Here is a 144,179-nt window from a genome sequence, read left to right on the forward strand (position 1 = left end):
ACATAAAGTAGCAATATCAAGACAAATAATAGTCTCACAAAGTATGTAATCCGAAAAAAGCACCGATAGATTTACATAAAACACGAGCACTGAAAGGAACAAAATGGTCGGTGCGCAACGAAGCGTGTTTGGCAACTATTACGTCATAGTTGTAAAACGTCACGGAAACAGCCGAACGACCGAGAAGAACTTGAGTTTGAGGACCCGCATATTTTGTTTCATTTTTTACTCAAAAACAAAAGTGTTTAAAATATGGCAACCACACAGAAATTATACCTAACCAAAGTACAGTTTCTAAGGCAATTATTAAATTTCTTGAAAATTCACCTTTAAGGATTGATTTATGCGCTAATTTGTTTTTGAAAATTGTGTGTGTAAATGGTCTAACTAAAGAGCTATTTATTATCCACTTAATTTCATAATAAAGTGTACTAATTTTCTGTTTCGTTGAAAATTCTATGATCAAATTGATGATGTAACAATGGGGTTTAATTATCCCCATGTCTAACTACTGTTTTTCTCATGAAATTAATAAAAATTATATGAATAACAGTATCTTGATAACGATCTTGTTTAATACATGTTTTTTTTGTGTTTAAACGTGGCTGATGTCTTATTACTTAGTGTTATTAGTAAACAACACATAGATTCATCGCATCTAAACACGGTTGAAGTTTTATTTCTTACACTAGCTGGAATATTCATCCCTTGGTTTGTTTGTTTTTAAATTTCGCGCAAAACTACATGAGAGTTATCTGCGCTGCCGTCCCTAATGTAGCAGTGTAAGACTAGAGGGAAGGCAGCTAGTCATCACTACCCGCCGCGTGGGCTAAGGCGTTCGACTCGTAATCTGAAGGTCGGGGGTTCGCGTCCCCGTTCACGCCTTTTCAGCCGTGGGGGCGTTATAATGTTACAGTCAATCCCACTATTCGTTGGTAAAAGAGTAGCCCAAGAGTTGGCGATGGGTGGTGATGACTAGCTGCCTTCCCTCTAATCTTACACTGCTAAATTAGGGACGGCTAGCGCAGATAGCCCTCGAATAGCTTTGCGCGAAATTCAAAAAACACAAACAAACACAAACACATCTTCCTTCCTCTGTCATAAATAAAATTAAACAGAAATGCAATTAACTTACCATAAATACAAATTATAATGAAACAGGTTCCACTTCTCACGCCTTTTGACCTTGTTTGTCGATTTCCAATAAAAAAAACTTACCAATGAGGCTAATTATTGAGCTGAAAATTTAGTTTAGTTTAGGGGTAAATTGTTATTCCTGATATTAGAGGCATTACTGCATATTTTGGACAAAGGTTAGCAATAAATGTTAATTCTTAGTTTAATTAATCATATTGTTGTTATTTATAAAATAATAAGCCTGGAAGTAAACTCATTTTATCAGCGTATTATTACGAACATTCGTCTGACACTGATGGTGTTTGAATATTCCATAATCAATGAAGGAAGCGAAATTGTATCGTTTCAATATGTAAAAGTTAAGCAATACCGAATTATTTGATGAAAGTATTGAATAACCATCTAATATTAATTGATTGTAATTAAGCACAAAGCTACACAATGGACTATCTGTGTTCGGCCCACCAAGGGTATCGAAACACAGTTTTTAGTGGTGTGAGTCTGCAGACATACCGCTATGCCACTGGGGAAATCTAACATTGACCGTGAACGTTCCGTAACGAATTTTCAAAACAGAATAACCGTTTCACATAGAGAGATTCTAAGCCTAACTAACATGTTAAAAATCTAGAAGACCGTATCTTACGTCATATTCTGGCACTTTAACAAACAAATTCTGTTAACTAGTAAAAACAAAGTAATTATAATGGTTTTGCTAGGGGCAGTGCATAGGCATTCACGTGAACAAAACTGTGCAGTTACGAACTCAATATTTTCAAACAGAACGACATCTTATGATATACATGGATCAAAGGTCAGGTCAGATATTCCACAAGGTTCAATTATGACCATCTTTAAATAAGATTAAGTAGCACTTGTGTAAAGGTTAATTCAATAATAATAAACAACAACACCATAACATTTAAAATATTCCAGAATAAAACTTTGATGAAAAAAATTAAGGATGGTCAAGCCCTGTTGGACATTGTCCAATAATTTAATGTTGCGGGGTGTTTTTGTTTAAATAACCATCCTTAAGTATATACTACTGACCAAGACAACCAGTTAGCGGAACTCGCCATCTACACAGCTTGTGGGTTTAAATTTTAAAATTTTCTAGGGTGGGTATGCAAGAACAGTCTTGAAGGACAAAATAGCTTCTTTTTTGTCAGCAGGCAAAGTACTCCTAACCAAACAGTTATAGCTTTATACAGTTACGATTAATATATCTTATAGTTTGTTAAAGATACTTATCTTACCTATGTCTTAGCTATAGAAACACAAATAAAATAAAATTCCAAGTATTTAACATTTCGTTTCAGTTTACACTTACCGGATCTTTCCTGTTTCACGCAGTCTTATATTTTAGTGACAAATATTCCATTACATGGCTGGCTTGATGCAGTTCGAAATTGGTTTAAAGTCCTAATATGCTTTTTATTTCGTAATATAGCTAAATCTTTTATTATGTACTGATATTATTGAAAACTGGTCTAGATGATAAAAAATACTAAAAAAAGAAAAGGACAAACCTCTTTCTCTGCATTATCGGGAATGACAAGTGTGTATGGTGGGGTTTGAGAGTCTTCGCCTGGTGGTCTTTTGAAGATGTAACACAGACAGTACGAGGTTGAATGAGTCAGGCTTTTGGCACAAGTTCTCGTATGTGAAAAGAATGTCGCTTTAACAATTTCAAAAATAAACACTGTGCTGCTGCTCAGAAGCAGTATAAATTATAAAAAATATATTATTTGTGGAATCAGCTTCTATACTCCAGCGCCACTACTCTACACGAGCTACAAACACGCCCTACTCGTGTTTCTCATAACACAGGTGCAGTTTACAGTTTTGTATCATACCATACACACTTTTACAGAAGTAACTCCCATTGGCTGTACTTATAAAGAGGACGCAACCTGACCTGAAATGTTTAATGTTTAGCTAAAGGTCATATTTTTGATGAATCTACTTTGTTAGAACAAGTTCACCACTCAAATGTTGTAACGCCTACCCCCTAGCCTTTTATATATAGGTTATTTCACGTTCTGGGAAACCGAGAAAAAGCACGTGCTGTCGAAATACACTCAACCAAGACGTAAGATAGTTTACCAACAGTATATACAGTTAACTCATAGACGTCAATGCTTCTTTTCACGCAACGCCAAAACGGCAATTTTTCAATTGCTAGAGGGCGGAGCGCTACAGATGAATCAATTCATTTTTATGTGTTTCAGTGCTAATCGCTTACAGAGGGTGCAAAGTGCTGTACAGTGTAGTCAAAATAATGGTTGAATCTCAATTATCTCGAGTAAGAAATGAAGAAAACGCCGAGAAAAAAAATGAAGCATTGTAATTTTCTTCCCGGTACTTTATTTTAATAACTGTGCGCTTTTGTTTACATAATTTATGATTATTGAGAAACCATGAATTTTGTTCAAGCAGTCTTTGTTCTTGTTAAGAATGTAATGTTTGAGAGTTGAAATTTCACACTTGTTAAAAATAACTGATTATAGGTCAGTGTTTGATCCAAGAAAGTAAGGATGAGATTTTTTTTGGTCGAGTGATGTATATGTAAGCGAGTACATAACTCACAAATGATTTTTTTAATTAACCGTCCCACGCTTCCATTCCTATTTTTAAAAAAGCAGTTCTGCCAAACTAATGAACCTATATCCAACGCACTGTCTCATCAAATTTTAATATCAGATATAATGGATATGTTACGTCTGCAAGACGAATCGGGTCAATATCGCCTGGTGGTCGACTCGCAGTCCGTGGATTCGAAACTCTTCGCCTAATATTCTCGTCCTCTCAGCCGTGGGAGATTTATAGTACGATGAACAATCCTACTATTTTTTTGGTAAAGATTAGTCCCAGAGTGCTGGAAGTAAATTTACTTTATTTTGCATTGGCTGTGATTTCAGAAACAGTTTCGGAAGTTTTGTTCACCAGCAAAGTGCAAGCTTTTAAGTCTTCAACATATGTACAGTTTTCACCACCATGGGGGTGATTCCGAATCGTGCGAACTATTCTTCTTGACAGTTAAAACAACAACAACAAATTTTTTTTTCCGACTTAGGTTATTCCAATAACAAAGGAACTAACATACGGGATAGCGTACGAAAGCCGTGTTCTTAGATTACACACATAAAATCAAGTACACGGTAAAAAGCTATGATCACACGTCCCCAGAAGGATCAGAGATAGGTTTAAGGACTTACTACGCTAAAGCTGTGTAACCAGCCGCGCGTAACTAAAACTAAACAAACTAATGTCACCTTTATTCATTTCTCTTCAACGTCGGATTTTTTATGATCTAAATCACCAATGCATTTTGTGTATGTTATCATCATCTGAAAGAAGACCTTTCTGTGAAATATAATTATCTCGCGCATGAAAATAGGACTAAATGTTTTACTGTTGTGGGCACTAACTTTTCCGAAGTTTTTTGTTGTTTGTATTCGACAAGGAGAGGACTCATCATAGCCAGGTGGTTAAGGCGCTTGACTCGTGATCTGAGGGTCGCGTGTTGGAATCCCCATTGGACCAAACATGCTCGCCCTTTCAACCGTGGGGGAGTTATAATCTTATGTTCAATCCCACTAATCGTTGGTAAAAGAGTAGACCAAAAGTTGGTGGTTGGTGGTGATGACTAGCTGCCTTCCCTCTCGTCTTACACCACTAAATTAGGGACGACTAGCGCAGATAGCCCTCGTATAGCTTTGCGCAAAAATCAAAACAAACCCGAATTTTTTTTATTGTGCACTTAGTTTTATTTGTTCCACGACATTTGGTTATGAAATTTGTTTTTGATTTGTATTTGATAGTTTTTAAAGATGTACAAACAATTTATTCACTATTATGTCTATATTCCTTCTATACGTTTTGGTTTATTTTCAGAAATAAACTTTGGGATGATGGGGTTGAATGGCAACCGGCACACCGGAAAAATTACTGGTGGACCAGCGGTCTATCGAAAATAATTGTAATTGTTTATTTTAATACTTTGTCTCGAGTTTTCTTTTAACAGATGATAAACAAAAACGGGTATCATTTCATATAACTTTTTTCGTCATATAGGTATATTACTTCACAAAGGCAATGAATGCAAAAAAGGAAGAATTTTGCACAATACATTTTTGTTTAATTTGTGATATGTATGAACAGTACCAGTGGATATTACAGACAAAGCTCTCCCTCAGTTTGTCAAGTACTCGTTTTCACCGACCTCACTGGAGTGTCTTCATAAAAATAGCTTAGCTTCCAGGACCGTTTTTATTTCTTAATTCGCTTCTTTCTAGGGCGCTAACAACATGTAAAAAATTGACCTTAAGATTCCACACCTTCAAGGTCCGGCATGGTGAGGTGGGTTAAGGCGTTCGACTCGTAATGGGAGGGACGCGGGTTCGATTCCCCGTCGCATCAAACATGCTCGCCCTTTCAGCCGTGGGAACGTTAAAATGTGATGGTAAAAGAGTAGCTCAAGAGTTGGCGGTGGGTGGTGATGACTAGCTGCTTTCCCTCTAGTCTTACACAACTAAATTAGGGACAGCTAGTGCAGCTAGCCCTTGTGTAGTTTTGCGCAAAATTAAAAAAAAACAACAACAACACGCCTTTAAGAAAATGTTCTTTTAATTACTAGTATGGATTTAGTATCGTTTAAATAATGAATGCTACAAGTTATGTGTTAATTCAGTTATTCAATTTAGGAAGTAAAAATTAAAAGTTTTTAAATCTACATTTTTAGACAATGATTCTCATCTAACAGACGACCACCTGGTTGACGACTGGAAACAGGCTGAATCACGATTACGTTTTCAGAAAGGAAAATATGAAACCGGTTTGATTTTTTTCTTATAGCAAAGCCACTATTTCGTGCTATCTGCTGTAGCCACCGAGAGGAATCGAACCCCTGATTCGAATGTTGTATATCCATAGACTTACCACTGTCTCAGCAGGTGGCGTGAAATCATTATGAATAATTAAACACTTATTTTTATAATAACGATTTGAACAGATCGTAGCTAAAACGCTGCTGTTTAGTCACCTAAGACATGTCTGATTGCGCCACGGTTCTGGTTTTGAATCCGTAATATGATTACACTGTTAGAGCAAGTAAGAAATACCAAATAGTTGTTCTACCTTGGCATCATTAAGACAGCCACTGTTCATGTTGAATTTTCCATATCTAGTCAAGTGTGTAATCGTTGTAAACAAAAACACCTTGGAAAGGGATAACTGAATTAATAACGAAGAACTGATAGCAAAGTATATAATCCACATAGTTGTTAACTAAAATCAAAATAAAATAACACTAATACAACTAAAAATAAGTCGCTTATTTTCATATGATTCTGAGTGTATGTTTGTGTAATAACTATTACTCAGCGTCTTCTCCCGAATTCGTCATATTATCTTGTCAGTAGCATAAGCTGTACAAATGAATATTATTCATATGCTATTCATAATGAAAACATTTGAACATAAACTATATTCACTGTAACTTATACTTTCATTGAATTGTAAAATATGATATTCTATACTCACATACACGTACGTTTCTTTTAATAATACATATCTGAATTTTTATTATATTTCTATATTTCAAAAGTTAGAACAAAATTTAAGGGTCAAATCTAGTACCTAAATGTTTTATTTACAAATTTAATATCTCAAATCTCGAGCGACCACATGCGTTGAATAAAACATTTAGATAAAAGGATTATACTAACTTGTGACCACAACTTTTGACTGTATCTATAATAATAACATTTTAGTGCCTTTTCTCTAACACATATCTCCAGTATTTCATACAAAATACTGTTCGGTCCATCTTTGTTTCAACCCACCATTCTGTGTTGTCAAACCGGTTTTGGTGACTACAAGTCTTTCGTCGGTAACACTGGATCAAATAGCCTTGGAACACTTCCGAAAACTAATTTTCACAACAAATTAACAGAGAAAAAAATTTTAGGGACTGAAATACTGATAAAATTAGTATTGAAGGAAATTAAAATCTGTATTGCTGCCTTTCTTTTAAAATCCTGTAATACGATAGAGTATCTGGAAGTCCCAAAAAAAGAAACATGACTCATATGAATTGAATTCACGGTTTCAAACTGGGTTGATGTTTTTTAGGCCTGGTCGAGGTGATGATTTTTGTAGTGGCACGCTATTTTCTCAAAATAACTGATATAGGGTAATAGGTCGAATCACAATAAATATCTCGTGCTTTTTAATAAAAAATTCTTCATAGACACTTAGTGTAAAAATTATTAAATATTTACTCTCATTCGAACATTTTGTTGACTGACTTTAGTCGATTACGTGGATTCAGTGTATATATAAATACACAAAAATTAATACTCTTACTGAGTTTAATCTTTAATTTCGGTTAGACATTTATTATGATGCATAATAATTGTTATATTTTTATCATTTTAAATTTTCAGTTTGGACAAACCTTTCATTATTTGTGAGGCCCGGCATGGCCAGGTGGGTTAAAGCGTTCGACTCGTAATCTGAGGGTTGTGGGTTCGAATCACTGTCGCACCAAACATGCTCGCCCTTTCAGCCGTGGAAACGTTAAAATGTGACGGTCAATTCAACTATTCGTTGGTAAAAGAGTAGTCCAAGAGTTGGCGGTGGGTGGTGATGACAAGTTGACTTCCCTCTAGTCTTATACTGTTAAATACGGAACGGCTAGCGCAGAAAGCCCTCGTGTAGCTTTGCGCGAAACTCGAAACAAACCAAACCATTATTCGTGTTTGATTATATATAGATATAAATAATAACCAGACTAAAATTAAGTGATATGTGAATTTTTAGAACATAATTGTTTTTTTTTTTTAATTATCGTACATTTATCGTTTTGGTTTTAATACGGTTAGACCCTATAGTGATATTTCCTGAGCTTTGCACTTATTATCTGTGTGTGTGTTTTCTTATCGCAAAGCCACAGCAGGCTCTTTGCTGAGTCCACCGAGGAGAATCGAACCCAGTATTTGGGTGTTACAAATCTGTAGGCTTACCGCTGTACCAACGGGGTACATTTGTTCTCTCTCCTGTAGTATTTTTCAGTTGCAAGCAAACACCACTTGCAAGTTTTTATACCTTGATTCTGAAATTTTATCAAAGGTCGTTTTAACACCCAAATTACCTACCAGTTTGCGAGGTCCACGTGCGGCATTATATTCAATAATGTTTTTTTACTGTTACAGTACTCAGTGTAAAAACCCGACTAGAGGTTGGGTGAAATCACTCATTTTCAATATGAATTACATAACAAAGTCCAGCATTAATTAATATAATTAATTGCAATATTGACGGTATTTATGTTTACATTTATGCGTTATTAGGGGTACTATAACCCACAAAATCATAGATCCCGATAAGTAATGTGTTTAATACTAGGACTAATGTAGTTTTCGGTTACACAATGTTTGTTTGTTTGTTTTCGAATTTCGCACAAAGCTACTCGAGGGCTATCTGTGCTTGCCGTCCCTAATTTAGCAGTGTAAGACTAGAGGGAAGGCAGCTAGTCATCACCACCCACCGCCAACTCTTGGGCTACTCTTTTACCAACGAAAAGTGGGATTGACTGTAACATTATAACGCTCCCACGGCTGGGAGGGCGAGCATGTTTTGGCGCGACTCGGGCGCGAACCCGCGACCCTCAGATTACGAAGTGCACGCCTTAACGCGCTAGGCCATGCCAGGCCATTTGGTTACACAAACACACGTGACTATCCCAGATAGGTCATAAAGTACATTAAACATTATTAAAACGCAGTTACGTATTTTTTGATATTATGTTAAATAGAGCTTATCAAATTTTAGTTGTTGTATAATAAAACATAAGTGCTACAAGTAAATCTCAACTAAAATCTATTATTTTAACTCGACAAGAACTTCAACTTCGAGAAGTACAAGAAGCAAAACTGAAAATAATGCAGGTTATTAAATGGTTAAAAACTGAGAAGCTATTTTTTTTTTTTAAGTTAAGCACAAAACTACACAAAGGGCTATCGGATATCGATATCAGAATTCAAGCGTTGTAAATCTGCAGACACATCACTGGGAAAAACAAGGAATAAATCAAACAAATTTTTGCTCATCTATTAGGCCGTAAACCTTCTTTTATTTTCCCAACCAAAACACAGCTCAAATTTTACTATTGTCTACGCTGTATATATATATTCAATAACAAGTTAATCGTTTAATTAATTCTAAACTACTTTCTTGTAGATGTGCACTAATTCCAAGCGTGTATAACTGCAGTTTTCATAATTATATGTATATGTTATGGCTAGCGTTAACACTTTTTAAATAGTTTTAGGCTAGAGGATGGGAGAGCTTACATGGATCAACTGGTATATTGTTGTCCCTAAACATCAAGTGTAACTTGGTTTTGAATTTCTCGCAAAACTACACGAGAGCTACCTGCGCTAGCCGTCACCACCCATCGTCAAATCTTTCACTAACGAATAGTGAGATTTATCGTCACATTATAAAGAAAGGCTAGCATGTTTAGGATGACAAGTGCTTTAACCACTTGGCCATAGCGGACCTAAGAATAAGTTGGTAATATTTACAATACATTTATTAAATCTAATTCATGCAATAGCAGTTGACATTTATATCATGAATTTTATTAACGTCATTTGTACCGCTGTCATGTGTGTTGTATCCCATCTAACCACATGAACTCTGGTACTGGACGAAATGATTACTGTTAAATAATCGGGAGAAAAGGGTAGTCAGCACTGGTTATTGAAAATTTTGTGATAAATGTATTATTACACATCATTTCTTGCTTTTACTCTCACGTTTCTCAGAATTACATAATTATCACAACACTTTAGTTTTCGATTTCATCTTTTTTACTCTCCTATTCAAAAATACAACTATATTTCTTAAAAATCAGAAAACTCTAAAGTCTGATCAGTATGAATTAAAACGAGAACAGAAAAAAACACCTCGAACATCTCTAGATGCTTCTTAGTAAAAACGTGGAAATGTTATTACTTCCAGTTGAAAACCAGCTGAGTATGTCATGTGAGGTGATGTAGTCGAACTAGAAATATGTTTGTACATTAATTGAACGTTTTAATAAAATGCTGTCATTTTGTTCACTATGTTTATATTTGTGATGTTACATCTATGTACACAAGATTCGATTAAACTACTTGTATAAATCAGAACGAAAATTTCATTAACCCAGTATTGAATACTATTTATATAAGACCCAGCAGGCCAGGTGGGTTAAGGAGTTCGACTCCCGGTCGCACCTAACATATTCGCCTTTTCAGCCGTGGGGGCGTTATAATGTGATGGTCAATCCCACTATTCTTTGGTAAAGGAGTAGCCCAAGAGTTGGCGGTGGGTGGTGATGTCTAGCAGCATTCCCTCTAGTCTTACACTACTAAATTAGGGACGGCTAGGACTGATAGCCCTCGAGGAGCTTTGTGCGTAATTCAATAACAAACTATTTATATAACACGCTCTTTCTATATTACTCCTTACGATTATAATGTATTGTTACATCAGTTGTTTTATGGTGCCATTACTTTTAACGATATTTTCGGCCATGATTCCAAGACAGTAAGTGAGCTTCTTCGAAACATTATAATATTTTGTTAAGATATATAAAATATTTCTATTGATGTTTATGCCATTTCTGAAAATAGTGATGTACGTTATACATTTTCATTTGTAACGGATTTACTGTTACACATTTAGTTCAATACCTACATTTGTTTCAGTTTTACGCATGTGACGTATATTGTTAGATGTGTATAGCGCAAATCCTGCTGTTCTTTAAATTTGTAGAACATTTTCGAGAACTAAAATCAACAATATGTGGTTAACGAAAACATTAGTGAATCTTCGAACAATGTTAGGCATTCGAGAATCTAGCCTCAAAGTACATAAACCGACGCGCCGAGAGACAGAATATTTTTTGGTTTCTACAGACAGTATGTTATAAACTCCTGAAGCTATAATTGTGATAAACGCTTACTAATAGGCAAACTACAGTTATTTGACGAGGAACGTTTATAAATTTTAAATACTACAAACTTCAGAGAATTAACATCGGACATTAGTATTTCTAGCGGGATACTGTCGTTGGTGTAAAGCCGTCAAGTGAATGATATCTGTGTACAGATTTTCTCCCCGTGAACGTCGATAAAAGATTCAGTTCCAGACCAGATAGAAGACTCAGTATTGTTTGTAAGTTTGTAAAACTCTTGTATTTGTGCGTGTGTGTGTGTGTGTATATATACCACTATTTGTAATAACTATTGTTAATAATCGTTACTATAAACTGTAATGTTGTTTGTATATTAAAATATAGTTAAGAGAAAAAATTTGTGTACATCATTCCTGTTAGCAAATACCATAAACTTGATACATGTCGACATTTAATTAGCTTCTTAAATTTACGGCTATTTGAAATAGTACTACTTTGTGTAGGTAACATAATAAATTGGTGACTCGTCCGAGATAAATTATAATAAATAACAAAAGTCACGCGACAACTGACATTGAGGGAAGCTAGAGGGAAGGCAGCTAGCTAGTCATCATCACTAACCGTCAACTCTTGGGCTACTCTTTTACCAACGAATATCTGGATTGACCGTCCCATTATAAGGCCTCCACGGCTGAAAGGGAGAGCATGTTTGTTGTGCGCCCATCAGATTGCGAATCGAGTGTCATAACCACTTGGCCATGCCGGGCCAACACCTGACATCTAAAAACACTGTGCACTCCGTTTCTCACTCAACTGTAACATTTATCAAACTGCTTTATTTCACTTAATAGCATTAGAGAATCTGTTATTGTATTTGATCAAAACTTTAATAAATATGCAAAAACGTGTGTATGTGTCTGTGTTTATTTCCATGGGAGCACACAACGACAATTATATATGCTTGACTAGAATTAAAAACAAAGATAAACCGACTGTTTTTAAGCATGCACTCTTCTTCTGACTGAATGAACAACATCTCTTTTATTATTATTTTTTAATCAAAACCACTTGTAATCAAATGTAACACCTAGAATCTCCTTTACACTGTTTCGAAGTTTAGGGTAAGGAATCAATTTTGCCTTTTATGTTATTACTCTGCAAGAAAAACAGTGAAGTTATCAAAACTTTAATTGTATCTCTCTTAAAATTATTTACTACAGATTAATACCATATTTAAAGAGAAAAAGCACAGAAACAACTCAGTTTATAACAATACACAAGAAACTTGATAAAACATAATATGGATTAAAAACAAAACAGATTCTTACATTTCCACATGAACTTCTATAGGATAAAAAATAAGCCCCTAATTTTCAGTAATGTAAATAAGAGATCACATATGTTAGATTTTTACATCACACCTTTTAGTTATAATTGGTGTGAATAAATAAAAATAATTTCACACTTTTTTTTAACTCCATTTTAACAAATAAATATTAACATCTTAAATAAGCCTGGAAAGTAGTAAATTAAACACAAACATCCCTAGACTCGACTATTTTTTATCTCTCAAGAAATGGTACAAATTCATTATTTTTTAACATATCCTTTAAAAAACCACAACAAAAAATAATTCTGAAGCTTAAAAGAAACATTACAAAAATATAATATAGACTCAGTAAAATCATACAAAAATGTCTCAGTGACTAGATGGTACAGGAAAGTAGATATAAATGTCAAAATAATACTAACATCTTGTGTACCCAGTGAACTAAAATATTATAAAACATCCAACACTTGCAAAAAATGCAAAATAAATACATATAATTTGTTTATACTTAAGCATAAAGCTACACAATGGTAACCCCCCCACCTAAAATTTAGCATTATACACCTTCAGATCTATAATTGTGCCACTGGGGTTAAAAATAAATATAATACTTACTTCACACATGCCAGATATTATAAAGAAATCCTTAAAACCATATCAATGGTTTTAGGAATAAAGTGTTGACACAACAACTTGTATACTAATTCTAAATAAATATAATCACTATTCCAATAACCAAGTTTATCACAATTGACATGTGATTATCTTTTTCAACACTAGATGGGTTTGTTAAGGAAAAAAAGGCAGAAAACTTTAAAGTAATATAAATAGTATATTTTTATTTTTTTTTAAATTAGCTATCCTGCTTATGCTTATGTGTCAAAGATGTATTTAAATCCTTGGTCCACACTCAAATTTTCATTAAAATGCTGTATGATACATTTTAGTTCAAAGTACAAGTTTTTTTTACTGTGTGTAAAAGAGTTATAGATGAATTATGTGATAGTTTACATTTCAAGAAATTTGTATTTGCTAGGCCTTGTTTTTGTACAATTATAGATTAAACTTCTCTTGCAATATTGCTCGAGTTAATTCATAAGCAAAGAAACTTGAAAACTTAAGTCGATCTTTAAACACACAAGTCTATGATTTTAGAACTATATCATGAGCTCTTAATGGTTTATTCAATAACTATACTGAATTATTCACTCTGTTGATTAAAGTTCAAGTTTATATACATCATAAGAATAGTGTACCTACTACACCTGATAAGTGCACAACTTCTGATAATTACAGTCATAAAATACATATAAGGTGTTGAAAGAAGATTACAATTAATTACCACATCACATAATATATTATCCAAAGGTACATTAAACATTTTACACAATAAGCCTTATATTAAACAAAACTTTTACATGTCATATATGTTTAATGTAATGAGAAATCCATAATGCTACATTAATGTTTAGGGCAAGTTTTATTTCAAGGTCAGTATATGAACAAAACTTGAAAGATGTACTGAAACAAACAAATATATGAATTACAGGAAATACACACTTCATTACAGTACCTTCCCTTAAAACCATATCGTAGGAGTATATTATACTTTCATCCAAACTGTAGAGTACATTAGATTTTAAACAATAGGCTATATAGCACGTTACTCCTTAAACCTATATTGTGAACTTCGTTAAGGTAGAGATTCTGAATGTAAGGTACACTGCAGCTTAATTCTACATTGTACAGTTTAAAGCTTAAATATGGCTTTTATGTTAATTCTCTATTGTAAAATGTGTAACAGGTTAACCCTATACTATAATTAAAACTAGACTTAGATTTAAGAGTACATTGTGGTTCATATTTCTATAATGTAAGTACCTATAGCTTAACCAAAAAGTGAAAATAAACAATAGTTTAATCCTACACATTGTAATACACTACAGTGTAACCCTAGACTGTAAATGTACAAAACATGTAAAATGTTTACTACCGTAAAATTTACAATTTCATGTATTTTTAGTGATGTAATGAATACAAAAATTATAATTACCACAAAGAAATTTATTGTAATATATTGTTACTAGATGCAAGATCATTTTTTTATTTATTTTAAAATCATGATAATCTCTTTCTGTCAGAGCTAAACCAGCTTATGACTTAGGTTGTTATTTATCATACTTATTTATATTTGTATACTTTATTAGATAATATATAAAGGGCAAGTAGTAGTCCTGGTTGTTATACTTCATTCACACACACACTCAAAAACTTGTAGCTTCTTTTATCTATCTATGATTACCCTATATTTAATTCTAATTCATACTATAGCCTTTTATATCATATGGTTATAATAACCTTATATTTTATTTTCTATAGTCACAAAAGTGTGTTAAGCAAGGATGCAGAATTTCTCCAATATGTCTCAGAATTTTCTGGGCACAAAGATATTATGCAGTTTGGTTGAGAAAAATCTCATGAGTATTAATAACATCTATTTTAACACTTTCCATCTCAGATGAGATCACCTATATAAGATTAAGGTATTTCCCTATAAAGGAAAATTACACCCTATCCAATTGTATATGTAAATATGTAAAACAAACTTTAATCCAACTTAAAAGTGAAAAGTTTTACACAATCTCCATGAGATAACACCTTCAGCTACATTAAAATGAACAATTTAGTAGAATATAACCAATTTCTTGATTTTAACTTAGCATTCACATAATTGTAATTTCTAATACAATTCAGTGAAGATTCTTATAACCGTTGAAGAACTCAGGTAAAGTAGGTAAGCCCACTTCTTGTTACTTCAAACAAAAGTATTACTAAAGGGAATTTCTTTTATGTAAATAGAATATAAACAAAACAGTGATTGCACTCAGTGTATTAATCATCACTCTTTCTTTGATAATTCATTCCACCATGTATTAAAAAAAGGAACTGATAATGTGAATAGACTAAGTGAAGAAGATGTGTATAATATAAATCTTTGTTTTAAACAGAAGTTCACAGATGTAGCTTTTGAGTGAATTGAACATTTTTATTCTTTAACTTACTTACAAAGTTTCTATCATTTGAGCAGTTAAAATGTTGTAATTAAATCAAGAATAAACACTCTGCTAAAAAAGCTATATCTCTGGACTTTTATTAAAAGTGTAGAGTCGATTTCCTCTCCTAAAAGTAAATCTTTATCCAATGGGTTATTTGTGCTGTGCCCAACACAAGTTTTAAACCTCAGTTTTAAGAGTGTGAGCATTTAGGCTTAACCAGGAAGGGTATAATATAAATGAGATCATTCCTTGTTGTTTTTTTCAGAAGAAACAGAACAGATGATTGTAAGCCTACAGTAACAAAAAACGTTTAAAGATTGAGTATTTTGGAGTATACATTATTTCCGTATTTCTACTTCATCTGACGGGGAGTTCATATAATATTTTCATGAAGATGCAAGGCTATAAAATCACGTCTGGCACATTAATAAACAAACCACGCTCTTATGTTCTACACTTCCCATAATATTGTTTTCTTTTTCCAGAATACCATGAAAAGCTTCTTACTTTATTTCCTACAGTGTTGAAGCCAGCATTGTTTGAAGATGAGTGACTATCAGTAATCTTTATAAGGAAGTACCTTGAAGACAAAACTTGTACAATGTACAATTATCACTTGCACAACAACAATTCAGAATAATACAGTTAGTGTTTTGGTTCCAATGTTGTTCCTTTAAATACTGCAGTGAAATTAGTTACTATAAAACAAGTGGTTATTACAACAACAAACTGTATGGAGTTTGTAAAGAGAACAATCCAAACAAAATGCTGGTATTTCTAAGTTTGACCATAAAAAATAGAGATTCATTCACTGACAAACACATCTTTTACCTTCATACAGTGGTGAATTTTTGTTTTGTTTGGAAGCAGAGGAGCCTAAAGGGTCTCAGCTCCTACCTCTCGCCATAACCTTTGTTTTTCTATTAAAAGCTGAACTTACAAGCACTTTCACACATACAAGAATTGTGTAATTCACTTGAGCTGAAGATAAAATGCATGTAAGTGAAGAATGGAAGTATTGTTGTTCATATTATATTACACTTAACAATTACCACCTAGTTTCAATAAAGCAATGCTTACTTTTAAAACACGCATGGTAGCAACTTAATGTGAAATATGCAAAGGTTTTTGAGACACTTAAAAACTAATCAAATTGCTTCACTTTGAAGATGGAAAGAAATTATGTCACATGTTTTTATCTATTATTATGTCTAAAAATCTCAAATAATGTTATTCTACATAAAAACACAATAGTTCAACCATATCTAGGAATATACTAGATTGCAATTTTTAATTACACACAGATCAAACAATGTGAGATGGACACTGATCAGCACTAAGCAACAAATCAGACTAAGCTGTTTTATAATGTCACCCAATGTGTTTTAAAAGAAATAACTACATTACACTTCTATTTTTTTTTCACTTTGTACTAATTTAAAATAACACACAGTGCTATGCCTACTGAGTTGTTTGAGTAAACATTTCATTTTTTTGTTATCAGGAGTTTCCTACAAGGACTTAATCCAGTAGTTGTAAAGCATTTCTGATTATCCAAAGAAAACAACTAGTAAATAGAAAAGCTGAAAATATTTTCTGTAGAGTAAAGGCCAAAATTAAATACACATCAAGATAAAATATTCTAAATATATACAACTATTACGAATCAACATCTTCTACACTAAAAGACCTGTTTAAATCTATTATTTTTAGGATTCTAACAAAAACTTTATTTTACAAAGGAGATTATTACTTAATATTTTTCATACTCATTAAGAATGTCCTTGAACTACTTTTGTTTCATTTAACACGAGAAAACTTTATATTTTATTCTTTCTCAGAAAGATTTTATTTCTACACTATTTTAAAGTTAAAATGCTTTCTTTAGTCATAAAAACCAGTGAACCTTTTAAGAGTAAATTTTCTGTTAAATTATTATTAGAATGACTGGTTTCAAAATCAGTGAATGCCATTCACCTTGAAGTGGATGCGAGGACACATTTTCAGAAGCTCAGTAATTAACACTGTAAGAACTAGAATAAAAATGTGTTTAAACCTTCTTATTGGGAAATATATGTAACATAGAATGTTGAAGAATCCGTTTTAATTAATCATTCTTCAGTTGTTCTGGTTTAACTGTTGGTACCAACCTCATTTTTTTCACAATCATGTAAACGACATGCCATATTAGATATATAATGTGGCAGACAAAGTAAAGTGAAGAATACACCTGAAAATTAAAAAAAGTAAGCTGAAAAATGTATTTTACAGTTTTAATGAATCAAAGAGTTTTTACTTAATATATGGCTTACTGTTTACCAGATATTACCCATAAAAATCCCTGTATCACCAGTCATTATATATTACAAAAACAAACTTTTACTTTAAGAGAGTTTTAAACTGTCCTGAATTTTATTATATTCTGCATTCACACAGAGTGTAGAAAACAATGATATTTTTGTCTTCATTCCCAAATTTCAAACCCATCAGTTATTCGTAGCCTACAAATTTCAAACCCATCACAAACCTTTTCACTGAAACTAATTATAACAAAGAATCTCATATTGGGATAAACATATATACAACAATAGACTAATGACTTGTATAAATATTGTTTTTAAGATAATTAAACTGGTTGTTTTCAAATTATCTAAGTGTGTTGAAATTAAACCTATTTAAAATTATTTCTAAGATTATTCAATTCACATATCAAATAGTTATTTCATTACATTGTACTTATTTTGAACACAAACAGTACGACAAGCTGATAACTAAAGTTTATTACATTAAACATTTTACTACTCCAAATATATAAAACATGAAAGTTAAACCAAAATATATGAAGGTCAGAGAAGAAATGATTAACAGGTTTATTTAAATCTGTAACTACACATTATAAAGAAAGTTCTTCCTATTCAAACTTCATTTTGAACTTCTACTCATGTGAAGCTGCAATTACAATCTTCTATTTACCTACCTTTAACCATCTTGATGTTGATAAAAGTACAAAAGGCAATAAGCAGTAACTCATGGCAAAGAGCAAATAAATCTTCTTTAGAAGATAAACTGGCACCTGTAAGACACTTGAGCTCAAAGATGATTTTACAGTGGGGATCATGTCCACTAAAGTTGTCACCTGCAACATCACCCAGATGACTATATTTAGTGAATACCACAATAAGAATGCTTCTCAAGAAATAAATAAATTTAATTTTAAAACATAAGCTAATTAATTTTATTTCAATGTAAAACTACATAGTTACAATCACAATTGAAGCATGAAATTAATACATGTATACACATACAACACATACATATACACTTATATATGTGTGTATGTGTATGCAACAAAAATATCCATATAATTCTCTGTTATTTCTAAATAGTTAAGAATGTTTTTAAACATATAACAAAAGTAAGGTATACAGAAGATCTTTTTTTGTTTGCTAAAAAAGGATAAAGTTACACAATAGACTAAGTACACTTTGTTCACTGTAGAGAATCATACTCCAGATTTTAGTATTGTAATTTTGTAAATTTGTTGCCAATGCACTGGGAAATTATAGATAATCAGCTATTTCCATTTTGTATGTAAACAGTCATTTATAAACATATTTATTACAGACAACAATCTGAAAGGAGCACTAAATTTTAAACTTTCTGATAAAAGAAACAGATTTCACAAAACAATGAAAGTAGTAAATCACAAATTATAATTGAGGGTGCAGAAGTGTCTAAAAGCAAACTTGAAACTTTCTGTGTAAGAAATGTTGTTATTAGATTAGGGAGAAAGGTAAAGCTTGCCTGATGTTCAGAAATTCAAAACCAAACTATTCAAAAATATGAAGTGTGGCTTAATAATTTAAGTTATATTGGCTTAACAGTGGCTTCATTAACTAAAGACAGATTTTATTAATCTGAGTACCATATTTTATTTAATCCATTTTACTACTGTAATTATGAACAGTTTGTGCTACAACAAACATTTGACTTGCTGTTAAGAACTACCAGTAATTTTCTGATTACATGCTGCTCAGACTACAATTGTGTTGATATACTTATCACGTTTACCTTGAAAGATCAACAGTAACTTAACTGTATTAAAATGATTTTGAATATGTGAGTAAGGATCACAATTAATAGAAAGTCGTGATATAATAGCAACCATCAGAGCAACATTTGATGTTTTTTATCATTTAGTAAATAGTGTGATGCCTGTCATCTTCCTACGTGTGCTGGATTATAGAAAGCATGAAAGAAGGATTAATGTGTTTTAAACATGACAGTCTTGTGACAGAGCATCTTATAATAAAACCCAAACTGTAGATCAATTATAAAATGCATGGTCATAAAAACACAAACATAAGTGGTAACATGGTCTGTAATGACTTGACGAGGTTTGAACTTTGTCTTAATATAATCTAACACAACCTATATGTAAATAATATCTATACTGTAACTGTGGTTGTCTACTGTTAAAGATCACTTGTAACATTATTGTTACATAGAACTCCTAGTACCACGTAAGAATTTTATGTCATATAAAAGATGACTTTAGTTATATGAGGCTTATATTATAATATAATGTCCACATAAAGACTCACTAGAAAGTTCATGAGTACAATAAACTTACATAATAACTGTTTTTGTTTATCATAAGATATAACATTTATATTAAACAAAGCACTTTTGCAATTACTGAGACCTGACAAATATCACCCCTTCATAACTAGTATTGAATACTTCTCTGTTTAGGTGTATTCAGTCATGTATCTGTGTTGACCAGATGTCTCAAGATGTAAACGTGTTATTCCTTTTACAGAGGCAAAGTCTATATACTGCAACCTTTATTTTTTATGGACTTCTTGGAAGAAAGTCTATTTAAACAGACAGCACAGAAGCCTGTGCACTTGGTTTGGCTTAAGACTGCACGTAAACAATTAGTTGAAATACATAACTTGTGGGATGCTCGACTTTCTTTGTTTGGTATGAGGTATGTAAGTTGGTGATTCCTGATATACATATCTTGATTTCTCTTGTTTTTTTGATCTTGCATTGACCTCAGGAAGTCAGACAACAAAGATTATGTCCAGTTTAAGCAACATAATGCTGTATTTGTTAATAAATTATTTTGTGTTTTTATTTTACTCTTCTCATTCAATTTATTCTTTGATTAACAGCCCTGGACCTGTGTTTTGTGGAAACTAGCTTTTCTGTTTTACATCAGTGCATGTGAATATTACATTTCTTAAATATATTACAATTTGTTATAAAGTCCAAGCTACATCATTTCTTGAGAAAGCAAACACTGAAAAGGAAACATTGACATGTTTTTCCTTACATATAACACATGCACAGTGTAAGATGAAATTATTTAAAAACATAAAAGTGTGGTTGAACTTACATCTCTTTCAACCTTCATGACTATAAATTCATTAAGGAAGCATATGTAATAGCCAGAGTGAAGTCCATGCCACAGTGCTAGAAACAGCAAGGTAATTGCTTGAGAGAATAACTTGTTCCCCATGAATTTCAAACGTTTGAACACATACCTGGACAAAGAAACAAATAATTATGTATATATACATTACCTATCACAATACATATTTAAAACAGCCACAGAAAAGTAGTTAAGTCTTTGATATGATAAAAAGAAATCTAAACAAAAAGGCTGAATTTGCATTTAACAGCAAATTTTTGTCCTGAATAAGATAATTCCAGAATTTAATATGAAATAATAATAATAATATTATCATAAATATTACATAACTGAAGTTCTTGGAAAAGTTAAAACTTCATATTTACTATATTAATACTCAGTTCTTGTCTGTTCTGAAAATGTGCAAACATTTTACTACTCTAATGTGCATGTATATGTACCTCATTTTAACAGATGCACACAAAAGGCAGGTGTAAATATAATTTAGTAGACGTTTTGTTCAAGAACATATCATATGTTTATCAAAGTTTTTAAAAATGTTTTAGGTTGCAGAATAACATAACACGTTCACTTATTGATACTATTAAGTGCAGTAAAGTTTATCCCTGTCCAAGTTAAGGCAAAAAACATACACAAGTTACAGTGTTAATTTATATCTTTATTGAATATAAGCCTTACTCAATAAAGGGTTAACTCATGTTAAGCCTAAAACAAATGGATTCACAGATTTGTGTTTCTGCAATTAGACTATTATTTTACAAATCCTATATATTGCAATAAAGATACTAATATAAATGCAATATTTTTTATGCAACAAAAGTTTATGAAATGTAATTAACATTAGTTACAGATTTGAAATTTTGCCTATTTTTGCATACAAAATGTAAATAAACCTATTTTGCTGTTAATAATCTGTCATAAATTATAAAAAAAATTATTGCAATAGAAATTTTGAAATGTATAAATCAAGGTATAATGGCATGAAATTTTCTGTTGAACAAGAAAACTGAAAAACAGCTCAATTACCAAAATGTGGTCTATATTTTAATTGAAATGAAATGTGATAAAATCACACTTCTATTTTTGTTACTGCACTTTCACAAATCTCAGTTTTACTACATAAAATTATCCACCAAGTAACCTAACATGAGGATTCCAATAAGATTATTTTATTGCTGATAGCAGGATTCTGTATAAAACATGCCAAGAAAGAACTAACAATTTAAAACATAAAAAAATAGCCATGATACCAATATGTTGTATCATATAACTCAAATCTTCTAAATACTTTTACACATTTACTCAAATGTAATCTGTATTTAGGCTTAACTTTTTTTTTATTCTACCAACTAAAGCTGGTATTAGCATTATGTTCAGCACAAGATAAAAAATTAAGACTTTTTTATAGATTTTTTATATTCCCATTTTAACTACAAACATGTATATAAATACTAGTTCGATTAACCCATGGTTTCCTGGTTATTGTTGCATGTAATATGAAAAGAATTTGAAACATGGTAAAGAACCAATTGAATTGATTCATAATTCCTTTAAATAGTGGTTGCACTAGCCTTTAAAAAAGTATTTTTTAAGCACATACTTTTGAAAAATGTGTCTTTTCAACCTTAACACATATTTGTTTTACATACTGTATGAAAACAGTTGATTTGTAATGTAAAACTCTTTCAGATTAACCAGGTTAACAAGCAAACAGTAACACATCACTTAAAGTCACTAATGTATAGCCCCTAACATGATACATGCATGCACAGCAGTATCTCTTTAAAGCTACATGTTAAACTTGGGTGTTGTTAAACATATAGATTTGTTTGTTGTTAGCCTCAAAGATATATAATGGAATATCTGTATTGTGCCCAATGTGGGTATTGAAAACAAATTCTTAGCTTTATAAACCTGCAAGCTTACTACTGAATCACTGAAAGATTTTATTAGTCACCTGTCATAACAATACTGTTTAAACTTTTCCATACCTGACATTACAGTCAATTCAGTAATTATTTTACATGACTTTAAGTGTTTTATAGCAATGTTGGAATCCCAAGTATTGCATCTATAACTATGCTTTGTACTCAACCAAGAAAAATGAGCAATCATAAATCATTTTATTTATTGTGCAAATCCATACTTAACCAAGTTAAAACCCTAGTATTATAAATATATTATTCAAGTAGTTTAACTTAAAACAACATAAAAATTAAAATAATGTCAATTTATATTCTAAGATACAACCTATGATAATTATGACTATTATATAAAGATTGAATTCATTATGAAATTAATAAGAATAAAATTAGAAGGTATTTTAAGATAACACAGTATTATTGTGTTTACAAAACTGTTTACTTCTGCATGCTAGCTGCTGTAGTGTTTTAACACTGATAGTATGATAGGCATTAACTTTCTAAAAAGTTAGGTGTATAAACTTTAACCAAATTTTCAGTATTTTTCCATTATAATGATATAGTATTTTTGATTAATCAGGCATCCTAACATAGCCAAAACAAGTCAAACAAAGTATGAAACCAAAAATGGAAAAAAAATAATAAGAAAAATCAGAATCTAATCTGATAAAATTAGTTTTATTATGGTGAAAACACTTCAGGTTCTCAAGTTTGAGGGGCATACTTTAACAAAGGGCTATACCACCCAACATTATCAACTCTGTTTTTTATTCTGTCTTTTTTAAATGATATGTATGCTTGAAGCAGTGAAACATTTTTCACACATTATATATGTATTTTCCTTTTAGCTTGTACACATGACAATTTCGTGATATAAGCCCAATCTATGAGTTCTTGTTTTTTTCAGACACTGAACACTGGGTTTACAACTAGCAAACTGCAATAATGATAGATATTTACACAAGTTAACAACTCTTCTGTTTGTGTTCTTCATCCTGAATGAATTTACTTTAGTCTTTGTGGTCAGTTGGATAACTTAGTTCCTGTGACCTTTACGGTTTTCTTAACAAGCTACTGCATACTTTGTTATAACACTATAGTTTTCAAAATCAGTTGCATATACAAAGAGGTATCCCTTTAACTGTGTGTTCAGTTTCTTTTTCCTCACCCTCAAATACCTTGGAATACTGAAGAGGTTCAGAAGGTCGACATTCAACACACATAACTAAAAAATCTATTTGCAAGTTTTATTTATGTTTTCTTTATCAAATTCTAGTGAGAAAAAAAGATCTTAATGGCTTATCATATCTTATAAAAGCAGATCAAAACAAAAGATATACCATTATCATCTGCCATTCTCTCACCAGAAATTATATAAGAAAACCTTTATAAAATTGCATTCTATGGAGAAAGCTGGCCACAAAAAAGGCTAAGTTTATATATTATAGGGATTACTAATGGAATCCTTGGAGTGTCAGAACTTGCCATTCTCAAATTACCAACTGGCCTTTATATTGTTCATATTAAGTATATGTATCATTTTGCATGTTTCAACATTCAGTGTAAAGAGATGACCAAAATAATTACATAAAATCACTTATATTCTGTGTAAAATACACACAGGGCTACAGTTGATTATAGGCAAGTTAACTACCATACACTAAAATTCAGAAATAGTAATGCCCAAAACAAGTACTAAGTTTGACAAAAATATTAATGTTGTAACAAGGTTATTTGATCAACAAATTATCTACAAAAAAAAGGAGTGCAAAACTTTTAACATACAACATTCTGATCAATACCAAATACTACATAATTTAACTCTCTCAACACTGGATCAGTCAATTTGACCAACCACATAACCACCAAAAAAATAAAAATAAATTAAAATAAATCTAAATTACCCTTTTATTTATTTATAGAATGACTTTGCACTCATTTAAAGCCTTTATAGATTTAATACTTCTAACTTTCAACATAGTTTGTATATCTTGGCAAAATTTGGCAGTTTTCAGTTAAAATTATGTCTTTCACACACACAAAAAACATATTTTTAGTGAAGTATTTTTAATAAAGTAAAATAAGGATTCATCCATTAATGTATTGAGTATTTGATAAGAATACTCCATGTGTATAGAAATTTTTGTTAAGATTAAAACAATTATCCTCATCTCAAAAATTTTAAATTTCCTTTATGTAATCCCTAAAACCTCCTAAATACATTTTGAACATTTTTCTCAGCAAAACTTTATATTTTATCTATTATTTTTTCTAACCTAATTTGAAATGGGTTCAATCAACTTAAGTGACCTTGTAACCACCAAAATAAAATCTAAATAACTCTTTTTTTCTTCCTAGAATGACTACAAATTGTGACATGAAACTACATTTGTTTACCCTAAGTAGCTTTAAGCTCACAACATTATACATTTATTTATAATTAAACTTTACTGTTTCATTGTACTTTGAACCATGCCTAACTACTATCCATGTTATTGTAAGAAATAACTTAATCAAGGCAAAAGTCATTACCCAAGTCCTGTTCACATGCATGCCTCATGAAATATTTTCATTATATTATTATTTACTTTACCTTATCTAATCTTAATTAACCTAAAAAGATTCCTATTTTTACAGTTTAGTTACTTTTACAATAATAAATGAAGAATAAATATAAAAAACAAGCAAAAACTACTTACCCAATCCTCTTTTCTCTTGCTGTCGATTATAGAGAACATTTAAGCCTACTTTTTGTAATAATGGTAATAACAAATAATTTTCATTTAAGTATATAATGCACCAAAGAACGTAGACTAATAATATGCAAAAAGTAGACAACTTCTCCTACCTCTCACAATTTGTCTGGCTTTCTAACTATGTGACAAAAGCCATTACAACTTCAAGATAGTCATTAAGTTTCTTGCTGGAACATTGCTTGTACTCTGAGTGAAACTGACTATTATCTATTAGAACACAATGTTATGCAATACATCATTTGATAGGTGAAAACGTTGACTTTCTATTGGTTATACGTAACATATAATTAAATGTAAGAGAGAGTTATTAACATATTCTGAAAGAGAGAATGTGACAAGAAGAACCTGATTTTCTACTGATAACGTGGTCACCCAAACCAAATAAAATTGAAGGCTATAAAAATTATGGTTAGTCTGAGCAATGACGATTTTATAGTGAGTAATTTACATTTAATTTCTTACTCTTTCAAGGGGCTGTGGACAAAATAGAGAAGACATGATGTCTAGAAAAAACATGTCAAATGTGTCATATTAGAGAAAATTCAAAATTTTTTGTAAAATTTTTATACAATTAAAATATGGATTATTAACTAAGACTTTATGCTATACTAATTGATATAATATAAATTAAAAGCAGTTTAGTAAAATTTAAAATGTAAGGTACTAATATTTTCTGTCATGCACAGTAAAGAATACCTGTGGAGAAAGGGTTAATGCTTTTAAACTTTAGCTATTCATGAAGTTACTAAATAACTTTCAGTCATTCTGTAGCTTATTTTCTCATGAATAATTTGTCTGATATTGATTTAAGTTCTCCACACTTTAAAATTAGGTATTTTCCAACACAGCAGCCCATATTTTTTGTGTGTTGTATATAAGCATTTTCCATACTAGTTATTTTATACTAAAGTTAGCTTAACAGTTTTCATAATAATAACTAATGAAACAATTAAATGTATTATACTCACTGAGCCATCCAAAGGTTGGTGTTAATATTAAATGTTTTAATCAAACCACTGAAGGTAGAGGCTTTTTCATATTCCCAAATTCTAACATTACAGCATCCATCCCAAAGGTCATTGCCATTCTTATCTTGTCCATTGTATGTCAGCCCAATCATAGTACAGCTGCCTTCCTAGAAGAAAGAAGAAATAAAAGTCCAGAATGAAATAAATTTAATATGGTTACAAAAGAAGTACAAACAAAAAAAGTAAGTAACACAAATAATATCAGTATTTTCTATTTATACAAATCATACAGTGCAATGATATTATACAATTTATCATGCAATAATAAAGTGTAACATAAAAATATTATCAAGAAATAGATCCAAGTTAAATTGGTTGACCTGTTCACAAAAACATACCTTTTCTTTCACTACTGTATATTACCTGATACAAAATTGTACATATTTTTTTCACAACATGTTCTACATCAAATGCTATGGTATGGAACAGACATCTCGATATTTATAATACGTAACATTATGGAAAACATATGCATCTTACATAACTCATATAATATCTGATAGTAAGGTGTTTATACATTTATCTTTCTATACACACACACACACACACACATCTTACAAAAAATTTACAATCACGAATACCATGACACACATCTTGTACAATATTTACAATACCTAAATCTAGACTATATTATATATATATCTCTTATACCAGTGTTTTACAAAGTGTGGGATGTTCCCCCCTAAGGGCACAGCCTTTTGACAGAAGAGCCCAAAACCACTGAATAGTTGGAGACAGAAACAACCTAACAAATTATCCCTTTGCTCTCAAAGTTCTTTTTTTTTCTCTTGCATTTACTCATTTCCTAACAAGCCTTTTTTCTTTTTAAATATTTATTAAATACAGGTATAAAAAATGTTGATTTTGCTGTTATCACTTGTAAAAATTACTTTAATGTGAGAAGGGGATGCAATGGAAATACTGCAGAGTTAAAAAGGGCACTGCTATTTAAAGTTTGGAAAAAAATTGTCTAACATAACATGTTCAAGTATTAATATATTGGTACACTTCTCCTGAAGAACTCATATAACACCCAATATCATCGCATTCTTCTCTCACAAAATATAGAGTTCACAATATTTTGGTATATACATGTCACTGTAACAAGAAGACCGAGACTTTGAAAACTAAGACTTTTTGTTTTTCTCCTCTTTTATTTTTTTTATTAATTTCTTTAAATTTTGTTCACTTTCTAAGGTTTTTGTATATCATATCTACTCCAGTATTGTGTGCACTTTTTTATTTCAAGTACCTTCCAAAAAATTGACTGCTATTATATTCACACGTTCATTTTTATTACATATTTTAATAGAAGCTACCATTGAAAGGTGTTAAAAATTTCAAAACAAATTGCACATCTAATGAAATAGATGATGACAAGCTGTTGAAACAAGAAGAAGACAAAGCAAAGGTCCAAGGAAGCAAATCTGATGAATGCTGTAGATTTGAAGGTAGCAATGATTCTAGCAATGACAAAGATTTATGCAAGTCACCTTAGTAAATTACCACATATAAATTTTGCAATAAATTTGGTAAAACTGACCTATAAAAATATTTTAATGAATGATTTATATACTTTCTTAATAAATCAATACTTTTTTACTGTACTTAGCAACAACTCAATACATTTTGTATAACTGATAAGTGAAAAAAAATTTTCTTCAACTTAATCTTTCAAAATTGGGTGCATATTATATTCTGGTAAATATGATATATTCATAATGACTCAAAATTTTAGTTTGCAAGAAAATATTATTATAAAATAAAATTTTAAGCCCTATCAAAAACCTTGTTTTGTGAAAAATAGTAGTTCACAAGTATACTTAAACATGGGCAAACAATCAAATACTTGTGCTTTGACAAATTTAATTAATGCAAATATACCTTTCAGAGAAATAAAAATGTGTAAAGGTTTAATATATTCACACCATTAATTAAGAACAAGACTTTTTTCCAACTCTTTCGAGGTCTTAATTTATCAGCTGGCTCATAATTATACACATGAATTAATTAACATAGCTCTACAAGCTAAGTAACTTTAATAACAAAATGACTTAGAATAATGATAACAATACTTACTGAAAGAAGCCAACAAGCTATATACTTATAAAGTACTATTTTTCCCCATAACGCCATTAATAACATCTTCTTCCAAAAGACTTCTTGCTATATGAACAAGGAAATTAAACTGTTGATAACAGTGGACTGTAAAGAACTTATTCTTATGAATTTGAAGATGAATAAAGCAATATACTCATCTTTAATATTTTATTTTGTATTTTTTTCAAACTATTTTTAAGAGCAAATAAATACATCTTAATTATTTTTTAAAGTTATACACATCAATAACAAATATAGCAAACAGTAGAACCAACAGTATAAAAAGTAAAGTTAAGCCTAATCAACAGCTGAGGAACATAAAAAAAAAAGAGACACAGGTAAGTAATTTAGTTCTTTTTTTCATGTGCATTCTTTATTACTATGATACAAGTGACTAAAATTCTAAAAATGGAAACTTTTTAGGTTAGATAATGTAAAATGGATAATAATTTAACATGGTTCAATTGGCAATAAACCAAAATATAAGTATGAATATATGAATACTGTTATGAGTTTAAAAATATTTAGTATCAACAAATGTAGTTTCATGTTAAAATCTGAAGACATTATAAAAGGAGAAGAAAACGGTAATTTAGATTTCGTTTTAGTGTGTGTGCTTTTAAGAAACCACTCAAACTGACCAAAATTGTATAGAGTTAGGGTATAAAAATTAGATAAATTATAGTTTTACTAAACAAAAACATTTTAAATTATTTGGGACATTTTGGAGATGAAAAAGAAAATTTTAATCTTAACATGATAATCTCTTTGCATTATTACCATAAAAAAAAAAGACATATTCAATGGACAAAACATTTGTAAAAATACTTCATTAACTCATTTACAATGAGCTCAGTCCCAGGATACGACCTCTTACCCATTTTCTGCTTATTATAGTTTTCATGCTATGGATTTTAATACAGTATTTTCATGCTATAACTTTTAATTAAGTAAGAGTATGTTCATAAAATTTTGTAGGTTATCAGTAACATTACAGAATTTAGTCTGATTAATGTTGAGTAGGGTAATATTCACAAAACATTTCTTTTCAAAGGTCTTTTAAATGGAAATTACCTTTATTCTATGTTTAGTGCTAATGTCAGCATTATAGCAAGTTAACAAGGACTATAGAGCAAATGAAGATTTTGTAAGTTTTAGGGTATGCAAAGGAGTAATCACTGATAATGCAATAATGCTCCCAATGTCAAATACTACATTAATAAGGAAAAAAAAGAAAGAAAGAAATAGTAGTAGTACATGAGTGTTAATATTTTATTTTGTACTGATAGACGTGCTACGGTTTATAATATTTCACTTAATTCATACAAATAGGTATGAAGGAAATGTAAAAGAAAAACTATCAAAGTAATAAGTGCACCTACCTCAAACGAAATACTAAGTATATACTGTTCAGGAATGAAAAGTGTCCCTATCTGAAAGATTCCAAGTATAAATAGTCCGAGAGCCAGGCGAGATAAAGCAGGTAAAATACTGTAAGAATTACATAGACAAAAATATTTACAGCAAGATGATTGTAAATTTCATAAAATATGGAGAAATAGAATTTGTTGTCTAACTTTATTAAAAAATGTAAATCTTGAAAGTAGTCTGTTTTATACAGCTATCAAAACAAATTTTATATATCATATAAGTGTCAGTAATTTACAATATTCTTAACAACTGATATTGGTCAGGGAAAATGAAAGGTACTAAGGTAAAAAAATAGGTTAATCCTTTTTTTGTATATACAGAAAACAAAACTGGGAATTAACTTCAAAACGTAAGAATGTCTGCTGAAATAGACCATAGTAAATCAAGTATATGGTATATATCCATTAACAGTCTTTAAGTGGTTAGTTAGCAAAGTGATGCTACACAGCTTAAGTGTTGGTAAACATTAGTGTTGTTCAGTACTGTTTAATTTTTCAAAAACACCGTAAGTTGGTTTGTCTATTATATCAGTATACTCTGTTTACAGCATATATATATTTATATATACTAATATTCCATTTTAATGATACTTCAATAATATACTTTTAATACTACAAATCTTATTTAATGTATTAAACTACTGCTTTATGACATGAATAGAACCTTCTAGTAATTTATAATTGTCAAAACAATCGAAACTTCCTTCATAGAAGTTTAGAGTTTAGTATTCCTCAAACTGGAATAATGAGACAAGGCTTAATTCTTCATAAAATACTATGTAATTATTGTATGTGCTAAAGTTTAAGACTATTGCCCACAGTAGGAATTATTACCAGGGCTGTGACAGGAGGGTGGGTGGCACAACATTAGGGTCCCAGACCTGGGATGAGGGACTCAAATAAAAGGTTTCCACAAACACTATACAATTATATAAAGCCTCTTTTTCAGTATTAATAAAAAAATGTTTCTTTTTCATTTGCTTTACAAATCTAGGTTATTAGTAAAAATCAAAACCATAGTTTTCAAGCTTATATAATAATTAATGTATTGTTATAGTTTTTGATAACATTATCCAACAAACACTGTAGCAATAAATCAAGCCTATAATGTTTCATTTTATGTTTTGCTAGCTATTTATACCACACATTTTCTATTCATTTTTAAGAAATAACTATGTCAAAATTTTACCATCAGAAATCAAGTGTACAGAAAAGATAGAAAGGTAAGAAAAGAAGACCCAAGGGTACCAGAACATTGTTTCAAGTTGATAAAAAGAAAATCACAGAATATGTCAATAAATCTATAAATGAAAGTTTACCATCTACTTCTAGTGCTTTCCTTATCAAACATGAAACAAAAGTGGAAGAGATATTCTTAGTTGCAGAACTCTCAGAACTATATTGCCATCATATATATTTGGACTACTCTTCCCCACTATCTTTTAATAATGTACAAGAGAATGAGACAGTTTGTGTATCGTGTGTAAACTATCATTACAGGGAGTTTTGTTGTGCATTGACTCAAGTTGGGAGTAATAACTAGTAACAGAGCATAACTCAAAGTAACATGTACAAGAATCCACCAGCTTTACAACCAGAGGCATGGAAAAATAAAGTTGATGTATGGAGGATGATAACGGATCTCAACATGAGGAAATGAGCTTTGGTGGTTACTTTATCACTAACCAGCCTGATGAAAGTGAAGGCATTGAAATTAATGTAAGTGATTTGAATTTGGAATATGGAATGGATGCTTTAATGGGTGTTCTTGCCTTGCTGTTTCTAAAAGAAGCTGTAAATTTAGCTTAAGAAATGTACCAAAAATTTGATTTGTACACTAAACCATAATATATACTGATGCCAAAATTTATTGTTCAATACATACGTTTTAAAATGGAACTTCCATGCAAATTTGTGACAAAGAGACAGGAAATTTGTGCTGGTAGCAACATCAGGCTTAAAACACTTTTAAATAAAGTTGGCATTGAAGATAACTTTTTATGATGTTCATGTGACAAGTGACACTGTTTTGAGTGGTAAAACAAAAAATACAACAATAAATCAAGCAGCAGCTTATGTAATGAAGAAGCTCACTCCAGATTCTAACAGAAAATATAAGTTTCAGGAAAGACGTCAACCTCCAAGAAACAGAAGAATTATCAGTGTACTTATGGAACCAACCAATTAGATAAGTATGGCAGAAGAACAAACTGCATGATCTGTCAACAGTTGTTTCACTGGGCCAAGGATTAACCATATAAAACTGAAAAGGCTATCTGTGTAGCTGAAAATGACAATGAAGGTGAGGTGTTTTGCTAATAAAGAGACATCACATAATGAAATACTTAAGATAGGAGCATTTAACAATGCTGTAATCGATACTGCACATACAAGAATAATATGTGAACAAAAGTGGCTGAAAATTACATTGATGACTTAGAAAGCAAAGAGAAGGTTACTGTTGTTAATACAGTCAAGAACAAAACCTATTAGTTTGGAGATGGTGCAAAAGCAGAATCATATAAATATGTCACTTTACTTGCCAAATAGGAGTAAAATTTTAAAAATTAACACAGAAATAGTGAATTCAGACAAAACTTTACTACTTAGTAAAACATCTCTCAAGAGAACACAGGCAAAACATGATAAAGTTGAAATGTTAACCAACCCTGTGAAATTGGAATGTATGTTAAGTGGACATTATTGTATAAATGTCCAGTCATTTGATACAGAGAACAAATACGAAAATGAAGAGCATATGGCTGAAATACTGGTTGTTACTGATAATAAGTTTGATAGTAATGAAATGGAAGCACCAGAATCAGAAATTTTGATTATCAATGACAACAAAAGTGAAGTCAATAAGAAGAAAATATTGGTCAAACTTTATCATCAGTTTGGACATGCGTCAGTTGAACATCTACAGAAACTACTAAAGAATAGAAGCACAGAGAATATGGAGGTTTTCAAGAGCCTGACAAACATTGTGAACAACTATGAGATGTGTTACAAATATAATAAGCAGCTTCCTGAAACATCAATAGGGTTTCCCTAGCTAAAGACTTTAATGAAACTGTAACAGTGGACTTGCATGAATTGGAAAGAAGTTTATGGTATCTACATATAATTCATGAGTTTACAAGATTAAGTGCTGGTGCAGTAATTATATGTAAACTATCATCCTCTCTTATTCAGAAACTAATACAACACTGAATTGGTAATCATAGTGCTCCTAAAAGGATATATAATGATAATGGAGGCAAATTTAATATAAAGAAGTCATGAATATATATGAAAATTTCAACACTGGATTCAAAAACATAACTGCATACAGTCCTTGGAGCAATACTTTGCTTGTATATTTTATCAGACAATCACAAAACCATAAGAAAAAATTAAATCAGAAAAAACTTTGACTGGGAAACAACATTATGTTGGGCCATAACAACTAAGAGTAATACATGCAACATTCATGGATAAAGTGTCTACCAATTACTCTATGGTAAAAACCTAATCTTCCTTCCATACTTGACAATAAACCTCCAGCATTAGAAGGCACAACAACAAGCCATATTGGGACCAAAAATAGTAATTCTCTGTATACAGCTACACATGCATTCATAGAGGTGGAATGTTCTGAAAGAGTAAGAAGGACCATAAGAAAACAAACAAAAGAAACATGTGTTGTAGATGACAAAGTTTATTATAAATATCCAGGTCATCCAGAGTGGAAAAGGCAGCTACAGTTATCAGATAGGATGATCCAGTGACATGTGTTTGACATGGGATTGTAGTTAGAGTCTATCAGTCTCAACTAAAAGAAGCAATCTAAAAAGATAACAGTTCAAATAGTAACAAGTCAACCTCAGTTAAAAGTTATCAAAATAAAATGGAAGGAATTAGATAATACTGAAGAAAAGTCAATAGATGACGAAACTTACATATAGTCAAAATTAAATAACTCCATACATGCAATTCAAACAGTACTCATCAGAAATACAACTGAACTAAAGATCATTCCTAAAAATATTGTGTAATATAAGCACCAACAAAATGGTGGCTGACAAATCTGGTCCTTAGTTGTGCAGGTTAGATCACAGTAAAAAAAAAAAAAAAAAAAACTGGTCGATTTAGAATACACTGGACCTAAATAATTATGGGTGAAATTGTGACCTTCAAGTCTCAAAAGTTCCTGTTGACACTGGCATATGAAATGAGAAAGAGAATGCACTGATATTTGAAGATGCATCTTTTAAGGATGCCAAACTAAGAGAATTAAATAAATGGAACCAGAACAAGGATGACAATGAAATACCAGGTGATGAACAGAAACAAACCTCTGTGAGAGGAGTCTGCACTTTGTAAAACTCAGGTGTTAATGTAACTATTAAAGACAAACTAGTTGCAAGAGGTTCTGAAAAAGTAGATAAAGCCCAAATACCCAATGATTCTCCAACACATTCAAAAGAATCAATGAAGCTTATACTTACACTGTTTGCTCAGATGATTAGCAATCATATTTAATGGATATCAATACTGTCTTTTTGTAAGGAAAAAGGTATAGAAAAAGATATCTACATACATCCACCAAAAGAAGTCAATGTACCAGTCAAATTGTGCACCTTTAGAAATGTGTGTGTGGTTTTGGCAATGCTTCATTACAATGATATAATAGAGTAAAAACGGTTATCACTGATTTAGGAGCAACAATTTCAAAAGTTAATCCTACAATATTCTACTGGATGGACAAAAAAAAACATTAATAGGTGTTTTAGCTACTCCTCACGTTTATAACTTTATGTGGGGTGGAACATCTGAAAATATAATTATCAAAGCTAAATATTGTGATTTAAATAAAATAAGTTTAATTTTTGAAATGCCATTCCTACTAGTCCCTTACATACCATTTGAAAGAAACATTCATATAATGTGTTCACTTGACATGACAAACAAGAGCATGACGTTGGCACATTGGCATGACAGCAGAAATAAGTAGTAGATGAGTAGAAATTGCAAACATTTTGAAATACTTGGAGAATATAACAGAATATGGAGAACTTATCACTTTGATTGTCTGATGAATGAATTCATCTGATTTGTTTCCAGCTTTAGGTTTCCATTGAATTATCAAAGTAATTATCTTTTACTCATTTTCTTGGTGATTTAACAATTATAAAATCCATAGGAAATAATAACATTAAAAACAAACAGTCTTTTAAAGTTTTCCACAAGTTGGTATATTTCATTAACTAGAATTATTTACTGATAATTTTTTGTAACTTCCTTGAACATATTTTTGCCATATTAACTATTTCTCACTTGCAACCATCTTAATCTGAAGAAAAGACATCTTGATCTTATGTGTTTTACTCTATTGTTATAGGCCTCAGTAGTAAAGAAGAAATTAAATAAAATTCAAACAACTTCCATTGTGTTAAAACTAAGACAAGTGACTGGACTATTTTGACAGAAAGAAAATACCAGGGAAAGAGGGAAAGGTAAAGGTATGGTATAATTAAGTGGCCTTAGGGAAAAGTAGTACCATGGCCCTAAATGTCTCTCCTGACCCCTGATTGAGTCAATTTCAGGAGAAACAAAATATTCTTTTCTGAAGGTTTTAATTTAATTGGATTATTAACTTCAGTCTTTGCAAAAGGTTAAGTCATTGTGTGCACTAAGAAATAGTAGATCTTTTTTATATAAAAACTAAATTTCTAAATATAAAAGGCTTACCAAGCTGGCTTCTTTCGCCCTTCTTTGTCAGCAAACACGCCACCAACAAAATCCATATACCTCCTCATTGAAAACTGAAACAAAATGTAGTTTTTATTTATATAAATTATAAAATCCTATTCACTAAATGTAAAAGATAAACTTTCTTAATACATGCACTGAGTACAACTTAAATAATCTTTAGAAGAAACTTCATAAATATTTTATGCAAAGACATTTAAAACTAAGAATAACATAACTAGTAAAGGTTCTTGTATGCTAGTTACATGTAATAAACCAGTTACAATATTTTTATACAAGAATAAATACAACTATTAATAAGGATTTTCTTCAACCAGATTTGTCAGAAATAGAACTCTTCCCTTTACATCTTATACACATGTATTCTTTCATCTCACTCTTATCAAAGTTATCTGGCTCTTCCCCTTTCTATTCCCAAAAGAACAAGCTAAGCCTTTTCAAACATCAGAAGAATTTCTTATACATTTTATTTCTTCTTGTTTCCAATCTCTTGCAATCTCAGGGTTTCAAAAACAAAATTCAATATTTCATTGTACAGTTTACTCAATTATCTGTTGATTCTTTTATTTAAGTTGCTTATGTTCACAGTAAGTTTCTTTTTTTTTATCACTCCCAGCTTTCTTATGTAGTTTCTATTTATTTTCAGACTAATATAAAGTTTTGTAAATTTTAGTTTTTACTTTACTGTTAAGTAGCAAAATCATCTGAACTAAACCAAATTAGTGAAAAAACTGCAAATGCTAATATAAATTGGAGATAATTTAACACAAGGATTTTTACTGTAAAATGTAACCTAAACAGCCATTTACCCTTACCACTACCTTTTAATTAATCCCCTGGTCAATTGTTAATTTATACATTTCTTAGTTGTTTTCTTTGATTTTTCAGTTCCACCCCTAATGTATTAGTAATACTGTATGAGCTCAAATGTTTTCAACCATTTGCATTACATGTATCTAAGTCCACAGTTCTAGAAGTCATTTTAGTGTGGGTAGGAGGACTGAAATGGTATGGTTCAGTATCCATTTGAATTTAATAAATAAAAAAATTCAAACATGAGAATATTCTAAAGAAAGTATAAACGTGTCTGTTGCCTTGAAAAACTATCATGTGAACAGTGTAAAATAGTGAAACTGTACACTCCAAGTAAAGCAATAAATGCAAGTCAGATAGGGTTATTAACTCAACCTAATAAATGCACAAGGTTGAAAGTTACTGTACTAAGGTCATCCTGATAGAGGTCACAAGGTGTGTGATTAATCATATCATTTAATTACAAGAAGAGCATTCTACAGATTAGGAAACATCAGCAACCAACAAAAGACTAAAAGATTTAAATATTGGTAATTAACCAAATTACACCTGTGTTTAAATATGAATTTTGTAAGTACTCACTTGTGGTCCAACTAAAAAGCCTCCAAAAAAGTACGTGTGGCCTCCTATCTCAAGAAGAGAAGGTGCTTTTACGAGTGCCGTTTTCTTTTGATCGTTTGAGAGTTTGTTCTATGTGAAAGAATAATAAAAGTTAAATGGTTGGAATACTTATTACATATTACTTAACATATGCAGCACAAATGAGTTTGATTCTGGAAGTTAATCTGTCAGGTTATGGATTCATTGGTCATATCTACTAAAGTTGTTCAAAAATGTATTTTGTAATTTATTTTTTATACCAAGATACCAAGCTGTCCAAATCAATAAATGGCTAAAATGTTACAATCATTCAAGAAATAGAAAAAGAGGTGCATTATGTTACATAATGCTGGTGGTCAAATGATAAAAAACTGTTAATAACACAATCTACAAAACTGGGAAGTGTTCCTATTAATTCTATGATGTTTTTGCTGCTCTGATATATTTCTATTATACAATTAACTCAGAATTTATATGACTGAACAAAAGAAATAAATTAAACTACCTCTTTTCTCAAACACCTTACTCACAATTCAACAGATTCTTATTAATACATTATTTTCAGCTTTCTCAAAAAATAAAGAAAATGGTCAATATATATGAAGTTTTAAAACAATCTTCTTTTGGGCATCAAATAAATACTTCTCACTCTTTCCATAATCTATGTAGTGTACAGGGATGACAGTTTTGCAGTTCCCCCATTTTCACAATTCAATCGCACAAAAATCCAAAATGCTGCATCTGGCTACTTGACAAGTATGTCTTTATATGTAATAGCATAAACAGTCATTTCATTCTTGCAATAACTAAGGTATTAAACAGTAGAATGGAAAGTATGACAGGAAGCTTTGTTAAAGATGCAACACTTTACTTACCATGTTTGGGGTATGACTTATCTCAAGTTCAGGCTTCCCAGTACCTTTTGGTGTTAAAATTATAAGAAAATCTGTATGAAATATAGATGTTTTTCTAGAAAAATGGCTTAAAATATAGGAGGTTTTAGAATGTCAAATACAGCAATTCAAAAAGTTAGAAAAATAGTTTATGATCATGTGTGCATGCTTTGGACATATCTATGTACAAATAAGAAAAGCAACAGATGCTCAATGCCAGCAAAACAAAATGGCCTCCACCACACCTTGTAGCCATCACATCCCAGCCTTTTATTACAAAATCAGATGGATCTGAATAATTTTAATAGTACAAAGATTTACACATTTACACTTTGATGTAACATAAATTCCCAACTTTTTACCTCCAAGTTTGACAGTAGATACACTTGGTTTAACAGTAAACATAAGTCTAAAGTCTAGTTTGCTTACTATTAATTTTACTTTTATGGCTTTAAGTATTTGTATGCTGAAGAAAGGAGGCCTTTTAAGCATTATTCACACCCAACTGACATCAGCAGAAGCTACAGTATGCTGTATATTGGTTCTTTCTAGATTTGCACCAATCTCAGATTTTACTTTTGTTAACATCCAATGCTTCCAACCACTGGATGTTGAAAGTGTTCTTCCTACCTGGCATTTTAGTCTACCAATCTACTACAATGTATTAAACAAAGTTCACTATACCATCTGAAACTGAAAAGAAAGATTAATATGCACATATTCCATACAATATGTTCCTTTTTGAACAGTGCTCATATTATCTACACCTGTCTTTGCATGCACTGAGATGAAAAATCTGTACAAATGTAGTACATGGTTTTGTGGGTAAAATATCCATCTAATTTTGTGTCTGAGCCAGTATAAATCTTGATAGAATGCTTAATTTTAAAAAAATGTCTCCCAAAAGTATGAACGGAAAGACAGCCAAATCCATAAACACAGTATATTCGTGTCAGAACCGGAACTGTATGTAGACGTATTTCATCACTGCTATGTAATATTTACTATATAATGAATACATTCTTGAACCACTTATATGCTATCTTTTGTTATATATGAGACGGTTACACTTGTACCTTTTGTAGAAATGTTCTTTGAAATGCAAATCTTGCACTTTTATGGGAAAAAATCTTCCAAATATAGAAATATATAGAAAAAAAAAAGACAAAATATAAGAATTTAAGCCAATTTTCAAATTTGCTTGAATCTGGACAAAAATATAGGAGGTTACATGAAATATAGGTATCACTGGGAGGCCTGCAAGTCTCTGTTACATATTCTTTCCAAAAGTGATCAGATTTTGGTCCAACTAAAAAAAATGTTTCATTCACAAGCAGAAAGTGCCAACATTATATTGAAATAAAATAATCAAATGTACTTTTTTTTATTTAAAATATAAAACACAATAGTGAAATGCACAAAAACTGTATTTTGAAAAAATTTTCTATGCTTTGAAAAATATGAAATAACAAAATAAGCTGAGTTTAATAACCAACTAAGCTGTGGAACCAGTAATGCTTACCATTGTTTTTCTTCCATCATATACGTCATAAGAAACTCCTAAGATCAAAGCAGAATCAAAGAAGTTTATTCACTTAATTGCAAATTATGACCATTAAAGATAAGTAACTTAAAACTTAAATTAGAGCTTCAACTTTTTAAAGAATGGGAGATAACTCTATGTTATTTATTTAGTTGCAAATTATAGCCACTAAAGAAAATAACTGCCACAGAATTATAGCTTCATCTTTAAAAGCAAGAGATAGAACTTTCACTGGCATAAGCTTAAGGTTAAATAAACAAATTCCATGTAAATGTAAAGGACTTTCCTACCAAATACATTACAATAACATCCATGGTTATGCTTTCAGTAATAACTCAGAAAGTACTTAAAAGTCACAAGAGAAACCTATTTGCTTTGAGTGAAAGTGTAAATGTGAAGCATGCAAGAAAAAATTCAACATATATTGAAAATTAGTCTGAACTCTACAGTATCAGAAGCATCTCTAAAGCATTATTAGAAAGTTTGTGATATTAACACTGAATCTAAGGCACAATATATTTATTATCAGAAGTCATACTTACCAATCAAACGTAATGTTAGCACACAGTGAGGCATGGTCCACTTGATATCGTAGTCTTGAGTCCCAGTATAATAATAGCCAATCAGCAGGTATCCCTTAATGTGAAAGATAAATGTTACTGTTTAATTCATGAACAAGTTTTAAATGTTAATTTTCAAGTCCTTATTAACCATAAATTAATCCTTTTGTGACAGACTAGGTGTAATATACAAGTATTTATAACCTAGCTTTTGAAGTATGTACCTTCACAAAATTTGATAAGACTTTTAGTAAAGATTGCAAGTCTTTAGTACACAAAAATCATATTTTTATTAAAGAATTTTTACTTAAGTTTTGTTTGTGAAATTATTGAGTATTTTTCATAACTAGTTTGAGTGTGAAATGACTTTTATATTGTGATTAAAAACTATTATTTCAAAAATCTCAAATATTATTTGTGCAATCTCGAAAATCTCGTAAATACATTTCAAATGTTTGTTTTCACTAAAACTTTATATTTTGTCTATTATTTTCTCTACCCTAACAATATGGGTTCTGTCAATGTAACCAACCTTGTAATCACCATAAAAAATTCAGAAATAAAAGTAAATTATGCTTATTTTTATCCTGGCATAACTGTAAATTATAACACAAGAAATACAAATATTTAGACTAAATTGCTTATATCTCATAACATTATAAATTTATATATGCATATATTTATAATTTTTTTATTATATCGACTTTCCAATTTTGCTTGGCTAACATTGCAGAAATTGTAATGATATGGCACTCATGCACTCATGTTGTCATATCCAGTAATATAAAACTGACCTTTAGTATTTACTTAGATGTCCTGTCTTGAATGTGCCCTAATGGACTAGTATTTTCTAAAATACATTCACATTTCAGTTATTATACATATGTATATATATTATTACAATTTACAAACAAGTTCTTAAACTTATTTTTCTTAAAACAGTAAATAAGTAGTTATAGCAAACAATTTTATCTTCTAATTACAACTACTTTTGTACTTGTTTGCTGCTTGCTAAACATTTTCAAATTTAGTATATGGAGGATTTTAAATGAAATATTTTTATTCTTTACATATATATTTGAAATAAGTAGAAAATCATAAATTTCTATATTGATACCATAAAATTCCACTACAATTTATCAAGCTTTGTAATCAAGCTGTATTTTGTCTAACAAATATATGTAATTTCAAGTATACTAAAGACACAACCTACCTGTTTGAAATCTTGATTCAAAAGAATGATATGGCTTCTTACAACTTCAAAATGACTGAGAAAGTCATGTGAGAAAAATTATGAGCTTTAGATTGCATAAATGATATGTCATATATGGAGGTAAGTGTAGATAAGGGGCTGTTTCCAAATATACAAACAGATTACTGGGGTTATTGTTTTGATTCAGTACATAAGCCATATCTTAACAAATAGAAAAGACATAATGTACTTATTTTACATTCTAGTTTGTAAATATTGGTAATTTGAGTTTCTCATTTGTATGAAACTACATATTTTGTAACTGGACATTAGAAGCATATAATTTGAACCAATGCTGCATTGAACATACCAAATGACATAAAAATTTATATTTAGGCATGTTCTTTTAATATATATTTTTAAATTAAGAAATTAACTAATATATAATACCAAAATTTGAATTATAATATACAGGTTGATACCAAACTTACTGACATAGTAGTTCAATAAAATTTTGAATGCAAATCAACAAATGAGATGCTATAGCCTTTGACCAATGACTTGTCACAATAGTGTATATACGGGATAAAACTTTAAATTTATTTTTGTCTGCAAACATTTTAAAAGAAGGCAATTGTTTTTAAATATGCATTGTTACATCAAGAAAATAATGTCTTTATTGTTAGTATATTACATTTCATTCAGGTGTTCTGCACCAAGTCACTTGATTCCAATACTTTGGGCAGAAAGAAATTCCCTGAATTATACCAAATCATTCCTCAATCAAAATATTTTATTTCCTTACCACCTGATGTATATTTGCAAAGAATTATTAAACTGGTACTTACAATAATATGTGAAATTGCAAAACATTATTCATGTATTGTTAAATAAAAACAAGACAGACTGTATGTTAAAAAGTGACAATTTACTTAAATATTGCCTTGTAAAGTTTCAATAAGATTGGTCACACCATTTTAGAATTAGTTATATTTTACCAGAATATCCAAAATAAATGCAGTTTATCCATCTAGTTGTGACCCAGCATACTACTTACACTTTTTAATTTTAAATTAAATCATAAAAACGTTATCAATACATAAACAACACTACAGATTTTAACATTTGTGATTATTATGTTTTGACTGTTAATACTTGAGAGAATTATATTTACTGTGTAAAATGAAATATTTTCATCAAGTTTACTTCTCAGGTGTCTAATATTTATTAAAATGGCATGCACAAAAAATGTTGAAAGTTCTCAACTGATAATCATACACCACAGTAAATTCATACTTCCAATATCTATAAAACAACTGCATACATTGACAAAATCATTCAGATCACATTGTATTACTTTTGCACATGTTTTAAAACTAGTTTATTTATATCAAATGTACTAATATCTTTGAATTAATGTGACTACATATATACTAACTGATCACACTGTATAGAATATTTTCAGATTTATACCCGTCTTTTTGACAACTTCATACATATCATTGAAAAACTAAAGCCTTCTTCCATTTGTCAATGTTTTATTCTTTTCCAAAACTTTACTTCCAATACTTCAGATCCTTACAATTAATGATGGAAAAAAAAGAAAAAGGTGTATACAATATTTTTGTGCAAATCCAAACATGGTCATAACACATCACAAATAGTTCATAATATCAACCAAGCATTGGGCAAAGGAACCACAACAGAAAGTACAGTACTGTGTTGGTTCCAAAAAGTTTTCTAATGAAGATTTGAATCTTGAAGATAAGAATGGCAGAGGACATCCTTCTGCTGTTGAAAATAACCGATTGACACAATTAGTGGAGAAAACCCTGCACTAAACTATTTGAGAAAGGGTACAAGAAATGAGTGTTGGCATCTTCACAATTTCTGACCATCTCAAGCAAATTGAAAAAGTGAGAAAGCTCTACAAATGGGTTCCACACTAACTCAGTGAGAATCAGAAAATTTGCCACTTTGAACTGTGCTCTATGTTGATTTTGTACAACAGAAATAACCCATTTCTTAGTTGAATTATCACCTGTGATGAAAAGTCAATCCCTCAAGACAACAGAAAGCGATGTGCAATGGCTCAATCATGACTAGGCTCCAAAACACTTCCCAAAGGCAAAGTTTCACCAACAAAAGATTATGGTCACTTTATGGTGGTCTGCAGCCAGTATTATCCATTACAGCTTGCTCAGCCAGGGCCAAAGTGTCACTGTGGAGGTTTACTGTCAAGAATTGGAAGTAATCCATGGAATATTGTGTGAAAAAATACCAGCATTAGTGAATCAAAGAAGACCAATATTGCTTCATGATAATGCTTGGCCACAAGTTACTCAAATGATGCTCCAGAAGCTCAACAAATTTGGCTTCGAAACACTGCCTCATTATCCTTACAACCCACACCTGTTGTCCACTAACTACCACTTTTTCAAGCATTTGGGCATTTGTTTTACAGGAAAAAAGATTCAACAACAGAGCAATACCAGAGAATGGCTTTAAAGAATTTCTGAGTTCTATAACTTCAGAATTTTATTGTCGTGGCTTAAATAATCTTATTTCTCATTGGCAAAAGTGTGAAGATTCACTTAGTTTCTATTTTAATTGATAAAGTTACTTTTAATTTTGTTTATTTCTTATTAAAATTAAAATTGAAAATCTGCCATTATTTTTTAAACAATCTAATAGGAGCTCTAATTATACACACAGGACACTTCACATGAAATAAGACTTGCTTGTAAAATATCCACAATGTTGATAGTTGAATTATACTCCCTACACCATCATGTATAACCATACCTCTAGAGGCTATGGTAAATGGCACAGACATGAATGTTACTACACATAAATATTGAATTGCAGTACTACACTTCTCTGAGTATCAGGTTTATCATTTTCTTCTTATACATTAAAGAGAAACTCCTAATAAGTAAAATTTACAACTACTTATATTATTTTTATTTTACTAAGACCCTTGTAATTAGACACTATGACAATCATTTAACCCATCACCCATTCTTGATCTTGCTAGCACTACACAATCTGCATTATAATTAACATTTTGATCTCAAGAGCATACTGTGGAATGAAAGCCCTTAGTTTTGAAATGGTTAATCCAGTTCCATCAAACTGTGCATGCTCATCTTTACTTTCAATCTTCACTCTTTCATGTCTTCAGCATCTTGTTTGTTGCTTGAAAATCCTTAAAATATTAATCATGTATCAGATGCATTACATTATAGATGATAACACTATGTAACACAAATTTTGTTCCCGGATAGTATGTATTATTTCTTAATTGTTTATGTTGTAAAAGTACAGAAAATGGCCATTATTCCCTTCAAACTTTGCTTTTGTGACCTGGATAATGAAAGTTAGAAATTAACCTATTTTCTATGTAAAAACAGGCAAATTTGCACATTTTCATTACATAAGGTCTAAATAAAACAAAATATATGAATCAAGATTTACATGTATTTATGCTAAAGTTATACAAAAATGAACAAAAATGTTTAGAAGTGAGTAGTGTTTTGAGACTTGCAACTGTAATGTAAATCATTTTCACGTATCAGCCCCCAAATATAGTCACCCATCATGTTTTCGTTATATGCTCCCATGTCACAAAAGCAAAGTTTGAAGAGAAAAACAGGTCTTTTCCATTTACTCTAGGCATAAGTAATTGGGAAATAACACTTTCTGCTCAGGAACAAAAAAAAGTAAAAATTTTGTTACATAGTGTTATTATTACATATTCAATTATTCTCTGGTATAAATTCAGCTGTTTATATATAGATTCATGAGTAACAAGTAATGGCCATATTTGTAAAAAGCATCGTGCCCTAATATTAGTTATTGGCAATGAAACATTCTGTATTTCAATATTTTTTAATTTTGTCTTTTTTTCTAAAACTTATCATCTCCAAATTACTGATATTATATATTTCCATTCATACTTTGTTTTATACAGGTTTTCCCTAATTATTGCTCATAATATTATTCCACCCTACTTTTTTTGGATGTGTTTTGTAAAAGCAACCCTTGCCCATGACACACATGGATCATGATGTTCGTGTGTTATAAGTAATATTTACCGATGTATATTTTGTTTCATAACAATTTTTTTAAAAAAACATTGATAAATCACTATTTTATAGATTTATTATAGTTATTTTTGATAAGTACTTGAATAAATATAAGTACAGGTATGAAACCAAAACTATGGAAATTTGTTCTATCTTTGGGCTACCAGGCTTTACTGAAATAACCATTCTGTTCATTTCCATTTCAAGATCTCTCAAATTTTTCCTACAGGAGCATATGTCAATGATGTAATATACTTGGAGCATTACACATTCCTTCCATAATTATTGATGCAGGGTCTGTTCTATTAATGATGTAAGTTTGTAAGATAAACAAATAATAGAAATCAACCTATCTCTAAATAGAAATTTGTTGAGAGCTTTTAGGATGTAGTATAACTATTCTCAATGACATATAAGATGATGCAACAAAGCCTAATCCAGAGTCCTTAAATCATATACATACAGTATGTATCTTGATTGTTAAGTGCATCAGAATTGGCCTGTATGCAGTTTCTCACACAAATGATAATTTATTTTCCACAATCTGCATCTGAGAAGCATCATTTAAACATACAAAATCCTCCAACTTTTCCTGTTCTTGTCTATGAAATGGTTGGTTGGTTGATTTGGTGTTTTATGACACAAAGCAGCTAGGCTATCTATGCCAAACATCAGGAAAAAAGTTAATTTGAAAATCTGAAACAAACAATTTTTTGTCAACTTAAAACCAATGTACCATTGCATGCACTTACCATGAAGAATGACAGAGACAAAATAACTGACAAGACTGTTCCACCAATAAGAAGTAGGTTTAGATACAAGAGAACTACACATGCCACAGAATGTAAAACTTCTAAACCTGAAGAAAAAAGAAGAAAAAGTCAGCAATGGTTCTACAAAAAAAACAACATTTATATTTCTCTTTTTGTTCAATAATTAAATATGGATTGATGGGTAATTTTATATTCTTTATTTTCACGTTGCTTATTTTGGAAAGTTTGTAGAATGTGTTTTTTTTGTCAAATCATTAACTATTTTACTTTCTCATGGTGTCCCTCAGTTATAAGAATTTATTGGCATTTTTCTTCTTTTATTAACATCTTTATAAACATTATATCTTACCATTTTGAAAATTTTATTGAAAGCTTTTACCTTACATACAAAGAAGCCAAAGTTTTTAATACCGTTTTCCAGTAGTTAAAAGTTAACACTTTCCTACACCAAAAATGCATTTCATATTGATACTTATCTTGATTTGTGCTGCCTACTATATGCACAATTTTTGCTCACCATTAGACATGAGGATTTCACATAACATCATCATGCATTTACATGTAGTATAGCTGCACTGTAGTATGCAAATGAGCATGATACAACCCTTCCACCAAAAGGAGCACAACATACTCTCCTAATGTAGCTAGTTCTTTTTATACCATGGATCACAATCATTGCTTCGAAACCACACAAAAAAAGATGTGCTGAAAGTGAAGAGGATGAGTGAGAAGTGTGAGAGAAGGTATCTACTGGAAATACATTTTCAGGATTAAAAAATGATAACTTCCAACATGATACATCCATTCATGTAACAGCTAGAATGCCACATTAAAACACTGGAGAAAACATTGCAAAATTTTCCTAGAGAAGAGCCCCCTTTTGGGAGGTGCTGCAAAGGAATCCACAAAGTGTAATATCCTAAAATATAGGGAAGAATGCACCTATACAAGGGTATACTCTTTGCCTGTAGTAAAGGTACATGTCATCAAGCCAAGCAGGATGGCTGCAAGTCTAATTGAGTGGCTAGGGTGCATCAGACCATACTTGGTTGGTCACTTCCAATCCATGACCAGATGGGCATCAACCATTTTTTTCTAGTTCACAGTAAGAAGAGGGTCCCAAATGTCTTCACCTCAAGGTCAGGAAACAAAAGAGAAAAGAAACTTCCATTCCAGCAACTATGAAAAGCACATTTCTGCTTCAGACCCAGTATACAACCAGCACCAGGCCACCCGGAACCTGTCCTCCAGGCAACGGTAGGAACAGGGAGCACAAAGTGGATAAACTTCAGTCCAAAAGCTATGAGAAAGCCTCCATGGTCCCACACCCCAGTGGCTAAGAACTGGTAAGAAGCAAGAACTCCTGTACACCTAAGAAGAGGAGAGGGGAAAACAGTAAGGAGAATAGGAGAATTAAACATTTAGAAACTGTGCAGTTGATGAGCACAAAAACTCTATTCAGAAAGCAGCTCATCCCAAGTTTATTCAATAGGACCATAGGGATGGGTAGTAATCCTGACACTGTTTACTTGTAATAGTTCTTGAGTTGGATGGGTAGCAATCCTGATACTGTTTACTTGTAATAGTTCTTGAGTTGGATGGGTAGCAATCCTGATACTGTTTACTTGTAATAGTTCTTGAGTTGGATGGGTAGCAATCCTGATACTGTTTACTTGTAATAGTTCTTGAGTTTGTATGGTTTGAAAAAGATCTTATTTATGAAACAATACACCAATTGAAGCCTATTAGTAAAGAAGGAAGGAGTATGGTGAGAAACAAGAAAATGGAAGCAAAAACCAGCAATCATGCAACTTGAATGATGCCCACATCCTAAGAAGAGAGGGAAACCTTTCCCATAGTGAGAAAAGCAGAGAACAGAAGAGGAGAAGGATAAGCCCTGTGGAGATATGAACTGAAAAATACCCAAAAGAATGAGAAACTAAAAGGGGTGAGATGCAACTTCTACTGGTTGACCAACAAACTCAAACTTGCTACCTCCCAAGATGAATCCTGTAAAAAAAAATGAGAAGTCCATATGATAGAGTCTTTAACCATTATGTCCAACACCACTGTGGTAGTTGGCAGAAAACATGATCCTTTAGAGAAGTGAAAGTAATGGGTACAAGACACAATAGAGGAGGAGAGAGAAAATGAAAGGGTGAGGTTCACCAACAGAACTTCCAGTACCTCACAATTGCCTGCAAATGGAGGAAAAAAGTCCATAAACCAAAAAAACAGGACCAACTGACTCAAAGCTTATAAGATAGTCACCTTTAATCTGATTGCACTAAAGTTAATGATCAGTGCTAGGACAAATGAAAACAAAAAATCAGGAAGTGGCAAAAGGGAGAGAAGAGGAAGTAGAAGGAAAGGAGATAGAGACAGAGTACAGAAGAGACAGTACATTAGTGAAGATAAGGAAGAACAATGGCATGCAGCCCAAACATATGATCCCAGAAAAACAGGTACTCCAGTAAAATCACACATGTAAATTAAAGGAGCCAAATAAAGGTACAAGAGAGAAAAAAAATGCAAACATACTAGAGTAATAAATGAATCATTCCCCAACATGCTGTAGCAACAAATCAACCAAATATAATGGAATAAGACAAAGGAAGATAAACATGTCTCTATATGGAAGATAAGTGAAAAATAATTTGCCAAAAACCTTCCAAGGGAATAGTAAATTAACCCAGAAAGGTGGAGAAAAAATAATGGAAAAGTATAGAAAAGAGAAGAGAAAGTTGTGAAAAACTTAAGCTTAAAAAAATGAATAAGAGCCCAAGGATTAGACCTCAAAACCTGAAGGCTCCAGAGTTTAGAAGCCTAAAAAAGATAATACAGCACAAGGTTAGGCCTAATCATGCGAGTTAAAAAAACAAAATAGGACATACATGCACCAAAGTAGTGTTAAAAGTAAATTAATATGGTCTACCATATTTGGAGAGAAAGAAAAACAGAAGAAGCAAGGAACAAATTAAAATGAGAAGTAGTGAAACATACTTGAAAACTTGGAAATAGACTTAGTTATATTCAAGAAAGCATGAGTATAACATCAGGGCAACTTAGGTAGTGATAAAAAAAACTGGTAAAATCATTTCCATCATAAATAAGAAACACAGATGAAAGTATATCAGGTACAAAAGAAGACACAGGCTACAGGAACTACTTCACTACCCACTGTGCAAAAGTTGTCACTTCTTCCAACAGACAAAGACAAACCTGATGCCAATGAAACTGTAACACTAGTGTGAACAATATTTTGTTGTCTCACACAAGACATAGTGTAAGTAACTGATATCTAAACTTTAAAAAATACCCAGTTCTAAAAAGTATAAACAAAAAAAAAAAGATATGTGATCCACACAAATGAACAAATCAAGAATTAATAATTGTGTTTTACAGTATAGAGTCAACTGTGCTAAAAAAGTATGTTGGTGCACTCTTATTGGTGGAGAGTTGTCACATGCTCATTTGCATGCTACAAAGCAGCTATATCATATGTAAATATTTGGTATTAAATGGGAAGTGCAAATGGCATTTATAGAAGGCAGCATGAATTAGGGAAAGCTATTACGTGGAAGAGGTAACGTTAAATATTATGAAAAAATGAGAGAAAACATCTGCAAGAAAAGTTATTTTTCAAGCAGTTATATAAAGAGGAAATAATACACACAGCTATGCCTAACCATAATTAAAATATCCTATTCCAAGTCCACAGAGCATAAAGAAAATATGCTGAAGTGGTGGTGACTTGCAATAAAGTAACTGTCGATGAACAACAGCCAATGGATAGCCTGAAAAATACACCATATTTATGATTATTATTAGTACTAATTAATTAATTTAATCAATGCAAATGATCACATACAAATAACAATGAAACTGATTAGTATCACATAAGATAATTGGTTAACTGAAAAAACTGTAATAAAATTGTTTAACGTAAAGAAAATAATCAAGTAATCAAAAGTGTTTGATTATTACTATTTTAGATTATTCCAAATATTGAAAATCTTGTAATAATTCCTCAGTATTATTATTTTTGAGCAATTTTAGGTTTTTAAAACATAAATAAAAATGCACACATCATGACAGTTCGATTCATAATTTAAAATATTTTGCTATTAATACATGTCAATAAACTTGGCATCAAAACATAGTTCATAAATCATACTTTGATATTGTGTAGGTTTTGATTTCTTAATTTCAAAAGAAAATATTTAATTAAGTTCTCAGTATTCAGTTTTCTGTATCAAGACACATTTCCTTTGCTCCAAAGTGCTTTTCTTAATATTCTTTTACTCATGTTTGAGCTTCTGAGTATTAATGCAAATCATAAACCTACATTATTCATATTACTATGACAAAATATAATTCTGTAGGCCATAATTATCTTGTTTTACTTAAATATAAACAAGAATGACAAACCCACACAATACCTTTCTGTCATATACTATCTATCACAAAATGTCAATTTTCTCTGATGTTTCCTACTGTATTATTTATAGCCAACAGAAAGAGTTGATTTTAATTTACTGGTTCATGTATTATGCTACCTCATTCTCACAATGGCTTTTGAACTGTATGGCCTTCAACATTGCTATTGCCAAATTAAAGTTGATCAACTAAGGGAATTAAATTACCAGTAGTTATAAAGAAATTTTACACTTTGTTTGTGTTCTTATTTTATTTTCTAAATTGGGAGAGTAAAATAAAAATTCAGTAAAATACTAAAACAATCCCAGTAAAAATTGGTTATGTATGTTTTATTGACTGTTATAAAAATAACTAAAATGTAAAAATTAGAAACTTACTAAGTTAAATTAGATAATGTAAATGAAAAAACAAACAACCTTCTCAGCAAGATGTGCATGTGAGAAGTTAGAGCACTACATAATTAATATAACTTGAGATATGTATTCACTGGTAATTTATGGCTTTGTTACAAATGTTTAACAGTTAGACATGCTTCAAAGAGCAACGGAACAATAAAAGTAAAGGAAGACAGATATAAACTGTTATACGCCTGATGCTGTTTAGGATAAACAACTGCAATTTTCTGTTGCTATCTGCAATCATTCAAGAAAGAGAAAGGGTATATTCATTTCATATGTTTTAGTGGATGTTACAGGGTTGAACAAATGAGCTGATCCCATATAGTGTTAGTGAAGATAACAGATAAAATATAAAGTTTTATATAACTGATACTTGAAACCATTGGCACTTGGTGAAATTCTGTAATTACAGAAATGAGGAAAAAAAAAGACAATTGTATGTTTCACAAATATTTCACTTATTAATGATCATGGTTTTGTCAGTAAAGGTATCATTTGTCTTTATTTTTAATTTAGTTCTGTAATTATGGAGTTTCACCAAGTACCAACATTTTACTAAAAAAAAAAGTTTTCATATAGATTTAGAAGGCTTTAGAAATTATGCAAAATAGATCTGATAACTTAAAAATGAAAGCAAAAATATTGATATTAAGTTAATATTAACTTGAAAATTACCATGCCATGAAAAGTTATAGTGATTCCCAAGGTTCACAGACAAATTTTTAGTACAAATATTTGACATATTTTTTTGAAAATACATATACCATATTAAATATTAAGAGTGTGCACGATTAGGTGGTATTTCCAAAGTTGGTCAAAGTGACAAGTCTGCACAGATATGGTTATGTGATTACTGTCATGTCTCACTAAAGTAATTAACTAAATGATATTAGTGTTTCTGATTATTACTATTTTTGATTATTCCAGCTATCCAAGTCATGTGATAACCAATAATCAATTAGTTGATTAATCAACTCCTTATTATTATGATATTTCACTTATTGCACAACTCTAGCAGTGGTCACTTATGAAAAAGTTTGCCTTCAGGTGTGGTAAAAGCTGCAACATTGACAGAGTTTAAGAGAAGATTGAATAAGTGTGTTAGAGATGAAGACTGGATGCAGGGGAGGTTATTTCTATAAATATATATGTTGTAGAAGTTTGATACTAGAAAATGAAAGGGAAAATAATATTATATGATACAATAAATGAACTGTCCCATATCTTCAACTTTCTCTCTTGAAACTTTATATACATTAACTAACTTGATATAAAAACACCTAGATTACTTGTTATTGAAATTTTAATTATATTTAATTATAACAAATAAAATAAATTCAAGCTTCAAATTCTAAAAGTCTAAATTTTAATTTTAGACTAAAAGTCACTTACATACATGCATAACAACATGTTTAGCTACAAGCCTATATATATTTACACACAATTATCAGTCATTTATACTTTTAAGTAAAATGTACATATGGTTCAGTTTGGAGCTTTGCACTAATCACATACATATATTTACTTAACATAAGGATATAACTCCTTATGATTTGCATTCATTTCATATTAAAAAGTGTGGTACTTATAAATTCATAAAAAGTATTTCAATTGTTTACATGTACCATCATTACATATCAATACAATAGCAAAGTTCCTTATAATCAAAATTTATAATTTTTCTGTTATTAGGTATTTCATTGTTTTTCATAAACTTAAAATTGGATTTTCTATTAAAATATATGTTTTGAAGAGGAATAAAATTATTTTTTGTAAGTTTAACCATGTAAAATATTTTACAGGATTCACCAATACTCTTTTCGATATCATTCTGTAACAAGTACTGTAATTTCTTAGTTTCACAATTTCATAAAAGTAATTTTGACATTTGTACAAATAAATGAAGAGATTCTTAAAATTATTTTTAGCATTGTAGTTACTAATTAGTAATTACTTTACATCTCAGAAGCTGTTGTTGACCAAAAGTTTCAAGTATGAGATTGTCTTTTAAATAAAGTAATTTTTTCAATAAATAATCATGACTTTTAAAATGTGACAGAAATGCTCATTATATAAAAACCTGACCCCTGTACTGCATGAAAAAAATAGTTTTTGAAATACACTAAATATTTGTGAGACCAATAAGTATGTGACCAATCACTAAAGTTTTCTAAAGTGACTTTAAAAGCATAAACTGATACTTACCAATAAGAACAGACAGCAACAAACGCAGGGCAGGTTCTGTCGCTCCAACAGCTAAAGCTAAACGACCAACCCAACTAACATTTGCTTCTAAAGACATGGTAGCAAACTGTCAAATACCAAATTTTATGTCTAAGAGTTGTTGAAATAAATTATAAACCTTGAAAATATAAATGTACAGTTACTTCAAGGATAATGTATGCATAATAATGTGAAGATATTACAATGATATGTAGTTTAAAATAATCAAATAACAAAAGAAAGCCTTAAGTTTTTATACTTGTTTTATATGGAGTAGTTCTTAAGTATGACCTAAGAGTGACTTGAGTCAGGTGTTTAAAATTATTAGAAACTTGGACAACCTGTTAGTGAATGAGAAGCGTGAGTAGTAAAGATAAATATTGTAAATGTGAACTTTGATATTACGAATACAAGATTTTCAAAACCTAGATATAGACTTACTTTTCAGTAAAATTATTACTCTGATTTAAACTTTTGGTATGGTTGGTCAGATGTAGTGCTTGTTACTTTAGTACATTTTAAACATTTATTGGATAGGTGTATGGATGTGAACATACAAAGTGTTTCGGTTATTTGTTTAAGACTGTTAACTGAACTGAAGGTGTTCATTATGTTTTTTATCATATCTAACAGTGCAAATGGTAGAACTAAGGGACACAAATATAAATTCTGTGAGACTAAGAGTCATCTTTAGCCAAAAAGGATTTATTTTTAAAATAGGGTAGTTTGCTTTGAAATAGTTTGCCTTCATAATGAAAAATAATTAGATATTCAAATCATTAGAATTTCAATAGACAGAAACCAGACATTAGAAGAAACTTGGAAAGTGCTTCTCTGTACGTTTTTTGTGTGTGGGAAAAAAAAGTTACTGTAGATTATGGCAAGTCTTAGGATGATATTATTTGTTCAGTCATAAAGAAAGAGCTTTTAAAGATCTGAGGTCCATTAAAATGAATTTTTAATAAAAGAGGGTTGTTTTAACTTTGTATTAAAACTCTGCTGTGGTCTCATTTTGAGTTGTATGGATTTATATTCCTTACTAGAAAAATATTTAACATGGTTGTGTTGGGACATGCAACCAAAATGATATCTTGTTTAAAAAACAAACTACAAAAAGACTACTGAAAATTGGATCAATGACATTAAAATGTAAACTTCAGTATTACAGTAGTAAATAGCAAGTTATGTCACCTTACAAATTAAACACTCAATTCTTACATGCACAACTTACTCCTACCTTCTTAAAAGTACTAATTTAATGACAAATTTATTTACTAATATAAAAGCAATGGGAGTTACAAAATAGGCTTGAAAAACGTTGAAATTAATTAAACTGTGTAGACAACACAATTAAACCAAACCTGCAGATAACTTTAAACTTCTAAGTTCTACTAACATTGCAACCAAAGCAATAATAAGACTTGTCTCTTTGAGAAAATTTCATTTCATAATATTAGTTAGGAATTAATGAATATTTCACCAATTCCTTATATTAATTGTTAATTTGTGTATGATTTTCACAATATTATTGTTCGGTAATTGCGTACTAATAGTAATACGTAACATTACTATGGAAACTAAATCAATAAAGATCGATATACACAGTGGTCGGAAAAACTATGATTACAAATGAGTAGGACTACGAGTGTATACTATCATCACTCCAGTATCACTACACTTTCGTAGGTTTACTGTACAATAAACAATAAAAGTAAAACAGTCTGAATAATATATTTAAATAATTGTAATTACCTCTTACTAGGTTTCTTATTATAATAATTCTTTTCGGATTTAAAGCAATAACTTGCACATCAACTGACTAGCATACCAAAAGTATATGGGAACATTTTTCTCATTTTAACTACTACCGCGAGATGGCATAGAACTCTAAGATAATTATATACAGTGCTACGTGTTCACGAGTTGCGCAATGTAAATTTGGAAAGTAGGAAAACTGCACATGCGGTGGTGTGGCAACCATTTTATTTCAAACACAATTACCGGTATTTGTTGCTGAAAGTAGGCCTAACTCTAAAAAACATCGAATTAGGTAAGACAATGAGTTTTATACAAGTTTGCGAAGAAGAAAACGACGAAATAATCGAGTTACCATGCGAAGATGATGGAACCCTTCTTTTATCTACGTTATCTGCTCAATTTCCTGGAACTTCTGGATTAAAATATCGTAATCCAGATTGTGGTGGCTCTCTACGTGGTGTGCGACTTGTAAAAGGAAGATTTTATCCTCCTGATGCTGGGTGGGGAGATCAAGTGTATATTTGTGTGTTTCCTAAAGGTAGTTATTGTTATATCAAAATGTATGTTTTAATTTTTTTTATCGATTAAAATGATATTTATGTAGTGGGATAGAATATGAAATGTTGAATATCGGTATGCAGATGGATTTTTTTTTACATTATAAGAAACTGAGTTAATGAGCTACTTTATAAATTATAATTGAAGTGTAACGTAGTGTTAGCATTAGCATCTCGATGTAAATAATTATCGTAATAATTGGTTTATCTGTTTACTATCACGTGATGTTACGCCCTTGATAAACTTGTAAGTAGGTTAACACTATCTGTCAATGTCAGTAAAGGTGTATGAAGAACTATTAACAATACTTTCACTCACTCGCTGTTAATAAGTACCAATTTATTACTTATTTTTGGTAAAATTTGTTAAAATTGGTCAATCAGGTTAATAGAAAAACGAAAATCATTGAATGTGGTATTATTTCTATCATTTCTTATTCCTCTTCCAAAATACTCATAGTGTAATTGCATTCACAGTTTGCACATACATGGACGATACTGCTGTGATATGCAGGAAAAAGTTGTACTATTAAAAAATAAAAATCCACTGTTACATCAAAAACAACATCCGTGAATGGATATAATAAGAAATTAACAAAAAATTTTCTAGTGGTGTCATAATTCATTTCAAAAATGTTTTAAAATATATTTACCAAACTTATTATTTGTATACTAAAAATGTTTATAAGTTATGGACCATTTTGTGCCCCATACTATGAATTTTATCTCAATGACGAACTCTCGAATCATTTTGAACCTTGAATTTAAGAATGACACTATCAAATGTGAAGATTTAGAAGGAAAAACATTTATTTTTTTATGTTTAATAATAGTTAACACATGAAACAGTTTAGACCATTTAACTTAAAAGTAAGTAGTGCATTTCATTCTCCTTTTTACTATGCTGAAGATACTTTAACCATTTTAATTAATGTTACTGTAGTAAAATGATGAGCATAAATTACCTTTTCCGATATATGGGCCGTGTAAGTCTAGGTACCTATCTTATCATTTGACCCAATTGTACCTTTAACTGTACAAATTAAGTCGGCACTTGTGAAGCATGTGTTAAAAAAATAACCATAAAAACTTTATCCTGTGACAAAAAACATTAAAAGATAGTACCTATGATTTTTTGTCATTTTAATTCATTATCAACAGTTAAAACGGTGCTAGTTCCAATGGAAACAGTTAATTTTACTTCTGTTATTAATGAGTATGAAGTGTTTTTATAACCAATTATCACTTTTAATTGCTTAAATTAATAAAAAATTAGCACAAAAATCATAAATTAAAAAATACCACACTGAGCCTACGCTAAGTGGATGGATCATATTTGGTGTATTGATGAATTTTTCCAGAAAATTTTGTTCATAGAAGCAGATGACTTTCATATGAAAATTTTCTTTCAAAAATTGGTATATCACAATAAACAGGGGATCTGTCCTTGCCAGGTGGTTAGGGTGCTTTATTGAAAATCTGAGTCTCAAAATTTATGATTTTGATGCATCAACATTTTTCACACACAATAGCAAGAATTATAAAACTAGAGGAAAAAATATTGATTTAGGGAAGGTAGAAGCCATCTTCAGCTAAGGCAATTTTTTCAAATTGGGTGGTTGGCCTATGAAATGTGTTGTCATCAGATGTTGTGAAGGCAGTAAATTTAACCACATGATTATGACTTACTTATGTATGCAACTCTTGTGATAGCTCTTCCTGAAAATGAAACCAGTTAATGAAATAGTTTTAAATTTGTCTTGAAAGATCATAAGATCATGTGCTTTCAGAAAAATAAGACATTTAATTTTGAATCTTTATACTATTTATAATCATATATTTAAAGTAGTTATATATGTACTCAGAATCAGTATAGTTCACAGGCAATGTAATTTTCATTTTGAATATAAAAATATTTATTTTATAGTTTTCAATTTTCATTTGCATAATCTCTCTAACCACATGAATGAATATCAAATGGTTTTTAAAGAGAATGTTTATATTTTCCATTTTCTATATTGTATTATTAACTCTATATATTATTAATGTACAGTGAAATGAAATGATTAAATTTAAGAAATGGAAATATGTATGTACCTTTTAATATTTGAGTTGTTTTGTAATCTTCTTTTTCTCAATGTATAATTTCGTGTTTTTCTTTTCAGTTAGTTTATTTTTAATTTTTGTTTCCAATTCTTTGTGTTTTATTTTTAGTGCAGGTATGCCAACCTGTTCCTGCAGACATGACCCCCTGGTTGTAATAATTATTACAGGGTAAAGGTCATTCACAAACTTTCACTAATGCTTACTTAGACGTTTCCATTGAGTTAAACTATATTAAGTTAAATTTATGCAATTATAAAATTTTCTAATATATATTTATTAACACAAATAATATATAACTAACTAAAGTATAAACAAAATCTAAAAGCAATCTCTTTTGCAAACTAATACATGTAAAGTTACAAACACCAGCCATTGTTCAACAGAACAATGGACTAAGCTTTTCTATCTCATGCTATCAATCCATTCATTGGTAAAACATTCTTTAGGCTATAACTGAATAGTGGAAAATATCCTCTTTTTATTGGTAGTAAGCATGTCATTCAACTTCAACCTGTTATCTAGAAATGTTAGAATTTAAAACCCATTGAGAAATTCTTGGAAATTTTCTAGGCATTAATGAAAGACAGGTGAAACATCAATTTGACCTTGTATCACAAATGTGATGGGTAGGCTAGCAATTGGAGTTTCAACTATTACTACCTGTCACAAATTATATCACATTGAGGAATGCAGAGGTGAGTGGAACACAAAAGCATTAACTCGAGGAATTTATAGTTAAAGTAAAAAATCAAACTCTGAGGATAAATTTCACACAAAAAACACTTTTAATATGCTTGTTAGAATATTTTCCATCACAATCAGTTTACTAGAATAATTTTAAATTAGCTAACTAAACTCTTTGATTATAACTAGCAAATGGTCATTTCAAATGCTTAAATTATGGAGCAGGTTACTGCATATACTTGAATTTGAAATGCTCAGAAATTCCACAGATGCTTCATACAGTCTTTATTGTGTTCTAACAGTATCATGTGTTATAGCTAATAAAGTTTAGACTTGTAACTGCAAGAGGGTCAAGTGACAGCAAAACCTGCAGTTTTAGTTGCTGTTTTAAATTTTTCCTTTTAAAATAAAGAAATAAATCTAGATACTATAAAACTAAGATATAATATACTTGATGATAGTAATTTCAGTAAAATACATTTATACTAAAGTGGTTTAATTAAATTTTGAAAATAACTCAGACTTTCATGTTTATGGGGCACCCAGGAACATAATTTTCAGAAACATATAAATCCATTGAGAAAATACCTGGGTGAGGCTTTTGATTATGATATACAATCAGACCATTCCAAAATTTTAGGAATATTTTTGACTGCTATATCCAATTGTGTCAACACATGTGATTGGTCTTAGAAATCAAGAAATCTGTTAAAGAGCTGAAGTGTAGGTGAAATGTTTACAATTAAGAAAGTGAATGTTGCTAGGAATTTATTTTATACAGACTACAATAAAAGGATGAATTATGCTGTACACATCTTGCTAAGACAATATAAATGTACTGCAAGAAACTAAATACTATTATTTCTGGTGCTTCTATGTCTACAGTGTCAGTCTAGACCTAGTACTGAACATGATGTCAATAGAGAAGAAGTTATTAAATCCATTGTACCCCTGTATTTCTAAGTGGATGGATGGGTATAGTTTGTTTCTAGGGCAAAACTTGGACTGCTGAATTAAAAAGTAGAAAATAATCATGCACATTTTTCTCAATGAAACAAATTTATTCGGTAAAAAAAGCTTTATTTCCTAAATTATATTCAAAGAGAAAAAAATTTTGTGTTGATCTTGTTCTTCTCCCAATGAAATTATTAATTTCATAATGTTTTTGAGAATAGTATGGCACTTATAGCACATTAGCTTTTATTAGTGTTATTTTGATTGTGTGAGCAAGGAAAACATTTATTCCTTGTTTTAAGTGTCAGTTTTAAGTCTTAGTTGACTGTGTCATTGTCATGATGATTTCCATGAAAAAGACATTGAGCATAACTTGATTTAGTAGTAAGCTAACCAAGGGGGAAAATAACCTTATGCTGTAATTTTTTCTATAGCTGAGAAATGTTTTATAAATATTCTTTGATTAAAGTTTAATTCCAAATGAAGACAAAGTAAAAAGTAATTCAACTTTCTTTGAAGTAAAGAGTAAGGGTAAAAAAAGTAGTACTTATCATTCTAGGTTATTATCATGATGAGAAAGAGGTTTTATATTAATCAGTACCAAGTTTTGGTTGATTGTGTAGACTTGTAATTGGCATGATTTTCTAACTGTGGATAACACAGACTCTTAATTAACCAAACCTTTTTAATTTTGGCTCGACTAATATATGTTTTAACTGAAATTGGTTGGAAAGTTTTTTTATAATACCCTCAAAGATGTTTTTAGAGAATTAGACAGTAGGTTTGTTTTTTTTCTGAGGTAAAAGTTCAACTCCAAGTTTATAAGCTCCAGAGTAGCACAAGAGGTCAATGGGCTGCTTCTGAGGTTTTGATAGTCTAGAGCAACGTATCCCAAACTTTCTCAGTTCATGGCACCCTCAGTGTCTCAGCAATTTTTCACAGCACCCAAAGACAAAAAGGAAAACCTAACAATTCCATTTATTAAGTAGTTAGGTCCAAACAACTTGAGAATCCATTTGAAAGAATAATACACAAATTGAAAGTAAAAGCAATATTTTTATTTCAATTTCAAATAACCACGATTGCTAATTGGGATGTGTGTGTCTGTTAGGCACTGCCACTCTCATTTCTTGTTCCATATTGGTTTTTGGATGGTGTTTGCTTTTTATCATAGCAACTGCCTAATCTTCACAGAGATATGATGTCGCAAATGGAATTAGGCTTTGCTGAGTTTTAGCACTTAACATCAGATATTCATCTTTTACTGATATCCAAAAGTTAGTTCCATGCTGCCAAATTTTATTTTTAAAGATTTGTCACAAGACAGCTCAATAAGATTTTCTTCATTCAGATGGGGCCTTAGCCTTGAATGGGTCTTGGATCCATTCAAATTTCTCCATATCTTCTGGAAAGTAATTTTCAAACAAGTCACCATGCAGTGTTAGGTGCTCCTCAAAAACAGATTTTAGTTTGTGGGTCAAATCAACTTCATTGGATGTAACAAACTGTTGCAACAGGGGAAAACAGTCTTTGTCACCATCTTCATTCATTTTTCTTCTCCATAGTAGTAACATTTTTTCTGAAAACTGAAACCTTCTCTGCAAGTTTCAGAATGCTTCCCTGCAGAGAGAGATTCAACACATTCAGTTTTTCAAACAGACCTCACAGGTATGCTAATTTTGATTAAAAAAAATCAATATCCAAGAAGTTTTTAGCACATTCATCTCTTTCTTCTTTGAGATGAGAGTAGAGTTCCTGTCTTAATTCAAACACGAGTGTGCATGTCCACTGGACAGCCATTGCAAGCTACAGTAGTATAATAAAGATGTGTGCTCAGATCCTATATTCTCGCACAGTTTTTTTAAAAATCGTATCTTGTGTGGCCGAGATTTTATAAAGTTCACCGCTTTCAACATACTTTCCAGGACCAAGTTTAGCGGAAGACTCAGTGCTTCGATGCTAAGGCTTCCCTGTGGATTATGCAGTGGGTCCACAGTGCATCAAGAGCTTTGCTTCATATGAGTGCCTGCAGTTCTCCATAATGGTCCGACATAGAGCAACTACCATTGGTATAGACGCTAATGCAGTTAGTCCAGTCTAAGTTGTTTTCACACAAAAAAGTGATAAGGATATCAAACAAGTCTTGAGCCTTTGCACCTGCAGTGATACTTTTACAAAAGAGGTCTTCCACAATTTTGTCACCATCCATGAACGGTGCATAGCAACTCAAATGAGCATCCTTGTTTCTATCCATTGCCTCATCTAGCTGTAACCAGAATTCCTTCTCTTTCATTTTTTCTATTAGCTGATCATTGAGGTCTTCAGCCATGTGTTGGATTCTATGACTGATTAGCATTGTTGGATAAAAGCACCTTTGAAAGTGGTATTCCTGCAGATTCATCAACCATAATGTTCACCATATTCACTGCAGCTGGTAAAATATGTTCTTTCTTCTGCGATGGTGTGAGGCTTTTTACATTTTGCGAATCTATATGCCACCTTGTAGGATGCTAGCAAAATATTGCTTGGTATTGATGCTTGTTTCAAAAATGTACCTTTTTGTCCTTTCAATTCTTTTAACTTTCTGGTAAAATAATCACAGGATTTACTAGCCATGTTAGGATCATTGGTCTCTAAGGGGTGTTTTGGTTTACCTGGAAGCATGCACTCTGGAGCCAAAACTTTTAGACATAATACACACTATGGACACTCTTCAGGATTCACATCTACCAAAGTAAAATCAAAATCTAGATAATTATCATCATATTTCCTTTTCTTCACAACTTTGCCACTGGTCTGTGGTTCTCCATCCTTTTCTTCACTCCCACACTTCTTATTAACATAATGAGATCTAATGTTAAAACTGTGAACTATCTTGAGCTAGTAGTTTGCATGGTGACTGACAAATGTTGATACTGCTGTATTTCCCTTGAAATTTTGAAATATCCTGTGGCACACAATTTGGGAACCACTGCTTGAGAGAATAAGACTTGCATATAATAAAGAGAACATAAGTTTAGAATTATAGAAACCGACAAAATACTCAGTAGATTCCTTGTATTTTTATTAATTAATATTTATTTTTCATTTGTCAGTAATGGATTTACAACTAGCATAATGACCCATGCATTTTTTTCTCTGTCAAAGATTTTTTAAAATCAAAAGAAAATAAGCTTTTTTGTTCTCTAGTGTTCTTTTGCGTTTTCATTTAGCATTGTAAATATAAGCTATTTCTAATAATATCATCAGTTCCTGCACACTATGGTTTAACTATATTGAAAACTGCTGCAAAAAAGGCAGTCAAATATTTTTTTATCTTATGATGCATGAGTATTTATGCAAGTCTCATCTTAACAGGTGGAAAAATTGATAAATGACTCCAGCTGTAAAATGGCAATCTCTTTTCTTTGTTGTTGTTGTTTTCAGTTTTTATTTTGTCATTGTTCAGTTGGAAATTGCAACTACAATGGTTACAATGATTTTTATAATGTTAAGATAAAACAACTGTTTTTGATTTATATATATATAGTGGCAGTACTAAATAGTGGACATTGTGGAAGTTATTAGAACAGAAACATTTTCTGATGTTCTACTTTATTGTCCATGTAGTTATTTATAAATGAGCATACATAGAGTGGAGATACATTAAAAAGTTGTGGAAAACCCAGTCAGCATTTAAATGTATGGAAAAAGAGAATGTTATTGGTAGATGTCTCCCTATCAATGTCTGGGAGGAAGGTGTGCTAATGTGGCAGAAGATAATATTGTAGGAAAGGAAAGGTTACTTGGAAGATTCTGGCTAATAGTTTTGCTACTGCTGGAATGTGGAAGGAGCAATAAAATGAATGCAAACTAAACTATTCTGTTAATAAGAGAGATATCTGGGAGATTAGGCATCAGCTTTAGTGTATAAATGGTAAATCTAATGTGTTATTGGGTGTAAGAGAAAATGTGGTTCTCTGTAGTACTCGGGTAGTCTAAGTTAATTTTTCATTATGCATTTCATCTTGTAATTTTTCCTGTGTCATATTAGGAGGTGCTTAGTAAAGAATTAACAGCAAGTTTGTAATGTTGTACTTAATTGAATTCTAAGTGGGACATCCAAGTCAACTGCTTTCAGGTGTAGAACTGTTACATTCAAAATAAGGCTTTGTCCAGCAGAATGATCTTGTAACTATATTATTATGCTTGTTATGGTTTTCATGCTATAACTTTAGTAAATATACCTATATGAAATTTTGCATATAATCAGTAAAGTTGCAAGGCTTTCATATCCAAACCATCACATTTGTTTAAGTTTTGAAATTTTTGAAGTAATGTTTCTCTGTGCATTTTTTTTCTTTTTGAATGTTGAATATCCAACATGCAAATTAATTTTGATTTTAAGATAAAAATGCTTTTATGCTTGAAAAAATTTTCAAATATTGTGGAAAATCTTTATAACCTCTAGATGGTTATAAAAATTATTTAAATAAAGAACTTAATATTTTATTTTTATTGTCAAATCTCTGTATGGGTTTGGTCGATTTGACCAAGTTGGTAACCACCATAAACATTAAAAGAAGTAATTATAAATTATACTTTTTCATTCAGAATGACAACAAATTATATGGTAATGGCAGTCTAAATAGATTAAATCTCATAAAATTATACATTATATATATATATATATATATATATATATATTGATTTTTCAACTGTTTTTGGCTAACATTACAGAAGTTGCAATGATACAGTGCACATGCACTCATATTACCATATCCAAGAATATATAGAACTGGCCTAAAAGAGCAACCTGTCTTGTCTGTGTTGTAGTGGACTAGTATTTTGTAAAATAGTCACATTCAGTTATAATGCATATATGTTATAATTTACAAATAAATTCATAAACTAGTGGTCCTTAAAACGTAGAACAATAAATAAAGAAATATAGTAAACAATTATCTCTTTTTAGGTAAGAATCTTGTACTTGTTTGTTGCTTGTTGTAGGTTGTTTAAGCCTTATCAAATTTTGCATGTGGAGGATTTGAAACAAAATTATTTTTTTTAGGATTTATATATACATTTAAAATAATCAAAAATTATAAATTGCTATATCAATACTGTAGAATTTCACTATAATTCATCAAGCTTAATAAATATGCAGTATTTGGGTCTGAAAAGTATTAAATTTTTTGAGCAAATTATTGTCTTCCCTGACCACTTCAAACCTAGAATTAAAAAAGTATCCCATGTAAATACTTTACAAAAGCAAAGAAAATCTTTAAAGGGGGTTGGAGCCACATCAGTTGGTTCATTAATATCTAAGAAGATAGAAAAGATATCTTTTATTCTAACTTGTCAAATCAGTAACTTGAGTATCTAATTTGTAAGAAACTATAACTTTGTATTTGAACATCACAAACATAATTTAAACTAATGCTGCATTCAATATACCACACTGCACAAAAACTGATGTTTAAGTGTTTATTTTATTGAAATTATTTTCAAGTTAAGAAACTAAGTAATGTATGCTTCTAAAACTTGAATTATAATCTACAGTTTGATACCAAATGTATTGACATTGCTTCATAAAATTCTAGTTCAATTAAATTTGAAATAAGCCTACAAATGTGATGTCATGACCTGTGTCCAGTGTCAATAAGATTAACTGTAGATTAATAAAACTGAATATATATATAAAATAAGTATAATTGTAAAAATCATTTCACAGAAAAGCAAATCCTGTAATAAAGTGCACTTAATCATCAACTAGGTTCCTTCACTGTTAATAGTATTTCTAGCCATAATCCCAGTAATAGACTATAGTACAAGTATCAGGTCAACCCCATATTCATATTAACTGTAATTTTTAAAATGATGTTTATAATAGGTAATTTTCTTTTCTTCATTTACTTGTATTTTTGATGCCTTAGAAATAATCTTTTCAGTGTAAGTAACCTATGAAAAATATGTTCAGAAATTTTTGAACTATGCTAAAAACATTAGAAATTACATTCTCAAAGGTTTTTGTTAATATGTACATTAATTGTTACTTTCTTTTACAATTTTAATATTGAAATGGACATTCTAGCAGGAAGAAATATCATTTATTTGTATACACTAAATTTGTTTTATTCTTCTCTGTATAGTGGAAAACAAGCGTAAATCAGATGAACAGTTGGAAAATAGCACTGCCAAAACAAAAAGGATGGAGAGTATACGTAAGTGTTCAGACCTTATTGTGCTTGGATTACCTTGGAAAACTACAGAACAGGACCTGAAGCAGTATTTTGAAGCTTATGGAGAAGTTTTAATGGCACAAGTATGAACAAAAGTAAAAACGTATTAATGGTAGAGTTCTGTATGGGGTGTGGAAATATGTATTGATGGTTTAAACTAGAATAGAATTAGTGTTAAAAAGTCTTGCAGGAAAAGAAAGAAAATTTTGGACTTTGTCAATCTGGCCCTATTCTGTTTCTCTAGTTACTTATAATACATTCATAATCCTGCTTTGTAAGTTGTTTCACAACCCTACTGCTTCTGGTGATTGTGTGTGTGTTGATGAAAGTTAGGGAGATTTGTTTGGGGATTTTCAAAACCAGCAAAATATTTTATTTTTCTCTCATTTTAGTATTTGTATTTTGTTTTAAATTTTTTGTAATCATGAAAATATAATAATTTCTTTAATACTGTGTTATAACTTATTTTTCTCTTTGGATTGAGAGTTTCCTCATGTCATTAATTCTAGTTCATAGTTTTACTATGCTGATGGTTGCATACAATTAAGACAATCAACCATGGCAATGATCTCTGACCTATAACTTGGTAGCATTTTTTTCTTGGAAATAATAGAAACCACAAACAAACATTCTGCATATAGAACAGTGCATGTTGACTTAATCAGTTGACTTAAAAGTGCATGTTGACTTATTGACAAGGAAATGCAACCTATGATGTGTGTGTTAAAAACATTATACTGGCTGCTATGAAAATGTATTTGAACAATGATTTTTATATAATAGTTGTTTCAACATTACTATTTAGGGAATATACTTGATGGAAATATAAAATTGTGTGTGTATATTATTCACATTTTATTTCTGTTACAAATACAGTTTTGATGAGCAATTGGATGATCTTCAAGCCTCACTATTATTACTGTTAGAAAAGATATACCAGATATTTTTCTTTATGTGCAATTACTGAAGCTAATTTCTGGGGTTATCAATTTTTTTTAATACCTCAATAATAGTGGCAGTAACTGTTCTTATATGATATTATAATCATATAATTATTGTGATCATATATTTATTGTATCAATTTATATCTCATCCAAAGGAAATTAAAAATGAAGAAGGATTCACCAAACTCATTACTGTATTCTTGCATATTTGTAATTGCTGAATCTAAACATTTATTTGGAAAAGAAAACATAAGAAACCAGGGCTTTCAAAAGTATGAATAATTTATTTTGCAGTTGTAATGTAACAGAATGTAGACTAGATGATAAACAGCATGAGATTCAAAGGGCTGGCTTGAACAGTGTCTGGTACTGTCATCCAGTGATACCAAAGGTTTTGTGTGTACTGTTTATATTACTTCTTAAGGAGGGGTTTGCTTAATTGGTAGCAAGAAAATAGATGGTCCAGGGTTAGCAAATTAAAGGAAAATGGTGCTTTTTGTGCTTGTGAATAGAATGTTTCAAATACCTGCTTTGTGATTTATATCTTGTTTCGTTTAGCAGTCTAATAGCCTAACAAATACCTCACTGAAGATATTCTTTTGAACTTATGATGTCTTTCTGTCTGAAATAGAACAAGGTACAAACAACACAAACATTTTATTGCATGGTGTGAACTTAAATAGGTTTTACTCATTCTATTCTAACTCACTCACTTAAATATAACCTTAAAATTTTAACTTTATTTATTCTAAATTACACTTGAAAAATATTTTTTGAACCAAATTTAAAAGTATAACAGAAAAACATGTTTATGTCACAAAGACAGGAAATTAATTTTAATAGATCTACAGCTGTGCAAGAAAACTTTTTGCTGATCAATGAGGAATGTTATAGTGACAACTTTTTTTACATCTATGTGCTCTAAAATATCAATGCGTAATGTTCTTTATTTATGAATGAGTAAATCAGTTAACACAAAAACATGTATAGATAGTTTTATTTACTTTTTCATTTTAATTAAATGGTTTTTCTTTGGACTTAGCTTAGAATTTTGATAAATTATTTTGACTGTAGAAAAGATGTTAATGAATATATATCATTGTTATAGTTCACATGAAGAAATGATTGGTTGAATTCTTTAATGCTGTTTTGAGTGTTACCTACTTCTGGCAATATTACACTGTTGGACTAAACATATAGAAAATAAACTTGTAGCTCTTTCCCCACAAATTCATCAACAATGCTTGAGTGGACATTCAATAAAAAATAATATATATCAAAATGTAAGAAAAACTGGTCCTGAGATGATACCTCACCTCTGCACACAGAATAGTTTTATCTTCACACACTTATGAGATTTGCATGTTGCTAGCCTTGAGTTAACTCCCCACCTAAAAACAAATAATTAAAGTGAACTGCATCAGGGCTTAATGACATCATGCAATGATAGCCCTCCACCAATAGAAAGATAAAATAGCTTCCTTGTACAGTACTTCCTCCAAAGCACATGAGCTTGAAACAGTTTTCTTTTCCTTATCATCATCTGGAATGAATGTTTCAAAATTAATAATAATTTACTTGAAATTTGTGATACCTTTCTTTTGAGTTAGCTTCATTTTGGTTTCTCTGATTTGTTGTTTGTGATTCCCTCAGCAAGCAATTTTTTTGAACTTTTAGTTAGTTAAAATATTCATAATGGTATCCTTGGCCATCATGAATTTGTTAGGCTACATTTGCTTCATCCTGTGATAATATCGATTTCCATAACATGGGGCATGTGATTACTGTGGGTTTGTTGTCTGTGGAAGATACGACTGCAATTGTTCCACATCTTGCAGGTTCCTTCATGTACACTGGATCTCCTCCCACTCGTTTGGCTGATACTAATTTTCTTTCAATTTGAACATGACCATGTTGTTGATTTTGACCAGCTATATCCTCCACCATGATTTGCTATAGGCACAGCTTTATCTGTGGAGGAATATTCTCACCTTTGTAATCTCTTTTGTGAAATGACTGTACAGGTGTATTCTTTTAATTCCTTTCAAACTTTACTATATGAAACCCATATGTAAGACTGTCTTCTCTACTTGATATTAGGACCTGTAGAGACTCGTTTGAACAACTGCACACCTGTCTCACATTTCACCTCCTCATTTATTTTATTTTTTTTTTTTGGCCCTGGCTTAGTCATTCTTCATTTCATTCCTCAATTCACAGCCATTGGAATTATACTGAAACATTTTAACCAAAATGTAAGACTTAATCACTTACCTCACCATCATCAGAGGAATTACTGTATTAGTTTCTGAAAGTTCAACCACTGACATTTCCACTTCAGGCTTATACATGACCCCTTGTAAAAGAGTGGGGTTTAACATGAGATAACCCTCTCAATGCATCACATTGTGCATCAAGTGAATCTGGGTCACATTCATTCATTTTTATACAAATCAGGTTTTAGCTTAGCCTGCCAAACTATTTTTATATTTTCCTTAACTGAGAAAGCATGTTTGGTTTGGGCATGTGAAAACAGATAACTTCATTACAGTTTTCAACAAGGCACAAGTGTTTGGAAAGATCCTCAGACTCTGCTTGTAATAATCTTGAAACTAATTGAATGATTTCTTTTTCTCCTTAAATTTTATTTCCTTTGCACATGTGAATAACTGGAACCATTCAAGCTGAATAAGATTAGTCTTATAACCATAACTTTCATGTGTTTCAGAAAATGGCTTGTTAATTGTTCAGTTTCATCTAGTTCAAAAATATCTTTCTTTTTAGACCAACCTTTTGGTTTAAACACAAATTTCCAGTTTTGAGACAGCACAATTTTCCTCACTAATTGTTTTCTATTGCATTTGTAGCAGATGTAATAAAGTAAGCTTGTTTTAGACACCTTTTGAAGGTGTTTTCAAGTTGTAAAGTTGTGGCTGCTTGCTCTTGTTCAAGTCTTCAAGATGAAAGATCAGGATGATTCTCATTTGCTTTCATCATCCTTTCAATGTTAAATTATCTGGAAACTTGAAGTTTTATTTTAAAAAAATCAGTTTATAATTGAGTTGTCTTGCAAAGCAAGCTGATATTCATTAATATGTCAAAAAAAGGTATATCACAGAAGTTAAATGTTTCATTATTGTGGTACTTTTTGCAAACATTTCAAGCCTGTAATTTCTTTGGCCTATCTTAACCTAATTACAGTGCTTTTCCAGATGACTGCATACAATACATTACTTCTGTGAGAAATCCACTGTTTCACAGATGTCACATATCTTACAATCCTTAACAATTCCTACCTCTGAATAGATAAAACAATATAAAACAGATATATGCTTTGTAGTAGTTTAGATGCTTCATCTACAAGTTTAACATATAGCTGCATATTTCTAGCAGAGCTCAAAATGACCCATCATAGAGTGAATCCAAATAAGTTCTTCATTTATATTGTCTTTAAATGTTTGAAACACCTGATCTTATACCATAGTTGACTGACACTGTGTCAACATGGAAACCTACTAAACCATTCAAGTACTAATCAAAATTTATTCTATAAACTTTTTGCTTGTATGTTCATATATATGTTTGGAATTGGGCTTTTTTACATTTGAAATTCATAAACATTTTATGATTGCTTTCCCTTCTGGATGCTATTTCCTCTGATAAGCATGCTGTTTTTGTACTTCCATTACACAACACAGAAAACACTTCCTTTCATATGATTAGCTTTTGTTTTTATCATGTCAACAGCCAAAAAGGATGAACTTTCTCAAGCAACGTTGAATTCCTTAGGAATGCAAGATTGTAATGTTTCAATTCATGATTGTGTTCACATCTTGTGGTGGTTATTAGGTTAAGACTTGTAGTCATGCTGATGACAGCAAATCTATAAAATTTTGTTCTTAAGTTCAAGACTGACTATAGTATGCTAGTCTGTTACATTTTTGTTTTCCCCATGATATTTTGTTTTTAGTTCTTCTGCCAGTAGTTTTCATTAACAGCAACAAAAAACAGGAGAGCCTTGGAAATTCATGTTAAATCATTTTCAAGTTAAGGAATTGTGCAATAACTTTGTGGTTTTTGCATGTTGTTATTGAAAACTGAATAGTTGCTAAGACTATCTGCTACCTACCCTAATTTTGAACTGCCAACAATAGAAAGGCAACATGTCATCAACACTTGGACTATTTACCAATGAATTGTGGGACATGCCACCACATTAAATACCTCTGTGGTTGCAGAAAGAGCAGCATGTTCTGCCATGGGTTTCAATTCTGAATATTTCACTCATAAAGCCAAAACTAGTATTATTCTTTTAACAACACTGTTTAATTTCTACATGCTAGCTGTTGTAATGTTTTATTTTTATGGTAATGTTATAATACACATTAACTTTTTGAAAGTTAGCCAATTAACAATGTAATCAACTCTGCAGTATTTTTCACAGAGGACATAACATAGGTCAGCAAAAGGTTGTTTATTTTTTCTTCTAATTCATTCTTTGCCTTATCAAACTTCTGTGGCATTTGGATATGTGCAACAGTGACTTTTTGTGTGGATGTGAAAAGAATGCTTAGAGCAGTGCAGTTTCTTCACATTGTATTACATGATAGACATTTGGCAATTTGACCTATAAATATTTGTTAGATCTTAGAAATAGTGTTATGTTCTTATTCTTTACTAAAATATCTTGCATATATTGTGCAGAATTTTCAAAATAAGTACAACCTCTGAGAGAGTGTTTCTTTGTGATTTTGATATTAGACTAAAATATATAGTATGGTGATAGTGTTCTGTTAATTTGTTGTCTTAACAAAGTAATTTCTGCTTTTCTTTAAACATTCATATTTGTTTTTTGCAAGCATCATTGATTTGACTAATAAATATTGTTTTATAATACCAATACATATGATTCATTTTACAGGGAGCATTAACTGTAACCAAAAGGCATCATACCATATGTTTTTATAACTCGTCAGGAAATTTTATTACATTTCTTGGTTGGCATTAATAAAATTCTTATAAATCAAGGCATGTGTATGAACATGATATTCCTTCAAAATTTCAAAGAAAGCTTCATGAAACCTTGAAGCTTATTAATTATTGGTCATAATCAAACTGATAAAGCAAACAGTTATGTGACATTAAATTAGTTTAGTTCTTAACTGTAAGCCATCTTTAATTCTCTATGTTTAAGTGATAGCTCAAATTATACAACTAAAACATTTGTACAGATATAATGAATTTAAAAACAAGAGCTTTTAATTTTCCTACATACTTGAGAATGTGAGAAATTATCAGGGAAGGATTTTTCAAACATGTAGTTTCAAACAATACAAGATAACTTATGGTAGTGTTTGTATATATTTTTGAGAAAGTATATGTAGCAGTTTGACATTTTGTGCATTCTCCGGTGTAATATACAAAACTTATTTTGCATGCTATAGTACTTTCAGATCTAAAGTTATACTTTTTGCTTATTTAACCTATTTTTAGTATTAAATACACTTAATACATAGATGCATGAAATAGAAATAATTCCTTGAAAATAAAAACATTTTCTGACAATGAACTAAAAAATGTTAATATTTTGAAGTTTCATGTACAGTATATACACATGTATATACATATGTATACATAAATAAATACATGAACCAATAGTACAGCTTACTTTTAGTGTGATCTTCATTATCATAGTTTATAATACATTTCATTACAATTTTTCTTTTGTCATAACAGGTTAAAAAGGATCTTAAAACTGGTAAATCAAAAGGGTTTGGCTTCATGAGGTTCGGAAATTATGAATCTCAGGTTCGTGTGCTATCGAAACGTCACATGATTGATGGAAGATGGTGTGATGTGAAGATACCAAATTCAAAGGTATGTTAGAGTTTTAATTGAAGTAATATCAAGTACTACATGTGTAAGATATTTATGTTAATGGTACATTAATGAAGTTTGAAATAAAAGGAAAGTTATCCAGCTCCAAAAATCTGTAAAAAAAAAAAGGGGGGGGACACAGATCATTACCTCCTGCTTGTCAGACGAAGCCCATTGAATAGTGTGACTTATAAAGTCAGTGTAAAAATGAATCAAGGTGGTATTCACAGGCAAAGTTTCCAATAATGAACCAAATTGTAGTTTGGAAATAAGTAATAAGGAAATACAATAAACCCTGTAGAAAGAAATATAAATTATGTTTTTAAATCAGTCTTAATAACTGTACTTTTGTAATTTTTTTTTTTAATAGCAAGATGGTCAAGCAACGGAACTCAATAGGAAGGTGTTTGTTGGTCGTTGCACTGAGGACCTTGTAGCAGATGACCTCCGAGAGTTTTTCTCCAAATTTGGTGAGGTAACTGATGTATTTATCCCAAAACCATTCCGGGCTTTTGCCTTTGTGACCTTCATGGATCCAGAGGTGGCCCAAAGCCTGTGTGGGGAGGATCATATCATTAAAGGCACTAGTGTTCATGTTAGCAACGCTATGCCTAAGAATGAATCTGGAAGTCGTCATGGACGTATGCTCGGACGAATGAATGGTCCAGGGAATCATAGTGGAATGGGTGGTGTACAAATGAGAGGGATGGGAGGTGGTTTGGGACAAAATAGTCCTTTTATTGGTGGTCATATGCCTCAACATGGAAATTTGGGAATGGGTGGTGGTGGTGGTGGTGGTATGTGGAACCAAGGAGGTGGTGGTGGGAATCGTAATGCAAATTTATCTAATTTAGCGACCCTTGGAAATAGTTTAGGCTTAGGATCAATGGGAGCTGGAGGAAACCAATCTGGGGGTCAGGGAAATACTGGTGGGCAGGGAGGGGTTAATACAATTCCTCCTACACTTAGTATGGATGCACTCAACCTTGGAGCAGCCATACCTTTGGGTTCAGCCATGGTTGCAGCAGCCCTGGGACAAGCAGGTCTTGGACTGTTTCGAGGGAATTTTCAGTCACCATCAATGGGTCAAGCAGAAAATCAAGGGATGGGGAATCCTCATATTCCAAATACGACATCAGCACCATCACATGTCACAGCAGGTGGGGGAAATGCTCAGAGGTCAGGGTTTCTCGAATGGATGAATCAAACTCAGGGTTCAGGGGATACAAGCAACAGCAACCCAGGACCTTGGCCTCAGCGAGAGGTTAAACCAGGGTTTGGAATGTCGGTGTCCCCATGAAAGTAGCTAGTGTATGAGTGGGGCAGTGTGTTGGTATGTGTGAATCCATCTTAACATGTCAAATCTACTTTTGTATGAAGAATTAAAGTCAATGTGCTCATCTCTTACTAGTTTAATTTTTCAGTCATTGTCTTATAACTCTTTAAGTACCATTAACATTCTTCTCACTTATACCTTGTATATTTTGGTGAAGGAGGTAGTATTTAATAACCCTTTTTTATCCCAGGGCAGCACTTCAGCCACATGTATATTTATAGTTACACAAATTAATATCTTGGAAATGACTGTATCTAAAACATGGAATTTCAAACATGGAACATTATAACTATCGACCTGAAATTAGGCTTCACCTACTTATTAGCATAATACCATAATATTCATCAAAAGAAATAGTGTTTTTTCAGTGTGTCTTATTTGTTCTGTAATTTTATAAGTTATATGCAGGTATTTCTAAAAAGAAAACTTGTGAGCTCATACTAGAATGAAGTTTCTTTAAGAATTGTTAGCTTCATATTACAAGCAGGGTTTTTCTGAAGTGAAGGGAAACTATCAGACTAATTATTTCAAAAAACATAACATACATTTATGATTTAAAAAGTTCTAGGAGAATGGAAGTTGTACAACAAAAAATCTGAGGCTTCATTTTGACAGCATATAACACAACTAGTTTACATAAGTTCACTGTTTTTAATATGTTTGACCTATCAGTAAATAACACCATTGTTTTGCAGCTTTGTTTTATAGGTTGGCAAGTTTTATCTACAAGGGTGAGCATTTTAAAATATTTCTACTCCAAAAATAAACATTACAGTTGGGGTTAAAAAAAACAGCATCACAATAGGTTTCATTTTGTAGATAATTTGAGGGAAATATCAAATAGAATTCTCTAACACTTACGTTATTTGCTTGTTTAAAAAAAAAAAGATATAATTGACTGGTAAGGATTAGTGTGTTCAGCTGAACAATTGATCCATTCTATTTGTTGTTCAAAATAGTCCTACAGTAATCAACAAAAATGTGTACTTGTTACTATGAATTTTCACTAAAACATCTTATTATAAATAAGTTTCCCAGTTAGAAACATCTTTATATTTAGGGGAAATTCTCTTTGACAATGTTTGAAATAAAAGTTTTAACACCTGAATTTGTTCAGAAGTTTATCAGCTATTTCACAAGAAATTCTGTTGTTTTTTTTTCTTTTGTTGTGTTTGAAACTAAAATGGAAATTTGTAAAATGTCTTAAATGTAAAGTATGTGGAATCTATTGGAAAAAGTGCTGTGTTGAGAGTTCATTAATTTGTTTTGGCTGAAGCTGATCTTATATTTTGGAAATCACAAGATCCATCATGTACCACAGTGTGGTACTTGATTGAATTCAATAGGCCAATATTAGTATGCTGATGCATACTAGCCCACTAGGAAATGTTAAAAAAAAAATGTGCTAATTTTCCTTTACCAACTGTTAATTGTTAACAAAAAAAATATAGTGAAATAATAATATAGCTTTTTAAAGATATGAAATGCTGATAAAGTGACTTTCAAGTCACAACATTTTTATTATCATTCAACGTTTTTTGGAAATTTTGTTTCTTCCATTTTATTTATGTGTCAGTACTTTTCTTGTGTGTCATACCATATGAAGCATCCTTTTTATGATGTCAGGTGTATTTCTTAATTATTGTTTGTATTAGTTCTTGTGTGGTTTGCATATTGGATAGAATTATAGTAAATCAACCTTACAAGTTGGACTGTAACATCAAATTGTGTACTTGGTGAGATGTATAGTTATGTACCTGTATGTCAGCTAATATTACTTATTCGTTCACTGAGAATATTTCACAGATTACGATAATTATCATGTTTAAACAAAGTGAACTGATGTCTGTAGCATTGGTAGTACCCACTTTACATAGTTTTTAGTCTCACACTTATAAATAAAGATTAGCTTGTGCATTTAAAAGTCAGAGGTGAGAGCACCAAATTTAGAACATTAAAACTGAAAAGTGACATGTGATAGTTACAGATATAGGCAGAGCTTTGTCTTTTAGTGCATGTTCAGAAAATAAGATTCTATGTTTACTTGTCTGAAAGGTGAACCATACAAAAGTCCCAGACTGCAGTCATCCTTATGGATATTTCTACTTTTGAGTTTCTAAGTAGTCTGCTTCATTGAAGTGTTGTGTGGTTAAAAACATTCTTCTCTGGAAAGTTAATGGTTATGATATGTATTTCTGTATGGTGTTTGAAACTAGTTAAAAAGTTGAATCTAAATATGATTTCATTATTGCGTTTGTCTCTCATTTGTATGTCTTAGATTATAGTTTTTGTTGCAAAATATTAGAACTAAAGAAAAATCTTTTAGAAATTATAACATTCACTGAGAGAAGTTAGAAACTGCCAAATTTAATGCTACAGGTTTTAATTTTTTTGCATTTTAATTCACTTTCTGATTACAATATAGTATGTTTGTGTGGTGATAAACATAATTCACTTGAAGATATTTGGAGATAATTCAAACTAGTGTTTGGTGAAAGTGTAGAGATGTTGGATGTAATCTGTAACACAGTGTAATAATTGTGTGTATACATATTGGGATATTGTCAGCCTTGTGTAATATTTAATCAACGTGGTTAGCAGAAAATAATTGTAAATGGCACATTTTAATGTATGTAACATTTAAGAATATGTTTGGAAATTTATAACTTCATTTTAGTTTCTTAATTGAATTAAGATAAAAGGGAATCTGAGAACCTTTAAGTTCAGATACTAGAGTAGACTGACAGGAAATTTGCTACTGGGTATGTGTGTTGGAAGAAGTAAATGAGTTTTTTTTTTTTTTTATAAAGTGCTTGATAATTTGAGAGAAGTCAACTGTTTCTTGTAAAATATGGTTTTCATGCATGTTCATTAAGAATGAAATAAGATATATATTAGAATTTTCAAATGGTTAGAAGTCAGTATGGAAAATACACTTTTTTAAATTTTGATTGTATGACAGGTATGATTTACAGTTGTCTTTTTTTATTTTTCTAATATTGAATGTTTGATAAATATGTTTAATTTCAAATACAGTCAAACCTATTGATAAAGGACATCTTTAACCCACCCACCTTCCCTATTTCCCAGTTGTTTCTATTAGAGTAATTGTAAGCTAATTTGTCTTGAATATTGCTCGTGAGAAGAGAGTCTGATGGATAAGAGATTAAAATGTTCATGTCTGAAGGCCTAATGGCAAAAAATTAAAGAAAAATGCTTGTTTATGAATTTCCATTATTTTCTAAATTAAGTTAAACTAGACATTATGAGGTGTTGAAAGATGACTTATTCTTAAAGGTTTTCTGTATATTATTTGTTTCTAGAAACGTAACACTCACTGGTATGTAGTGCTAAATTTTTATTGTTTGTTATTCTCTTCTCTGAAAATGTATGCAGTGATATCAAATGTGTGTATAATATTTAAACAAAACTTATTTGAAGCTATTTTAAGGCTGATCAGGTAAATCTTCAGTGAAAGTTTCTTTAATATGAGAGTGAGGCAAGAAGTGTACATAAAAGTGAGATGTACGTGTACCCATATTCAGTGAGAAAATATTTGTTTGAACGTGATGATTCAAAAGTGAATTACTTTTAAAATTTGAACCTTGAATATATTTGGAATTTTGGTCATGAGATATAAGTGTTATGAGCAGAATAGTGTGTGGTTTAAAAATTTTGTAAAAGATCCAATTTTATGTGGTGTAACTTTTTATTGTCAAATTCAATACTGACTTGTGACAAAGCTTATTTCTACAAAGAAAGGTTTATTTGTAGTTGATTTGTTTCGGAATTTGTTTCATGTGTGTTGTCTTGTATATCGCTTGGACCTTTGACAGAACTTGGTATTAAGAGTAAGTGAAACAATCCATATAATTTCCAGTACATGCCAGGTTTTTTAGGTTAGATGAACACACAAATATGTCTAATAAAATGTTGTGATCTGTGTGTGATTAAGTTGCTATGAATTGAGATTAATTGCATGTTTTCAGTTAATAGTATAATGACTTAAGTACAAGTTCAAGTGTAGTGGACAGAAAGGAGTTAGACTTAAGGTATAGGAAATGAATTCTTTGTTTTTAAATCCTCTTGTTTGTGTGAAAAATTTTGCTGAAAGTGTTCTCCTAGATAAAGACATGAAATTTGTTATACCCTGTTCTCTTTCCTTGTTAACCAAAAATATGGAATGTTGAAAACATCATGATTATGTGCAAAAAAATCTAGTGAAAGTGTGCTTGAGGTTGTCTACAACTGGAGATGTGTCTTTCAGCAGAGCGATGGTCATGTGCAGAATCTTGAAAGTGCACAAACTTGAGTGTTGGAATGTGTGTAGTTTTGCTTTTCATCAATAAAACTGACTGTTCTGGATAAGAATGGCTGTTGTCTTGTGTGCATTTAAACATTGCAGAAATGGTATACAAGTTTATTTTATTGCATGTAACTGCTTATCTACAGATTTAATTTTGTAACTTTTAAATATTTATGACTCTGAAAGCAACAAGTCTAATACATTCAAGGTTTAACCACATTCAGTTTTCTTTTAAAATGATGCATATACATGAAAATATATTAGTTGTAAAACCACCTGATAAGTTTATAAGGGGATTTAAAGGGGATTATGGATAGTACAATTATGTCACAACACACTGTTGGAAATGTATATTTGAGTACTGTTTAATTATTACACTGGAAACATTCAACAACTGGGGGAAAAAAAAAATATTAATCCCAAATTGAGCAGTACAGGAGTAGTCGAGTGCAACCACTAATATCGTAAATGCATACCAGAAAAATACATTCAAAGGTATTCAGGACAAAACCATATTGGGCCACGTGACATTATGTACGTTAATGTCATATGAGGTATGTATGATTATTATAGAAATAATTTTTGATAAGAAGTTATTGTGTGTCCTTACATGGAACTAACATTGTATGAGATGTGATTAAAAAGAATAATTGTGGATTATGATTGCCAAATTATGAGAACATTTGGTTCATCAACATAGTAATTTTGATGTTATTTAAGGACTGAGCCTTTTATTATTTTTCTTTTTTTCTCCTTTGTTTTGAAGGTGGAAGGTATATGTAAAAAATTAACTGAAATCGTATTTTAATAAAGGTAAAAAAATTGACTATTATGAATTTCTGTTACCAAATTTGATCTGATTTTAAAGGCATTAGTTTTTAAACATGCAGGAGTAGTAAAATAAAGTTAGATTCTGTGATATTACCTAGCCTTTCAACTAAATATACTGGGTGGTCACTTATTACTATATTTATCAAACTGTATTAATTTTATAGTAAAAAGAAAACATCCATCAGCACAAAATATCAATTGTGTGGATTACTCAACACCCGACCAGTAATATTAAATATATTAAATCCATAATTTGTTTTGAGTTTTGCCAGAATTATTTTCATAATGTCCTCATAATTATCACCATATCTTATAAAGTTTCCAATCTGTTTATAAACCGTGGTTAATAATATGGTTTAGATTAATTTTCAGTCAAAGAGACATAAATTTATCAAACATTGTTAATATCCAATGGGGTAAATCACGACTTTTGGCCTGATGCTGGTAGTATCTGCTTGAATTTAAGGAGTTAATAGTTATTTTATATTTTAACAGGTAAATTACTAAAAGCCACACAGGCTGTTTTGAGATTTTATTTTTTTGTGAAAAGTACAACTGGTTAAAAGAACAATGTAAAAGTTTGATAATCAGATGTTACACAGTGAAAAGATTTGATTGTTCATTTTGGCAAAAATCTGTATGTGGCTTATCTACAGGTGATGTTTATGAAAACATTAGTTCATTGTTGATTTTCATCAAATGACTACAGAGTCTCTGTTAGTGTTAGCTTGGTGTTAACTTTCAGGAAAGCTGAAGAGTTAACCCAAGGGTTGTTAAAAACACTAGTAGTTATTTGTAACATCTTTATAATGAAACTGATTATTTTTTGTTTGTTATTATATTAATATGAATGTTATAATATCACTGGTTAATTACAATGAGTTTTGAGAATTTCATTGCTTGTGTGTGTTAGTATTTTAACACCAACAACATTACAATTAAATATGTCATATGAACAAAATATATGTTGTATTTTTGTGGACTGTATATTTTATTGACTCGGTTATGTTTGAAGTCTATTTATTAAATAATTTTCTTGGTTTGTTTGTGTCCAGTGTAATAATAGGTAGTTTGTTTTCTTTTATTCCTGTATTAATTCTGCAATTGTGTAGATTAGTTTTCTGTACACAATAATTTTCCCCCTTTTTTTTCTCCTTTTAGCATGGTGGTAAAGATATTCCTCTCCCAATCTGCACATAAAGGATTCAAATTGGCACTAGGTGCATTCAAACTTTCAGCCATAATTATAGTATTATGATAATTTCCACTATATTTGAGAGTTGGTGTTTGGTGCTACTAGCTGCTCACTTTCTTTGTCAGAAGTACAAAATTAGGCACAACAGCTGATACCCTCAGTAGCTTTGCCCTAAACATAACTTCATGTTAATTACTGTGATAACTACTTCCTTAATCGTAAACTATGTTTTGATAATTTTTTATTTACAATGATTGATGTACGAAATTGTATTACTTATTTTAATATATTCATAGATACAATTGTTTTTTATAACATTGATGACATATTGCTAGCAGTAAGGCTGCTTGGGAAGATGTTAAGGTCACATTTTATATGTGAACAGTAATTTGGGGCCTTTTATGTTTTTGTTGTTGTTGTTATTATTTACAGTTAAAAAATACCCATCCTTAGTGACAGGAAAAGTTTAAGTTTATCTATCATTTTAAATTATTTTTTGGACTTTAAAAATAATTGTATTTCACTCTTGGTTTTGCTAACAGTTCTGGGATATATCACTCATCATGAAAAATAATTGTTGAGCATTTCAATCATGCTAAGAACAGCTCAATAATAGCATATGGTATATCTACATTTTATTCTTTAAGTTATGTCACATTTGGAAGTGTGATTGATTAATTCTTAATAATTTATGGTAGAATATCCAACTTGCAAAATAAAATGTGGCATGAACATTATACATTCTTGTTCTCCCAGCATTTCAAATGTGAATTTTTAGCTGTGTGTGCATGTGCAGCTTTTCAGGTGGGTGACAGACACAGTATATATTTGTGTGCAAACATACAAAATTTGTTCATAAACAAAGAAGTATATTAAATTTACATAGTTTTTAAGATGTTTAAAAGAGCAGTTCTTGTAGTAAAAAAAGTAGAAAAGTTGAATTTTTTTCCTTCATTTTTGAAAAAGGAAGAGACCCTATTTGACTCGTAAGGTGATTCTATTAACCATTTAATGCAAACACTTTACTAGTATTAATATATAAGATGCTTTATAGGTGTCACAATATAGAAGAAGTTGTAAATAGATTGTGAACTTTTATTCTGAAACTTCTATTTTTTTCAAACATAATACAATATGTATTTGCATATGATGATAGTTTTGTTTTTTAAAGAATAGAACATCTACATATCTCCAAAAGTATGAATCATTTTTAGTTCAAAAGTTGTATGAAAAATTATCTTTATAGTTATTTATGAAGTACCTGTATAAGGTACCGAGGGTTTGACCTTTACATTACATTGTTAATATTTTAAGTCTTGATTTTGAAGCACTAGAATAAAGTGTGAATTAACAGATGTACAATGGGCCTGTATATCTATCAGTTCACATTGTCTCTCTGTGTGTTATTGTGCTCCTGTGTTATACCTTCACAGAACTTTTCATATAAAGATAACATTGGTCTTTTCTGATTGCAAGTTGTTATTAAACAACAACATATGAACAGTTTTAGTAAAGCTGAAAGAAGCTTTTCATCAATATGCAGGTGGATATATACAAGTTTCAGTAGAGCTACAAATGAATTGACATGTTTGTATAAAGATGTGGAATACTATTTCCTTAACACACACCTTAAGTTAGCCACAAAAGAACTAGTCAGTATTAATCAGTACTTCAGCATGTGCTCACTTTTAGCAAGCCAAAAAAAATCTAATCATAAATATATTCATATTGGTTTTAAGTACGTAATGATACTAATACTTATTCGAAGTACTTGTATATTACTTACAAAGAGTCATTTAACAATTAATATAGATGAAAACATATATAGTTCTATTATGCAGGAAAACTATGAGGTGATTACAAAGAACATCTCATCTTTAAGTTTTCACTAGAGGTTTGTGAAGAGTCATTAAGGGGATTTTTTAATATAAATATTTGGATACTTAGGGTTATGTTATTTTTTTTTATTGAGATTTGCACTGTTGACAGACTGGAACTTATTTTGCAGCGAAGAGTAAATATGTAAGTGTTTAGGTAAAAATCATAATTTTCATTTCACACTATGGAAAAGCTCCATAAATTATATTTCTACAACGCAAAAAATGTTTTGATGAAATACATTTGTTTGTATGTATAGATAATAATTCAGTGAACTGTGTTAATTTCTACAATATAGACCGCAGTATAGTGAGTTATGTATATTTTAAAGTAACCAACACTATAGTGAGCGGAAAACAGAAGTTCATGTGTTATGCCTAACGAGATCAAAGCTGTTTTCACTCTTTGACAAAATATCAATAATCTACCTATCAGCTAATGTTAATAATCGGTTTATATTGAAACGCACAGCAAGGTTCTATACCATGACATATATTAGCGAATGCGAGTGAAAAGTATTCTCTGGATTAGTGTAATAATGTCAAAGGTTCAGTAAAATATAGTAGGAGAGTACTTAAAAATTTTATTCATATTAACCAAAATATCTTAATTTCTAGATAGCCTGTAAAACATTTAAGTTTACGGATTAGGCTTAGAAATAGAATATCTGTGTAAACAATAATGTTTTACGTGTGATATATTTTATAAAAGTATTTGTAGGGAAAAAAATTCAGTAAGATAAATATTTTAGTTTTTTTATTGTAACCTATCCATAAGATGAAATTTATATAATTCGTTAAAACATTGTATATTAATTTATTACGATACCAGAATATCGTTATTACTATTTTTCTCTCAATTTTACTTTTCTCATAGATAACGAGTAAAAAATACGCTGTAAATGTAAAATGTTAGGCTATTTTTATGTTTCGAGTTGAAAGCTTTGCCAAAATCATTTGTTTATTTCAAACCCATCAAAAATGTTTGAGAACAAGTATTGTGGATATCATTTATCTTTAGCGTTACATATTTAGGTTTTGTGTTTCCAGTGGCTTCAGGAAAGAAAGAACGGATAACAGAGTAAGTTAACCCGTTTTGTTTGTGTTTTTGTCAACAGAGAGCGTTCATTTTTTTGTGGGTTGTATATTTTGTTATTGATTCTGATATTTAAATTTAATATGATATCTGGTTGAAAGAATAAACATTTATTTTGCTTTGAGGAAGACTATGTGTGGTTTTCTTCATGAATGCTTGTTTTTTACGCAAAACGGTGTCATTCGTACAATATTTCTGGAAGCTAGAAATAATATCTAGCATATGGTTTCAACTGAAGTAAGAGCTGAACGCAAAGAATGTACAACGAACAGAACAACCACGAACAAGGTATTTCCCATGACATCCAGCTTAAAAAAGCCTGGATAATTCATTTAATAAAACTTCAGAGAAATTGTTATTACAGAATAATATGGGTATATTTGAAGCATATTAATGCTGTCATTAGATTACAGTATTTTCTTACGCATTAAAGTCACTTTCTAAGATTTTAAGTGGAATAGCACAAATGTATAATACTAAAGCCTGTCTAAGCCGGAAACTGCATAGGGTGGAAACCTGGACGAGCCGGAAATACCAGAGTTTTGCAGCATTACCTTAAGATATTTTTTAAAAATAAAAGGCCCTCTATAAGGCGAAACCCGCGTAATGTGGACTGAAAACTATCTTTCACCTACCTCATCTTATCAACATTAGGATTAGAACCTGAGTAAGGCGGAAGAAATGTTTTTGATTAAATATTAATTTCTTATTTAATAATTTATTTAAATATTAATAAATTCTCGGACATTTTGTTACAGTAGGTACTGGTTAAATATATTCTGTTCTCTTTTTTTTTTCTGCCATCATTATTTTTGCAGTTAGATTCATGATTTGTAGAAATATATTTGTTTTCTTACGTGGAAACTTCTACTCTTTAAATAATTCTCAAGAAAAAAATAAATTCCCAGCTTTCCCTGTTTAAAATTTATGGAAAATTTACTTAATACCCTCATTTTTTAAAGTTGTTTGTTATGACGATTCTAGTGTAGTCGAAACTGTGATTGAGAACATTGCAGATGATTCTGTGAACGTTGACAAGAATGTTTTTAACAAACTGTTAACATTGATTTAAAATCTATAACAGAGTCGCAAGATGGTAAGTGTGAGAGATTCAGAATATGAACAAAATGGAAAAGATAGTGAGGAAATAGAAATTCATACTTCATAGGAAGTGTTAAGTTATATTAACGCATTCAAATTATATGCAAAAATGAAGGGGGAAAATAAACTTCATGAAAAGGCCGCAGAATTCGCATTCTCTCTTAACCGCATGAGAAAAGCCCATTAAAAAAAACGAAACTATTGAAATTGGATACTTTCATCAAATAAATTTAAGATAATGTGTACTCGGGTATATTTCAATGTCTATTATTGTTATTATTCTAATAAATATAAACTTTCCGTAATGATGCGCCCGCGTCGCGCCAAACATGCTCGCCCTCCCAGCCGTGGGGGTGTATAATGTTACGGTCAATCCCACTATTCGTTGGTAAAAGAGTAGCCCAAGAGTTGGCGGTGGGTGGTGATGACTAGCTGCCTTTCCTCTAGTCTTACACTGCTAAATTAGGGACGGCTGGCACAGATAGTCCTCGAGAAGCTTTGTGCGAAATTCCAAAACAAACCGTAATGACGAGAAAACCCACTTGCAGAGAAAGTTATATATGTAAAAACGCCTGGTTTGCGTAGAGAAAGCACTATGTAGAGGAGCGAACAACGTTTCGACTTTCTTCGGTCACCGTCAGGTTCACAAAGAAAGAAAGGGTTACTGACCGGTAGCTGACCACATGTTTGAAAGCGGTTGTGTAATTAAGTGTAGAAATGTAAAGGGCGAGCTTAGATGTTGGATATATTTATTAATATAGGTATAAAGGTGTTCCTTTGTATTGGTTTATTTTGGGCCTGAGTTGTATAAGTAAGGCTTCTTTAATTTTGCGTTTGCTTATTTAGCATTTGGGTGTTTTTTATTGTTATGTTGTGTTTATTTGATTTGCAGTGTTCAAAAACGTGTGAAGGTGACTTTTTGTGTTCTTTTAATCTGGTTTTCATTTTTCTACTTGTTTCTCCAATATAGAAGTCGTGGCATTTATCATGTTGCATTTCATAAGTAATGTTGTTGTTGTTGTGTTTGTTAGTGTAGTTTTTACGTAGTATAGACCTTAGTTTTGTTCCTCGTTTTTGAATAAATTTGGTATTAATTCCAATGTTATATTTTGTTACTAGTTTTTCCAAATGTTGGTTGTTGTTGTTTTTTTGTTGATGTTGGGAATATATAGTATACAGCAGTATATTGTTTCGTGATTTTTTTAAATTGTGGAGTATATTTACTTTCGTTAGGTGATTTTGCTTTTTGTGTAGGTGTGTGCGTATAATGTTTACTATGGTTTGTGGAGGAAACTTGATGATGAAGTATTGTTTCATTTTGTCTAATTCGTTGTTAATTTTATGTGGTGAGCATAGTTTTATGGCTGTGTTTATTTGGTTTGTTTTATGTGCCGCGTCCCAAGGAATGTATAGTCCAGTATGGGTGATTTTTCGATGGATTCCTATTTTAAATTGTGTATCGGTTCTTGTAATTTTGAGGTTAAGAAATGATATTTGATTGCTTTCTATCTTTTTACGTGTGAAGTTAATGTTGGGATGTATAGAGTTGATGTGATTGAAAAAATTAGTGTGTGATCTGCAGATGTGAATCTCGCAATCAAGTCGTTTACATATCTGTACCAATATAGTGGTGGATGTAATGCTGTGTTAATTGCTTGTGTTTTAACCTGTATCAAAATAATATTGGCTAGAATTGGTGATACTGGATTGCCCATGCGTAGGCCATTTGTTTGTATATAGTTGTTGTTGAACATGAAGTTTGTCATCATCGTGGTAAATTCTATGAGGGTTGCTAATTGGTTGCTGGGAATGTCTGTTGATCGGTTAGGGTCTCGAATATAAGAGTTTAAAAGCTAAATTTGCATGCTTCAGTGGTTGGGACTTATATAAAGAGGGATATAACATTGAGACTGGCCATTAAGGCTTTATGATTAAGTTGATTAAGGTTAGATTTGAAATTAAAAGAGTCCGATGAATGAGCTGACTGATGTTACATGATTGGAGAATGCCCATGCTATCTATTTACCAAGATTGTGATAAAACGATTCATATATGGACATTATTGTTCATAGTGAACAATCTGGTTTATGAGATAAATCTCAGGTTTAATGCAGCATGCCAATTGATGTTATAGGATCGTTTTTTGTTTCTACAAGTCATCCCCAAATCTCAGAAACCAGATTGTCCACTACCATATATTTCCGACATCAGCAGACAAATATTCAACATTTTACCAAAACTAGTAAGAAAATATGAGATTGCAGTTAATACCAAATTTATTCAAAAACCAGGCACAAAACTAAGGTCTATACCATGTAAAAATTACACTAACAAACATAACAACAACATTATTTATGAAATACAATGTGATAACTGCCACGACTTCTATATTGGAGAAACAAGTAGGAAAATGGAAACCAGATTAAAAGAACACAAAAAGTCACCTTCACACGTTTTTGAACACTGCAAATCAAATAAACACAACATAACAATAAAAAACACCCAAATGCTAAATAAGCAAACGCAAAATTAAAGAAGCCTTACTTATACAACTCAGGCCCAAAATAAACCAATACAAAGGAACACCTTTATACCTATATTAATAAATATATCCAACATCTAAGCACGCCCTCTACATTTCTACACTTAATTACAAATATCCCCTTCAAACATGTGGTCAGCGACCCTTTCTTTCTTTCTTAACCTGATGGTGACAAAAGAAGGTCGAAACGTTGTTCGCTCAACATTGCGCTTTCTCTACGCCTATAGGCCGTTTTTACGTATGTAAGTATAATGTTACGCTCAAAAATTGTATATAATTAAGGAAATGCATGTTCACTATGTCTAAGCCAAATCTCTTTTTTTTTTTTTAAAGTTGTGAATGTGGTAAACATTACATTAGTGTACTCTGATGCAATATCATGCTATTTTATCAAATGTTTTTACATCATTTGTTTTGGTGAAGGACTAATAGTGACATGACTAGTATTTCCCTCTATTGGTTTGTTTCAAAAGTATCTGATTTTATTTTTTTCATTCATGGTACAATTTGCAAAAACTTTGCTGGTGTATTACTGTTATTGTATGAACCCGGCAGGTGGTTAAGGCGCTCGACTCGTAATCAGAGAGTCGCGGGTTCCAATCCCTTTCACATAAAAAATGCTCGCCCTTTCAGTCGTGGGGACGTTATAATGTGACGGTCCATCCTACTATTCGTTGGTAAAAGAGTTGGCAGTGGGTGGTGATGACTAGCTGCCTTCCTTCTGTTCTTACACTGCTAAATCAGGGACGGCTAGCGCAGATAGCCCTCGTGTAGCTTTGCACGAAATTAAAAAACAAACAAACAATCATACTTTTATTGTAATCCTTAGTGCTTATTACCAAGTAGATAATAATAATTTGTTAGGTTTAGCGTCTTCTAAACTTAAAAAAACGAATATCAAGAGTTAACTAACTGTAGAGATCAGAACTAAAAGTAATCGAAATTAATGAAACTGGTTTTGTAAGACGATGTAATAAGAAGCACGTCGTTAAAATGCATTGCTTGTTTATTTGAAACGCAAGATCTCGTAGTGTCAAGCACAGGGATACAACTTTAGATAACAGCATTAAAAGTTCACAATCTTACTACTGTGCTTAGAGAGGATAGAACACATTACAACATATTATGTGTTTGTTTTCTCGGCAATCTGTGCTTTATCCATCACAGAAAATTGAACCTGGAGTGTTAGCGTTCTACGTCCGTAAACTTACCCTTAATTGTTATCCGCAATATTATCTATACTTTCGGCCGTAATACTAATATCATCTTAAAATGATAAGCCAGCTTGGGAGATTTATATTATTTCTAGGTATTAAGCTCAGTAGAAATGAAATAGCACAACAACTTCGAAAGTAAAATTATTAAAAACACAAATAGAAATCATGTTAACAAGAATTTTAAATATTATAGACAATAACGAGGCTTTGAAAAAATTGGAATATGTCGTTACATAACACATAAAACCAATTGTTTTTTCCTAAAATTAAGGTGGCTTACCAGAATATGTTTATAAACATATGTATATTTGAAATATTGCACATGTTGTAACACAAATTGATAATAAATACAGAAAAGAAGCCACATCTTATAAATAATGTATTGGAATGAAAGTAAAATATTTTTAGTTGATATTTTCCTGTTGTGTTTTTTAAAAAATTAAACACAAAGCTAGACAACTGAGACCGGGTTGAGTTTGAACCCCTGACATCAAAATCACGTATCATAGAGTGTTTTATTTCTAAAGATGATTTCACTTTCATTTGTTTCTATACCCAGTAAGTCCCAAACCTAAGCAAGAAACCATCGCTAAGATACCAACCCACTAAAGAGTTCATCTTTGTTCTTCTTTGTTCCAGTCCAGATAATTCTAGAACTACTTATCACTAACGTCAAGTTAAACCTAACTCCACCCAATGTGTTACTGGGCAGTGCACGATGTCATCGTTTAGTTGTAATAATTAGTAGTAATGAAATAATAATTATAAACCAAGAGTAATCGAGGTTATTACTACTTCTTGAAGTTAGCTTTTTTACAGAAATATTGCGTTTCTTCAAAAAGCGTAAGTAGAAGTTGAAGCAGAAGTTTTAAGCCAATAATAGATGAACTTTAAACGAGTGTAATAAGTAGAATACTTAATGTTTTGTACACTATTCAATCGGTGTCTATTATAGATGTAGTGAAGGAGTAAAAGATCAGTTTTATTACATGACTACACTAACTTTCAGTCAGGCTTAAAAACATCACAAAACAAGTACTAAAAACATTTTGTAAATGTAAAATGATGTAAGGATGATGGTGCTAAGAAAGGATGCAAACAAGGATATAGGGATGTTGCATCTTTGCATAGATCATCCTTAGGTGACTTTCAGTGTTACAATTTAATGTTATACTGTAAAATGTGTAGTTGACTTTAATATTACTGCAGTTGGAAGTTACGTATTTTTGACATTTGTATGCAGTTTATTTAATATAATATCATGGCCATGTCAGAATAGGCATCAATGTATTGTAAATAAATGTACTAATAGCTCATGACTTGCGTATAAGGAAAACTAAATTGAGGTTGAGTCAAAATACATCCTGATTATTGCAGGCATGCTACGAGGTCGGTCGAATTGGCGGAGTCAAACAATATTTGGGGTTTTGAACGCTGTAACTGTTTCCCTGGTTATGTATAACAGCAACAGTAATTTTGATATTCAATGCATTTGAATAAAGAAGAAGCATCAATTTGAATAGTGATGTGAACACAACAGTAATAAGAAAAAATTAGTTTCAAGTTAACATTATAAACTATTTCAACGATCATCTACAAGACATGGGTATATAAATAAAAGAAAATGATGTACTGTGTTTTAAAACTTGACCTCTAGTGAGTCAGCGTTCAGTCTACGGACTAGCAGCGCTAAAATTCGGGGTTCGATTTTCTGTGCTGGACAGATTGTAAATAACCCGTGGTATAGCTTTTCACTAGTATAACGACAACTTTGTAACACTTAAAGTATATTTCAGTGATGTAATTTCTTTTCTGTTGTATGGAAGGAAAAATTCATGTTCCCATTTCTTGTATGGACATCAGGCATAATATTTATCAAACCCCACTTAAGAATATTATGTGCTTTAGCTAAAGATGGCGAATGTGTGTACATGTTTAGAAGTCATATATTTTTCTGTATAAGATCGAAACCTATTTCCCATAGGATGCGGTTATCTCTACTTCCTTCAGTGTTTAGAAAATGTCAGCAGGCGGTTGCCACGATATCTTACTATATATTGGTTGAGTGTTTACCAGAAGTAGCTTAAACATCGATGTGTATGTGGAAAAAGTTGTGACAACCAATAAATTACTGCAAGTTTTAATATAGAGGGAAACGGGAAACATTCCTAGGATTAACCCACTTGTTTACATCACAAATGTTGACGAAATTGTTAGGTTAGCGATGGTATCATAGAAGAAAAAAACGCACTGTTTTAAGTACACTAAGTATGTGTTATGCAGTTTATATTTTTTTTTATTCAACTGGTGTTGTTCTCTGTCAAGTTTTGCTAAAATCAAAATCTGAAGAAAAACTATATTAAATTCAGAATTAAATGTCTGGAGAACAAAATAAAGGTAAAAAATATATCCATAAAAAATCGATAAACTTTGAACATGATGTATTTTAATTTGACTTTTCTTGCTTATTTTAATATTTAAATGTGTTGCCAAAAATTATTTTCTCTTGATACGAGTTTCGTTCGTTATCCGACGATATATTTTATATTCTGTTACGAAAGTGTAATCGAGTCTCTGATTTATCGTGTTGCGTGTTACGGTTTCAAATAACCAGAAATTTGAATCTCGATACGTAATAAATTTGTGATATTTGCCAACAAGATTGTTACAAACAATGTTCTTTCATAACAAAAATATATTTTAGCATACAAACAACAATACGATTTATAACAATGGTTATTACAAATAGTTATTATAAATAACCATTTATATACAAAAGTTTTACAAACAAAGAATATTTATCGACGGTTTACTATCACTAAATTAATTCGATGTTGATATACAGGCACAATTCACTTAAAGGGAAGCTGGCTGGCTCTCTTCTTGACTGACATCACATGATTTACAAGCTGACTTTTCATAGAGGAAGATATCTAATGTCCTCATAGAAATATTAACGTTTGGCTTGAATATCGCGCAAAGCTACACGAGGGCTATCTGCGCTAGCCGTCCCTAATTTAGCAGTGTAAGACAAGAGGAAAGGCAGCTAGTCATCACCACCCACCGCCAACTCTTGGGCTACTCTTTTACCAACGAATAGTGGGATTGACCGTTACATTATAACGCCCCCACGGCTGAAAGGGCGAACATGTTTGGTGCGACGGGTATTCGAATAATATTAACATCCGAATTCAAATATCTGAAGTTAAATGGTTTGTAGTATTTGAAATATATAGATGTTCCTGGTTATATATCTGTAGTTCCTCGACTGATAAGTGTTAATCAATGTTATAGCTTCCGTTATAGAAGCTGTAACAAACCATCAATATAAAACTGTCTCTGCGAGTCTGTTTATAAAGTATAATGCGAGGTCTCGAAAGTTAAGTTTGCAATGATACTAGTATTTACATACACCCACAGACATAACCGATTCTTACACTCGAGAATCTTCAACAAATTTAGAGGATAGAGGAGCTTACATAATACACATTTAACAATATAAGTTACAGGTATTTCTAAATACATTTTAGACTAAAAAGTTATGTATTAAGTTATATTAGTAAATCCTTTACAACTCGTACTAACATTTAAAACTATCGAATCAAATTGATTTTACAGGTAAGTTTATGTTATTATGGGCTTTACAAAAAAAAAAAAGAGAAGAGTAAGAATTGTTATGCTTGATGTAATGCATACCCTGAAATAAAGATTTGGCTTTGTTTGCTTGTTTTTGAATCTCGCACAAAGCTACACAAAGGAAATCTGCGCTAGTTGTCCCTAGTTCAGCAGTGTAAGACAAGAGGAAAGGCAGCTAGTCATCACCATCCACCGCCAATCTTGGGCTACTTTTTTACCAATGAATAATGGGATTGATCGAAATATTAGAACACCCCCACGGCTGAAAGGGCGAACATGTTTGGTATGACGTGGATTCGAACCCGCGATCATCAGATTACGAGTCGAGTACCCTAACCTCTTGGTCATGCTGGGCCGTTAATGGTAGGTTTGTGAGTGTTTTCTTGTAGTAAAGCCATATCGAGCTATCTACTGTGTCCACCGAGGGGATACAAACCCCTTATTTTAGCGTAATAAATCTGAAGACACACCGCTGTCCCAGCGGAAGAACAAAGATTTGGACTAGGAATGTGAGATATAACGTACTAACATGCGAATGGAATACTAAAATGTGAAGTAATGTAAAAAAGAAAAATATTTCTTTTGCAGTTAGGTATTGGATTATCCTATAAATGTTTGCGACCCTCATACGTAACTGGAACAGAGACGCTTGACTATTTCAGTCTCTAAACATATCAGTTACGGACAAAATTTTTTTTTTTTTTTTCGAATTTCGATATAGAAAAATCGACTGCAATTGTTTTACTATTAGTATAAAAACAGTTTGATATCTGAAGCTGTTTACATAATATCAATTGCTTATTTATTGCTATATTATTTTGAAGGTTGCCAAGCGGTTGACACTGCCTTCCTTTTAATGTCACCCAATTGATGGAATAAATTATGAAGGAATATATTTTTCTCTTATTTTTTTCTCAAGGCTATACCATCATAAAACAAATGTGAGACATACACTTAAGATTTGTATTTCGTATTATATGACTAGCAGTAGAATGTATTGTAATAGTGTTCATAGTTAGAGAACGATACAGGAATTTCTGTCGCTTTCCTATAAGAAGTTAAACACAAATCGTACAAGAGGGAATCCCAAATAACCGCGGCACTTGAAATTCTTATAGGCAGGATTAGAGTAAATGAATCTATGAGGCCTATCATTCCTTTTAATTAGCTATATTTTTGTGCTCCAGCGTGGGGCGCTCTTATATCCGGTTCGATTATCATTCTGCTGCTCAAATGCTTCTTAAAGCAGTCGTAATTTACTTTTGCAAAGACTAACACTTATATTCACATCGAATAGATTGTCTTAAGCTAATGTTACTAACCAGTACGAGCAAGACGGAAAGATAAGAAAATTATAATTTATGGAATTAAACTACATGTAAAGAACATTAATTGGACTATAACGGCTTATTTGTTGAATTAATGCTATGGCTATTGTGAGTCTCCCCAGTGGTTTAACGGTATGTCTGCAAATGTACGACTCTAAATTTGAGATTTCGATATCCTTAGTGGACAGAGCTAAGAAAGCTCATTGTGATGATTTGTGCTTAACAATAACCAAACCTTATTAGGATTTTTTATTTAAGGTATTAAGAAAGTGTGGTGATGTTTTTTTAACTTCACACTTTACATTTTATAAAAGCATAAACGCTTACTTTATAATATAATATAATATGTAATGATAGAGTTTGATCAATGGAGGCACTTGTTTGTTTTTATACCTGAACGACACATTATGGGCTAAATGACCAGGTCAGAAACCTTTATTGTCTAGTCATAACCGTTTTCAGTTTTAATTTGTGAAGGAAAGAGTCTGTTTGTTTGTAGTTAAGCACGAGGCTACAAAATGGGCTGTTTGTGCTTTGACTACCACGAGTAACGAAATCCGGTTTCTAACATTGTAAGTCCGCTGTGCCACTGAGGGACGGAGGAAAAGGAATACAATCTTAATCGATAGCGGTATTAACTCTCATTCCTATAATGCATTCACAGCTAAAAACGACAAGCATGTTTGATAGCATCGTATATCGAGTCTAGAACTCTCGGATCCCTATTTCAAAACGCTAGCAACCAGATCGCGTTTGGATTCAGTTTTGAAACAAAAAATCAAGCAGAAATTATATTTTCCCCATTTGGCAACATCGATGTTCTTAAGAATACTCTAAATTTCCACTTAATTAAATTATGTTTAACATACTAGATTAAAGCTGAATATCTACTTTTATTTTATGGCCGCCATTTTTCAACGTTGCTTAAAATTGTTTGTAGTAAGATATATACAGTTCTAAACACAAGCCGCTCGACTGACAAGTATCACGATAGACTTTTATTTATTACCCATGTGAATTGAATACGGTGTTTCATTGTTTCAACATAACTCTAAGAGGATGGTACTTGAAAATGGGTTGCCATATATTAAAATCAGGTGATAAGAGTTTATTGGAAATGCAGAAACGGTTACTTATGGAACATTGTATTATTTGAACATGACTATTTATTGATAGATAACAGTATTCTCGACTTGGGAACAACCTACATTTAAGAAGTTAATCTGCATTTTGGAATGCTTAATTGACCCAAAAGAAAAAAATATTTATTTTAACATTTTTTCGTTTTGTGTGTGTGTGTGTTTTTTTTCCTATAGCAAAGCCACAGCAGGCTGTTTGCTGAGCCCGCCGAAGGAAATCGAACCTTAGTGTTGTAAATCCGTAGACTCACCGCTGTACTAGCGGAGGGCTTTTCTGTTTTAAGTCTAACATTACAGCACATGAACTTCTTTACACATGGACATTTTGAGATCAAAAGAAGAAACTGCCTAGGTGAAAAACAGCAAGAAATAAAACCAGTAAAAATGTCACCTTGCGTAGGTGAAAAACAGTAAGAAAAAACCCAGTAAAAATGTCACATTGCGTAGGTGAAAAACAGCAAGAAATAAAAACAGTAAAAATGTCACCTAGAAAAAAATTATTAAATTTCGTTTCAGTTCGTCGCCTTTTTTCGGTCAACTATAACTATAAACTGCTACGGATAATACAGAATATTAATATGAAATATACTTTGCCATCAGATACAGGAGTATCAATGTCTTATCCTTGCTGGCTTGTCTTATTCATTTTTTAAATGACTCATTACTGGATTACTTTCACCGCTAGTCAACATGGTGAAAATGGGAATGTTCCAGTGGACCTACAACTCCAGGTTGTATTCACAGCAAAACACCTCGCTGTAGCCAGTGAACGTGCATATCACTGGTTGGAAACTATATAGGGATAGGTGAGCATGATAAGCTGGCCTTATTCGATCGAAACCTAACTTATAATTTACAGATTCTGAAGCGTGTGTTTGTGTATTTATTTGTTTGTTTTATGGCAAAACCACATAAGGCTATCTGCTGTGTCCACTACGGGGAAGCAAACACCGGTTGAACTAACCGAAAGGTGTTACTTAAGTTCTGTATTTAACCTATAGCCCCAGTACATTTTCTGGAGTAAATCTGTATTTCTTAAATACATATTGTTTTAGAATTTAAACAATTTATTTGTTTGTTTTAAATTTCGCGAAAAGCTACACGATGGATATCTGCACTAGCTATCACTAATTTTGAGGAAATAAAGTAGAGGGAATGCAGCTGTTCAACAGCACCCATCGCTAGCTTTTAGACTACTCTTTATCAACGGATAGTGGGATTGGCTGTTATATTATAACGCATAATAGTCATGTGTTCCAGTAATATCTATAGAACAGGCTACTTAAAACATATTATTACTGTATCAGTAGTTTAAAGGCCAAGAAATATTACAGATGGTAGCATTATATTTGGCAGGTCTAAACACATAATATTTTGAATTCAATTTCATCCTACCGAAACATGACATTAATAATTTATGTTCATGTATAAAAGTAAACTACAATTAATTGATAAAGGTTGTGAATAATGTATGTTTTACAATGGTTGTCTTTTTTAAAAAAATACCCAGTGGTTATCTGTAAAATATAATGTTTTTTTAGCAAATCCATATAATGGTATAATATCTATATTCTAAAGAAAAAGTACTTAAATTTATTTATTTATTATAATAATGTATAACTTAAATGTATCATCTTCTTGTTTGCATTTAAATATAGTATTATGAATATAATCATTATATATCTCCTTCCTCTTAACAAAAAAGTTCTAATGTAACCCTGATACATCGGTGGATTGATTGCACTTAAAATGATATAAATACGACACATAGAAGAACAAGCTGGTTGTAATATTGATGATTAGATTGCATTCTGACACATTTGTGTGTATAAAAACGAGTCTCTGCTTCCTAAACATATCTTACACAGTCACCCATAAAAGTGCTTCCAGCACCAGGTTCGTGAACAAACGTATTGGTCACTAAATTACCATTTAAATATAATTTTCTCCGCTTGACCACAGCTATTTCCTATACATTTTACGTTTACGACTTCATTTTCATCCTATAATAAAGGTCTTGATTATTTAGCGGTTGAGAGCTAGGCCTACTGAACAAAAAACTAAAACATTGTCAATAACATCTCACGCGGTAAAAGTTGCGCCACTTCTCTTGAAACCAATAAAATTCAACCTAAAAAACACTGTTTAAAAACAATTTGCACTCCATTGAGCCCCCATCCCTTCCAAATTTAACATAATTTAGTATTATCGTTTCTAATCTATTGATCTTTCAGCTGTAATTTCTGCTGTCCAATGTTTTTCATGTTTTGTAATATTTTGTATATTACTGTGCAATTCACTTCAAATAATTCAACAAATTATAATTTACTTCTATAAAAAATGAGAAATTTATAACTACTATTATCTGTGTATAAAAGTGAAATAAATATTGATCTAAGAAAAAACTAACATAAATCCAACTTCCTTCGGCTCGGCATGGCCAGGTGGGTTAAGGCATTCAACTCGTAATCTGAGGATCACGAGTTCGAATCCCGGTCGCACCAAACATGCTCTCCCTTTCAGCCATGGGGGCGTTATAATTTGACGTCAATCCCACTATTCTTTGGTAAAAGAGTAGCCCAAGAGATGGCGGTGGGTAGTGATGACTAGCTGCCTTCCTTCTAGTCTTACACTGCTAAATTAGGGACGGCTAGCGCAGATAGCCCTTGAGTATCTTTGCGCAAAATTCAAAATAACAAGAATAAACTTCCTTCCCTCTCGCCCCCTGCTAGTACAGCGGTGTGTCTCCGGATTTACAACGCTAAAATCAGCGGTTCGATTCCCCTCGGTGGGCTGAGCAGATAGCCCGATGTGGCTTTGCTATAAGAAAAACACACAAACACACTCCTTCCCTCTTCTGTTTAAATTTAATACTGAAACACAAACAATGTTTTTACCTAATGTTGTTCAGGGCGTGATATAGAGTTTAGTTTGTTGGACTGTAGAGCGGATTGTCCGTGGTTTGCGTCCCGTTACTGTGAAACAAAAAATATCACACTTCGTACTTTGGAGCCATAGATGTATTATAAAAATGGAGTTCAAATCTTACTAATAATAGCAAAAAGTTGACAATGGATGCTGTTGACAAGCTACCTTCCCTTTGGTTTATGAATTCAAAATTAGGAACGGATAGCGCTGATAACCTATGTGTAACTTTGCAAGAATATCCAAACCAAAACAAGTATCCACAGTTATATCAACCTACTTCAATTTCTCACCTAGTTCTAATAACACTAATAAACGCTATAAGCTCTAGATTTTGGAAGTTTTGAAAATTAGCTTAACGAGTGCTTCACAGTATAAGCCTATCTAAACAAAAAGACAACTCGATTGGCGGGAAAACATCTGAACATATAATATTGTAGGCCTAAGCTTAAAATAAACATTGGTAAAAAATCTAACACAATGTTCTTTTACTGTTTCCCATTTGTGGTTTATTGTTGAAATATTTTGTTGATTTGAGATGGTCGTTAAGACAGTATTTTTTGGGATATTCTAGATCTGTTTTCGAAAAAAAAGGAAGTACAATTATGAATTTTTTTCAACGATCAAGATTAGTTAACTTTCCACTGTTAAGTCAGTGCCGCAGTGAGCCATTTCACATTTATTGAACCAAACATGCTTCAGAAACTTTTACTAGGTTAAAATTTGTGGAGAAGCTTACACTTTATAGAATAATTGACCTGATAATGTTTGGAGATTTTTCACCAAATCTTTCTGGATTATTTGTACTGTTGTGTGTAGTTTTTGGCACTTCCTTATAAAATCTAACGCTTTATTTGTTATTAAAATAAGCGATAACGTTTAACAAATTAATTTATTTCTTGCTATACTAAAATAGCTAAATATATTTCTAGAAGTTAATTATCTAATTTCTTTAGCGCATATTGGTGTACAAAATACATTTTGATTCTAGAAATAAACGATCTTATAACACCAGATTTGTTTTTGTTTTTTAATTAGACACTTAACGTTCGCTCTACAGCTTCTTCAGAAGCATTTTACTAAAATACAAACCATATGAAGATACATGTATCTCGAGAGGAGTTAGTTGTTCGTCAGTTATTCGGTGTTTTAAAATTTTGGTGAAATTATAAATAACAAAGGTTGTGCAGCACATGCAAATGTGTTGTAAATTATTTGAGACAAACGTTAGAAATATAGCTAGATATATACATTAATAATTTCACATTATTTTCTTAGTGTTAAGCTATTAGTGTTATATAGGAAATTTTTATTTATTTATTTTTTCTATCATCCTCAATCCATTTGACGTATTTAGTGAATTTACTTAAACCCTCTGTAGAGTTGTAAAACAGTGAAACAGTGGTAAGTTTACTAATTCAGAATTCTAAAATCTACTGTTCTATTTCCCGCAGTGGAATTGCCAATGTGCCTTTGTTTTAAAACAAACAAGCTCAGCAAAGAAAGACATTATTTTGGTTATTGTTAAAATTATTACTTGAAATTAATATGTCAAACTAGTTCCAATCACGGGCCCGGCATGGCCAAGTGTGTTAAGGCGTTCGACTCCTAATCCAAGGGTTGCGGGTACGAACCCTGGTCGCACCAAACATGCTCGCCTTTTCAGCCGTAGAGGCGTTATAATGTGATACTCAATCCCACAATTCGTTGGTAAAAGAGTAGCCCAGAGTAGGCGGAGGGTGGTGATGACTGGCTGTCTTCCCTCTAGTCTTACACTGCTAAATTAGGGGTGGCTAACTTAGATAGTCCTCGTGTAGCTTTACGCGAAATTCAAAACAAAATACAAATAATAATTAACTGACAAACCTGTAAGATTTTCTTATAAAAAATGTTTAAAACTACTGTTATCCCACTTTCATAAAATATAAATAGTGTAATCTCATATCTTGACAATATTGAATTATCTCAATCCGCTTTATGTAGGGAACCACCATATTTGTCGGCCTGGTTTATTAACCACATTCTTTGTAATAAGTAATTATGAATTTTTAGCTGGACGTGAATGGAAAAAGTTAATAATTCTTTATTATAATTTCCTCGTCAAGGATGTTAATACTGAACTACGTTGTTATCCTTCGTTATATTGAGTTTGTATGCAGCTGTGTTACAGCTTTTGAATGTGTTGTAGTATAGGTATAAGATTTTTAAAGCCTTATGTTTGTTTGTGGTTAAGCATAAAGCTGCATAATGGGCTGTATATGCTCTGCCCAATACGGGTATCGGAACCCAGTTGTTAGACATACCGCTTTACCGCTATATTTCTTTCATTGTCGGAAAACTGGAGCTCTATAGCCGTACCGAAGGGCCTCACTTTTTTCATAGATTGTTACTATGAGAACCTTTTATCCAAGTGGAGAAAATATATTTAAATATGAGAGAAAAAAAAACGAATAATTTCAAGCAGTTGTGAGTGTGGAATAAGCACTGTGCAGTGGGAAAGAGCTCTTCCCCTGTAAGCCAATGAAATAATCTGGTTCACGCGGGTTGGCTCTATTGGTGTGCTGTTTTAGTGTCAGCGTATCTACGTGCTTCCACATTTTTGTGCTTTCCGTCATAAACACGCAAACATATTATTCGTTTTGAAACCAGTTGTCGGTAATGAATTCGAAAACGATACTGTAAATGTCAACCATATGCGCGAGCGCCACCCCCTTGTTCATTCGAAGCTTTATAAAACGCGATTTTTGTGCCTTCCTCAATCATTGAACGTAGGTCTTTTGCGTTCATCAAGTTGAAGTAGTTTCATTTACGTTCATAGGGGGAAGCCTCAGATAGCTGCTGTAACATCGTAACTGATCCCTAGTTCTCTTAGACTCTCGAAAGAATACCATAAGTTATCAAAATAACATTACTTTATAGCTACCAGAAACAATTAGACTTACAAGAAAAAGACAGAAAATGGTGGGCCAAATAGCATCTTTAATCTTCTTTACGTTGATCCTGACATCAAGTTTAGTATCAAAAGATGCTGAAGCACTTCCTAAATTCTGGGATTCAGGCAGTTATGCTCCGTTTCTGAGCAATGAATACAAGAATGCTCAGGTCAGTTCATCTTGTTTTATGTTCAGGGGAATTCAAAGTTTAGATTCTTTTAATGGTACTCAATATCAAAAGCACTTTGACTAATGAAAGTATTAGCTTGTTACTTTCGCTGTAGTTTGAAAAGTAAGTTATCAAAAATTAAATAAATGACTTATTTTCAGAAATTGTTTAATATAAATACATATGTTAATATTCGGCTAGGTAAATCATAAATGATCGACTATTTTGTTAATCCGAAAATTTTAAATCGAGTTTTGTCAGTGCACGTAAACAACAATACTTATTTTCTAATGAGTATATTACTGTTTGCGGTAAACTTCAGTTACTAGAGTTTGACTTCACGCAGAAAGACTATACATATATATTTAACGTTTTGTCTTAATAAACATCATGAATATGTTAGGCATAACTATTTCCACGAGTTTGGTTTGATATTTGGGTATATTTTCAGAACATATGTTGAGTTAGTTATTTTATACACACGTTAGGGTTTCGTTTAATGAAGCGCTAGTTTTTACTAAAATACGAATTTGCGTTTAAATTATTTAGGTTCTCGCATTAATCTTTATTTTTTCTATTTTTTAAACCATGAATAAGCAAATCATGTCCAGACGTCGGATTTTTAATGTAGAAGACAAAGCATTTTTGTTTATTAGTAAACACAAAGCAACATAACAGGCTATCTGTGCTCTGTCCACTTCGGGTATCGAAATCCGAAATTGTAGCATTGAGATATAATAACAATCAAATAAATATTTGCTAAGAAGAAATAAAGTGTTGTTATGAAAATAATCAAGGTATTTGACTAATAAAAACTATTAAAGATGTAGAAAGTTACAACTATGTTTTTACTGTACAGTTTAAACTGATGTTACAAAATAATGTGAACTGTGAATACCAATTACATGTTCAATGGGTATGCATATGAAAACATATAATCATAAACTATAAATGCTGAAGTTATTCCAAATATCCTTTCAAATGTTTTGGAAATACTAGGATCAACAGTGAAACAGTGAGTTCGTACTTACATAATTACCCTTGGTAAGTCACACCACCTTATTAAAACAAACAAACATAACATTTACTTTTGTTACTGTACTGGACTGTACGTGCTTCTGTTGGAAAAGACTAGAGATGAGTCCGTTAATTGGTATATAAGCCCTCAGTTATTAATGATCAATCATACACCATTACTCCAAAACTACACTGCAGGACATAAATGGAAAACGTAAATGATTTGATACTTAGTGTATTAAAATCTATTATAAATGAACATTTTCTACCAAGTGATGAGAAGCACATCTACAATGAACATAAAATGACAAACAACAAAAGAACTTAAAAGCGTTTAGCACAAAAGGGCTCCGTGAATCAAATTGGCTGTGCACACATATATATCATAAGGTATATAGGCTGAATTAAATTGTGAATTAAATAGAACTTGGTTTCTTTATTTATGTAGAATGTTGTTACACACAATTAGTAACGAATATAAGAACATTTTTTTTCTAATAACAGCAGATATATGAAGAAGAAAAGTACAAAAAATGTTGTTAGAAGAAAAATGGGTTCCAATATGTAGAGTCAGTTAAAAGCTAAATTCTAAAGTTTACCGGAAGTGATGTAGTTTCGAATCGAAACCCCAGCTAACAAATCGAATCGAATCTCAAAGCTTCAGATGGCCCTACTTAGCACACACAATGAAATGTAAAATAAAAACAAATTAGAATCTTTTAGCAACCACGCTGAAACTGAAAAAAAAAACAATTTAGGACACCTTAGCAACTTCCCCTCCCTCGCTAGTACAGCGGTAAGTCCACGGATTCGCAACGCTAAAATCAGAGGTTCGATTCCTCTCGGTGGGCTCAACAGATAGCCCTATGTGGCTTTGGTATAAGAAAACACACACACACACACACACACCCTTAGCTACTTCAATGAAATAGGAAATAAAAACAAATTAGGACCTCTTACCAACCACACTGAAACTGGAAACAACAAAAAAGGAAACCTTGGCAACTCCAACGAAACTGGAAATTAAAACAAATTAGCATCTCTTAGCAAATAACTAACAACTAGAGAGAAAACAACGTCGTACCTTTTAGCAACCATTATAATTTTATCCCCATAAATATACAGTTTTTTATTCGACTAAAAGACTTTACATTTTTAACTTAAAAATATCAAAATGGTGAAAGGAAATGGTTATAAACGCCAGTAAACAACTAGAAAATTAAAAATAATTAAGTTTTATGTAATGTTGTTTGCGAACTGAACTAAAAAAGCTTTATCTTTTACTGCTGATTTCTGAGCCCAAGATGAAAAATCAAACTCAATCAAAGAAAAAAGAAACACAATTAGAAACGATCGGAATGACGTCAATAATTAAAAAATATATATATACATATATCTGTCTTTCTCCGATTTTATCAAAATGAAATGTTTTCGAATGTCAGGGAGCGTACAAAATTAATTTCTTATCCTAGAGAATCTTTTTAATTTAGGAAATGGTTATAGTATTTTTTGTTATCTTTTGTTACAACATAGGGATTTAATTTAAAATGCCTTACGTTATTAAAAAAGTAAAGTTTAATTATAAAGAAACTCCTTTAAAAATTACAAACTAAACAAATAACTTTACGTTTTTGTTATCATAACCTTTTCTGATACCTTAACTGGCATCAAATATTTTAAGTTTTTCTTAAAAGTTATTTTCAACCACTTTCGGCTGCTCCAAATGAATATACAAATGAAACTTTAGAAGTAGCCATAGATACTGTTATATTTTTAAAATCACGGTAGTTTTGCGTTATAAAAAGCATGGTCTGCAGTGATCCCGTGTAGAAACTATTGTGCACACTTAATAGCTGTAGTTTATTTTTTAGATAGATTGTTTTGTGCAAAAATATCCCAAAAACTCTTTAGCGAGGTCTCAAGAAGAGAGTGGTTTGTCGGCTTAGGCAGAGAGCCACACTGGGAAAGTGTGCCTGGTATTGGGTTGGTGAAGGCTAAGTAAATGACACGACATTAAAATCATTATGTGGGCTATTTTACACGTGTATTTATTCTTATGTGTAAGACAAATTATTTCATTAAGTTTTAAATGTGAAATTTCCATTAGAAATCAAATATTTAAAATGTTTAATCCAACATTTACACATACAAAATATTACAATTTTTAGAATTTAAAACTCACGTCTTCGGCTTTTATTGAAACGAAATCTCGAGCAATCTTCTCTTTAAGTCTAATGATTCAACGATATGATGTTCAAACGAAATTATGGAAAGACCAATTAAACTTTGGAGTTAATGTGAATCTCAAGAGATTTATTTCTTCTAAATTTCGCTTGAAGCTGTCCCTAATTTTCGTGAGTGGACTAGAGAGAAGGGATATATTTGACAACAACACATGACTGACACATTTACAATGCAACAAGAGCCTCAAAGTGTAAGGAACGACGTTTTTCCTTCTTTTTGTTTGCTGGTGGTAACGGTAAGTGAATGTCAGAACCACAGTCCTGCATTTTAATCATTCATTTGTTCTGTTTGGATCTCAAGTGAAATTTGATTGGTTTCATTTTGAGAAGATTTTTTTTTTTCAGCTATAGTATCCGTACATTGGAATATCAGAAGAATTTCCAGTGCAATATTTATGTTTAGGAAAAGACAAATGTTTTTTTCTCTTATAAATACTATGTTGTTTGAACTTGTATCACTGTTGGTGGGATTGTTACTCACAGTGTATTGAGTTTATCCCATTACCGAACATGCTTGACCTTTCAGACAAAGGGGTCGTTATATCGTGAGAGACAACGCCACTATTCATTGGTAAAGAGTAACCCAAGAGCTGGCAATAGAAAATAGTACCTGGCTGCTTTCCTTCTTGTCTATCACTTCAAAATTAAGGACAGCTACCGCAAGTAGCTCTCAGGTAGCTTTGCGCAAGGTTAAACAAAAACACTTTAAATTCAACATAAATCTCCTGTATATTATTACTTCTGGATGAATACTGTTAATCTGTAAAGGCAGTATTCATATGTAGGCAGTGATCTTCTCTGAGCTCTCAATTTTTGTTTTCGATATGCCATAGAAATAAGTTATTGTATTGTCATGATTGAGTAACTGAGCTTGCAAAATACTTTTAGAATTAGCGCTAGAACTTTAGATTAAAATCATCTGTTCCTATCTTCCATACTTGCTCTGATGTCTACAGTGTTTAGCCCGAATTCTGAAAGTTTTCGTATTTCATTGCCGATCTACACATACTTATATTTTTCATTACCATAAATTTTTATACACAATTTTTCACGGAATCTTTATAGGTGTGCTTTTTTTTACTAATTCTTTCTTCCATTTACTGTGCTCAGTACCAGATGACAGATGATGTCTACTATGTGGTGTTGTGTGATTAAACGCTAATAAAGAGCTTTGTGGAAGCACTGAATAAATAATAACCAAATTATTCAATCAGTTTGCACAACACCTAAGAATGGAAAAAAAAAAACAACTCTTATCTACACCAGTCTTTCTAGTCTATATAGTAGACAGAAATTCCTCATAGGTTCATCTATGAATTTAAAACATTTTTTTGTAAATGGTGATTAAATTATTTCCCAGTTTACTTTTTCCCTGTGCTGCCCATTTCACTGGAGCCTCTTGCTGTTAAGTCTAAACTTTGTAACTTGTTGTAACAATAATGAATCGCTAGCAGCGTCTCGAGAAGAGACATGTATTATCTTATTGAAATGAAGCACAATGCCTTTCTACTGCTTTGACATTAATAACATTGTAAAACTGCTGAGTTTGCTTCCTTTCAATCAATGTCCTTTTTCTCCTCAATGGAAGAATTCTTTCTTAAGATTTTATTCCATTCCTTTAATTCGTTTTTTCACAGGCCCGGCATGGCCAAGTGTGTTAAGGAGTCCGACTCGTAGTTCGAGGGTCGCGGGTTCGAATCTCGGTCACACCAAACATGCCCGTCCCCTTACTAGCCGTGGGGGCGTTATAATGTGACGGTCAATCCCATTATTCGTTGGTAAAAGAGTAGTCGAAGAGTTGGCAGTGGGTGGTGATGACTAACTGCCTTCCCTCTGGTCTTACGCTGCTAAATTAAGGACTGCTAGCGCAGGTAGCCCTCGAGTAGCTTTATGCGAAATTCAAATCAAACAAACAATTGTTTGTTTATTTACATTATGATCAAACCTTCATTTTCTGCTGATTTTTTTCATTTTACTGTTTATTTACTCATTACCCATACATTTTGTTATTCCATTTAAATGTCCTACCTTTCCTACCCGTTGAGATCGAAATTGGATGGTTTTCATGTCTGTTCATTGTAAAGAACAAAACTACTGAAGGAGCTCTCTGTGTTCTGCCTATCGCGAGTATCGAGAGAAGACTTTTAGCATTTCAAACTGGCTTCTTTTTTAGCCATATGGGTGACTCTGATTAGAAGTTACTAGTTAATATTTATTGCACATATATCCTTAAAGTCACACGTGTACTAAATAAACACTTAATGTTGCAAATCGTTATTTATTTATCACAAACTCCTGAAGTTTATGTTTTGTACGTGAGTGTTTTTTGTTGTTGTTGTTTACACATTTGATATTTCTTGGTATAGAAAGTATTTGAATGTTTGTTTGTTTGGTTTTGAATTTCCGCACAAAGCTACACGAGGGCTGTCTGCGCTAGCTGTCTTGATTTAACAGTGTAAGACTAGAGGGAAGACAGCTAGTCATCACCACCCACCGCCAACTCTTGGGCTACTCTTTACCAACGAATAGAGGAATTGACCGTCAGATTATAACGCCCCTACGGCTGAAAGGGCAAGCATGTTTGGTGCGACCGGGATTCGAACCCGTGACCCTCGGATTACGAGTCGAACGCCTTAACACACTTTGCCATGCCGAGCCCTTTACTATAGGAAGTAACAGACATATTACTGCAGAAACCTGATAGGTGTTATAAATACTAAAACACTTCCTGACCTCTCACAGTCTTACAATAAACAAGACATAATAGCTGAAGATGTGCAACAACTTCTCTATGTATAGAATAAACCGCCAAACAGAAGATCCTCTTTTTTCGTTTTCTTGTTTTTCAACGATAGTAAATTAATATATTTGGAAGTCAAAATCTACAGACCATGTTTAAACAAAATAAACCATTTATTAAAAAAGAAACAATGAATATTATTGTGATTTGGAGTGAGAAACGTAGTATTATTTGTTGAAACAAAAGTTTCATTTTGTTGGAGTTTGCCTCGAATACGTCTCTGTCTGCCTCAAAAGTAGCAGCTTGTAGTGATCAAGAATTCGTTAGTTTGCTCGTTCGTCGTTGTTTTTTCACGAATTACATGAACATTTCATAATGGGTTATGTTCAATTTCAATAGTCTTTTTTATTATTCTTACGCATTGAATCTTCCTATTCTCGCCTTCGTTTTCGGGCCCTGCATGGCCAGGTGGTTAAGGCAATCAACTCGTAATCCGTGGGTTACGGGTTCGAATCCCTGTCACACCAAGCATGGTCGCCCTTTTAGCCTTGGGAGTGTTATAAGGTGACGGTCCATCCCACTATTCGTTGGTAAAAGAGTATCGGCTTGTATTGATGACTAACTGCCTTCCCTCTAATCTTGCACTGCTAAATTAGGGACGGCTAGCGCAGATATCTCTCGTGTAGCTCTGCGCGAAATTCAAAATAAACAAACCCAAACCGAGCGTATTCATTTTCTCGAATAAGCAACTGGTAGCTGCATAAGACTAAGTTCGCATCGCTTTCAAAGTGTAACAAAACACAATTGATATGCATTGTGGGCAAATTAACAAACCGAGTGGGATTAAAACTTACCAAATTATTCGAAGTTAGTTTAATTTTGTGGTACCATGATGGGTCAGCGATAGGTTTGCGAACACTACAATCAAGAGTTCCACACTCCACAGTGAATAGTGATAACCCCTCATGTAACTTTGTATTAAAAAAAAGCATACAGCAGTTAAAATTTTAAAATAATTTATCTCTTTCTTCAGAGAAGAAACTATAGTATGTGAAAATTCCAATAAAAATATTTTCATGAATACATTATTTAAAGTTGACTTGCTAGATGTTAAAGTTATTAAATAAATAGAACTACAGTAAGTTTTTTATTGTTTGTTTTTTTAATTTTGCGCAAAGCTACTCGAGGGCTATCTGCGCTAGCCGTCCCTAATTTAGCAGTGTAAGACAAGAGGGAAGGCAGCTAGTCATCACCACCCACCCTCAACTCTTGGGCTACTCTTTTACCAATGAATAGTGGGAATGACCGTCACATTATAACGCCTCCACGGCTGAAAGAATTACGAGTCGAGTGCCTTAACCACCTGGCCAGCTGGGCATAAAATTGAATGTTTTGCTTTTATCTTTTTATCGTTTATTAAATCTAAAAGAAATTCAAAATGAAATACGCCATATTGCTCCAGCCACTCAGCGGCAAGTCGGTAGGTTTATAATGCTAAAAACTAAGCTTAGATATCTGTGGTAGGCAAAGTACAAATAGGTCATTGTGTAGCTTTGTGCTAAATAACAAACAAATCTTATTTCTCTCATTACTACACTGCCATAAAATCATACTTGAAACTTTAAAGTGTATTTGGATGAGTCGATGACGGAAACGTGGCATAAATGATAATGCTTAATGGGAGAAAATTGTAGTCTTAATTAATTATATTAGCGCGTAAAACACTCGGAATAAAAGCTAAAAAAAAGGGTAACTTGAGCATTAACTGATAAACCCTTATGGATTTTTTTCTAAGACTATTGGATGAGATCACCAAAAATGTTTAATATTTTATTCAAATATTAAACACGTCCACAGTTCAATTTTCTTTAATTCCAATAAAACGTTATTAGCCCCTCAGTGACACATTGGTTTGTCTAGGGATTTATACTGCTAGAAACCGGGTTTCGATACCGAGGTGGGCAGAGCACAGATAGCCCTACTTGTAGCTCTGTGTATAACAATAAACAAACAAACAAAATGTGATTAAAAATTCTGCCCGTAGTTTTGAAACAAAGTCCAAAAGGTTCTTTCTCAGATTTCCTCGTTATAACAAACAAATAAAAATGTGTGATTTCAGTACACTTTGTCTTTCCTCATATATTATTTGAGGTTTTATCTCTCGGAGTGAGGATATTTCCAGTTGATAATTATTAACACACAATCAAAGGAGACAATTAACCACCAATTGGTAAACACGATTTGTTTTTCAATAGAATAATCGCAAAATCCTTTTCATGAAGCATGTTATTATTGCTTAATGACTTCCGTTGTTAATAAACTACCAGATTTTGGAAAGTAATAAAATCTTTACTTTTAACGAGTGCAGTAACAGGATACGTTTAATTAAATTATAGGCATCACACGAAGTTCAGTTATAAGTAAAGAAAAACAAAAACATGATTATTGAAAACCTAAAGTGGTGCACTAGGCTTCATTTATTATTATTATTTTTTAGTTCTCGAATGAGAAACTAAATACAGAGTAGTAGGAATTATCTGACATTTCCAGGCAAACTTCACCCATTGGGACATGTATGAAGACGATTTATAAATGATAAGGTTTCCAATATCTCAGAATCGTATCTCTTGTAGTGGGGCTGCCAATCTGGCAAGAAAGAAAATCTGACAAATAGAAGTAATCTATAGTCCACATGGTACCATTAAAGCGACAGAAGAACTACAGTCTTAAATAAATTTCCAATTACCGAGAAAATTAAATTATAGTAACGCTAAAAACAGTTGCTAAATATTACATAGTGGTTAATGTAGGGTTATCTTTATTATCTTTATTTGCAATTGAAGAACCAAACACTAATTTTTTATTGGCTTAAACTTTGCACAATATTATTTCAAACTTAGTTTCTATAGCAATAATCTGAAAAAAAATTGCTCAAAGAGACGTAACAACTTCTTTTCTGGAAATCTCTGTTTGATGTTTTTGTAGAAATGAAATTTGAGAGAATTCTGACTATTGATTCATTGACAGTTTAATTTTTAAAAATCTTTTATTCCTTTTTTCAAAAACGAAACATTATTATTACAAAACAAGGTGCGTTTTATTAATAAAAATATGTTTTGAACGCAAATAACAGGTACAGCATTGCACAGTCAAATTAGACGTTCTTAATGTTTCTATTTATTAAAATACTGTAAAGCCGAGATGACTACACATGTGCAATTTTCTTTTTGTTTGTTTTCTATGTAAAAGACGTAATAAACAATTAAAAATCACTACACAATAAATAGTTATTAAAAACAGGGACTTACCCCAAAAACTTTACGTATGTTTAGGTTTGTTAGTTTGGTTTTGATTTCGCGCAAAGCTACACGAGGGCGATCTGCGTTAGCCGTCCCTAATTTAGCAGTGTAAGACTAGAGGGAAGACAGCTAGACATCATCACCCACCGCCAACTCTTGGGCTACTCTTTTACCAACGAATAGTGGGATTGACCGTCCTATTATAACGTCTTCACGGTTGAAAGTGCGAGCATGTTTTGTGCGACGGGGATTCAAACCCGCGACCCTCAGATCTCGAGTCGAACGCCTTAACCTAACTGCGTATGTTTTGATGTCCTATGATGGTATCGTGTAGCTTTGCGGGAAATTAAAAAACAAACAAACAGGTAAGTAGCTGTATCACGATTAACTATATGATAATCCAAATCTAGTGGCTAAATATCTAGTAGGTTCCTTTTGTTATTACACATGAATTAAGATATACCATACGTTTCTGACGTTAATTTTCTGATGCCTTCAGGAGGGTCATGTGAAAGTCTATGTGCGGTAACAAGAGTTGGGATTCCATTTTCAATGTCATTGTTAAGAAATGCTGATATGCCATTCATTGTTACTCATTGGTGCTTCAGTCAACTAACTGTTCCAATGCTTTCAAGAAGGGTATGTAAGATTTGTTGTCTTCTGTGCTGGGTTGATTGAATATATTATTCGTTCAGAGGATGTAAAACATATCTCTTATTTTTCTTTTTCTCAATTGTGGTTCGTATCCTATTATTTGAGTGTTATTCTAACTTATTATACAATATCCAAATTATCCGTCAGTTGGATGGGTGAAATAAAAAGTTGTTTGTAAGAAAGGAATAGGATTTGTTTGTTTGTTTGAAATTTAGCGCAGAGTTATACGAGGACTATCTGCGATAGCCACCCCTAATTTAGCAGTGAAAGACTAAAGAGAAGGCAGCTAGTCATCAGTACCTAACGTGAGCTCTTGGGCTACTACTCTTTTACCAACGAATAGTGGAATTGATCTACACATTATACCGTCCTTTCAGCCGTAGGAAGACGGAGATTCGAACCCTCAACCCTCAAATTGTGAGTGTACAACGCCCTAACTATCTGGCTATGCAAAGGATAGGAAACTGTACTTCTGTTGTTGCTTTACTTAACCTAATAAACATCAAAAGCGTAATAAAAATGCATAAAGGTACCAACACTGAAAAGAAAAACATAGTATTTTCCAGAATTTTATCAATATGAAATTAGATGGAAGGTCAAACTCCCCTTATGTCATCCTGTATCACTATGTCAAGATGTGCTGATTTGGTTGGTAGGTGTTGTTTTTCTTCGAAATGAGATGGGGATCTAACCAAACTTTCCCATTACCGTCCTCATATGTTCCTGCATCACTGTGTCAAGTTTGTTGAAAGCGTCAGAACAAGATGCACATACTCATATTGACGTTTATTTATATTGATTCTATTCTCAGAATGACGGGCTGTTACAAATAGATTAATGTAAATAGTCTTGTATATTTACTATGTTCCTAAATTCTGATTATTGTTTATTCAACGTGTATATATTGAAGTCCATCTTCTCATAGAAGGTTGTAAATGTATGACGTGTTTTGTTTGTTTTTTTCTCGATTGGATCTTTAGGTGAACTTGTGTGCAATTATATTGTGTTGGTGTTCGTAAAATGTATTTTGACTTTAGGCAGCTTGCATATTCTTTGTATTTGTTTAGCAAAACCTTTAACATAAAAAAGCTGTATCTCTGGAGTTAACTTTCTGCTTATTTTCTGTGCACAAGATGAAATATACAGAACGACTTGACATTATAAATATAATGTCGCTGAATTCCGTTTTAAAAAGTAAACAACAATCAGTTTTTCTCTACTATTCAACAGTTCCCATGGAAATATTCACTGTATACGTATTGCCACATACGACAAACAGATTTCGAATCAATGAATTTATTTTTCCGAAGAGAAGGCTCTTAAGTATTCGTGCTTTAAAGTCTAAGTCAGTACCAAGGTAAAAACTGAAACATATTTTACAACATTTACCCAGACCTCACTCAGTATGATATTCGTTCGTGCTCACGTGGTCAGAGTTTACTCAACTTATTCGCCGTCTAATTTACTATTACTGAAGCGTTGGTCGTTTCTAGGTGTTTCATAATTTCATTCGGATAATTGCATAAAATATGGATAGATATTTGCTAAAGCTAATACACGGTGCACTCTCCAAAACTATGGCTACCGCGGCTGAACCACGCTGTAATGAATGAAATTGGAAACAGCAAAGTGCTATTACGTTTTCGTAGTAATTACTACATAATGAGCATGTGGAGAAAAGTTTCTGAAATTAGCTTACAAGGAAACTAAATTACTAATCTTGATCGATACGCTTTTAGGGATAAAAATTAAAGTTCATATATTCTAATGAAACTAATGTAAACGAGATAAAAAGTAGTTATTTAAAGCAGATATAACCTTCATGGTCTAGTGTACCGTGTTTCTGAAATGAAACATTAAATATTAATCGGAGAAAGAGAGTCTTAGATGTTGTGTATCACATATTGAAACAGAATGGCGAGTTACCGTGATGAGAACAGTGATTACTTAGGCCCTTAATGTGACATCAACTTAGTTGAAATATTGACACACTGTCTGCCTTATTTCAACCAATGGAAAGTAACAACGTCATATATAAGCCACCTATTAGCGTAGTTAAATCTCCTCTCGCGGACTTAAAACCTTCTCTTGAGCGTTTTTCAACAGACGAACCATCTCACGGACGTTAGTTACGCAAGTTATTTGTATGTTATGTTTCTGTCAGCCTTTAAATTTCATTGTAAAGCAGCTTAACGTACTTTTTTTTAATGAAATTCTTAAGTTTGACTTTTGTGTAAATATGCTTCATTAAGCATGAAACAAATTGGTCGTTATGTTCAACAATTTAAGCTACTTCCAATTTCACAATATCTGGACTCGAACTAGCGGCAGAAGATGCTCATTAGGATAAGAAAGTTATACAGAAAATACGTCAGCCATGCCAGAGACAAACAAGCAACCCAATAATTGCTAACGAGGAACCGAACGTAGCTTATCTGTAAGAATCTAAATATACTGAATTTGCAGCTGAACGTCTTGTATTTAGAAAACCAACTTGAAGTCTATAAATTTCCTCTGCTCTGTTAAGTTTGTACTCATTTACAATGTGCAATAAAGAAATTAGCTTTAAACTCTTTAAAAGTATATAGCTACAAGGAAACTATTATGAATTAATGTAATGTTTAATTTATATTTCATCATTTTATTATAAACGGTTCAGGCCTGGCATGGCCAAGTGTGTTAAGGCGTTCGACTCGTAATCCGAGGATCGTGGGTTCAAATCCCGGTTGCACCAAATATGCTCGCCCTTTCAGACGTAGGGGCGTTAAGATGTGAAGGTCAATCCCGCTATTCTTTGGTAAAAGAGTAGCCCAAGAGTTGGCGATTGGTGGTGATGACCAGCTGCCTTCCCTCTAGTCTTACACTGCTAAATTAGGAACGGCTAGCGCAGATAGCCCTCGCGTAGCTTTGCTCGAAATTAAAAAAACAAACAAACAACAATAAATGGTTCTGTTTTCAATGTTCAAGTACAGATTAATGTGAGCCATAACGAAACAGGATAAAAAGAATGGCCGACGTAAAATTGTCACCTAAATCAGTAAAAACGCTAAAACAACATAACATTATCTCTAAGGCTTAGCGTTTTTAATAATGTAGATGGCAAGTATTTATCAATCATTCTTTGTTTATCCTGTTTCGTTGCGGGTCATATTAATCTGTACTTGACATATTGAAATCAGAACTGTTTATAATAGAATGATAATAATATATAATAGAACTAAACACAAAACTCAGAGTCACTTTGCAAGATTTTTATGACTAAGAATGTGGAGCATTTGATCTGTTGAAACAGATGTGTTCAAAGATCTGGGAGCTGTGTGTGTGTTTACTTAATGCAAAGCCACATCAGGCTATCTGCTGAGTCTACCGAGAGGGATCGAACCCCTTATTTTAGCACTGCAAATATGTAGACTTACCGCTTTATTAGCAGGGGGCTTCTGAGAACTGCATTAAGACATGTTACAATATATATTAAATTTTGGCTAAAGTGTTGGTAAAAAACAAAACAAGAACGAACACTGAAAGTGTTCAGTGCCCCCCTCCAGTCGTACAGTGGTACGCCTGTATACTTCCAACGCTCGAAACCGGGTTTCAATACGCGTGGTGGGCAGAGCACAGGGAGCCCATTGTGTATCTTCGCACTTAACTTCAAAACAAACAGGAGTTAACTAATCTTGTATTGAAATATTTTTAGAGTTGAAACAAACCGCAATGCTACACTATCGGCTATCTGTGATGTGCCCACCAAAGGTATCGAAATTCAGTGGCTCGGCATGTTAAGGTGATTAGGGCGTTCGACTTGCAATCTGATAGTCATGGGTTCGAATCTCCGTCCTAACAAACATACTCGCTCTTTCAGTAGCATGGGATTATAATGTGACGGTCGAACCCAATATTCGTTGGTAAAAGAGTAGCTCAAAAGTTTGCGGTGGGTCGTGATGACCAAGTGTTTTCCCTCGTCTAGCTTTGTGCGAAATTCAAAAACAAACAAACATATGCTACAAAAGGAGTAATTGGCAGTGGCCTTTCCAGCAGAAAATGTTTAATACTTTATACAAAACGCTTACGCCAAAAGAGCAATAATAATTCGTAGATAGAAATCTCAAAAAAATCCTGCTATCTTATAGTTGTGTTGTATTATCTATAACTGAGGATAAATAGTATTTTAATGTAATAGTTTTGCAGTGTTTACATGCTGTATGTAAAATTGAAAGTGTTTCCGAAAGACTTCACTAAACTGAGTAATCTTTACTTTAAACTGAAAAAATGAATAACCGTTTTCACTAATGTTGATTGTTTGTTTGTTTTGAATTTCGCACAAAGCTACACGAGAGCTATCTGTGCTAGCCGTCCCTAATTTAGCAATGTAAGACTAGAGGGAAGGCAGCTAGGCATCACCATCCACCGCCAACTCTTGAGCTACTCTTTTACCAACAAATAGTGGGATTGACCGCACATTATAACGCCCACACGGCTGAAAGGGCGAGCATGTTTGGCGCGACGGGGGTGTGAACCCGCGACCCTCAGATTACGAGTCGCACGCCTCAACACGCTTGGCCATGCCGGGCCGCACACAGGTTGGTCATGATATAAATATTAATAATGTAAGACCATAGCTCTAAGATATACTTTATCCGAATAGCTAAAAATGCACAAACCGCATTGTTGTACACCACAGTACTTTGTGTTCGTTTGTACACAAAATATTTCCAATTGTGCAAAGAAAAACGCTGTTTTAAAAGACTAAATAAAATTATTCAAATAAGGAAAATACAGTAAATATAAAGCAATAATTCAACTTTCCAATATTCACGATTATTGAATACGCGAAATTTTCGTGATTTCTTATCGGAGAATTGTACTTTAACGCTAACAAAACCAAAACAGAGACTTCTCTCTGTCGTTCCATACCCAAAGGGTAAAGCGATAAATACATATTTAGCAATGCGAAGTGAGCCATGTACCATCAGTTTCACAGACTTACCAATAAGCCACAGCCGGACCTACGAAGTAAACACATATTTTATAATTTTAACCCTTTGCAACAACTATATTCATACCGAACGGTTTTAAGATTTTACTTCGTCATGAAATCAACAAGCTGGCTTACTCTTTTAGATTTCATCACGTGACACGTCAATGAGCACAAAAAATTCTCCTTTTCTGTAATAATTTCTATTTCGAACAGTGTCCACGAAAAATAACATACTTGGTCAATTCAAATATTAGGTAGCGAATTAGGTACCATTCGCAACTTTTAATGAAGATGCAATGGACAGTTCTCATTGTGTTGGTTGCTATTAGCGACTCAGCAGTATATCTAAAGTCCTATAAAACTAAAATTTGGTTTCGACGTCCATTGTGGGCACAACGCAGGTAGCTCATTGGATAGTTTTGTACTCAAAACAAACAAACAGAAGTTCTCGGTTTTCTAAAGGTTAATTTATTTGATCAGAGCTTTGCATATAGATTACTTTAAACCAAATAAATGACACATTTGTTTTCTGATTTTTAAATTGTATCACAATTATCAGATTGTTATGTGTTCTTCAATCATAGAGTTCATCTTCTGACATGCTCCCGTGGAACTGAATGGTTGAGTGTCTAAGAAAGATGTTCTTTTACATTTATATTCGACCCACTTTATGAGAAACTGAACTAGCCCAAACTTTAATATTTAATGCGATTCGATAAATCTTGATGGGTATTTGGGAGTTGGATACCTAATGCATTTGGAAATCGAGCAATCCTTCTTTACCGTCTCCATTGTGTGTGTCAGGGGGGAGCTTATGTGGGGCGCTTAGAGTAATCAAAACTTTTGTTTAAGCCATGCCTAAATGTATCACAAAGTGAAACTTAGGAATTAGTTTGAAGGAAACAAACCGCCAACAACTACAACCAAAGCTCATAAACGGCCGGCAATCAGCGCAAGGGGAGGTGAAGAGAGTACCCTAGGAAACCCCCACTTTTACTACGCTGCCAACAAAACAATAATGTACCCAGTGATCATGATGTATTGAGTTTTATTCTGTTTAGGACTTTCTGTCTATTCAGCTGTCTGTCGCTATTTATGTTATATTTTTAAGAAACATAATATTTTTTCTTCAGAAACATCCGCAAGAGAATGTTCTTCACCAAACAAAGATTTTAAATTGAAATGATGAATAGTACTGATCATGATATAAATATTAATTTGATAGATCATGTATAAGACATTCTCTATCTGATTAGTTACAAATGTACAGGCCAACAAAATAAAGAATAGCAAGAATGGTCTTGTTTCTTTATATCTAAAGCTATTCAGTAAAGATTCGTGAAACTTTCATTTGATATTATAATGAAACAGTTTGAAACAAAATAAACCGAAAACAACACAAGCACTAGCTTATACCTACACTAACAGTGTTTTCTAATTTTTGGTCTGTGTAATATAATATGTACTTCCTTGCAACGTAATGACTATTCTTTAATTTTATCTATATTGTAACTCTAAATTAAAAGTCCCACGCTAGTTCAGTAGTAAGTGTGACTTATAAAAACCTTAAAAATCGGGTTTTAATACCCGCCGTGAGAAGATCACAGATAGCTCATAGTGTAGTTCTCTGCTTAACAGTAAACGAGTCTAAGTTAAGTTAAAAATACAAATTAGATTAAAAGTCTAGCCTTCTGGTAGCTCAGCGGTAAATCTTGGGGCTTATAATGCTAGAAATTTGGTTTCGATACCCACGATGATCAGTGCACAGATAGCCTATTGTGTTGTTTTTGCCACTAACAACATTCGAGTAAAAAATAAGATGTCCCATAGCTTTGTATCATATTACTACCATCACAAGACATGATCGAAGTTTCTTTTACATCACCCATATCAACCGTCTCCATAACTTATCTCGTAAAAACAAAGATTTCTAATTACGCTCTGGTTCTTTATCGCTTTATCCACTGATCATCAGCTGAATGACTGTAGATGTAGAAAAACATTGCTAGCAACTGTAACAAATATTTCACATTTGGGGAAAACCACATGTATCTCATTTAAAACTGGAGCAATTTAATGTGGATCTTATTGTTTATTTAACAAAACGTAAGTTTTAACTTAAAAGCACTCAGTTCTCTACGAAACTTTCTCTTTTTTAATACTAAAGTACAAGAAAAGAACTGTTATACATTTGTTGGATTGTAATACGAGTTGTTTTCTCATCCTAGTTTCTTTATGAAAAATACTAGTTTTTTAATTTCAAAAGTATGTTTCTGTTTACAGTTGACACATAGCTGTAGTGTTTGTTTTTTAATAAAAGTGTTGTAACACTGAAGTTCGTCAGAACATTTTATAATACACGAACCCGCGCATCATTAGCTTATACATGTTCGCTGGCATGATAAATCGAATATCATTCTTACGTTATTTGAATGAAACACTTTCGATATTTTACACTTTTTTATAATATTTTACCTGTATTTAGTGCAATCAAAGTCTTCTCGTAAAGTCAGAGGTTTGGTTTGTTTTGAATTTCGCGCAAAGCTACACGAGAGCTATCTGCGCTAGCTGTCCCTAATTTAGCAGTGTAAGACTAGTGGGAAGGCAGATAGTCATCACCACCTACCGCCAACACTTGGACTACTCTTTTACCAACGAATAGTGGGATTGACCGTAACATTATAACGCTCCCACGGCTGAAAGGACGAGCATGTTTGGTGGGACGGGGATTCGAACTCACGACCCTCAGAACGTCTTAACCTACCTGGGCATGCCAGGTCTAGCTGTAGTATCGTTCTTGCAAAAAATAATGAATATGTAATTGGTTTTATGTTTTCACCAGACAATTATTCTCAGAAAATATTGTAAACAGAGTAAATTTAACGTAATTACTTGTGTATTGCTAAGATTACAGCGGTACAAAAAGATCGACTTCTGTAGTTGAAAAACAATTATCTTGTTATTGACTTTTTTCGTCATGAGAGGTTTCAGTGAGACGTCTGGTCATACAAGATAAGCTCCACAAACATACTGCAACAAAAAAGAGTGTCTTTCGCCTTATATCAGGGAATGAAGTACTTAAAAAAATTTACTGAGAATGATTTCCACAAGACAGAACTGTTTACTCTTCTTTAGTATGACGAAAACAATAGAAATGTTTGTCTTTCCTTAGTTGTTGTTTCTCACTTTTACAACTATACTTAAAACGACGGTTGTTATTAAAGAGTCCTTCGTCTTGGTGTGGCCCGGCATGGCCAAGCGTGTTAAGGCGAGCGACTCGTAATCTGAGGGTCGCGGGTTCGAATCCCCGTCACACCAAACATGCTCGCCCTTTCAGCCGTGGGGGCATTATAATGTGACGGTCAATCCCACTATTCGTTGGTAAAAGAGTAGCCCAAGAGTTGGCAATGGGTGGTGATGACTAGCTGCCTTTTCTCTAGTCTTACACTGCTAAATTAGGGACGGCTAGCACAGATAGCCCTCGAATAGCTTTGTGCGAATTTCAAAAACAAACAAACGTCTTGGTGTTTCTATTATGAAATTGATTTAATAGCCACGTAACCGACATTATTTTATATTTTATTGAACTGGGACAAACATCCACAAAAGTAAATTCAATAAACGAAAAAAAAAGAAAAGTTAGTGCTCGAAATAAAAGTAGCCAATGGAGTGTTGTGTTATTCATAACTGAAGGAACAAGAACAAAAATCTTACTCTTGTGACGAAGAAAGACGTTACCGACTAAATAAAGAGAGGCTATTAATTCTGAAGGATATTGTTGACTAAATAAATATTGTACAGTAACTCTAAAAAGGGGTTATTAGCTGAATAATATGAGCCTAATAAATGTAAGATGTTGTTGGCTAAATAGAAAATGGTTAGTAATCTTGAAAGAGATAAGTGACAAATTATGAGTCGCTAGTAATCTTGAAAGAGATAACTGACTGTTTAAAGAGAAACTAATAACTGAAAGAGATGTTATAGCTAACTAAATAGAAGATAGTGGTAACTGTTCTAACTGTGGAAGAGGTTACTGACTGAATTAATGAAGGTTAACATTTCTATTAGAGAATCTCTTGCGAAACAAAGTACGAAGCTGGTGATTGAAACAGAATATGCTCGCTTTTTATACTTCGACGTCGTATGTTAACACTATCTATGGGAGTGTTTTTTGTTGTGTTTGTTTGATTAGTCTTTGATTTACCTGCTTTTATAACGGGAAACTTTACTGCTCTGTAGTAAATTACACTGTAATTGGATTTGTATTATCACTTTAGGATTGATATGACTGATGGAATGTGTATCGTCACACTAGGCTCTATATGACATTGTAATAGGATGTGTACTGTCAAACTAGGCTCTGTGTAAAATGTTTAAAAAGCTATTTTCACTTTGTGGAAGATTAATTTGTTTGAATTACGAAATTACAACTGAAATTTTAAAACAAAATGATGAAAAACCATTTTCACTAGCTTTATGTTGTTAGTGCATTTATGTATAACTTTTAATAATGCTCACCTCAGGTCTTTTTCTCTCGTTTATTTTAGTATAATGCTAGATTACAAAGAGAATTGGCAAACAACTTGGCTTTACTGTTGGCTGGAGAGGAAGACCTACCATGGCCACCTTACGGCGATAGATTTGTGCAGAGTAAGCGGCAGATCCGGTACAACCAGTGTTACTTCAATCCAATTTCCTGCTTTCGCAAACGAAAATGAGTTCTTACAAATTATACGATCCTGAGTAACAGGCTTAAGCTATATCAACAAACTAGAAATGCACAAACAAACGTCAAATCTCTTTAAAACATAATAATATTTTTAAAAGGATTCTCCAAGCCTCTTAAGGGTTTTAAAGTTACGTTTTAGTGTTGTTGTAACTGTATAATAAAATATCTGTAAATGTTAATTGAATTATTATATAATGAGGTAGTTTTCTTTCGTTCAAAAATTACTCTTACAGGAAATCTATTTACGATCATCCTTGTTTTGTCCTCTATAGACGATGTTGTTTGAAATAAAAATGCTAGAATGAAAATGATTATTAATTTATTAGTTTCTAATTACGTTCAATAGATAAAAAAAATACATTTTAATTTATTTTTAGTTTAACTTTGATAAGCAAGTTTTAAAAGTGAAAAGAAATAAAGCATTATAAAACGAAATTTATTTACACCTTCAAACTTTATGAACTTTTATCACAGTCAATAAATCTCAAATGAAGAAAAAGGCTTATAAAAGTAATTATGGCAGATGTTCATAATATTTGTCTCTTCGTGCTTTTTTGTTGTTATTTTTTCGCCAGGCTCGGAACACAAATAATAATAATAAACCTACCAAAAAAATTAACTAGAACATTTGGCTACGCAACCAAAGAAGAGTTGTTTTACTCTGGGTTTTGTTACAGCTCATAAAACATTTATTAAGTTAAAATCCGTAACATAACTTACTTCTCTTAACAAATACCTTTATTTAACTACACGTGACAACAAACACAGCACTTTGGAGAATAGACAGCCACGTTTACCACCAGTATGTCCAGCTGAGTTCACCAACACATAAAGCATCATTTCTTCCTGATTTGAACTTATTTTTTTCCCCGTCATTTGAACATTAATGAAAATGTAGAACTATTAATAGACGGAGCTCAGGGACTCGTTAAATGTCCGAAAGCTGCTATTCTCGTAATTCAACCCTCATAATCATTTTTTAAAAAATAAACCCTATATGTTTCACAGACTGACAAGCAATAGAAGTGTTACTTAGAAGACTATCACCCATAATGGGCTCTCTTCAACTTACTGGATTATGCATTGTTTCATAGAACATTGAAAATAGTGGGATATTTATATAACTTTAAAAAGAATAGTAAAAGGCCATGTGGTTGATTGCTAAGCTTTTATTTTTTTAGCGCAAGAATACACAATGGACCACGAGCGTCTATTCAGCGTGAAGATTTTAACGTAATAAGTTTGAAAAGTTATCAATAACTCACCGGGAGGACAAGACTATGTGAAAAAGCATATAATGGGTCACACAGATTTAGTTTTTAGGGGAAAGCATAATACTTCGAGCTGAAGATATGCAGTACATTTTGTAAATCGTCTTCGAAAAATTACCAACGTCAAGAGCAGTAAGATAAGATTGAAAATGCCGTATGTAAAGTCTGTGTCAATAATTTGCGAAACGTATGAATACTAACATGATGACAGCGAGCTGTGTTTTATCATATAGGCATATATTAATATCAAGGATATTTATAATGCATTAATATTTCATGAACACTTATTTTTTCGTTCTCTCTGTGTGTGTTTTCTTATAGCAAAGCCACTGCGGGCTATCTGCTGAGTCTACAGAGGGGAATCGAGCCCCTGATTTTAGCATTGTAAATCCGTAGACTTACCGCTGTACCAGAGGGGGCTTTTTCGTTATTTAAGCATTTTGGTTTTAGAACAGAATACAAGAATATTTTACTATACGTAGTTTGTACTTATAACTTCACGTTTCCAGTAGGTAGTGTTGCATTATGTAGGAGTATCGTATTTATTCTATTAAAGTTTATGCAACGGTCGTTCGTAATTTGATTCCCCCTGCTTGAGCTCACGCACTTCCCACAATCACTAATAATTTGTTTGAAAGGACAACCCCCAAATTTTACCGTTCTAAACCTCCAAGCTTACCGTAGAACTATCTGATCTGATGAAATGCCCAAACATCGTGAGAGACATATTATACTTATTATTTAAAAAACAAAATCATGATTGTGGGAAAGAAGATTTGTAACAGTTCTTGTTTGTTTGTTTGTTTTTTTAAATTTCGGGCAAAGCTACACGAGGGCTATCTGCGCTAGCCGTTCCTAATTTAGCAGTGTATGATTAGAGGGAAGGCAGCTAGTCATCAACACCCACCGCCAACTCTTGGGCTACTCTTTTACCAACGAATAGTGGGATTGACCATCACATTATAACGCCCCCACGGCTGAAAGGGCGGGCATGTTTGGTGCGAACGGGATTCGAATCCGCGACCCTCAGATTACGAGTTGAACGCCTTAACTCACCTGGCCGTGCACGGCCTTTAATAGTTCTCCCTAGAATGGTAAGACCCACATTTCAGATATGAATCAAGATTAAATCTTTATACAGTTGTAAGATATCACCGTAACACTTCAGGCTGATGCATTCTTCAATATGCTTCACAACTATATGGAATATTTCTACCAAGGGATAAATATAGTTTTTGTTCTTTGACGTACTGAATTTAGATTTTTCTCGTTGCTGTTTATTGTCGTACCAGTTAAGAGGCATTGAATTTGCTCTTCATTCTTTCATGATAATTTGCTCTTCATTCTTACATGATAATGTGCGAGAAAACAACAAAATAGTTTTCTAACAAATACATGTAATATTTAATACATGTATTATTTAATGCATGTAATATTTCTCCTGACATTTCACTTTGATTATGACAATTTAACATCCTTTAAATACAGTTTTACAATGCTCCAATTATATTTATAATTGCTTGAAATACCTAGCTTGTCTGCAGTTTTTTTTGTTTTGTTTTTTTTAATTTCGCGCAAACGAGAGCTTTCTGCGCTAACCATCCGTAATTTAGCAGCGAAAGACTAGATGAAAGGCAGCTAGTCATCACCACCACTGCCAACATTTGGGCTGCTTTAATCAAATAGTGGAAATGACCACCACATTATAACGCCCCACAGCTGAAAAGGCGAGAATGTTTGGTGAGTCAAAGATTCGAGCTAACCCGAAAATTACGAGTCAAGAGTCCCTAAACACCTGAATATCCAAAACAACAGCAGTTGGACATCATCTGAAGAGCTCTCTAACCGGATGTTTGTTAGCTTTGAGGATAACAAGTGATAACTGATTGATCAAACCTATCACATGCAAAAATAATCAAATTAAAGAAGACCCGAAGAAAGCAGCTGCAGTAATCGTTGTTTGTTTCATGTGAGACTGTGTTTTTCATTTTTTATAACTACTCGTTTCCCATGTGAAATGTTGTTTTTTCTACACCCCCAAAAGTAATTTTAAAGTAATAAGTTTTATTTATTAAATTACGAGAGCAACATAACATAAAAGCTATTGTTGGAACGTAATGTTTTCTATATGTTACAAGTTATTAACGTAACTGATGTTTGTACTTATAATTATTTTATGAATACGTCACGCATTCATTTCAGGAACGAATTTAATTTTGATTGGCTCACAAAGAAATTTACCGACGTTTGACTGCCTAGACTGCACTTTCCTGCGCCTTTATCGGTCGAGCTTGTTATCACAAAACGTATTTAAATCAGTTTATTATGCAATGTGAGATTAGAGTAAACTATTGGGGTGGTAGTACTTACTCTGTCATTTTCGATGGGCCATAAAATAGCACAAAAATTTTTTGATTCCAAAGTGGTAATTGTTGTGAACAAATAAAAGCAAACAAATAGAAACATGCTTACATTTTATAACTTAGTCTGAGGAAAATGTTTATGCACTAGTCCTGTTGTTTTTATATATAAGTTATCATCAGTCTTCGATTTTTATTTACAATTACAATTATCGCGGTGATTTTAAAAACACGGCAAAAATATATTGTACGTTCATCACTATCTTTTACACTATTTGGATAAAGACTGGTTTTATATATATATATTAGATTGGCATTACTAGAAATTAGGGCACGGCATGGCCAAGTGGCTAAGGCACTCCACTCGTAATCTGAGGGTCGTGCGTTTCAATCCCGTTACACCAAACATGCTCGTTATTTCAGTCGTGGGGGCGTTATAATGTTTCGGCCAATCCCATTATTCGTTAAAAAAAAGAGTTGGCGGAGAGTGGTGATGACTAGCTACCTCCCCTTTTGTCTTACACTGTTAAATTAGGGACGGCTACCGCAGATAGCTCTCGTGTAGTTTTGTGTGAAATTCTAAAACAAACGTATGTTGTAATCATATTGGAAATACCGTACATCAGATCAGATTCTTGCTGTCATTTGTTATAATGTCACTCGATGTGATAATGTTTTAGCCTTTCATGTTGACATCATCCACTTGTTTGACAGTGAACATGAAAATATAAAGTTATATATAAAATATGTTTTTAGACTGGTTCTCAAACTAATGTAAACTTACAAAACGCAATATGACCTTAACTTGCTTTGTGCTGTTCTCCTTTCTTATATCCGGTTTGGGAAATTGACTGGAAACGAGATACCGACCAAAGAGTCGAGTTGTAGATTTGCGTTTGTTGAAAGTTTGAAAACGTTTTAATTATCGCATATTTCCAGAGGCGCTCAGTAGGAAATCGAAATTCTAAAAGAACTTGTAACCGATCGATAACATGACTTGAATAAAAGGTTTTGAAAGTGATACGTGTATAAACTTATCTACAAGTAACTTTATCACATGATCGTTTAAATATCTACAAATTATTCAAGACATGACAAAAGTTGTCGCGAAACCCTTTAGTTTTATAAAAGGTTACACGATTAAAAGATAAAATCATGTCAAAATTAAAGTGTTCAAATTACGTGTTTTGCCTGTATATATGATGTTGATTTTACGTTTTTATGTTAATAATTCTAAAGGTATGTCAATAACATATTGTATTCAACAAAAATGAAACTTGTGAATCACGATTCGAACAACCTGCGCGTTTTATTCAGCAATGAAAGAGCTTCGTCAACATGTTTTTGTGGTAAAATCAGGTACTTAATTCTGCATTTATAACTTTTAAGCTGCAATAACTAATATAATAATATTAGTTTTCCTTAAGTTTTGCTCTATGCGCCGGTATAATTAAATACTGAATAAGGGTATATATAAAGAAAAGGTCAAAAAATTCACCTCTCTCGTGTCTTACCAGTACACTTCAACCCGTAAAGTAAAACTAAATTAAAGATATATATAACACTTCTAAAAATGTAACTATAAAGGTATGCAGAGTATGTAAAGATTCGCCTACCTTGACCCTCAACACATTTGAATTTGGCCCAGCATGGCCAGATGGGTTAAGGCGTTCGACTCGCAATCTGAGGGTCCAGGGTTCAAATCCCCGTCCCACCAAAACGTGCTCGCCTTTTCAGCCGTGGGGTCGTTATAATGTTACAGTCAATCCCACTATTCGTTATTAAAATAGTAGCCCAAGAGTTGGTGGTAGGTGGTGATGACTAACTGCCTTCCCTCTAGTCTTACACTGCTAAATTAGGGATGGCTGGTGCAGATAGCCCTCGAGTAGCTTTGCGTGAAATTCAAAACAAACAAACATTTGAATTTAAATCTAACTTTAACTGATAGTACTGGAAGAACGATAAGATATATACCAAACTTTATACTTAGGATTGTGTTATTTCCTCTCATTGACTTACTCAGAAGAGAAACAGTAATATAACCTGTCAACTTTACACATCCAACTTTCGTTGGTTTGTTGCATCTCTCTCTCCACCAGCCACTTGAAATAAAACATTTCAAAACTTGCTGAACAAACATGATTCATTTGGTATCCATTTTATACTGAACCCTGTGAGCCGTCTATGAAATTACCTTTCTCATTATTAGTGGTACTCTTTCCCTTACGTTTTCTTACACTGCTCTACATTTAGATGTCCAAAATGATAATTTAATTCACTGACAAATAAGACAAAAGAAAATATTTTTAAGGATATATGATGGGTTATGAAATAAAAGTGTTGCGAAATATTTGTTTTTTGAATTTGGCGCCAAGCTACACGAGGGCTATCTGCTCTCGCCGTCCCTAATTTAGTAGTGTCAGACTGCAAGGAAGGCAGCTAGTCATCACCACCCAACGCACACTCTTCTGCTACTCTTTTACCAATAAACAATAGGATTGAATGTCACATTATAGCGCAACAATCTTTGGTGTGACGGAGATTAGAACTCGCAACCCTCAGATTACGAGTCAAGCGTCCCTAACTACTTGGCCATGCCGGTGGACTGTTGTAGTATGATAGAGAGGTCTGACCTTAAAGATGTCTGAAACTTCTCTAGTAAACGTGAACATTTGGACAGTCAAATAAGAGATGTTTTACTGTCTCTATGTTCGGACAATACGGACACTTATTTGTCTTAGTTAATTTGAATTGATGTAACCTTTCTCTGGTATTTAGTATATTGTGGACGATCTTAAAGTTTAGATCTCTTTTTTTACTTTCTATTTTTATTACTTAAAATGTTTTCCACGTTTGTATCCAGTTCACCTGATAATGCTGCTTTTGTATTTTCGATGTTACTATTAGTTTATCACTTTAGATCCAAAACTATATATATATAGCAATAATAATAAAAGAACGTGCCTCTGAGTCTGTATGTGTGTGACCGCCATAACTCCAAGAGGAAATAACGTAAAAACTTGAAATTTTGAACACATTAGAGGTAGACCTTGAGGGTATGCACCTGGATATTATAACTTATCCAGATGCGCTTCTTTATAACGAGGTAGGTGTATCCACAATAAATCCTAGGGAAAAGAGTTTTAAATTTTGTATCCATACTAAGTGAACCCTGATGGCGTGCACTTATGTATTACTTATCCATATGTGTTCACTGACGAGCGGAAACCACACAGAAAATAAGTGTGAATATTGTTACCAAGGGTTTGAATGAATAAAATTCTCTGAGATACTATCAAGCCAAGGATAATGAAAAAAATTAGTAGCAGTTTTTCGGTTCACCAACAATATCTTCTTAGTTACCAAGTCAGTGAATATTTTTTCACTCAACAATAGCAGAATCGACTGTTTGTGTAATAACGGCAGATTTTGTTTTAACAATATCGGTACTACGTTTTTCGTGCATCAGTGACATTTGATTAACAATCTAATTATGACTAATAACATTCAGTACGAATTTTTGATTTATCAATCACATCTTAGTTTTGGTTACAGAATCAGTGAACACTATTTTTCTCAACATCGCGATGGGATGAATAAGTTTGTTATTCAGAATCTATACTATAACAGCAATTATTAATGGTGCATTTACCTCGCTGCGAGAGCTCTAAATCTACGGAATTACAACGCTAAATCAGGGGTTCGATTCCTTCGGTGGACACAGCAAATAACCCGATGGGGCTTTGCTATAAGAAAAACACACATAAGCAAATCACATATTAAAATTATAAATCACAAAGAAACAAAAACGCTCGTGTGCATCTTTTTGATGAGGCATACTAACGAAAAACCACAATGCTCAATTTTGCTCTATACAATAGTTGTTTTAAATTTGGCGACACTTTGTACAAATAAAACACAGAAGAAGCAATAGGTAACAGAGTAATAGTCACATTTAGTATAACATTCGTGTATAGACTGAAAACCAAGCGCTTGACACATATAAGCAAAAAAACAGGTTTAATATTAGAAGTGTGATACATATACACCGACGACATATTTGGTATACGGAGTTATGAAATAAAAACACTATTTAAGTTTTACTAGTTCTAAAACAGCTTCCACCCATCAGTTAAGTTCACACTAAACCTACCCAGGGTAGAAGGATACTTAACGTTCTTAGATGTAGCCCTAAAAATCTAAGACAGACAAATATGGAGTTTCATGTAAAATAAAGTTTTTGTTTTGCTTTTGAATTTCACGCAAAGCTACACCAGGGCTATCTGCGCTAGCCTTCCATAATTTAGCAGTGTAATACCAGAGGAAAGGCAGCTAGTCATCACCATCCACCGTCAACCTTTGGGATACTTTTTTACCAACGAAAAGTGGGATTGACCGCAACATTGTAACACCCCACGGCTGAAAGGGCGAGCATGTTTGGTGCGACGAGGATTCGAACCCGCAATCCTCAGACTACAAGAACAAAGAAAGTAAACTGATATTTCTCCATTACAAATTACACCACATAGAACGAGTCAAAAGGCGAACAATAATAGGAGAACTGAATAGAATAAATCGAAACTGCTCGACATAGGTAGAAATGCAAAAGAAACAAAAACAAGCTCTACATAGAATGCCATATAAACAGCACAAAATGACTTTAAAACACCACTGTTATAAAATGAAATCTAGAATATTTCATCATTAGTGTTTCCAAATCACAAAAGAACATTACAAAAGCAGCAGATCCAAAATAAAAACAACAACAAAAACATACACGAGAACACCTACAATGAACACTATTTTAATAAAGAATTTAATTACAAACAGGATTCGTAAAACCATTAAATAATCTCAATTGACAATCAACATAACGCAAAAACAAACATGTGAAACTGTTAGATTAGTGTTCATTCTCACAAACAAAAAGTTCCTAAAAACAATGATACGCCAAGAAAAATGGAGTTGTACAAATGTGTCACATCAAAGACATAGTCTATCAAATCATTTGCAATATTAGTGGAGACGTATATATAGGAGAAACCGGGAGACCTTTTCACACATGTATCTCAGAACATATTAGTGCGTTAAGTACATATGACCAACACCAAACTGCTCCATTGGAACACTTCCTATAGAAAAATGGTACCCCAAACACAGAAACCCCTTTTAAAGCTGCTTCCTATTATAATTCATCTCGGATTTATTACGCTACGTGTTGCGATTTCAAATAGCCGGAAATTGGAATTTGAAGTTAGAAGTTAATTAATTGTTGATGTATAACAAATTTATGATATTTGCCAACAAGATTAGTACACATAACTTTCTTAGCACAAACATATTTTAATATATAAACACAATATAATTTATAATACGGTTATTACAGATAATAATTTATATACAAAAGCTTTAGAAACTTACAAACAACATTGAGTCTTCTATTTAATCTGAAACTGAATGTTTTATCGACGGTTCACGATGACCGAATTCATTTTTGTGTTGATATACAGGTACGTTCCATTTCTTCACACGTGAGTTTTTTCGCTGAAGTTATACAATATATTCATAGTATAAATAACCTTTGTAGTTGATTCACTGAACTTGAACTGTTTGTAATTTTCGAAATCTATAAACATTCCTGGTCATATCTGTAGTCTTCTAATTAATAAATGTTTATCACAGTTATAACTTCCGAGGCATATAGTACATTGGGCCCGGCATGGCCAAGCGTGTTAAGGCGTACGACTCGTAATCTGAGGGTCGCGGGTTCGCATCCCCGTCGCGCCAAACATGCTCGCCCTTTCAGCCGTGGGGGCGTTATAATGTTACGATCAATCCCGCTATTCTTTGGTAAAAGAGTAGCCCAAGAGTTGGCTGTGGGTGGTGATGACTAGCTGTCTTCCCTCTAGTCTTACACTGCTAAATTAGGGACGGCTACCGCTGATACCTCTCGAGTAGCTTTGCGCAAAATTCAAGAACATATAGTACATTAAGTGTAGCAAACCAACAATTTTCTGAAAACTGTCTCTTGGTGCGTCGATTTATAAACTTTAGGGGATGTTCACGAAACTTCATTTGGCAAAAATGTAAAACTTATATTCTTGATTCTTACACTCGAGAATCTTTTGAAGATTTAGAGAACAGTCAGGACTTTCGCAATACACATTTGACAATATATGTTGCATGCGTTAAACTGGAACAAGCATAAATATTAAATTAATATTAAATCCGTTACACCTCTCTCCTTAGAGGACTAAAAAGTGTTATACTTTTACGCTTAAATGGGTTGAGAACACACTCACTGATATAGTCATTTAAAATAAATCAACTTAATAACCGAGCGAAGTTGGTTATTTTACCTGATATATAGATCGTTAAAGTAAACCGCGTAAAGTGGAAGGAACATTTTATCATTTTAGATCAAAACTATATATATATATACTGTTACTGATAGCCATGCAAAATGAATGAGAACACTAACATTATATTTATAAGTTTAACTTCAGTTAGTTAATGAGGGACTCTCAGTAGTATAAGACATTCTGATAACCACTAGAAAGTCTCTAACTTCAAGTTTTCAAATTAAGAAAAAGGTAACGTTATAGGGTTTTTCTTGAAGATTTTAAAATACAAATCTTCTCCAGTGTTTTCGGTTCTTTCCGAAAATGAACATTTTCTCGGACAGGAGAACCCAATTCCACGTTGTCTGAAACAAGATTCTATTTAATAACTGGTTTCCGTGAACATGTTCTTTGGTGTTTTGTGGAAGAAATACTGTGCAGTTACGAGCTGCTTTCTCATTTTCTATTTTGAAACATTTTACGTTAAATGTTTACTGAAGACTGTATATATCTACTAGTACCTCTGTGGTTATTTAGTCTTGAATATTTTACTTTATAATTACGTTTTACCGTGTATGTCTAATGAAAATTTTAAATTAAAGTATATTCTATCATTCTCTAGTCTGGAACGTTTTACTTTATGAATTGAATGACATCGCATAAACACATCTTACTCTGTTGTTCATTGGCCTGGAGGTTATGGTGCTCAGCATAGTTGTAAAAGGTAAGTAACAGAAACATTTTGGATCACCCTGAAATAAAGATAGTTGCAAAAGTTAAGGAATAAAAACATTTTGGATCTACCTGAAATAAAGATAGTTGTAAAAGGTAAGTAATAGAAACATTTTGGATAACTCAGAAATAAAGATAGTTGTAAAAGATAAGGAATACAACATTTTGGATCACTCTGAAATAAAGATAGTTGCAAAAGTTAAGGAATAGAAACATTTTATATCACTCTGAAATAAAGATAGTTGTAAAAGTTAAGGAATAAAAACATTTTGGATCTACCTGAAATGAAGATAGTTGCAAAAGTTAAATAATAGGAACATTTCTGGATCACCCCGAAATAAAAATAGTTGTAAAAGTTAAGGAATAAAAACATTTTATATCACTCTGAAATAAAGATAGTTGTAAAAGTTAAGGAATAAAATCATTTTGGATCTACCTGAAATGAAGATAATTGTAAAAGGTAAGTAATAGAAACATTTTGGATAACTCAGAAATAAAGATAGTTGTAAAAGTTAAGGAATAGAAACATTCTGGATCATCCTGACGTACGGATATTTATCAAAGTTAGAGAATAAACTATTCTTCTATTTCTTAAACAAAAAGTTTTGAAACATTAAAATGTTCTTCAAATGCAGTGATGTCGACTTTAGTGATACTCTGTAGATATCCAAATGTTTCAAAATATGATACATCAACTAATATCAATACACTGAAGACGTTTGGCTTAAATACGCAAAAATTGTTAACAAACATAACATGGACATTTAATATAATTGATAATATTTGTTTTTATTAAAGTAAATCATTACCAAAATAATAAAAAGAGTAAGTAAGAAACGGGAATATAAGAAATTTAGTTTTTGAATGTCAAAAATATTAAAGAATGACCCTAAATTAACAATAATCCATAAAACCAATTACAAAGGAAAGTAATACATAAAAACATTTTACTTATTAGGCAGAAAATATAGAAAAAAATGGATGCACGTGGAAAATAAAGGATTTAAAGATGTAAAAAAAAAAGAGACTACAGTTCCTTATCGAAAAATAAATAAACGTGATTTCAAGTATATTTTAGTTATAAACTGTTATAAATAAAATCCACTATCAATAATAAATATCTAATTGATCTAAATAACGTGTAATCAAAAGATCTTTCGGACACTTACTTTCATTTTATATCAAATGTATGTAACGTTATCTGTTGACAATTTATGTAACTGAACATTATAAATATAAATACAAATTTCATAAAGATAAAGACATACCAAGCTTAACTGAGTGATTTTTTAAAAAAAATAAACCTAAAATAACACAGCTGTTGTTACTGTCATAAGTACGCTTCGCACATATTTAAGTTAACTTATAAATTGTAGGGTTAAATTTTAAAGCTAAAGTTATACTAGATTAGGCGTCAAAGAAACATACGATAATAATTAAAGCCAGTTAAACTTAATACAAGACGTAAGGTTTCCGAAGACAAAAAACACTACTTCTGTTTCATATGCGATGTTTAAACCGCATTAATATCTCTATACACTTATTGTTTTTTTTAAAAACATGACCTCTTTAATATGTATCAATGGTTTGTTTCACCATGCCGCAGAGTTGATCACAGTTAGCTTGACAGTTTATTTCACCATATCTTGAAGTGAATCACAAATAGCCCTGACACTTTGTTACTCCATACCGTGGAGTTACTAGTTTTCTAATCACTCTAACAACTATAAATTAAGTAACTTACTATTAACGGTTATGAATAAGAGGAGGTGATTAATATTTATGCTGCTTAATAATAGATGATTTTCAAAAATATTTTATGTATTTTTGTGATTGTTTATTTCACGTTTTTTTTTCCCCTCATTTTCCAAATTATTAATAACAATTAAATAACCCTTCATGTTTTTCCATTTTAGGCACAAGATGGCGGGAGTATAGAAGTCTACGTTACAATCCGTTCGGATAATATCGCGTAAACGTTTTGAGTTTATATTTTTATTTTTTGACCCTGAATTGGCCCGTTTAGGTTTGATATATCTTTCATATTTTATCCGGCCTGCTTCTCGTCGTCCCTTCTTGTTTCGTCTTGTTTCCTCTTCAGTCGGGGATTCGCTTCGCCTTCTCTTTGCCATCTGCCACGCCTCCCAGACTAGCATTTACGCGACTAAAATTATACTCATTAAACTTTGACCCTAATATTTAATCATTCAGTTATGATTCTTTTTCCCAATTCTTACCATGTGCAAGGTTGAAGGAGGACTGTTTAGTCTTCGAGCACCCCAGGGGAGTAATGTTTCGTTAGAAATATTAATATTATTCCTAAATACCTGTCATAATTATGTGTGTGTGAGGTTAAATTTATTGCACAAATCAGTTAATCCGAATAGGTAAGTCATGGCATCTTATTTTTTAGGGCTTTATCTTGTTTTCCTAAGAAGATAACATTCAGTTATAAGAAAATAAAAGTTATTTTGTGGAGGATAATAGCAAATATTAAATGAATCGAAATAGGTTTGTTAATTTGTATTGTTTGACGATACACTACTTACTTCTTCAATGCTTTTTGCGTATTTCTTCCGATGTATTATTATTATTTTCTTCGAGTCTTATGATTGTATTTGCTTAGCATGTAGGTCTTCCTGTTAAATCTTACGTTAATTGTTGGCACGTATTTTATTTTGAACGTAAGTCTTGTGAATTAGTGAAAGAGTGTTTCTGGTACTAGCGTTACATCTTTAAGCCCGTGGTTATAATTCAGACTAATTTTATAGCATACTTTCAAAGGTTTATCCTTACTTATCCAAAATTTACATTAATAATTATTGTTAAATATTTTTATTCATACCTTGTTGAGGTACGTTTCAATTTTTACTCAGTGCTTTAAAGATTAGATTCCTTTTTAATTTTCAAGTTCCTTCACTGAATACCTTACTTTTCGTAAGGCAAGTGTTACTGTACGTATGTAGATTGTTCCCCGCTAGGAACCTCTATTATTTAAAATAAATGGTTGTAACGGAGATTACGGCACATAAGTCATTAGTTTTCACCTTTCAAACCACTAGAGTGGTTTTAATATTTAAATAAATAACCATTATAATACACATTCTAGTATTTATACCGTATTTTGCAATGACGCTAGTTCCAGTGTTAGAAGGTCGCCGTAAAAATTCTTTAGCGACATATAATTCTTCTGTTTTGCCGTTGTGGTTTTCTTATCATAAAACCGTATTATTCTACGTTTATGATATCATTATACTCGTAATCGAACTTGTTATAGATCAAATGTTAATTCTGTTATTTGTTCAATATCGCCCAAAACCATGCAAAATGTTCTCAATTTTAAAGTAATTGACCAGACGAAGGGTAGCTTGTCTACTTCACACAACGTCAATTCCTGGATTTCCTTTTTACGAACGAATAGTGAGATTGACCATTGCAGTATAAAGTCCCCACTGCTGAAAGGACGAGCATGTTGTTTTTTTGCAATCCGCAGGTTGCAAGTCAAGCGCCATAACTACCAGACTATGCCAAGCTCTCTAGCTAGCTCTCAATATTTTAATTTTCACCAGATATTATTGCAACACTTTATCAAAACACTTTCAAACACTTTACCTGTAATGCTCTTTTTTGTTCCTGCACTTCATGTTTACTAGTATTAGTTCTCACTGATTGTTTAATTGGCATTTCTTTGTTATTGAAGTAAAAAGAGGACTGTATCTTAGAATCATTGCGTATAAGAAGCTGAAATGATACCATATAAAGGTTTTTTCAAATGCCTTTTAACCATAACTTTCTGCATTGGATACTCATCAGTCTTAGGTACCTTTCAGCTGAGTTAATAGTTTAGAAACGATATACACTATCAAAACACAAAAAGAAAACAGGCCATCGATGGAGTGGGCATTGAGGTACTTGTGGAATACAAATACTAAGTATATACATATTTAAAGGTTTTCAAAAAGTACTTTTTTCTATGATGTATAGTATGAAGAAGATAGTAGATCGAACATGCTATAAAAACGTTGACTCTTAACTAGTGAACCACAATACCAAGTAAGGAAGATATAGGCTTAAAGTCCATTACATGGGTTAGCTAGAGATGTATTCCAAGTCTTGACTTGAGAAGTGCAGAAAATCACAGCTAATAATTCTACCGTTGGACAGACATAGTATGTTGAAATAAAACAGCAATGGTTTATGCGTAGCACATGACGAAATGACAGAAAACACACACACAAACAGTTAACATGATGTCGATGGAAACCAATGAATGAATTAATATTAGTGAAGAGATCTGAGTTACACGGTTTGTTTCTATACATCCTAAGTTAATTGTCTTAGATGGTTTTGCCAAAGATATTGGGTAAGGAACAGAAATAAGTTCTGTAAGGACCAACAACAAAGTGGATTTGGGTTAAAGTCTAATGAAATAGTCCACTTTTTAATGGAAAATTCTACTTGTACCAATCTAGTTAAAAGAACTACTTTTAAAAACAGATCTGCTAATTTCTTGAACAGTCGGAAAAAAAACATTAAAAAGCGTGTATATATTTTCATGTTTCTGACTCATAAAGAAATGTGTTGTATTATGAACACAAGTGTCGTGTAATATTGTTAATGATTTAGTGGGAGAGTATTTCTGGTATTAGCGTCACATGTTGAAGCACGTGGTTATTTTTCACACTAATTTTTTAGTATATTTTCAGAGGTTTATCCATGACTTAAATTAATAATATTACTGTGTCATATTTTTATTCGCATGTAGTTAAGGTACGTTTAAGTTTTAACACTTAATATAAATTATCGCTTTAACGATTAGATCCCTCTATAATTTTCAGGTTTCATCACTGAATATTTTGTGGTGGCCAGAGCACAGATAGCCCATTGTGTAGCTTTGTACTTAATTACAAACAAACTAAATACATTTCAGCAACACGTTCTACCTGTACTTAGTTCATGCGGAAATTAATATCGTACGTCAGTGGACTTATTTTTGTCCCAACGAGCGTCATTCTTGAACGCAACCTGTTTAGATGGATGTTTTTTTTTTGGAAATAATTGAAGAGTTTTTTAAACTCTGACCACTTTTGAATTTTCTGATAAACTACTTGATATGAGTGTGGAAATAAACACCTGTGTTATGATTTTCACAAATTTGTTACATGCATAAATATAGTTATCCAGAATTTTTTATCAACTTAAAGCAATGCATAAATATAGTTATCCAGAATTTTTTTATCAACTTAAAGCACGTTTGCGATGCTTAAATATATTTTTATGATATAAAGCCTCATAAACGAAATGCCAGAAATAAACATATATGCTTCCCTAGATTCAAATCATACCTTTGTTTTTATTTTTCAAGAACATCCGTTTCGTTTATTTATTTACTATACTATTAAGATATACTGATGTACAACTGGATTCCTTTTTCACATCCTCCAATAAGCAAGTTTACAGAATTACAAACTTAAAATCCGGGACTCAGTTCCCCATGCTTGACAGAATGCAATTCGTTTATTTGTAGCTTTGTGCTAAGACTAGTAGAATCCTTTGTCGTGGCAAACGAAACTTGTAATGTTTAATTCTTTTACAACATGCAGTACAGACTGAAATATTCTGTGTTTATGAACACGTGTATTCTCCTTTTATAAGCCTAATTTAATATATTTTTTATTTTCTTTATAGTACAGTTTCTTTGCATCTTTGAAATATTGTTATTAATTTAATTAGAATGACTGTACTTTCTAAAAGTGGTTGCTGTCGTTATAAATAAAAAAAAATATATTTCGCTTTGAGCATTCTTAAGTTGCTCTTAAAATGTATCTTTTCTGTTTGTTTGTTTGTTTTTGAATTTCGCACAAAGCTACTCGAGGGCTACCTGTGCTAGTCGTCCCTAATTTAGCAGTGTAAGACAAGAGGGAAGACAGCTAGTCATCACCACCCACCGCCAACTCTTGGGCTACTCTTTTACCAACGAATAGTGGGATTGACCGTCACATTATAACGCCCCCACGGCTGAAAGGGCGAGCATGTTTGGTGCGACTTGGATTCGAACCACTGCAACATGTTTCATCGAGAGATTATAACAGATAAAGTACAACACTCCTTTCTGTACACTTTCCGTAATCCATTCACTGTGAGAGAACAATAGTTTTCCAGCAACCACTTCAACAATCCGATAACGACTTTTTCAGAGTCCTATCATACCGAAATCCATTGGCTATGCGTGTGGCCGCATCATCTGTATGCCTTCTTATGGAATAGCATGAATACCGGTTTAATTCTCCAGCTGGTTAATTGAAGTAAGTAATGGTTGAACGGGATGTATGGTTGGAAGCCTTATGGATCTGGTGCTGATGATGTTTCTTACCAGGTACTTTTGTTTATGGAGTCATTTAAATGTTCATCGTGATGACCGCAATAAGTAAAAAAGACATTAATGACTTGATTGGTTGGCTCCAGGTGACGTCGTCAGTACTATTATCAGAAGCAAACACAGCTGTATGTAACAAAGAAAATTTATTGTGATTTTATAGTATGTGGATGAAGAAGTACTACAAATAGAGAGGATTTTTCTGATATTGAAGTTCGGATGACTGTGAGTTCTATGTTCAGAGGGTTTACCTAAATATCTTTCTGAATGGTACACATGTTGTCCACAATTCACTAAGAGACGAGAGATGAGAATCATGCTTGAATGTCACACGAGTTATTACGAGATAAAAAGTTTCATTGAGTTCGATCAAGATCAAAGAATGTACTAGAGAAAAATTGTTATGTCCAGACTACAGAACATTTGCAAAGTCAACCAGAACTCAGATAATGGGTGTTGAGAGATAGGGTACAAAAATACACCACTGCCTGATTGTGAATGGAAGAAATCATTTATGTTTCTGATGGGTTTGTTTATGTGGAATTAGGCACACAGCTACACAATGAATTATCTTTGCCTTGCCCACCACGAGTATCGAAACCCGGGTTTTAGCAGTGTAAGTCCTCAGACATTCCGCTGTGCCACTGGAGGGTACCTCTGATGGGAAGGTAACAAAACATGGAACGAAGTTACTAATAACTAAAATGTTTAATAATTGTTTGGAGGTTTTCTTTTATTTTGTAACATATGCTAGTGATATGTATGTTATTCTCTACTTAGTATGAAATGTTTGCAATTATTCCTAACCAAACGTCAGAAATTATCAAATAGTGTTTTGATATGTTTATTGTAAAATTAACTATGGTACATAAATATAAAACTAAAGAATGAATATAAATGTGTAGATGTTTCTTTTCTGTCGTTTGCTTTCTGTGTTATTTTTTAAAACAAAACTAATCATTAACTTAATTTAATGGTCCTACAGAATTATATTTTAAGAATTTACTGTTTCGTTCCTGAGGTTATACAGTGAAGCTGTCATACATTATACATTCAAACTTATCTAAACCATGTCATACAAAATGGGTTCAATATCAGTAAAACAGAATTGTGTAGTGTGGTTGATTTCAAACCTTAATAAATAGACTATTAACTTTAACTTTTAGTATGGGAAATGTTTCATGATATAATTATACACATAAATATTCGTAAATGAAACTCGTTAGACGTCACTATTAACATGAGACCTAAATAACTGATGTAACGCTTTATATAAGAGACCTATTAAAATTTGACAAACTTTGTCTATTGAACAATCAGGACAAAGTTAAGGAAAAATTAAACATATCAATTAAGATATATGTTAAAAGTTGTTTGAGTTGCTTTATAGAGTAACTACTGACTATGGAACACATGAAACAACTGTCAAACCTTCTAGAAAGCAATACGTAAATATAATTTTTTTATGCACAAGTAAATCAAACAAGATATTTGTTTGGTAAGAAAAAATTCTCTAGACTAACCACAAGAACATATATGTAATGATACTGACGGACTACAAAATCCTCTAGACTAACCACGAGAACATATATGTAATGATACTGACGGACTACAAAATCCTCTAGACTAACCACGAGAACATATATGTAATGATACTGACGGACTACAAAATCCTCTAGACTAACCACAAGAACATATATGTAATGATACTGACGGACTACAAAATCCTCTAGACTAACCACAAGAACATATATGTAATGATACTGACGGACTACAAAATCCTCTAGACTAACCACAAGAACATATATGCAATGATACTGACGGACTACAAAATCCTCTAGACTAACCACAAGAACATATATGTAATGATACTGACGGACTACAAAATCCTCTAGACTAACCACAAGAACATATATGTAATGATACTGACGGACTACAAAATCCTCTAGACTAACCACAAGAACATATATGTGATGATACTGATGACGTAAATAGAACTACGACCAGTATCTCCAGAATGTATTTTTATTGGCTCAATATTTCGCTCTTCCGACTTCGTCAAGAGCTATCATTATCCCATAAGTTTACTATTCCAGTTAAATTTTACTTACGTTTATAGAAATGTTTCACAATAAACCTCAGTTTGCGTTAAGCAAAGTTAAAATAATAATATTTACAGCTGATTCTTCCTTCTTCTGTGAGGGTAGGAAGTTTCTAAAGAGAGAAGCGTCATTCATCGCACCGCTCGGATTATTCAGATTGTATTTTGAAGCTATTAATATCTTATACTGACACATACACACACAGATATAATATATATGTATGTATAGTTTTCCTTTAAAATCACATATCAGTTTCATATCTTACCTTGATGAAACATCGTATAAAAGACAGTGAGAAGAAAGTTATTGTTGTTTTCGACCTTTCATCTCAGAAGAACAAGCACATCGAGTACTGTTTTCATAGCCTCACAACAAATGATGTAAGATTGATGGCCTACCAACTGGCTGAATGAAATCAGATTATGAACCAATTTAAAGGATTTTCAAGTCTCAATACCTACCATGAAGCTCTTAAACCTAATCACTTCCCAGTAAAACTGCGTGTAGGGTTGAAGAGAAACAACAGTTTCTGAGTGCCGCTGATTCCCTCTCAAGTCTCTTTGAAGTTTATTAGATATAAAATCTAAATTACTGCCATGTTAGTTAGTTAGTCGATTGTGTAAAAAGCGTTTTGAAAAGTAATCTACTCTCTGTTTGTGTTCCTAAATTAACTTCTATGACAAGGGCGACTGGTTTTATTAAGGTTATTCCATATCCTCGGGGAAGTGAAGGCAAAACACAACTTTGCTCAGAGCAGCCTATATAAAAGCATCTTCAAGTAGGAATGTTAATGGCGAGTTTATTAGCTAACTCTTTAGCTCTGACTGATAATCTAATACCAGGATTTGCACTTGTTTTTACAGTCTCTGGTGTACTAGGTCCTTCTAGCCTGAATAACCCCATTACATTTGTTGCACCTGGGTCTTCTAGCGTTAATAACCCTCCAAATGTCCATATTTCAGGATCCTCTGAAAGTCTTCGAAATAATGATGTTCTGGAGCCCTCTAGTAGAAATAGCCGTTCAGCAGCTGATGTTTCTGGGTCATCTGGGGTAACTGGCCCCATAATTGATTCAATCCACTAAGTCCCTTTGCTTTAAAAAGCCCTAGTGTCACATGGATCATGTACACAATAGCCCAGTTTCCTATGATTTAGATGGACCCTCTGATTTAATAATAATGAATCACTGCTACTCATCAGGCATCAGTGAGAATAGCCGATCTGCGTTGGTTGTGTCTCTCGAGAATAACAATCACTAACCGAAGAAAGATTCTAATGACATAAAGAAACGTAGAAAAGAAAGCAGAGGTGCAAGATACTTATATCAACTTTCTCCAAGAATGTACTTGAACCAAGATCAGATGGCAAAGAAAACATAGAAACGGAAGCAGGGAGCGAATAATGTATTGAAACGAGCGCAGAGTGCAATGCCAAAGTCAAAGGAGAAAAAAGCCAGTGGTAAAACCTAAGCAAAAGCTGATGACGAGTCACACGAACAATGCCAAAAGACAAAAAGGACAAATGATGTCTTGCTCAATCGGTCACAGTTATTACTGCGTCCTTTGCAATGAGCTGTCTATTTAGTCTGCCCAGGAAGATTGGATCCAATACAACGAAAGCAAACAATCGGCACATGAAAATCGCACTGCCTATGAGGGCGTTGGGAAATCCAACCGTGACAAATGCTTGTAGATTTTTTTTTCCATTGGTTGTTGAGGATGTAGCTTCCCTCTGCAAAAAATAATTGAACGTTTGCTTTCTTTTCCCTACACAGTGGTTACCATTGTCCGAGAAGTTCAGAGAGGGAAGTTTTGAATACCTTTGCATTTTCGTTAATAACAATTTTTGAAGTTCCTAAGCAATGAGTCTTTTGTAGTTTTGTAGAAAAATCTCATCTCTTCCTATATGGAAATGATTGGTAACTTCCAACTTTTCAAACTACAAAATATATATCGAACTTTTCCTTAAGTGGTTCCTTTTGCTCGGTCTTCTCCCAATTTTTTCTATAGTGTATAATAAAACTGTTTCACTGTAGAAATAGAAAGTCAACAAATGAAGAATTTAGAAAGTAAATAACGAGAGCACATATTTTTCAGACTATGTGATTTGTACTTCAGATTTGCCTTGTAAATAAAGTAAACAACCAAAGCACATATTTTTCAGATTATGTGATTTGTACTTCAGATCTGCCTGGTAAAAGACGAGTTGTCACAAGCTTTGACTTTTTAAGGAAGTCATATTGTTTAATATATATACGTGTAAATAAAATAATTTACTATTCATGGCAAGTAATATGAACATTAATTGAATAACGATTCATTTATTGTTATTTAAGGTTGATATTACAATATCTATTCAGCACTCACATATCTAGTAATAAAATACACTAACATTTATCGTAATTTATAAACGACACTCTAATATTTGTTTTGATTATGTTATTGGGAGGACTTCATGAAATAGATGATTTAGGTATCTTGAAGTAAAAGAAAAATTAAATGAAATTGAGAAGAAAGTACATTTAGATATCTCATAAATGTATATTATTATTTTATAATTAAAGTCAAAACTACCAGTTTTAATATGTGGAAAAGTAAGTTTCATAAGTTTAATAAATTAATTTTCATAAATCAATCTCATTTAGCTATTAAAGAAAAAGCTCCGATAGTTGTTTTAATTTTTTTTTCAAATTTTGATATTAAAACAAAAATATAGAATATAAATAAATAAACAAGTTTCAAACTTTCTCAAGGGTAAGATAAATTTGGGAACCAATCGGCATATTTAGTAAGCCATGAACCACACCTTCGTAAAAAAATGTGCCAACGAACGCCACTAAAGAAGATGATGTAACAGCTTCATATTTGAACCTCTAGTATTTGAAGGAGTTCCTCATCTTTACCTGTCGTACTAGAAGTGTTTCTTTATATCGCTTGATGTAGCTCCACATCTCAACCAGTATTAGTTAGAACAGGTTTTCATCATAACCTGTAGTAAATGATTAGCTATTCATCTCATCATAGCCTGTAGTAAATGATTAGCTTTTCATCTCATCTTTTAATAGTTGGAAGAGTTCCGCATCACAGTCTATTGTACTTGAAGTAGCTCTTTCACTCGATTGTGCTTTTTACAAGAACTGATACGGAGAAGAATATACATAAATTATGTCTTATAAGTATCTAATCTTATACCATCACTTGCTTATTAAATAAAAACCAAAAACTGCCTCTAGTAGTTAGAGTAGTTCTTCATTGCAACTTGTATATTAAAATGGCTCTTCGTGTTAATCTTTAGTAGTTGGAATGGCTTCGCATTACAAGCTACAGTAGATTAAGTAACTCTTCATTTCAATGTGTAGCAGGTGTAGTGATTGCTTGTTCCAACCTGTAGTAATTGGATAGGTTATTTAGCTAAACCTGTAGTAATTGAAGTGACTTTTCATCTCATCCTGCAGTAGATGGAGTGGCTCCTCATCACGACTGTGTTACAAGAGTATTTTCTTATATTTACTTAAAATTCTTAAATATTTTTATTCTAAATCAAAGTTGCGAAAGAACTTATGTCAACTTGAATTCATTAAAACATCTCTTAACTTCGATCTGACGTTGCTAAAGCTTATCTATATGAAGATAAAACTGCTAAGAAATATTTTCATTTCAACCTAAAGCAGAAGAACATTTACATTATCTCATTAACGATGCTGAAGCATTTCTGGAAGTCCATTATAAGTTTTTAATCAGCTCTGTATAATAAACTTGGAACCTCTTCTTGACGTTAGGAGTAACATGTAACTCAATTAAAAATGAAATTTATTTATGACATTTATTAGGATCAAAATATTTTTTAATTATAATTAACTTGAATATTCCTCGTGACGATTACAGCCACTGAAGACTTGTTGGGTAGTTAAGTAACTAAGATTTGCTCTAATTTATTTACAACTAATCTCATCGTTGGAAGTATTTGAAAGATTTAACCTAGGGCAGAAAGAATAAATGACTATAAAGCTCCATTAAAAGGAATCTTCGGAAGGTCGTTCCTTCATTACGTTTCTGGTGAGGTCATTTTATTCAGAAGTTATGTTAATTTAAACGAAATTAAAATAATGATGCATTTGTAGATGCAGAAGATGGTTCACTTACAAGCCATGAAGTATGAGAATACTTGATGTATTTTGTATGAGATATTAATAGTCAAATAAATGTATATTGTGTTAATAAAGAACTAATTTTTCATCCATAACACACTACTTTGTTCACTTGTTTGATTATAGTTAAGCGCAAAGTCTATATAATGGACTGGTTTTCTGTGTTGTACCCACCTCGAGTACAGAAATCCGATTTTTAATGTTATAAGCCTCCATACTTACAACTACCATAATATAATAATAATTTCATGTATCATTAATTACTAACTATTTAACTTTTCCCATGAATATGTTGAATAAAAATGATTAATTATTGGAAGATAAAAGAAGTGATTAAATTCTTTGTCAAGAGGTTATCGTTTGGTAATGAGAAAAATACAAGTAAGTTTGATTCGTTTATTTTTCTCGGAAAGTTCCGGATTTTATTTGCAATTTCTCGAAAGTTACGAACTATTAGTACAGTCATAACTACAGAAACTGAGACACCTACGAATATCACAAATATCAACCTGCAGGAGTGTTTAGAGGAATAAGCTTTTTAATAACCGTAAAACAACAAAACGTAAATTTATCAAGATGTTTAGAGTTTAATACATACTACATTAAACTGCCGATAAAACTATCAATGTGACAGGCTACAAACCATATAATGAAGTTGTTTTTTTTCTTTTCTTCAACTTGCCTAAACATTGATGTTTTATCGCAGGCAAGTCTTCACAAGTAGGTTCCGTCTTGACTATCTTCAGTGGTAAATCTATCTATAAATTGCAGAAAATTAAAACAATTAACATTTTATGTTTATTTTGTGTTTAAGATACATTTGTATCTTAACACAGTAAGTTACTTGGAGTCAGACAAATAAATCAATTACGTAGTAAAACTTAAATGTTTTGTATATAGTATTACCAATACACTAGATCAAATATTACAGTTTTAATGATACTCTGAATTGGTATTAAAGTTTTCTATGTAGGAACTGATCGTTATTGTTTGTTAAGTTTGTGAATAAGAA

The 144,179-nt window shown here is 32.0% G+C and overlaps 4 protein-coding genes across 9 annotated transcripts in view; 2 read left to right on the top strand and 2 right to left on the bottom strand.

Annotated features, from left to right (window-relative positions):
* Positions 1–12,280: 12,280 nt before the first annotated feature.
* On the bottom strand, positions 12,281–55,332 carry LOC143252528 (lysophospholipid acyltransferase 5-like). 4 transcript variants are annotated; one of them, XM_076504815.1, is made up of 14 exons: positions 55,202–55,331; positions 53,432–53,537; positions 50,078–50,185; positions 46,368–46,474; positions 40,318–40,411; positions 39,755–39,792; positions 37,322–37,429; positions 35,906–35,979; positions 30,125–30,233; positions 28,722–28,808; positions 26,583–26,749; positions 20,901–21,048; positions 18,474–18,632; positions 12,281–17,726 (listed from the first exon to the last, which is right to left on the bottom strand). In XM_076504815.1, the coding sequence occupies exons 2-14, from the start codon at positions 53,526–53,528 to the stop codon at positions 17,604–17,606; spliced, it is 1,419 nt and encodes a 472-aa protein (XP_076360930.1). In that variant the 5' UTR covers positions 53,529–53,537; positions 55,202–55,331; the 3' UTR covers positions 12,281–17,603. The 4 variants fall into 4 exon arrangements, with proteins under 4 accessions (XP_076360930.1, XP_076360940.1, XP_076360949.1 ...); XM_076504825.1 differs by lacking the exon at positions 55,202–55,331 and adding an exon at positions 54,811–55,069; XM_076504843.1 differs by lacking the exon at positions 12,281–17,726 and having other exon boundaries at positions 18,527–18,652; positions 55,202–55,332.
* A 39-nt stretch (positions 55,333–55,371) lies between these two features.
* On the top strand, positions 55,372–78,257 carry LOC143252523 (TAR DNA-binding protein 43-like). Its single transcript, XM_076504802.1, has 4 exons — positions 55,372–55,745; positions 65,640–65,812; positions 72,410–72,550; positions 72,921–78,257. The coding sequence occupies exons 1-4, from the start codon at positions 55,508–55,510 to the stop codon at positions 73,848–73,850; spliced, it is 1,482 nt and encodes a 493-aa protein (XP_076360917.1). The 5' UTR covers positions 55,372–55,507; the 3' UTR covers positions 73,851–78,257.
* An 8,716-nt stretch (positions 78,258–86,973) lies between these two features.
* On the top strand, positions 86,974–120,194 carry LOC143252545 (uncharacterized). 3 transcript variants are annotated; one of them, XM_076504866.1, is made up of 3 exons: positions 86,974–87,076; positions 99,999–100,181; positions 119,657–120,177. In XM_076504866.1, the coding sequence occupies exons 2-3, from the start codon at positions 100,038–100,040 to the stop codon at positions 119,825–119,827; spliced, it is 315 nt and encodes a 104-aa protein (XP_076360981.1). In that variant the 5' UTR covers positions 86,974–87,076; positions 99,999–100,037; the 3' UTR covers positions 119,828–120,177. The 3 variants fall into 3 exon arrangements, with proteins under 3 accessions (XP_076360981.1, XP_076360971.1, XP_076360991.1); XM_076504856.1 differs by lacking the exon at positions 86,974–87,076 and having other exon boundaries at positions 99,699–100,181; positions 119,657–120,176; XM_076504876.1 differs by lacking the exons at positions 86,974–87,076; positions 99,999–100,181 and adding an exon at positions 109,995–110,119 and having other exon boundaries at positions 119,657–120,194.
* Positions 120,195–143,577: 23,383 nt separating this feature from the next.
* LOC143250944 (uncharacterized) overlaps positions 143,578–144,179 on the bottom strand; it is a 12,687-nt gene continuing 12,085 nt past the window's right edge. The window contains exon 3 of the mRNA XM_076502215.1: positions 143,578–143,925. The gene's annotated coding sequence lies outside the window, so the exon portion shown is untranslated. The remainder of the gene's footprint in view (positions 143,926–144,179) is intronic.

The sequence above is a fragment of the Tachypleus tridentatus genome, chromosome 1 (genome assembly GCF_004210375.1).
Source record: "Tachypleus tridentatus isolate NWPU-2018 chromosome 1, ASM421037v1, whole genome shotgun sequence".
Lineage (NCBI taxonomy): Eukaryota > Metazoa > Arthropoda > Merostomata > Xiphosura > Limulidae > Tachypleus > Tachypleus tridentatus.

What these genes read in the sequence shown, in the direction of transcription:
- LOC143252528 (XM_076504815.1), bottom strand. Translation starts at nt 53,528, where the DNA reads ATGTCTTTAGAAGCAAATGTTAGTTGGGTTGGTCGTTTAGCTTTAGCT. An exon ending in GCTAACATTACGTTTGATTG is followed by an intron (nt 39,793 to 40,317) that starts GTAAGTATGACT and finishes CTTTGATCTTAG; the next exon opens with GAGTTTCTTATGACGTATAT. An exon ending in TACTTAGTATTTCGTTTGAG is followed by an intron (nt 28,809 to 30,124) that starts GTAGGTGCACTT and finishes TTGTTCATATAG; the next exon opens with CAAGAAGTCTTTTGGAAGAA.
- LOC143252523 (XM_076504802.1), top strand. Translation starts at nt 55,508, where the DNA reads ATGAGTTTTATACAAGTTTGCGAAGAAGAAAACGACGAAATAATCGAG. An exon ending in TATTTGTGTGTTTCCTAAAG is followed by an intron (nt 55,746 to 65,639) that starts GTAGTTATTGTT and finishes TTCTCTGTATAG; the next exon opens with TGGAAAACAAGCGTAAATCA. An exon ending in TGAAGATACCAAATTCAAAG is followed by an intron (nt 72,551 to 72,920) that starts GTATGTTAGAGT and finishes TTTTTTTAATAG; the next exon opens with CAAGATGGTCAAGCAACGGA.
- LOC143252545 (XM_076504866.1), top strand. Translation starts at nt 100,038, where the DNA reads ATGGTGGGCCAAATAGCATCTTTAATCTTCTTTACGTTGATCCTGACA. An exon ending in ATGAATACAAGAATGCTCAG is followed by an intron (nt 100,182 to 119,656) that starts GTCAGTTCATCT and finishes CGTTTATTTTAG; the next exon opens with TATAATGCTAGATTACAAAG.